The sequence below is a fragment of the Epargyreus clarus genome, unplaced genomic scaffold (assembly GCF_041222505.1).
Source record: "Epargyreus clarus isolate Ecla_fem2 unplaced genomic scaffold, WU_Ecla_fem_2.2 ptg000016l, whole genome shotgun sequence".
Classification (NCBI taxonomy): domain Eukaryota; kingdom Metazoa; phylum Arthropoda; class Insecta; order Lepidoptera; family Hesperiidae; genus Epargyreus; species Epargyreus clarus.
In genome coordinates, this window is record NW_027332224.1 from 4,566,849 (window position 1) to 4,711,027 (window position 144,179).

The 144,179-nt window shown below is 36.7% G+C and overlaps 4 protein-coding genes, 1 long non-coding RNA gene and 4 other non-coding genes across 9 annotated transcripts; 4 read left to right on the top strand and 5 right to left on the bottom strand.

Moving 5' to 3' along the window:
* Positions 1-226: 226 nt before the first annotated feature.
* Positions 227-53,733, bottom strand: LOC140748461 (uncharacterized). The gene is made up of 2 exons (XR_012102953.1): positions 53,649-53,733; positions 227-545 (listed from the first exon to the last, which is right to left on the bottom strand). It is a non-coding gene; the product is annotated as an uncharacterized LOC140748461 (long non-coding RNA).
* Positions 1,727-54,584, bottom strand: qsm (Zona pelucida superfamily protein qsm). The gene is made up of 10 exons (XM_073081259.1): positions 54,434-54,584; positions 48,405-48,503; positions 12,817-12,912; positions 9,134-9,240; positions 7,813-7,955; positions 6,045-6,125; positions 5,378-5,527; positions 4,984-5,131; positions 3,574-3,715; positions 1,727-3,261 (listed from the first exon to the last, which is right to left on the bottom strand). Exons 2-10 carry the CDS (start codon positions 48,460-48,462, stop codon positions 3,065-3,067), a joined length of 1,122 nt encoding a protein of 373 aa, XP_072937360.1. The 5' UTR covers positions 48,463-48,503; positions 54,434-54,584; the 3' UTR covers positions 1,727-3,064.
* Positions 47,631-47,703, bottom strand: TRNAV-UAC (transfer RNA valine (anticodon UAC)). The gene has a single exon. It is a non-coding gene; the product is annotated as a tRNA-Val (tRNA).
* On the top strand, positions 49,412-49,484 carry TRNAV-UAC (transfer RNA valine (anticodon UAC)). The gene has a single exon. It is a non-coding gene; the product is annotated as a tRNA-Val (tRNA).
* Positions 54,585-63,540: 8,956 nt separating the features above from the next.
* Positions 63,541-63,613, top strand: TRNAV-UAC (transfer RNA valine (anticodon UAC)). The gene has a single exon. It is a non-coding gene; the product is annotated as a tRNA-Val (tRNA).
* Positions 63,614-64,877: 1,264 nt separating this feature from the next.
* On the top strand, positions 64,878-64,950 carry TRNAV-UAC (transfer RNA valine (anticodon UAC)). Its single transcript has one exon. It is a non-coding gene; the product is annotated as a tRNA-Val (tRNA).
* A 4,317-nt stretch (positions 64,951-69,267) lies between these two features.
* itg (ITG-containing peptide) lies at positions 69,268-83,505 on the bottom strand. Its single transcript, XM_073081578.1, has 6 exons — positions 83,435-83,505; positions 81,878-82,025; positions 80,245-80,377; positions 71,524-71,631; positions 70,847-70,983; positions 69,268-69,434 (listed from the first exon to the last, which is right to left on the bottom strand). Exons 1-6 carry the CDS (start codon positions 83,440-83,442, stop codon positions 69,315-69,317), a joined length of 654 nt encoding a protein of 217 aa, XP_072937679.1. The 5' UTR covers positions 83,443-83,505; the 3' UTR covers positions 69,268-69,314.
* A 4,308-nt stretch (positions 83,506-87,813) lies between these two features.
* LOC140748494 (uncharacterized) lies at positions 87,814-91,837 on the bottom strand. The gene is made up of 4 exons (XM_073081307.1): positions 91,474-91,837; positions 90,273-90,276; positions 89,291-89,366; positions 87,814-88,242 (listed from the first exon to the last, which is right to left on the bottom strand). Exons 1-4 carry the CDS (start codon positions 91,835-91,837, stop codon positions 87,814-87,816), a joined length of 873 nt encoding a protein of 290 aa, XP_072937408.1.
* Positions 91,838-137,233: 45,396 nt separating this feature from the next.
* Positions 137,234-142,064, top strand: LOC140748616 (protein FAM136A). Its single transcript, XM_073081459.1, has 4 exons — positions 137,234-137,416; positions 138,997-139,116; positions 140,761-140,859; positions 141,891-142,064. Exons 1-4 carry the CDS (start codon positions 137,330-137,332, stop codon positions 142,023-142,025), a joined length of 441 nt encoding a protein of 146 aa, XP_072937560.1. The 5' UTR covers positions 137,234-137,329; the 3' UTR covers positions 142,026-142,064.
* The last annotated feature ends 2,115 nt before the right edge of the window (positions 142,065-144,179 follow it).

The window sequence follows — 144,179 nt, forward strand, 5'->3', positions numbered from 1 at the left end:
GGTTTTTCTATACTAATATTATAAAGAGGAAACCTTTGTTTGTTTGTTTGATTGTAATGAATAGGCTCAAAAACTACTAGACCGATTTTAAAAATTCTTTCACCATTCGAAAGCCACATTATCCATGAGTAACATAGGCTATATTTTATATTAAATATATTTGATACATAGATTTTCAAGCGGTACAAAGTTTGCCGGGTCAGCTAGTTATTAATAAAACAAGTAATTAGTAGAAAGAATTAGATTTATTGCGATTTTTCATTTTATTAACATTATTCTTATAATATAAAGTAGTTTTTACAGATTAAAAAGCACCGTTACAAACTATAGAATACGTAGAACTTAAGATAAAACATAGTATTATGGCCAATAGTGTTATAATAGTTAAAATATCACTGGATAGAAATGAGTATAATATTGGCAGTAGAGAAGTTTTAAAAACACTAAGCAAACAATATAATGTTAAGGAATAGTTAAGAAGTTATGAAATCAAACAGCCGACTATGAATATGTCACTCCCACAATTTAGACGAATCCAACGACACCTCATATGTCAATCCGCCAGCCGTTTGTGCTGCAGCGTGACAAAGAATGAGACATACATACATACACACGAATAACATTACCCTCCGCGGTCGGGTAAGAATACAATTATTTATTCCGAGTACTTTATACAGAGTTGAAACATTTCTTCAAAATAAGAATTTAATTTGAAAAGTGAAACTTTTATGGGAAATAATAGAAATTATTCACATTATTTTCTGCAGAATTATTCATTATTCAAATTTATTTTATACGTCTAGATGTCACATGTGTCTATGGGTAAATTTTAACGTAAAAGCGAAAAATAATTATATTTTCAATAATATTAAAGTATAATGTACTGCAGTCGGCCATTTCGTCGGCCATCACGGTACCGCACTAGATTAGTAAAGATACTTCGCCGCCTTGAAATTGAATGAAGCCACAAACGGCTTATTAGTAAGTTCTTTTTTGAATTCTTGACAAATAAAAACATTTTTAGAGAAAATTTACGAATAAATAACTAGTACTGCGTAATTTACATAATAAATAAATAATTATTTCAAATATTTTAGGGACATTTTAGCACGGAGACGTGGCAAAACTTTTTTACGGAACTATTTCAATTCTCAAAACTGGTTACATTTTTTTGTTAGGAGTGAGTAATCTTTACTAATCTATGGGTACCGCTTAAACTTTTCTATGCAATATTGAGGCGCGGCGTCATCAGCGGACGCAATGACACTTTCATATATAATCGCGCTTTGTTCAAAATAGACAGGATAAATGCTATTATTTGCATTAAATCTCATTTATTTCCGAAATAATATTATGATTTTTGGAAACAGTAGACGTAAATCATAGATTAGTAAAGATACTTCGCCGCCTTGAAATTGAATGAAGCCACAAATGGCTTCTTTTAGTAAGTTCTTTTTTTGAATCCTTGACAAATAAAATCATTTTTAGAGAAAATTTACGAATAAATGACTAATTTACGTAATAATTACGTAATTTACGTAATAAATAAATAATTATTTCAAATATTTTAGGGAAATTTTAGCACGGAGACGTGGCAAAACTTTTATACGCAACTATTTCAATTCTCAAAACTGGGTACATTTTCTTGTTAGGCGTGAGTAATCTTTACTAATCTATGACGTAAATGTACATTATAGAAATAAAAGTGAATATCAAATCTGTCATAATGTTTTATATTATTTTTGACATCTATACGTATAAAATATGTCTGTTCTTATTGTAACATTGTTTATTTTAAGACTAGTGGACTTAAATGCTTAGCACTAAATTATATAATTACGTAGGCACTTATTATATGTTATTCAAAATCACCTTCCTTATATCTAAATGATTTATTTTATTGGTATTAAAATAAATCTAAGAGTTTAAAGTAACCCTTATTTTTCGCTTCATATGAAAGACTGCCTAAGTTTAGTGCCTAAGGTTTCAGAGGTCTAGAAATACCTTATTTTATTACCTAGCCAGATAAACCCTAAGTTTTCCAAAATTGAAAAAACATTTTTTTTCAAATACAAAATATGTTGGAACTATACGATTCTTATTTCTAAAAATCTGTTACAAATTATGATTTGGAATTACTGAGTTAAAATAGATACCATTTACTTAAAACTAAGAGTGTGGTAATCAGTTATTATTATTATAAAAAATATTGTGACAATTAAAGTTATAAAAATATAGTTAAAATATACATGGCTGTTTCGATTATCTTTCGATTAGATATAAAAAAAAAGTTTTAGACTATTTTAGCGGGAACATACCTAATCTTTGACATAAGCATAACCACAGATTAAAATTATAAATATTTATTGCCTTTTTGTGTCAGTTTAACAGATAAGTAAATTTTAAAACACGAAATATATATTTTTAATTCTATTATTGTCATTATACGTGTTATAAGATTTTGGCGTATTTTAATTTAAATCTATGCTCATGCTTAATTTTAAATGATTAAACGTTTCAATTTTTTAGCAAAAATGTCACGAAGCACCGAAAAAAATGTTGTTTTATTATTGTCATGCAGTTAATTCTAAATACTTGTCACCAAATATTGAAAAGAAGCTATCAAAAATCAACATTTTAGCAAATTTGAAACAAAAGTTACATAAAAATGGCGGTCACAACAAATAAAATAATCTCCAAAGGGAATAAAAAAATCCAAACGAAGCTTTGTCATAAAATACTGATGATGAGGTTTCGTCTTAATAAACTGTATAATATCGTATTTTATAATAAGTGCCGAAAAACGTATATTAATGTGATTTTCACAAATAATTGTAATATTTTTATCAAAAAAAAATATATTTTCTTTAAAAAGTACAAGATATGTTCCGTGTAAATTATCTTATATTACCAAAAATGACCAAAAAAGCCATTTTGAATTCGACAGCTCCTTTTCAAACCATAGACAACCCAACCATAGACCACATTTTACTTTTTTATTTTTATTCGTACATTTGAAAGTTTTATCATTTTTTTTAAACACGTTTTTATTAATATAAGGCATCTATTTAAGCAAAATTCCTACACAAGCTAGGATTATTAGGAAGCTGTATGCCACCATGTTGGCGTGGCTGGTTTCCTGGTTATGTAACACTAGTTTGTTGTCCTGGGTTCGCTCGGCGACCGTCGCCGGGGTACCATCTCTCTCTCCGAGAAGCTGGTTCTCCACTTTCAGGTTTTTTATTAGGGCTAGTTCGTCTTCTGTAAATAACAATATTTATTATTTTATAATATTAAAAAAATATTGTAATTGTAATTGTACACACACAATTTGGCTTTTTGTCTAAAAACAAAATATATTAAACAATTCATTAAAATATTTTTTTATGTATGAAAAATAAAAAGTAATCTGCTTAAAATAAAAACGGGGAAAACTAAATACCGTTTGTGAACTATTGATTATATCAAATTACTAAAATAATATAATAAAAATAGCACCTAATAATATCAAATTTCATTTTTTATTGAGCAAATGATCATTGATTTAACAAGACCTTCAAGATGATCACTCACCGGGGGTCATCTTATGTCCCTTCTCCCAATCAACTTTGATAAAGGTCGTAAGAGACACTTCGTATATCTTGTTCGAAGCCGCACCGGTGGCCACCGATCGACGCTTCCGACCGTAAGCTGTTACTCCGTTGCTGCATAGAACCTGTAAAGCAAAATATATAAAGTTAGTCGAAATATAAAGGTGGTAAAACTCTGTGGTTCGACTCCGGCGGCACCACCGCCACACCTACTTCTGTTATAACAGCAGTGTTAAGCGCTGTGTTCTGGTTTGAAGGGTGTAAGGGAGACACACTTTTCCGAGGCATTCCAACTTAGTCCTCAGGGGTAGCAGCGCACCTGTGGCCGACCTCAGGTAGGAATCTAATCTTATCTGGGGTTGATTACAGAGTTCCATACGACAGTGACCACATAGTAGGTGGACTGAAATGAACTATATTTATTTTGTATAGGCCTACAGCGGCATTTCGAAATTGTCAGTTACAATATTTTTTCTTAAAGTACTACCGGATTGGCACGCGACCTGAACTGAGAAGATCCGGCAAGAAAATGAGTTTGCCATGCACTATTTTTAACACGCTTTTATTAGCTTCAGACGTATGTATGTTGGTATGTTAGTATGTAACGGAATCTTTGAACATGATTTTAACCCCCTTCAAAACGTCGGATTAACTCGAAATTTGGCATACTTATTAAGGACCGATGACAATTCAATATTTTAAACATTAATAGTTTTGTACCATTGTCCTTATCAACATCCTCTGGATTAACGATTTTCGAGGCGAGATTTTTCAAACACCTTCAGCAAAGTTCATCGCAACTTTAGATTGCAAATAATTATTGCTATTTAGTTTCAATAGGCGTAACTTTTATATCGTGATTTTTAGTTTAGAAAATAATAATGTTATTTCCCTATAACTCAAATGTTCTGAAACATATCTATAATGCGTTCTTGTAGAATGATTTTTAGGATTCCGTACTCAAAGGTTAAAACGAAACCCTCTGCGGTCTGTTCGTCTGTCGTTGGGCTTTATCTCTTAAATCGTAATAGATAGACACTTGATTTTTTTTACAAACGATGAATAATGGTGGTCGCTATAACGAGAAAAACTAAAAATTAATAAATAATTGTAGTTCAAAAAACTAAAAAACACGCTTTTATGATAAAATCAACTAAAAAGTAGAAAATAATTTTCAATCTAAGAATCAATTAAGGAACAGTAAATAGTATAGACCCCACACTTTTTCCACAATTATACTATTTACTGTTCCTTAATTGATTCTTAGATTGAAAATTATTTTCTACTTTTTAGTTGATTTTATCATAAAAGCGTGTTTTTTAGTTTTTTGAACTACAATTATTTACATATAATTACTGCATACTTGTCTGCTACTACAAAAAACAGAACTTACCCCTTGGCATTTATCCAAGCAGACATACACAGTTCCCTTGAACTGCACGAAGGTAGTATCAGGGAACTTGAAGGCTCTGAATTTAGCCATTAAGTTGTCACCATCAGACGTCAGGAAGTTGTCGAAAAGGTACGGGTCTACGGAACACCTGGGAACAATAATAAATTTTAGAAATAAAAAAAACAAGTGTGTACCTATGTACACATTTGTACACACAAAGTTTTCCTCTTTATAATATTACTGCGTCATTAGTTTTCTAAAATATCTTTTTCCCTAGCCGGGAATCGAACGGAAAGTTCATTTGGAAAAAAAAAATACATCCTGTATTATTTCATCGTCGCTTATACGGATCAAAAGAAAAAAAGAAAGTTAAAAGTTTGTAAATTGTACTTACCCGTTGAAAACTATGGGTTCCTGTTGCTTCCCGGTGTCCGTGACGTACATATAGCTGACTAGGAGTCCATAAACTGGTGCAGATGTGTTGTCCAAAAAGATCTCCATGGATAAAGGCGTGCCTGGGCTGACTGAGATCTCACCAGATACTCTGAAATCAAAAAAATCACCGACTTATAAAGAAAACGGTTTTAAGTTGGTTTGAAAGGTAGCCAGTAGCTTCGATTAGGGAGATTGATTTTTAAATATAGGAGTAGCAGACGAGCATGCAGTCCACCTGATGGTAAGTGGCTACTGACACCCATGGACATCTGTTATCGACTTCAGATAGGATTTGATATTCTTACCTGAGAGCGGTTATAGTTGAGTTGCCATACTTTGCTCTCCCAGATAAGATTAGATTCCTATTCCTGAGGTTAGCTATAGATGCACCGCTACCCCTGAGGACTAAGCTGGAACACCTCGGAAAAGTATGTCTCCCATACCACACTTGAAACCGAAACACACCAGCGCTTAACACTGCTGTTATACAGAAATAGGTATGGCGGTGCATCTGGAGTCGAACCACAAAGGATTCTACCACCTATATGTAGACCGCAATAATATATTTTTGATTTGACCTGTAGTCAATACTGTTGTACCTAAGTAAATTGCCTCACTATACGTACTGTTTTCCATTCTGCTTAACCACTGCGCCTAAGACCGGTTCAGGTGCGCGACCCTCTTCGTATCGTGTGATGTTCAGGACACTAGAAAATTACAAAATAAATTACATAACTTAAAAATGAAATAAATGGATATAAAACAGTTTTTAAATTTCATATTTTTGTTGAAAAACTATTTCAATCGATGCTTATATCCAGTGGCGGACTGAATGGAGGCCTCCACTGTAATGTATGAAAATTTGATGAAGTGAAAAGTTATTTAAGTATTCGTTGTTATAGTAGCCACTGTTATACCGCTCACATAACTGTACGAGCTTTTGCCCGCGGCTTCGCTCGCGTTACGAAGTAATATTATTAACTAAGAAGATTTATACAAACTTTCATCCTCTATTTTATCCCCTTGGGGGTAGAATTGATCAAAATTCGTTCTTATTGGATGCCTACGTCATAACATCTACCTGCATGCCAAATTTCAGCCCGATCCGTCCAGTGGTTTGGGCTGTGCGTTGATAGATCACTATGTCAGTCAGTCAACTTTGAGTTATATACAGGGTGAATTTTTAAAACGGGCCTTCAGGGCCAAATCCGAAACTATAAGGATTAGCGAAAAATACTGAAAGGAGTTACGAGGCCGATTTTAATAAAAACTAAAACTGCATCATTACTTTTTTAAAATTACTTTTTCCCTAGCCGGGAATCGAACGAGTTCATTTTGAAAAAAAATGCACCCTCTATATTATTCCACTATCTGATAGTGTTGCTTATAAGGATCAAAATCTGGAAAGTAATGATAAATGACAAACTAAAGGAAAATCCTCAATTTTAAAGAAATACATATTTTTTCATATTAATTTGGCAGTTAAGTTCCCGCCATTCATCAATATAAATATTTAGTGTAATAACATTTTTTTTGGCTCAATGTTTCTAATCATTCGAAATAGACGTTTTCTTTCTCAATAATTTATATTTTTATGTCCGCCTTAGCTATGGGCTGAGTTTCGTTTAATACAGATGTAAAGTTGACAATTTGCGAGAATTACTTTTTAGAGTCAAATCCGAGTGATTACTAAAATAAGAGATATAAAAAATCATTTTTAACGTTGAAACGAAGTTGTAAACAACAAATAACAAGAATTTACTATTTAATCAGTTATCTATTTTCATTAAAAAATAAATCCTAAAAACTTCGGTAACTTATTTGCCAAACTATTACTTATCATACTAAGCCGTATGTCATAGTCATAACATTGAATAATTAATTGATTAACCAACAAATTCTTCAATGGTATGACTTATGTATGTTCTAAAGAATTATACATAAATCATTTGTTATGTATAATCCTTAAGGATTAGGTATGCCAATGTATGGAAAAATACGTATTTTCTTCAAAATTTTCCTTTTCCTTTAATTTGTCACATAACATTACTTCCCAGAATTTGATCCTTATAAGCGACACTATCAGATAGTGGAATAATATAGAGGTGTAATTTTTTTCAAAATGAACTCATTCGATTCCCGGCTAAGGAAAAAAATATTTTAAAAAACTAATGATGCAGTTTTAGTTTTTATCAAAATCGGCCTCGTAACTCCTTTCAGCATTTTTCGCTAATCCTTATAGTTTCGGATTTGGCCCTGAAGGCCCGTTTTAAAAATTCACCCTGTATATTTAGATGGTAAGAGTCTAACTATAACGGTTTTACCTATTACGGACTGACAGCGGAGGCTAAGTAATAGGAGTTTCACCCTTTACGTAATAAAAGTTCAACTTACTCGGGTTCCTTAAAATCCAGCGGGAAGGGCTCCACGGACCGTGAAAGCCTCACTTTTCCAGTGACCACACAACGAGCGGTGACCGTCTCGCGACCACCAAGTGCACTCTCTATCACCACCTTGTGGTAGAACGTCCTTTTACCCTGGAACATGGGAAGAATTAGGATTTATCAAAATGTAATTTACTTAAGGCAGCGATAGCCCAGTGGTTAAGAAACTGAGCGTCTCGATCGAGCGGTCCGAGGTTCAAATCCCTGGCACGCACCTCTGATTTTTAGAAATTATGTGCGTATTAGAAATTAATTATCACTTGCTAAAAACAGTGAAGGAAAACATCGTGAGGAAACCTGCATACCTAAGAGATTTATATAAAAAATAATCATCTCAAAGGTATGTGAAGTCTACCAATACGCACTTGGCCAGCGCGGTGGACTATGGCCTAATCCTTCTCATTCTGAGAGGAGACCCGTGCCCAACAGTGGGACAGTAATGGGTTGATGATGATGATGACGATGAATTTATTTACACACATGCGATCAATTGAAATTTACTGAATTGAATACGATCAATTGACATTAAGAAGAAAGAAAAATTGAAAGTTGGTTCCACAATGGTTCGATTCCAGAGAAATTACCGTCACACTTATTTTTGCTTTACAATTGCAAAGGATTCTCTATCGTGGGTGCTGAGTACACACACAAAACGAATACACAAACACCCAGACCCAAAACATCTTATATATAAAATTCTCGTGTCACAATGTTAGTTACCGTACTCTTCCGAAACTTTCGGCTTTACCGATTTTCACCAAATTTTACATGCGTATTCAGTAGTTCTGAGAATTGGTTTCTATCTATTTTTCATACCCCTAAGTGCTAAGGGTTGTTCACCGTTAACATCTTATCTGGGGATGTTTACAGATGCCCATGAGCGGCTGCAGTCACTTATCAGGGGGTCTGCATGCTCGTGTCTCATATCATTTATAAAAAAAACCTCTCAAATTTATATTCGGATAATAATGATTACTTGTTCTTTAAAAAAAATCAAAAATGTTATTTATTTCTCCACAATGTTTTTCCTTATATATAAAGTTATTAGAGCCCACCTGATAAGCAATATTACTTGCTTGTGTTAGGTGAGCCCCGCTCTTCCAACATTGTACATAGAAATACAAATATTTAAAATATTACACAGTGTGTATGTGTGTGTGCGTGTGTGTGTTACTACTTAACAATTAAAATAGAACCAGATTATACTTCGGACTTGTTTAATTGTTGAGAGAGTGGGACACGTAGGGTAAAAGCGACTAAAAACGACTTACAGTTAAACTGTTGAGGACTCTAGTGACACCACACTTGTGGTGATCTTGAAGGTCGAGCATAAACACCGCCGTCTTGCCCTCCATGACTGGCTGACACGGACTGTACACTGAAAATAAAGAAAACACTTAAATAAAATATATTAATAACATTCTGGACTTAAAATTTCCCATTTGATTCATCGAGAAAGAGAATAAATAATTCGCCAAGTACGAGTCGAACTCGCACATGGAGGCTTCCGTACCACCAAATGTTCACTATTTTTTTACTTATTTTTATTCATTTTATTGTTTTTAATACTTAGTTATGTCACACAAAAATAGATGGCGTTGGGGTCATGATGATTGATACGTAAACAACTATATTAAAGTATGTTTTATGGTTCTTATTTGTATTTATTATAATACCAGTTATAGTAGTAAACGGATTGTAGATTGTTGTTCAACCGTTTCTCTAGTACAGTTTAACAGTTAGATCGAAAAATACCGGTCTGTTGTATGGAGACTCCCTTTAATATTCAACTTTATTTTAGTGTTAGTACTTGTTGTTATAGCGGCCACCGTTATGCATCATCTGTAAAAAAATCATTTGTCTATCTATTACGGTTCCGGAGATATAGCCCTGTGACAGACGGACAGACAGCGAAGTCTTAGTAATAGGGTTCCGTTTTTAGCCTTTGGGTACGGAACCCTAAAAATAAACGCAGTAGGTACTATAAAAACCTCACTGTTTAACAATTACCTATTACTGAAAAAGTAAGGATTGAAAAGTGGTAGAATATAAGCGAGCGATAGTACCCATATGTCGACGACAGTTGGTATGACTTTCGTCATCTATCGTCAGCAACTGTCGTCGACTGCGGCTGTTTTTAGTCAGTAACAGACGGCATAGATTGTTGACGACAATCAGTGACGGTCGCTAACGATAGGCTGCCTTAGGTGACAGTCGCACATGTACTAGTTTCCTAAGATGTATCAAGTTTCACGGTGTTTAGTTCAACGGTTTCACAGTCTATAAATCTTAAACATATGCATTTCATATCATAATTTTTTTTATAATATGTATTCTAGCTGACCCGGCAAACGTTGTGTCGCCATATAAATAACAACATGTTAAGAGTGAACAACCCTTATCACTTAGGGGTATGAAAAATACATAGTAGCCGGTTCGCAGACCCACTGAATATGCATATAAAATTTGGTGAAAATCGGTAAAGCCGTTTCGGAACTAATATTGTGACACGAGAATTTTATATATATGATTAAGATGATTACGAGCTATGCTCCGCAGTATTCATAATTTTATCCCATTCACCTCATAAGGATCGTCAGGAATCAGGATTAACGATTTTCTTTGTGCGATTTTAGCGTGGTTTTTAGTTTTTGAACTGTAATTATTATTTCTAAAAGTAATAGTAGCATGAGTTATTCTTTATAATATCAGCTAACTTTAAATGAAAGTCCCATCAAAATCGGACCAGCTTTTTGGGAGATTAGTCGGAACAAACAGACAGACAGACAGAAAGAAAATTTATACTCCTTTTTTATTATAAGTACCGTATTTATTTTCCTACCCTTCTTTGACAACCCGCGTGGAGGAGCGGTCACCATACCGGTCTGAAGCGTAGAGGGTTCCGGGTACGATCCCCGGCCAGACAGATATTTAAATGATGGATTTAGGTTTCTGTTTCTGGGTCTGGGTATTTGTATCTTGTCTTTGTGTGTGTCCACAGCATCACAATACAGGGAATGCTAGTGTGGGGCTGTGAGTGTAGAAAGCGTATTCTTTAAGTGTCTTTTGACATTAAAACAAACACTTCTACTTTATTCAATTTATTTGTATATAGATGAAGTATGCTTCCTTCATGGAACGCCTCGTGCGTTCACGCTATCTGGTCGAAACCCTTAAGATTGACAGTTCAATGGTGGTACACAAACAGACAGATCCATCATTCTAGTGATTTAATTCGTCCCGCAAAACCCGGTCACGTGGGAATCTGTAATCCGGGTTCGATGCTCGGGGAGGTAATAAATTATGATTTTAAGAATTAGATTTGGAGGTGGTTCGTCTCCGGAGGTACCTCCGCTACTTATGTCTGTCTAATACGAGCAGTGTTAAGCTGCAGTGCTTTGCTTTGAAGTGGATACACTTACATGACATTATTTACATTCTCTTACGGTTTTGTACCTAAAGGGCAAATAATTATACATAGTTTAAACACTACAAACTAAAATACTAAATGCTAAAATTGCACAAGGAAAATCGTTAATCCTGATTCCTGACGATCCTGATGAGGAGAATGGCATATAATTATAAAAAACGTGTATTGTCATCGGTCCTTGATAATTTTTTAAAATTTTAAATTAATCGGACTGTTCAAAGTGGGTAAAAATCGAGTTCAAAGATTCCGTTACATAGATACATACATACATACAACCCAAGCAAATAAAAGCGTGGTAATATTAAAAAAAGCGTATTAAAAGAGACTTTAATACTAAGCCTCTCTGTGTCACAAAGCTCTTTTGAACCGCAATAGATACTCATTTAAATTTTACAAAGTGAGTATAACCGCTATAGCAACAAATACAAAAAAAGGAAAAACAGGGAGGTATAGTCCGCGTAAAACTGCTAGCCCGCTTGAATATAGTAATGAATCGCATCGCAATAGCAAATTGTATGACTACATCTGCTCGCAACAACTTCAGAGCGGACTAGCGGTTTGGCGCGGACTATACCAAAACAAGAAATCGGTACAAATTGTCTGCTATTTTTCAATTGCCTCTTTTTAAAAAGTTTGTCCATTTGTTAAAAAAGTCAAATTTAACTATGTACTCGTATAAGCGACTGTTTATCCCAAAAAATGTAGGATATTTTCTAAAAAACTGCAGTGCTGTACGGGGCACTTTTTACTTGAACTCAGCAGTAAATATGAACTAATTCTCATTACAAGCGAAAGTTATATTCACACGTACAAAAGCCTTTTCTTCGCAACAATCAAATTGTTTTCGTGCGAAAATCTACGTCGACGAATGGGTTCACTTTTGTATTTGTCATTTTGACGGCAAATTAATATGGGAAAAGGTACAGTTAATGGTGCTTATACCTTATTCTCATAAATCTTTCTGTTACGTGATAACAGACGTCGCTGCGTGCGTTCTGAATCACGCTTTAAAAGTTTTTTAATCTTGCGTATAAACAATGAACTAAGAGTCGCTGAGTACGGTGATTTTTATGCCATTACATTATTTTTGCCAGTATGACGACCCGCGTGGCCGAGCAGTCACCATCCCAGTCTGAAGCGTAGAGGGTTCCGGCTTCGATCCCTGGCCAGACAGATATCTAAATGATGAATTTAGGTTCTGTTTCTGGGTCTGGGTGTTTGTGCATATGTCTCTGTGTCCATAGCACACACGACACAGGGAATCCTAATGTGGGGCTCTAAGTTTGGAAAGCCTCTTTTTTTGGGGTTCCGTATTCAAAGGGTAAAACTAAAACTAACTAAGCATCTGTTGTGTATCCCTCTGTCACAGGGCTCCATCTCTTGAACCGTAATAGATAAGCACTTGAAATGTTCATAATGCAGGTACTTTTAAAGATGTTGTAACAAATATAAAGTTAAAATAAAATTCATAAATTACTTTCTTAATTCATTATTTTTAAACATACCCAAATAGAAGATACTTACGTTTGAGCTGGTCTAAGTAAGCCATCTCCCTGTCGCCGTCCATGGGTATGGACACCTTCATCACCTCTGGAGTACACTCCACTTGCGGCTCAGATCCTGAAGACAAAAGTAAATAAAGTTAATATAACAATTAAATCACTAGGCTATGCCGCCTAAGGGAACAGAGGCCCCGTGTGCAGGGCCTCCAACAGAAGTGGGGCCCCACGAAAACAATTTATTATATGTCATGCTAAGATATACATTGCTAAATTGAAATGATAATTAACCAAATTCGACTTTATGGTGTTCGGGCTTTTATTTTTCCGTCAATTATTTCTAACCACTGAGTCCTTTAAATTCATATGTGCCCAGGGGCCCCGGCAGTCTTTAAGAGCTGTATATAGACAAAGGTGACAGCGTAGTGGCTAAAAACTCGGCCTTTTAATCGTGTTTCTATGGTTCTTAATCCGTCCGAGATTTGAATCCCAGGCAAGCGTCTATAAGTTAAGGATGAAGGGAAAAATCGATTAATCGAAGAATAGATTTCTTGTACCAAATAAATCGATTATTTTAACCGATCTCCCGTAATGTATCGATTCAGTGAATCGATCTTTCATCTTCAAAATTTAATTTCTTCGAAGTTCATAGAACATTAACAAATGTGTTATAGACATTTTTTTGCTGACAGATACGTGTTTCAGTGATTGTTTGGTCCTGATGAGCTTTTTACATACTTAGAATAGAAGATCTAGATCGAACATCGATCTTTGGAGAAACGATTCTTAAGGCCTCTATATTTTTGGGAATCGATTTATCACACTTCGATACGAATCGTTCCAAAAAACGATATTTTTCTACAAATAACTAAAATTTTTGAGACTCAGAGTAAATCGCCCTTCTCTTCAACCTTGAACATAGCAGCGCTATACTGCTATTTACTTTCTACTGGGCATCAATCTCGCCTCAAAGAGAAAAAGATTTAGGCCATAGTCCACCGCGCTGGTCAAGTGCGAATTGGTAGACTTTACAGAACTTTGAGAACCTCTTTTTTTGCAAGGTTTCCTCATGATGTTTTCTAATCACCAATTACATTACATCATCTTACTATAGTCTTATAAATACTTCCTATAACATCAGAAAAAAATAGAAAACAAGGCATTCTTAGGCCGTATACAGAACAATAGATCATTCCCCGAAATAAAGCGGCGTTCACACGAGCGCGGTAGACCGGAACGTGTAATGAACTTGTGTTCCGTGCACGGATTCGGGTTCAATCCCGGTCAAGAATATCGAAATTTTATTAAAGAGCAGCTTGTGTATTCTCTTTCTTTTTATAATAAAGTACACTAGCCACTTACGTATGGCAAGTGGCTAGTGCCGCTCGTGAACATCTATAATCAATCTCAGATGAGAGGTTTACTTGAGGTCGGCCACAGATGCTTTGTTACCCTTGCGGATTAAGTTGGACAGCTCAGATAAGTACGAGAATGTGTTCCTTACCACACCCTTCAAAGCGGAACACAGCAGCGTTTCAACTAAGTTCGGCATTCCATCTTAGTCCTCAGGGAAGCGACGATGTGACAAATGTCACAGAACTCAGGTAGGACTCTAATTTTATCTAGGACGAGCTTTTGCCCGCGGCTTCGCTCGCGTTACGAAGTGATATTTTCATCCCCTATTTTATCCCCTTGGAGGTAGAATTGATCAAAATCCTTCCTTAGCGGATGCCTACGTCATAACATCTACCTGCATGCCAAATTTCAGCCCGATCTGTCCAGTGGTTTGGGCTGTGCGTTGATAGATCACTATGTCAGTCAGTCACCTTTGAGTTATATATATTTAGATTGATTATAGATTTCCATGGGGAGCGGTAGTCACTTACCATGAGGTTTACTGCATGGTCGTGTGTTACTTCTATGTTAATCTAGAGAATTATTACAAAAACAAACAACTGAATAAGTCCTCCGACTGCTGCCTGTCTTTCCCACAATTTCGATGAATCCAACAACATCTCATAGGTTAAAATCCATCCCCCAAGGATAATATTAAAATCCTACTTGACGTCGGCCACATATGCCCCGCTATCCCTGAGGACTAACCTAGAACGTCTCGGAAAAGTATGTCTCCCTTACCACACCCTTCAAACCAGGACACCTCATAACAGCAGTGTTTAACGCTGCTGTTATGAGGAAGAAATAGGTGTAGCGGTGGTGCCGCCGGAGTTGAATCACAAAGCATTCTACCACCTTTAGGTTATCATAATGTTAAAATAATTGTAAAAGTTTGGAAAATCCAAAAGTGCACGACTCATAATGCTCATTTAATTATGAAATATAAAAAAAAAAAACTTAAGTCGTTCAAAATTAATTGCCGAAAAAACAGCTGCAGTAGGAAGAAGGTACTGCACAAGCGCCCCTGGTGGAATAAATGTACATAATATCTATAGATATACAGTCTTGTAGTTTTCGTTTTTTATTAATTGCAATTAAACGTCACTGAATTAATTAATCATTCGCATTCAGTGACCTACAATCGTCGATTAGAATTAAAAAAAAAAATAACTCAAATGATGGATTTTTTCACAAGTTACAGTGTTTTCAGGTTTCACACATGACGGACAGGAAAATTTTTTGACCTATTTTGGTGTTTTTTTCCAATTCTATTGCAGTAAATCAATTTTTAAAAAGTATAGAATTAATCTTCATTAAATTATCTCGACAATAGTATGCAAAATATCTTGATTCCGTGAACTATCAAGGCTATAATAATAAAAATAGCCGCCAAAATGAAGCGAAAAAAATTTTTTGATCGTAAAGCACTCTCTGATGCTTCGCATCATGAGTCGTGCAATACATGAAGCCGTTTGGGCTGCAAAACCTTAAATAATGAGGCATACATACGTACATACAAACTTACATACATACGCTCCAAAAACATTACTCTCCATAATAAAATAAATACATATCGTTCAATGCAATGGTCAGTGAAATGTAATCTATCTTTTTATAAGGATACGTACAGTATGAAAGTTCTTTCACCCAACCTATCTTGAGATCAATCTTAAGGGAGTTTCGAAGGGAGAGCTTATAACGTATCTGATCGTAAGTCCTTAACGCGTTACGAACTTTATGTACAGGATGTTCAAAAATATATTTTTTTTAAATATCTTTTTTTATGAAATCTTTAATTTATAATGATATGAAAACATCTTCACTACAGACTAGATAATTATTTAAAAAAAAACCATGGTGCTTAAAATTATAGCCTTTTGATACCTCACAATGTAAAAATCTATCAAGCTGCCGAGATGTATGTAACGGAATCTTTGAAGTCGATTTTTACCCACTTTGAACGTTCATATTAATACAAAATTTTAAACAATTATCAAGAACTGATAACAATACACATATTAAATAATTTAGTTCCATTCTCCTCATCAGGATAGTCAGGATGTTAATCCTGACTATTCTGAAAATCGCTATTCTGAAAATTTTAGCGTGGTTTTTATTTTTTCAAACTAAGTATAATAGTTGTATTTAATTAAATCCATCCTGTATACAGTCTGCGAGTAAGATTCACTCGCACGTCTTGCTCGAGAACACATACTAGTTCCGGTGCGTGCCTTCTACACAAAAACTAATCCGCTAACTAATTTAGTTTTTATGTCGAGTCGAAAGATAGGGATAAATTGAAAACTTTTCGTTTTTACGTAGTATCTTTTACAATTTGCAGTGTTTTTGTGTTCACTTGATCGTATGTAGTATGAAAACGGCGACGGAAAACATCGTGAGGAAACCTGCATACCTGAGAGATTTATAAAAAAAAAATATCTGAAAGGTATGTGAAGTCTACCAATACGCACTTGGCCAGCGCGGTGGACTATGGCCTAATCGTTCTCACTCTGAGAGGAGACCCGTGCGCAGCAGTGGGACAATAATGGGTTGATGATGATGAAGATGATGAAAAGTGTTAGAATAAAGTGGTAGATAGTTATTAGAGATATACCACCACCCAGTGGTGGACTAAGATCGTCGGAGGCCCAGGTCGGAAAGTTGAATGAAGGCCCCCAATGTAAAAAGCCGACTGTGTTTCAGTGACCTTTTTTCGCTGACTGATACACATTTCATGAATTGTTTGGTTCTGACGATTTTTTCTAACTGTGTTTCTTTGAAGGCTCCCGGCAACGGGAACCCGGGGTGGGCCGCCCCTTTCACCCCCCCCCCCCCAAGCCGCTAAAGCCCCCCCTAAGCCGCTAGAGCCTCCATCACACGTATATTTGAAATTGGTAGAAGCCTTTGTGGATCGACTCCGGATGCACCACTGTCTACTTTATTTTGCTTAATAACAGCAGTGTTAAGCGCTACTGTGTTCTGGTTTGAAGGTTGTGGTAAGGGAGACTTATCCGTGGCATTCTAATTTAGTCAGGGGTAGCAACGCATCTGTAGCTAACCTCCGGTAGGAATCCAATCTTGTGGGTTACAGATGTCCATGAGCAGTAGCCACTTTCCATCAAGTGGACTGCATGCACATCAAATTTGAAATAGTTGTTAAATATCGACGACCCGCGTGGTGGAGTGGTCACCATACCGATCTGACGCGCGAGGAGTTCCAGGTTCGATCCCCGACCAGACCAATATCTGAATGATGATTAGATATCTTTCCTGGGTCTGGGTGTTTCTGTGTTCGCCTTTGTGTGTGACCCATTACACGGAATTCTAGTGTGCAACTTTTTATTTTGTGGTGCAACTGTGAGTGTAGACAGCGTTTTTTGTGACAGTGGTACCTCGGTCTAATCTACTGTTACAATTTCAAAATATGTCACTCGCTATATACAATACTTTTACTCTTACAACACAGTTACGAAATACAAAGTGAGGCGGTCTGTTTGTCCGTCCGGTGCCGCGTCCTGTCTATAGCGCCATATACGTGACCTACATGATAATGACCATATGGTCAAGAAACTTAGACAAAGTAATATGTAACAGTATGGTGTAGGCTTCTTTCAATAGAGGACGTTGTATGTTTTTTTAATATGCAATCTACCTGATGGTAAGTGGTTACTGACGCCCATGGACTTATAATTAATCCCTGATAAGATTAGATTCCTACCTGAGGCCACAGATGCGCCGCTACCTCTGAGGACTAAGCTGGAATGCTTTAGAATAGTATGTCTCCCTTACACCCTTTAAGGCACAGCGCTTAACACTGCTGTTATTAGGCACAGTACCATTAGTATGAGTTTTTACGTTTTTACAAAAATGACTGTTTTTGTATTTGTTTACGTATTTCCCATACATTTCCACAGTTCTGATACAGTCCAATTGGGGAGTTGATTGAAAATGTATGGGCACATACGTAAACAAATACACAAACAGTCATTTTCGTAAAAAAAGCAAAAACTCATACTAAGGGTACAGGTTATGGGGTTGATTACAGATGTCCATGGGCAGTAGTAGCCACTTACCATCAGGTGAACTGCATGCTTGTCTGCTACTCCTATATTATATAAAGGCAGAAATAATTATCAATGTGTATGTTTGTCGTTTTAAATTCCAGAAAGCAAATATCTACATCTTAGCTAAACATCTTAAGTATAAATTGACCATTTTGAGCCACGCGAGATCTAAGACCTTAAAGTTTATCTCAGTGACACCAACAAAGCTATCGTGGAATCGCATACAATTACGTAGCTATGTGAATAGCATAGAGTAATGTGTGTAGGTGTAATGTTTGTTGTAGAGGTTTATGTAAGAAACAAAAGAAATTAGAAAGAGAAGTGAACATAACAAACGGAAAAGGAAATTATGGGAAAAAGTCCGAATGAGAGTATGAAAAAAGAAAAAAATATGTGAATTAAAGAAAGACGGAAAGTAAGGAGGAAAGGAAAAAGGCAGTAAGAGAAAAAGGGAAGAAAAATAAAAGAAAGAAAAGAAGGAAGATAAGAAAACAGAAAAGAACCGAGAGAGAACGAGCATGTACCCTAGATGAGATAGTAAGTACGAAATAATGGGAAGATGGAATGAAAGAAAGAAAAATAATAAAGCATAAAAGCGAGAAAAGATGCATGAAAGGAATGAAATGAAGTAAAGAAAATAAAAAAAAGAATTACGGAAATAACGAAACGCAGTGAGGTAGAGAGGGAAAAGGGATCCTAGGAGAGAGAAAGAAAAAATAAATAAAAGAAATAATGATAGGAAGATAAGAAAAAAGGGTAGAGAGATGAGAAAGAGAGAAACAAAGAACCATCATACCCATGAAGAGAGCAAAAAACTCCACTTTATGATTAGTGGACATCTATTGGTACCCTAGATAAAATTAGATGGTACCTTAGATTAATATATAAGATTCGCATTACTACCTCCGAGGACTAAGTTTAAACGCTTAAAATAAATTCAGATCAGAACAAATTCAAATCAGAACGCAGCAGCGTTTAACAATGCTGTTATAATGCAGTACGTTCGTAAAACAAATTCAAATCAGAGATCAGCGTTTAACACTGCTGTTGTAAAGCACAAATAGGTGTTGAGATGCTAGTCTATTTACTTTCATTCGTCTATGGCACACAACAGCTAAGCGAATTGTTTGTTATCGTGCCGTTTATATGAAAACCGATCTCAGGTCCGTTTATAGGCAAGCCGACACACCGTAAAAGTACATCTTCGGAGATAAATCTTGCCATTCAATGTCGGATGGTAACTGTTAATGGGCTAAGGAATGAGCTGACGCAGGAAATTGCGAATATAAAATTTGTGGTATCCGGCTTGAAGGACCAATTTATTATAAAATCTATAAAATGATTTTATGTACGTAGCCATTTCCTTGTGTAGATAACAAGTGTTTAATTAAAACTTAAATCTCATGAGCTGAGAAAAATATTTTTAATAATTTTTATATGTTGTAAAAAAATATAAATTTATTGTCTACGACTATAACTCTCCTTAGATATTACGTGTCCCATAGAGGAGCCTACGTAGACACGTAATATTTTTAAACCCCCTGGTTTAAAAATACCACGCTTGGTAAAGGGGGGGGGGGGAGGGGGGTTGTACTTAAGTAATCGTCACATATTGTCTAGAAAGATTTCACGCTTTTGAGGTATCCTCAAATATGGCGTTTTTTAAAGTCATAAGTGGCAACACTGTAGCAATTACTAAGAGTGGAAGAGTGGTCATTTTGGGGATTAAAAAATTGCTTTGATTATCAGTATAGAAGTACTATCATTTATGTGGTAAAATACAATGTTCATTTATTGCGCTATCGTACACGAACATGACATTACGAATTTTCGATCAGGTCACGTGCCTGACGCGAGCTTAACATTTTTAAAATTTTGAAAATTTGTTACGTTTATACGTAACAAATTTTCAAGTTTTTTGTGTACACTCAGTAAATTATCAACTACTTCCTTACATGTCATGAAATTATTATAGAAAAAATAATTATTTATCATAAAGCGGTGATAGCCTAGTGGATAAGAAACTCGAGGGGTCCAAGGTTCAAATCCCCGACACGCACCTTTGAATTTTCAAAGTTATTTGCGTATTAGAAATAATTGATCACTGGCATAAACAGCGAAGGAAAACAACGTGAAACCTGCATACCAGAAGAATCTTGGCCAGAATGCACTTGGCCAACGCGGTGGACTATGGCCTGTACCCTTACCATGAGTTTTTAAAACATCCCACAATTTTACGTTACGTTTACTCAATCCATTATTATGTTCCGTTTGCTTAGTAGACGGAGTAAACGTTACTATACGTAAATCAAGTCTTTTTGTCTACCTCACATGTTCGCAAAAAAGAGAGACAAAACATAAAGCGCCATTTGTCAATTTGGACATTTAATGTTACGTTACTGACACTATAGTTCTGATACAATCCGCTAGGGGCGCTAATTGGTAATTGTATGGACAAATACGTAAACAAATATCAAAACCGTCATTTTTGTCAAAATGTAAAAACTTATGGTAAGGGTACTGATCCTTCTCACTCTGAGAGGAGATCCGTGCCCAGCATTGAGACAGTAATTGCTTAAAGATGAAATTATAATCGAATTGCAAATCGCTACCTCTTATAACTCAAACCAAATACTTAGTTGCATAAGATCTTCGAATTGTTAGCGTAGCTACGTTGATTTACTGTGCGATTGTGCTATCTAATTATGTGTACGCATTAAAATATTTGGATAATTAATAGTCAGAAAAAGGTAAAATATTTATTCAATTAATTATCACTTGCCGTTATAGCAAGGAAGGAAGATATTGTGAGGAAATCTACACGTTCTTTAAAAACGTTCTCAAAGGTATGTAAAGGCGGCTCCACCACATTATGTGGGATTTTTACCGCACTAAATCCCCCCCGGTGGGCGATCTCGGCGCTGCGTAGAGGACTCCGGGATCTCCAAAGGAACGCGACCGGAGTCCTTTCAGCGCACTGCCCCGTCGGTCTCCGCCTAGGTGAGATTGTATCACCACACCGTCTGGTGTATACGACGGAACCGACCACACATACCGCCGTCCTTCCCGGGGTCGCTAGCCGGGCGGTCCCACCACCACACCTATTCCTACCTCATAACAACAGTGTTAAGCGCTGCTGTGTTCTAGTTTGAAGGGTGTGGTAAGGGAGAAATACTTTTCCGAGGCGTTACGTAGTCATCAGAGAACAATTATCTCCGGCCAACTTAAGGTAGGAATGTAATCCTATCTGGGGTTGATTACAGACCTTCATGGACATCCAAGTACACTCATGGACATCTGTAACCAACTTCAGACGTCATTTTACATCTACCTATAAAATTTATAGCAAAAATAAGACCAATTAATATGAATTTTTGTGCAATGTGCCGCGACCCCAGAGCACTAAGCTGGAACGCCTCGGAAAAGTATGTCTCCCTTACCACACTTCAAACCAGAACACAGCAGCGCTTCACACTGCTCTTATGAGGCAGGTGTGTAATTCTAAGTCTATGGTCACATATGACCCATACATATGACATAGTATGCATTGCAGTCAAACCTGCTTCACAGGTGTGTCACCGTGTACATGTGTGGGAAAAAGTAGCGCATGAGGTAACTGTTACGCTAGGGATGGGGGTGGTTTATCGATAAAATATAAAAATCTCTAATTTTAATGCCGCTTTTTATTTTAAACTAGCTGACCCGGCAAACTTTGTACGGCCTCAAAATCTATTTATCAAATATATTACATATAAAATATAGCCTATGTTACTCGTGGTTCATGTAGCTTTCGAATGGTGAAAGAATTTTTAAAATCGGTCCAGTAGTTTTTGAGCCTCATTTATTCATAGTTTAGTCATTACAATTAGTATTAGTCATTACAACCAAACAAACAAAGTATTCATCTTTATAATATTAGGATAGATATCGGTATAATACAGGATGACGTAAAATTCATCACCCTATTTTGTTTTTTAATTTTTGTACGGAATAATAAATAGTAAATTTGATTAATATACTCGTAAATCTTTACCAGGACCTGTATTTTTTTGCTGATTAGAAAATATCCGTTTTCTGGTTAGCAAAAAAAAAAAAATTCTAATTAGCGTCCGTTTTATCATATTTTCCTCGACTTTCCTTAAGATTTCCGCCGGTAACACTTGCAAAATTCTCCTTAAGAGCCGCAATATGGCACAATATAATTGACCGTTTAGGCGGCTTTTAATAATACATTTTAATATGATTTATACGTAGTCTGTTTTAGTACTTATAAATATATATAACTAAAAGGTGACTGACTGACGTAGTGATCTATCAACGCACAGCCCAAACCACTGGACGGATCGGGCTGAAATTTGGCATGCAGGTAGATGTTATGACATAGGCATCCGCTAAGAAAGGATTTTGATCAATTCTACCCCTAAAGCGATAAAATAGGGGATGAAAATATTACTTCGTAACGCGAGCGAAGCCGCGGGCAAAAGCTCGTCTTATTATATTATTTGTAATAGGTTTCAAGATAATGTAGATACTATAAAATCAAGCATTTATTGCGTACTTTAGACAAATAAAGTAATATGATTCCTAATGAAATCAACTCCCACATTATTGGAATCCGGTTATTATTAATGCAGTACCATATTCATATTAACTTTGTATGCTAAGTAGATTTAATGAGGACAGACAGACATCATGTTATGATTGCAGGCAACTAGTTTATTAGCCGTTCAATTAATAGCCGTATCAAGTTAGCTACGTTTAATACAATATTTAATGATCTGCCAAGATGTTTGTCCAGGCCGTTCATATAATTTTCGCTGCAATGTACATGGTGAAAAATGTATCATATACGAATTACTATAGAATTTGTTAGCTCAGTTTGAAATGTAAAAGATAATATAAAAGCACGGGAGCAAGGCGCGGCAACGACTTGTGAGCTGATAGGTTCACTTTAAGAAAATTCAGATCTAGCCTATATTGCTGTCCATAGCCATATATAATTAGCCACAGATAGTATTAGATATTACCTGAGGTCGGCCATAGATACGCCGCTATAGATAACCAAGCTGAAACGCCTCGGATAAGTAAGTATGTCGAACCAAAGAGGGTTCTACCAATTTCATGTTGCCACCTGATGTTCAGTGGCTACTGCGGTCCATGGGGACGTGTAACCAACCCCAAATAAGATGAAAGTTCTTCCTGAAGTGGGTCACAAAGGTCGCTCTCTTGGCAAATCAAAGGGTATTCGCCGCAAACGTTAGCGTTACATCTATCCACACATTTGTGTTTGTAGAGGTTCGGAGTTTGCGGCAAGTAGCAAGTGTGTGATAGACTATTCTTAAGGTTCGATGTAATATTTACTGACTATTGTACTGCAATTTGCACATGTGACGCATAAGGTTAAGTTTACAGAAAGATATAAGGAAGAGGAAAGAGCATAAATGTGTCATTAATTATGATTTTTATTGTACGTTATTTCTCTTATATTGTTTATTTTATTGTATTATTAACAATAATATCCGTTGTTTATACATACAACTAACGATAAAGCAGACGGGCTACCTGATAGAAAGCAGTCACTGACGCCTATGGACATTTACAACACCAGAGGAGTCGCCAATGCATCAATGTTTTTAATTAAAGAATATGTGATCGGCGGTAGAAGGTGGTAGAACCCTTTGTGGTTCGACTCCGGCGGCACCACCACCACACCTATTTCTGCCTAATAACAGCAGTGTTAAGCGCTGCTGTGTTCCGTTTTGAAGGGTGTGGTAAGGGAGACATACTTTTCCGAGGCATTCCAGCTTAGTCCTCAGGGGTAGCGGCGCATCTGTGGCCGACCTCAGGTAGGAATATCTAGTCCCATCTGGGGTTCATTACAGATGTCCATGGGCGGCAGTAGCCACTTACCATCAGGTGGACTGCATGCTCGTCTGCTACTCCTATAATATAAAAAAAAAACTAAAAAGAAACATGAAAACATCATTAGACGTTTGCCTAACCGGGGATCGAATCCTATACCTTCTGTGTAACAACTGTGAGTAGGCTTGAACACTTTCACAGAATCTTGCGATTGGAGTTTATTTTGTTACTTCGTCAATGTTTCGACATCTTAATATAACGTTATTCCATTAAAAATAGAAATAAAATATTTTATCGACATCGATAAACTCCCGCTATGTGATTAATAATTAGGGTTGTCATTTTGTAAAATTATCGATATAAATATCGATTATTTCATGAAGTCGTAAAATAATGATATATCGATAATATCGAAAATTTCACGCAATTTATCGATATTCTTAAAAATATATAAAGAACTATCTGACCCGGCAAACCTTGTACCGCCTCAATCTATTTCTAAAATATATTTCATATAAAATATAGCCTATGTTACTCGTGGATAATGTAGCTTTCGAATGGCGAAAGAATTTTCAAAATCGGTCCAGTAGTTTTTGAGCCTATTCATTACAATCAAACAAACAAACAAAGTTTTCCTCTTTATAATATTAGTGTAGATTACGACCACATTTTTCGCTGACAAGTTTCGTTATTATTCATTTTGACGCCATTTTTCTTGATCTAGTCCTATTCTTGTATTGAATATTTAAAATTATCGATATTTCACTATACTTCGATATAATAATATAATTTCAGAAAAGGTTACTATATCGATATAAATATTAATATTTATTACGATATTTTAGATTTTGGGATCGATATTATCGATACATTGCACACCCCTAGCGATAAGATTCCTTGTCCTGTCCCAGTGTCTATTTAAGGAGTAGGTTATAAATATAGCCTCGTTTAATTAGTAATTCCCTTTTTTTAGCCCTTAGGGCTCTTTATTACATTTAGTGTAAGGACCTGTTAAATATGTAAATGGATGTCTGGATGTTTTGTACTTTTTAACGCGAGAGTGGCTACCCATTGGCTGTCGCTTGAGAAATAAGTAGGTTTACGTTTGTTTTTAATATTTTTAATGGAACTACCGTAGCAAACGAGCATACAGTCCACCTGATGCTGGCTACTACTTACTACCCATGGAAATCTGATAAGTTGATTACAGATGTCCATGATCCCAAATAAGATTAGATTCCTATCTGAGCTTGGTCACAGCTGCGTCGCTACTGCTAAAGACTAAGCCGGAACGCCTCGGACAAGTATGTCTCCCTTACCACATCCTTCAAACCAGATGGTTAGGCATAGATAGATAATGACAATTTCTGCACATAAGTTGAAAAGCCTGGGGTTCAAACCTTGGACCTCTCGATTGAGAGGCTGCGTCTTAATCACAAGCTTACCACAACGTATAAGATTTAATGTTGGATCAGGATGCATCTGCACACACTTTGAATATGCACATGCATGCAATGCAATGCATGCATGCACGCAATGTATGCACATGCACTCAATGCAATGCACATAACTTTGAAAATGAAAAGTGTGGGATTGAAGAATGCATTCTTTAAGACCACGCAGTATGTACCACCCTCTCTCCCTCAAAGGATGCATTCCTTGGAGGGAGGGTGGTACATACTGCATGGTTTAAAATACATACCATCATACATATTTGTACCGGATTTTTGCAATGTAGTTCTAATCTTAACCTAATACTACAGTATGTCAATAGGATATACTGTAGTATATGGTGTATGTAGGATATGGTGCCGCGAGACCGGAGTCAGGAAATTGTTGTGGGTTTGTGGTACACTGGGCGGTCACCATACTCTGGCGCGCAGTTCCGGATTCGTTCCCCGGCCAGACAATCTAATTTCTGTTCTGGGTCTGAATGTTTGTGTGTGTGTAGCCCTGAGTTTAGTAAAGGTCTTTTTAATGTGTTAACGAATGATATTATAATTTTTTTTTGTACCCAGAGGGTAAAAATGAGACGATATTGGTACGGCTCCACTGTCTGTCCGTCTGTCTGTATGTAGTCTGTATATTTTTTTAAAGTTTACTACATGCGTGGTTTTCCCTCATCGTTACTGCAAATCATAATTAATGTGGTAGAACCCTTTGTAATTCGACTCCGGCGGCACCACCGTCACACCTATTTCTGCGCCATAACAGCACGTTAAGCGCTGCTGTGTTCTGGTTTGAAGGGAGACAGAAAAAGTATTTCGAGACGTTCCAGCTTAGTCGTCAGGGGTACCGGCGTATCTGTGGCCGAGCTCAGGTGGGAATATCTAATCCTATTTGGGGTTGATTACGGATGTTCATGGGCGGCGGTTAGTCTTTATTTTGTGGCGGTAGTTATCACTTTCTCCTATATTATAAAAAAAACTGAGAGGAGAACCGTGCCCAGCAATGGGACGGTAAAAGGTTGACGACGACGTACTTGTCTACACTAATATTATAAAGAGGAAAACTTTGTTTGTTTAGTTGTAATGAATAGGCTCAAAAACTACTGAACCGATTTTAAAAATTCTTTCACCATTCGAAAGCTACATTATCCACGAGTAACATAGGCTATATTATGAAATATATTAGATAAATAGATTTTGAGGCGGTACAAAGTTTGCCGGGTTAGCTGGTTTTAAATAAAACAAACCTACTGTTTGCATAATTCGACCGTGGTAGTATTGATTCAGACTATATGCATTCGAGTAACATATGTTCATATTAGTGTCAAGGTAGACTCATACTGTGTTCATTATAAAAGAAATTATATGGAAGGGACATAGTAAGATATATAATAAGTATAATAATGAATAATTTCATATTAAAATGCATACAATTTTGCTTTAACGAATAATAATAAATTAAAATGTTGGCAACACTTTGTTGGTAGTTTTTTAAGATTAATGTAGCTTGAATCCTTGAAAGTGATAGAAGGTAGATTGAAGGTGATAGAACCCTTTGTGGTTCGATTCCGGTGGCACCACCGCCACACCTGTTTTACCTAATAACAGCAGTGTACCGCTGCTATGTCAGTTTGAAGGGTGTGGCAAGGAACATACTTTTCCGGTGCACCAGCTTAGTCCTCAGGGGTAGCGGCACATCTGTGGCCGACCTCAGGTCGGTATCTAATCTTATCTAAAGCTAATTCCAGAAGTTTACGGGCTGCAGTAGCTTACCATCAGGTGGACTGCATGCTTGTCTGCTACTCCTATATTATAAAAAAGTCTTAGTGAGCTACCAGCTTATACGCGCCGGATTTACCACACAAAATGTCGTTTTTGTGTGACGGTAACTTATATCCTCCTTAAAGTCCCAGTGTACCCCCTGCCTATTCGCACCGGATCTGCTATGCTAACTCGGCTATGAGGGCTGTAGGCAACAGCTGTAACATAGTCATTTATTTTAAAATGTATTTACTTCTCATCTATTTATAGCTTATTTCTTTTATTTTCTTTTTCTTTCTCACATTCTTTCTTTTTTCATGTTCTCCTTTCTCCCCTTTTTTTCACTTTATTTTATTTATTTTCCTTTTTATTATTATTTTTATTATTTTTAGTATAGTTGTACCGCCTTCAATTTTTCTGCACATCCCTAAGGTTGACTGGGAGATAATGCTATTTAGCATTAAGTCGGCCTTTCGTACCGCACTGTTTTTAACATGGTCAATAAAGAGTAAATAATGTAATTGTGTTGCCCTACGTCACTTTATTGACATAAGGTGACCCAAACACGATACATTACAGTGGTTTCGCGCATGATATTTATGTGCACACTTATTTTGAATGTCCTTGTGTGACGGTTACTCACTATGTCCCTTAAGTACAATTAATGGATATTTTTTCCAGGCCTTTGTACCATATTTATAGTAACATACAACATTTCTACCTAATTTATTTCTACCTAATAACAGCAGTGTTAGGCGCTGCTGTGTTCCGGTTTGAAGGGTGTGGTAAGGGAGACAGACTTTTCCGAGGCGTTCCAGCTTAGTCCTCAGGGGTAGTGGCGCATCTGTGGACGACCTCAGGTAGGAATATCTAATCCTATCTGGGATTGATTACAGATATCCATGGGCGGCAGTAGCCACTTACCATCAGGTGGACTGCTTGCTCGTCTGCTACTCCTATATTATAAAAAAAAAAACAAAATTTTCAACAATCATGTGGATTTCGTGACGGCCACTCATATTTTTACTAAATTGTGACGTCAAATTTCAGTGTATCTTTAGCTTTATACGTCAGATAAAGAACAAGGTATTACATATGATATGTCGTTCTTGTGTGACGGCATCTTCCCTAAAGTAAGTCTCGGTGTGTCCTCAGCCTATCCGCACCGGATCTGCTATGCTAACTCGGCTATGAGGGCTGGAGGCAGTAATGTAGGTACATTACTAGATAGGTATCTAGTTAGGTGTTGCCCTATGTCCCTTTTATATCAGAGCACGGTGCATTAGTTTTCTCACGATCATACAAAAAAATCTCTCAAATGACGACCCACGTGGTGAAGTGGTCTCCATATCGGTCTGACATGCAAAGGTTCCGGGTTAAATGATTTTATATTTCTGTTATGAGTTTGGGTTGTATATGTTCATGGCACCCACGTCACAGGGAAGTCTATTCTGGGGCGGTTTTTTATAATACAGGAGTAGCAGACGAGCATGCAGTCCACCTGATGGTAAGTGGCTACTGCCGTATCTGCAATGAACCCTAGATAGGATTACATTTCTACTTGAGGTCGGCCACAGATGCGCCGCTACTTCTGAGGAGTAAGCTCAACCTTGAAAAAGTATGTCGCCCTTACCACACCCTTCAAACCAGAACACAGCAGTGCTTAACGCTGGTGTTATGAGGCAAAAATAGGTGTGGCGGTGGTGGTGCCGGCGTCGAACCACAAAGGGTTCTTCCACCTTCAAAGAGGTCTATCTGTGTGGCCAGGATTTAAACCCAGGAATCTTTGCGCGTCGGTATGCTGACAGCCCCGCAGATCGTCATAGAAAGTAAGCCTTAATCAGCTTTCATGCAAACCTTACCATTAGATAGAGTAGAAGCACACGATACCATCTACTCGCACGCCAACACATTGTTTACTATAATTGTATGAGAATTCTTGCAAAGTATTGATTACTTTAATTAATGTTAACAGTTAATTACATTGAAGAATCATCATCAAGAAACATCATCATCATCAACTCATTACTGTCCCACTGCTGGGCAAATCCACCGCGCTGGCTAAGTGCGTATTGGTAGTCTTCACATACCTTTGAAAACTTTTTTATATTTCTCTGGTATCCTTGCAGTTCATCTGCTGGTAAATTTAGTAATTCTGTTCACACCGTCCTGTCGATCCAATCAGTAACTTCTCCAATTATGCATCATAATATTATCGCTGGGAAAATTTACTGTAGATTATGACCATAATCTAGTTTGGTTTATCTTTTTGTTCGTTTAAACGGCGTATGTGAAAGATTTTATTTAGATAGCCATATGTAATGTCATGTTAACATGAGTTTTATAAAACATTTGTCATGTTTTCTCACTGTGAGATTCTTTATTATAGTTGGGAGCCCAAGACGGGACTTTGGGAGTGTCTCGAGCGGCAGACTGAGATTTGGGAGATACCTTACACCCTATAGAGTATCCCAAACCATAAATGAGCTTACTATGTCGGGGGGTTTGCACAATCAAAAAATTCTATCATTGGACATGCTCGAGCGCGTTCAATTTTCTTTTTAATATATAGGAATTTTAATATAAAGGAGTGTCACTTATTAGCATGAATTCCTGGGAAGTAATTATGTATCATAAACTAAAGAAAAATGCTAATTTTTAGGAAAATACATTATTCTTCATACATTCTCATACATATATATATATACATATATTTTTTTTCCAAATCATCAGAATAAGAAAACCTTTTCTGCATTCTAACGTCTAATCTACACAATCGTATAGGTTTCAAAGACGCTCGAGTTTGTACACATTTAGCATCTTCCCCTACTATAATGGTCACCACAAAACAAACTCAGATTTGCATTTATAATATTAGGATTAGGATATTACTCACACAATTTAGACGAACCCAACTACATTTGAAATAGCTGCTTTCCAAAAATAACAACACAACTCAAAATTAATTTTTCAGTTAAAGGTACAGTTTAATCCAAAATTTTTCCTATTTTAAGGTCTAACTGTACTGTTGTTACCTATATATATTCTTATATTACCTCCATCCATACCTTGATTTTCCCTTATATTAACTTCATTTATTAAAAAGATCTCGAAACAAAAACATTGTTTAATTTTAAACTGGCTCCCCTGGAAAATTACCTTTTTTGAGTTGTGCCAGTATTCTTGCAAAGCAGCGATATGTACCGTCAAGCCGTTTGAGTTACATCGTGCCAAAGAATGCAACATGAGCTCAAAAAAACATTACCCTCCACAGTCAAGTAAAATGAATAAAACAAAATCGCAAACAAACACGAAGATAAATTAAATAAAGCTAATAGAAATACATTAAAGCTCAAATCTGATTAAGCTTTAGCTCGAAAAATAAATCGTGAGTTGCTTTCGCTTTTGTTTAGAGTTCCGTATTGGAATATGGAAAACGTTTCTATATGTTTTGATGGTAGAAGCCTGCGTGGTTCGACTCCGGCGGCACCACCGGCACACCTATTACTGTCTAATAAGAGTAGTGTTAAGCGCTGTTGTGTTCTGGTTTGGAGGGTGTACTAAGAGAGACATACTTTTCCGAGGCATTGTAGGCGTATCTATGGCGCACCTCAGGTAGGAATCTAATCTTATCTGGGGTTGATTACAAATGTCCTTCGGCGGTAGTCGCCACTTACTATCAAGTGGACTGCATGCTCGTCTGCTACTCTTGTTATAAAAAATATAAACATAAAATGTATAGAACACTGTATATGCGGTGACACATTTCACAATTTTATTTTGTACAAAAATAACAGCAACAGCTAAAAATAATCTTTAAAGTTTTTTAAAAACAAAATTATTTTTAATACGCGGAACCCGCCTCCCAACCCCGACTCGCACTTGACTTATTATTTTCCAACAGGCAAAGGATTCTCATACAGCCAGCATTGTCACAAACTTGTTAGCGGGAGATATGATCTAGAAAATTGTAAAATAAATTAACAAGAATGAAGCTTTGTTTTAAACTAGAGGCCCATTAAAAATACCTGGTTTCTTTGGTACGTTGTGGAGCTAAAGTTGTACTGGATGTGACTTCAATCTACAAAAGAATTGTATCATAGACGTTAGGTTATTAAAAAATGATGTCTAGATAGATTTTTTGTCTAGTTTTCTGGGTCTGGGTTCTTGTGTACATGTGTTTGTGTCTTTTTTATAATATAGGAGTAGCAGACGAGCATGCCGTCCACCGGATGGTAAGTAGCTACTGCCGCCCATGGACGAGTGTAATTAACCCCAGATAAGATTAGATTCCTACCTGAGGTTAACCACATATGCGTCCCTATACCTGAGAACTAAGTTGGAACGACTCGGAAAAGTATGTCTTCCTTACCACACTCTTCAAAACAGAACACAGCAGCCTGTAAGCCAGCTGTTGTTATTAGGTAGAAATGGGTGTGGCGGTGGTGTCGCCGGAATCAAACCACAAAAGATTCCTCCATCTTTAAATTGTGTTTTAATTAGTCATAGTTGTCTATTGAACAAACAGGAAATATTAATATGGACCTGTTAAAAAGAACAGAAAAATATCCGCTTAGAAAATGCCTGTGGATAATGGATATATCTTAATTCTTTTTGGTACTTTTTGAAGTAAATATTACGATGGTGCCGCGGGAGTTAAACCACAACGGTTCTACCACTTTTTGCGACATTTACCTTATAAGTGACCATTTATTAAAGTGTCATTTCTAGTTTAAACTTATCCGTGTAGCTCCCATCCAAGCTAATTACTGATATTTACTTCCCAGAAGGCTGTTACCTTAAATTAACGCCATTGTTTATGTCCGTTTAAAATAAATGCAAAAAATATTTAATCTGTGTTCATCTCTGTTATTTTAAAATGGCTGACATTTTCTAAGTTTTTGTGTTTGTGGTCTGACACCTCGTTTTTGCCACTAATTGAAGGACATTTATGATATGACGTCGGGTCGTGATGCATTAGTCGCAAAGTCGTCCGTCGTGTCGCCATGCCAAATGTCATGTAACGTCGTTAGTCGGATTGTAATGTCGTTGTTCGTGTAGCTGTTTCGGTGGGTCGTCGATCGTGTTGCAATGTCGTCGGTCGCAACGCTACGTCATTTGTCGTGTCATAACGTCGTCGGTCATGGAGTGAGGTCGTCGGTCGTGGAGTGAGGTCGTCGGTCGTGTTGCAATGTCGTCGGTCGCAACGCTACGTCATTTGTCGTGTCATAACGTCGTCGGTCATGGAGTGAGGTCGTCGGTCGTGGAGTGAGGTCGTCGGTCGTGTTGCAATGTCGTCGGTCGCAACGCTACGTCATTTGTCGTGTCATAACGTCGTCGGTCATGGAGTGAGGTCGTCGGTCGTGGAGTGAGGTCGTCGGTCGTGTTGCAATGTCGTCGGTCGCAACGCTACGTCATTTGTCGTGTCATAACGTCGTCGGTCATGGAGTGAGGTCGTCGGTCGTGGAGTGAGTCGTCGGTCGTGTTGCAATGTCGTCGGTAACATCGCAACGTCATTCATCGTGTCGTAACATCAACGATCGTGCCAGTAAGTTGTTATCGTGTCGCAAAGACGTCGGTCGTGTCTGAAAGTTATCGGTCGTGTGGTGAAAATCTACGACGTGCGTCATAAAAAAATCACTCACCTCTGATTTTTCTACATTCCGTGCATATTAGTAATCAATTATCACTATAACGATGAAGGAAAACATCGTGAGGACCTACATACCTGAGAATTCCTAAAAAAGATCTCAAAGGTATGTGAAGTCTACCAATACGCACTTGGCCAGTGCGGTGGACTATGACCTAAACCTTAACTTTGAGAGTGAGACTTTTGCCCAGAAGTGGGACAATAATGTGTCAAGACGTTGTAGTGCCTAGAAAAACCACAGATAATATTAGTTCTAAACTGTGTCATGTCTATTTTAGTCTGTGGTTGAGTTTGCATTACAAAAGGCTGCCTTTAGTGTCTTTGAAAGTGAAATCAGAAACTAATAGCTGTAGAAAGTGTGCTTTGTACCTTTTGAAGTTGTAAACCTATTGTAATGACTGTCGCATCCTGATATGTTGGTAACAAAGATGCCGTGTAAATCTACGACACGACACGACACGGTGCAAAAGACGTAATAGTGTCGTGATAGAGTTAAATCATTACGGCATTATATTATATCGTGGTACTTTACGACGAGTCGGAAACTATATCGTGTCCTGGAAAACGACGACGTGTATGATAAATAAAAGCGTGTTTAAAAATACGACACGAGGTCACGATAAGGCTAAAACAAATGCACGAAATGACGTCACATTGTGTGACTGCGACGTCGTACACGAAATGATGCCGTGTCGTGGAAATCTACGACGTCTTAAAGATCGTATATTTTGACAACATACTAGGTCGTGTCGTGTCGTTAAAAATATAAGTATGTGGTACTATTGAGAACGAAAAGTTCTACTGAGATCAAGACAATTTAATATTTATTTCAATTATTTTATAATCACAGATAAATCTCCATTTTCTTATTTGTATAGACGAACTCTACTAGTTTTTGATGATGTCATAACACTAGTACATATTAGTCAGAGGTAAAATTATTGCGAAAATTACGGTTTAAATAGCGATGACATAATGGAAAGAAAAATGTTTGATTGAAATACAAGTAATAAGCAATGAATTATAATAAAATACATCCATCATCATCATCAACCTATTACTGTCCCACAGCTGGGCACGGGTCTTCTCTCAGAATGAGAAGGATAAAGCCAGACTCCACCGCGCTGGACAAGTGCGTATTGGTAGACTTCACATACCTTGAGATTTTTTTTAATCTCTCAGGTATGCAGATTTCCTCACGATGTTTTCCTTAATGACCTAGCTGGAACGCCTTGGAACAGTATGTCTCCCTTACCATATCTCAAACCAGAACACAGCAGCACTTAATACTGCTATTATAACAGAAATAGGTATGGCGGTAGTGCCGCCGGAGTCGAATCACGAAGGGTTCTACCACCTTCAAATGTGTGCCAAAGAACGAGACATTCTTACATACATACATACATACGCAAAACATAACCCTTCCTTGCAGTCAGGTAAAAAAGATATCATGGATAGAAATACGCGGCAAATATGTGTATTTATAGTCGCCATTGTGGAAAAAGCAAGGCGGGAACGCGTTCTATTTTTAAACCTGTGTATTTTTTTAATGTCGCGTCCGCTTAGTGTTGCCAGTATGTAACTTTATATCCAAGATACAATAACTCGTTGGGTCCATACATACATGTGTATACATTTTTTTTATTTTTTCATCTAAGGATTTTTGTATAAAAAATGTTTTTGATTTTCGATGTTTTGCAGTTTTGCTTTTCTAAGAATATTTTTGTCAATACAAAAATGTGTTTTTTAGGAAAAAATGTTAGATTCTTCAGCTGTCCTTTTTTATGCTTCTTACTATTTATTTTATTCACTCACTATATTAGATATTAAACAAACCACAAGTATAAATCTAAGTGCCAGGACAATTATAGGCGACGACACGATCTCAACATTTAAAAAATATTGAAATTGAATTAAAATATTGTAGTGTTTACATAATGTCTTAGATAGATAATGATCAAAGCAAACGAACATCCAGTCCACCTGATGACAAGTCACTGTCGTATGGACATCTGTAACAAACTCCATATAAAACAGGTTCCACCTGAAGCCGATCACATGCGTTGCCACTGAGGACCATCTGGTCGCTTCATATGTAAAACTGCCTTGGAGCTTTGGAGGTAGAACCCTTTGTGTTCCGACTCCGGCGGCACCACGGCCACACCAATTTCTGCCTAATAACAGCAGTGTTAAGCGCTGCTGTGTTCTGGTTTGAAATGTGGTAAGGGAGATATACTTTTCCGAGACGTTCCAGCTTAGTCCTCAGGGGTAGCGGCGCATCTGTGGCTCACCTCATGTAGGAATATCCAATCCTGTCTGGGGTTGATTACAAATGTGCAAGGGCGGCAGTAGTCACTTACCATCAGGTGGACTGAATGCTCTTCAGCTACTCCTATATTATAAAAAGTCTTCCCTCTTCCACCGAAGAGCAGAACTGCTTCACGCTAGAAATAGGTGTGACGGTGGTACCTAGATCGAACCATACCTTTGAATATAACCTTATTATAAATGCATATTAAGTTACGTACTAGCAAACACGAAACGGATATGTCATAAAAAATGACACAGATTTAAAAATAGAATACTTGCGTTTTTCCACAGTGGCGGCATTACTGTGTTTTTTCCTGCGCTTTTTACATGTGACCTCGATTTTTAATGGTATCGTTCGCGCCAAACTGCTAGTCCGCTCTGAAGTTGTTGCGAGCAGGTGTAGTCATACAATTTGCTATGGCGACGCGATTCATTTCTATGTTCAGAGCGGACTAGCAGTTTCAAAAAGGTGGTAGAGCCCTTCATAGTTCGACTCTGGCGACACCGCCATACCTATTTTTGTTATAACAGCAATGTTAAGCACCACTGTGTTCTGGTTTGAAGGGTGTGGTAAGGGAGACATACGTTTCCGAGGCGTTTCAGCTTAGTCCTCAAAAGAACCAAGATTGTACCTGACATTAGGTAGGATTCTGAGCCTATCTGGGATTAATTACAAATGTACTGCATGCTGGTTTGCTATGTCTACATTAAAATTTTGGAAATTGTAATTTTGATGATTATTAAAATGATATTGATACTGGCATTATAAAGGTAACGATTGCGTTCTAAAAAAAAAAATTGACACAAGTTTAAAAATAGAACGCATTCCGCGCCTTTCCTGCAATGACTTTAATTTTTTCCCGCGCTCCGTCGTTGAAGCTTACGTCTTTAAATTGTAACTAACGAATTATTTTGATGATAAAATAGATTGCAGCATTTATAATGATTATTGTAGGCATAGATTAGTAAAGATTACTCACTCCTAACAAGAAAATGTACCCAGTTTTGAGAATAGAAAATAGTTGCGTAAAAAAGTTTTGCCACGTCTCCGTGCTAAAATGTCCCTAAAATATTGGAAAGAATTATTTATTTATTGAAGAAAATGTAAGCTTTTGACTTAAATTAAAAATAAAGAGAATACAAAGAGACAATTAAATATCCGTGCATGTTTCGACAACATAAAACGCAAGTAAGTAATGTTTTCTTAGATCTCATTACTTCATAGAACCACATAACGTTATGCCACTTAATAATTCGCATAACGTTTCGCATATGCGTGCAATACAAACCGTGCATCGTGAGCACGCATATGCAAATAGATGCAATCTTTAGTGCACCTGCTTAGAAAATTTAATGAATGTCGTCTACACTTCGGAGTAAAAATAAATATAGTTTAAAAACTTAAAACCATGCTAAAATTGCACAAGGAAAATCGTTAATCCTGATTCCTAACGATCCTGATGAGGTGAATGGGATAAAATTATTTAAATCGTGTATTGTCACCGGTTCTTGATAATTGTTCGAAATTTTAAATTAATCGGACCGTTCAAAGTGGGTAAAAATCGAGTTCTAAGATTCCGATACATACATACAGGTCAAGCTAATAAAAGCGTCGTAAATAGACTAATAGTAGACTAAAGTCATCATCTTCATCATCATCAACCCTTTACTGTCCCACTGCTGGGCATGGGTCTCCTCTCAGAATGAGAAGGATTAGGCCATAATCCACCGCGCTGGCCAAGTGCGAATTGGTAGACTTTACGTACCTTTGAAAACTTTTTAAGAACTCTTAGGTATGTAAGTTTCCTCACTATGTTTTCCTTCACCGTTTAAGCAAGTGATAATTAACTTCTAATACGCACATAACTTTGATAAATCAGAGGTGCGTGCCTAGGATATGAACCTCGGACCTCTCGATCAAGACGCCGCGTTTCTTAACCACTAGGCTATCACTGCTTACTCTGCTGACTAAAGTCACTTGAACTCAAATAGCAGTAATAGACGGAAAAGCAGTCAAGAAACTCGGCCTCTTAGTTGGAGGGTCGAGGACAATGCCCAGGCACCTCTGTTTTTTAATACACTTTTATTAGCTTCAGACGTATGTATGTTAGTATGTAACGGAATCTTTGAACATGATTTTAACCCCCTTCAAAACGTCGGATTAACTTGAAATTTGGCATACTTATTAAGGACCGATGACAATTTTACCCGTTATCCTTACTAGGACAATCAGGATCAGCGATTTTTGTTTTCCTGAGACCCGGAAGGTCTGCGTTAAGACCAATAAAGGACCGCTTTTTTTACAATATTTTTTATTGTAAAAAAAGCGTGGGGTGCATGGTGTCAATAGTTATAAATATTTTATTGATAAATATTGAGTAGAAGGATTATCATTTTGATAATATCTTAAAAAGCACCCCACGCTTTTTTTACAATAAAAAATATTTTTATCTTATTTACACTATTCTTGTTTCAAATTTAAAAAAAAATATTTTCTATTTTTTAGTTGGATTTTCTATAAAAAGTGTAATTTTTTTAGTTTTTTTAAACTATTATTTATTTTTCATTTTTTGGTCGAATTTTTTATAAAAGCGTATTTTTTAGTTTTTTTTAACTATTATTTATTTCAAAGTTATGTGCGTATTAGGAATTAGTTTCCACTTGCTATAACGGTGAAGGAAAACATCGAGAGGAAACTTGCATGCCTGAGAGTTTTAAATAATGTTCTTAAAGGTGTGTGAAGTCTACCAAAACGCACTTGGCCAGCGTGGTGGACTATGGCCTAAAACTCTCACTTCGCTGGAGACCCGTGCCCAGCAGTGGAACAGTAATGGTTTGAATAATGTTTATCAAAAATAATAAATTTTAAATCAATACAATTATTTTCATCTAAAACCATTTTTTTCATTTATTAATCCATATAGAATTTTCTCAGAAATTTTAATTTCGTTTAACAATAAAAGTTACTTTCTTATTCATGTTTGTATGGGATAATATTTTAAATCCGGTAAGCAACCTTGCGCAATCAGCCTAACCTTCCTAAACTAATGATTCATTACCACCCACGTCCAAACGGCCTTAGGAGTCGAAATGACACAAATTTCTTTAAATACTGTTTGTAATGCAATGTAATAAGATCGATTTTACAATAACATACGCTTCTAGGGTTATCAACTATACTATTTTTTATAATATAGAAGTAGCAGACGAGCATGCGGTACAACTGATGGTAAATAACTACTGCATATGGACATCTGTCATCAACCCCAGATAATAATCAGTATCCTACCTGAGGTCGGCCACAGATGCGCCGCAGCTCCTGAGGACTAAGTTTGAATGCTCGGATAAGTATGTCCTCCCGAACACACCAAACACATATGTAAGGAAAAGTATGTCTCCCTTACCATGACCCTCATACCAGATCACAGCAGCGTTTAACACTGCTGATATAAAGCAGAAATAGATGTGGTGGTGGTGCCTCCGAAGTAGAACCACTAATAAATTTTAGAGTTCCGTAAAAAAAAAATAAAAAAGAAACGTCCTTATGTCCGTACGTCACGCTATAATAGCTATATCTCTCGAAACGTAATAATTGACATTAGATTTTTTCAAGTTTATTTTGAAAAAAATTGCAACCCTATTTGCTACCAACGTGTTACGTATAAGACGTCGCCCACACATAAAATATTTTCGACCTTATTCCTTTGTTACAATCACTATTTTCGATCAAATCTGGCGAATGTAACCTGACCATACTTAGCTTATATGTCATCATCAATCCACTACTGTCCCACTGCTGGGCTCGGGTCTCCTCTCAGAGTGAGATACGATAGTACATAAGTGGTAAAGTGTCGACATCTGACCCACGTGGCGGAGTGGTTATCATACCGGTCGTGTATAAGGTTCCAAGTTCGGTCCCCGGCCAGACAGATATCTAAATGATGAATTTAGTTCGTTTGTTTGTGTTGTATGTAGTTAGTTTTGTGTTTGCCTATGTATGTGTTCCTTAATCTTTTTTTTAAGCCAAAACAATTTTGATGTGGATGGTTACTATCGAGTGGACTTATATAGTCGTTCAAGTCACTTAAAATATAAATTAGAGAATTATTATAAAAACAAAAAACCCGGGTATAAAAATTAGACTATGCCACTCCCACACTTTAGACGAATCCAACGACACCTCATATGTTAATCCGTCAAGCCGTTTGGGCTGCAGCGTGAAGAATGAGACATACATACATACGCACGAAATACATTACCTTCCACAGTTTACTAAAAAATAGAATAATTAAGTACTTTGTTAAGTGTATATCTTGATTTACGTAGGTGGTCCCTCCTACATGACAAAGCATTGGTTTTTAGGGTTCCGTACCCCTTTGGGTACCCTTTGGTAAAAATGGAACCCTATTATTAAAACTGGTAGTCCGCTCTGAATATAGAAATGAATCGCGTCGCCATAGTAATTGACTACACCTGCTCGCAACAACTTCAGAGCGGACTAGCAGTTTGGTACGGACTATACTAAGCCTCCGCTGTCTGTCCGTCTGTCTGTCAGTCACAGGGCTCTATCTCTGGAACCGTAATAGATAGACATGAAATGTTAACAGAATATGTATACAACCGCTATAGCAATAAATGCTCAATCTTCGAAATAAATGGGAGTCGGCATACAAGAAACCGCTATTTTTCGGCGTTTTCGCTTTATCTACTGAACCGTAATACATTGATAACAATTTTTTTTAAAAACCTTTGGTAGCTATGATAATAAACACTAAAAATAAAAATAAAATTTGGCGGTACGGAACCCTCCATTTGTGAGTCTGACTCGCACTTGGCAACTTATTTAATTTATTCGAGGCAAAGACGTGATTCTTCGAAAAAACAAAATGGCCGATTACTGGCTTGAACAAGGTTGTTAGTATTATCAAATATTATAGTTTCACTATGTATGTAGACTAGTAACGCCATCTATGTCAACTGACGTGATTTATGTTCTGTTCAAATTCAAATAAATTAGTTCGCTTCAATTCGTTGAAAAAACGTGCCGTTTTATTTATAGGTTATGGGCCCAGACCCATATACCTCCTCGCGATAAGTGCTAATTGTGTTGTAATCCGTTTTTCCGTAAAACTGTGGATAGTTAAATAGTTAGCAACGATTGCAGATTGAGGACAAAGTTGTGCGTGCTGGTTTTAAGTTGTGCGTGTTGGACGGTAAAATGGCGGCGAACTCAAATTTTATGGCTAATGTTCCTAAACTGAAAGGACGTGAAAATTATGCAGAATGGTGCTTTGCTGTAGAGAATTTCCTAATTCTAGAAGGCATGCTTAAGTGTATTAAGTCGGAGTCTGAAGAAAAATTAGGAGCTACGGATGATGCAAGAACCAAAGCGAAGTTAATATTAATGATAGATCCGTGTATTTACGTACATATCAAGAATGTAGCAACTACAAAAGAGCTATGGGATAAACTAAGGTCATTGTACGACGATTCAGGCTTTACAAGAAAAATTAAATTGTTGAGACATTTAATTTCTATTAGACTCGAAAATTGCGCTACAATGAGTACGTATGTCACGCAAATCGTAGAAACTGGTCAAAAATTGGCAGGAACTGGGTTTCAAATTAGTGATGAGTGGATAGGCTCATTGTTGCTTGCTGGATTGACTGAGAAATTTTCACCAATGATTATGGCCATCGAACATTCTGGTATGTCAATCACAACAGACGCCATTAAAACAAAATTGTTAGACATGGAACCGGAAACGGAAGATGTAGAGGGCGCATTTGCAGCATTCCAGAGATGTCAAAAATATTAATAAGTTTATGGCTAGAGAGAATAATCAAGATGGCAGGAAATGGCAAACGTCAAAGTCAAATGTCAGTAATGGTGGTAAATAAGTTAAATGTTATGGTTGTAAACAGTTTGGGCATTATCGAAACCAGTGTCCCAATAACATTAAAAACAAAATAAAACCCAACGAAAATACATCAAAAGAAACAAATGCATTTAGTGCTGTATTTTTAAATGGTAGCTACTGCAAAACTGACTGGTATATTGACTCTGGAGCGAGCGTGCATTTGACAACGAACGAAAGTTGGATCTCAAATCGATCGCATGAATCTTTTCCGAAAGAGATAATTGTTGCAAATGACAACATGGTGCCTGTTATATGCTGCGGTGATGTGCAAATAGTTACGTGCACGAAAGATTCCAATTTTGACGTCACAGTCGAAGGAGTATTGTGTGTACCGAGTCTTTCGACGAATCTTTTGTCAGTGAGTCAATTGATTAGCAAGGGTAATTCAGTGTCCTTTAGAAATGATGGTTGTGACATATACAACAGAGCAGGTCACTTGGTGGCTACAGCGCTATTGGTGAATGGAGTATACAAATTAAACACGCAACAAGTTCCATTTACAGCAGCTGCAGCAGTGACTAGTGAGACTTGGCATCGAAGACTAGGACATGTGAACAGTAACTACTTGAATAAAATGGCAGATGCCGTGGAAGGGTTTTCACTTGATAAAAAAGCAGAAATAAGTAAGAGTTCCTGTACTACTTGCTGCGAGGGAAAGCAGTGTCGATTGCCGTTCCCCAGTGCTGGTACCAAAAGTTCTGAGCTATTGCAAGTAATACATACAGATGTGTGTGGACCAATGGAAAATACCTCGCTCGGTGGTTCAAGGTATTTCATAATTTTTATAGATGATTGCAGTAGAATGACTCATATTTACTTCATGAAAAATAAGAGTGAAGCTTTTCAATGTTTCAAAGATTTTAAAGCGAAAGTAGAGAACTTGCTTGATAGAAAAATAAAAATTCTGCGTAGCGATAATGGTCGAGAATTTTGTAATAATGAATTTGACAATTATCTTAAGAATATTGGTATTATTCACCAGAAAACTAATTCTTACACACCAGAACAGAATGGTGTATCCGAACGCATGAATAGAACTATTGTTGAAAAAGCTAGATGTCTCTTATTTGAAGCCGGTTTAGATAAGAAGTTCTGGGCGGAGGCGGCTAATACTGCTGTTTATTTACAGAATAGAACAGTAACACCTGGACTGTCTGACAAAACCCCATATGAATTGTGGACCAATACCAAGCCTGATATTAGTCATCTTAGAATTTTTGGAAGTACTGTAATGGTTCATGTGCCAAAAGAGAAGAGACTGAAGTGGGATAAGAAATCAGAGAAGTGTATTTTAATGGGTTATTCTGATGTAACAAAAGGATATAGGTTGTTCAATCCCAAGACGCAGACAATCTTTGTCAGTCGAGATGTTATTATCATAGAAAAAGAATGTAAACCATGTGATGTGATAATTGTTACAGAGACTGAGCAAACAACTGAAGACAGTGAAGTCATATGCTCGGATTCAGTGGGGGAAGAGTGTCTATCGGAAGACTCATACACTTCTGCAACATATTTAGATCCAAGTGACAGCACATATAGTCCAAATGAAAATGAAAACACAGATGATTCTGGAAGTATTGAAAGTGTAGTATGTACACGTACGCTGTCTAGACAAAGAAGAAAACCAGAAAGATATGGTTATTCAAATATGTGTTTGGAGATCGGAGTGTGTATCGTGCGAGACTAGTGGCAAAAGGTTATAATCAAAAATGTGGTATTGACTACAGCGAGACGTTTTCTCCAGTGGTGAGGCATACTACATTAAGATTATTATTTGCATTAATTACACAACTTAATTTTGACACAGCACATTTGGATGTCAAAACAGCTTTTTTAAATGGAGAACTGGAAGAGAACATATATATGCAAAAGCCAGATTGTTTTGTTTGCTCTGAAAATGATAAGAATAAAGTTCTCAAACTGAAAAAGGCTATATATGGTCTCAAACAGTCCTCTAGAGCTTGGCATAAGAAAGTTGATACTTGCTTGTTAAATAATGGTTATAAGAAGTCTAAATTAGAGCCTTGTTTATATACAAAAATTGTTAATGGTCTTAAGACAATTGTTACTTTGTATGTCGATGATTTTTTCATATTTTCAAATGATAAAGTTGAAATGAAACAGTTAAAAGATATTCTAAGTAATCAGTTCAAAATTAAAGATTTAGGTAAAATAAAACAATGTCTTGGAATGTCTGTTAATATTGATAATGAGAAAAAGGTTGTTACTTTGTCTCAAGAGAATTATATAGAGAAGTTATTGTCTAAATTTAATATGGCTGAATGTAAAATTGTTGATACTCCAATGGAGATTAAGTTAAATGTTGAGAAATGTCAAGAAATGTCTAAAAATCCATACCAACAGCTCATAGGCAGTTTAATGTATCTAGCAATTCTCACTAGGCCAGATATAGCTTATGCAGTGGGATATCTTAGTCAGTTCAATAATTGTCATAGTAATATACATTGGTCATATGCTAAAAGAATATTAAAATACTTAAAAAAGACAAAAAATGTAGGTTTGAAATTTAGTAATTCTGGAAATCTTGATATTAAAGGTTATGTTGATGCAGACTGGGCAAATGATCATGATAGGAAATCATATACAGGCTATTGTTTTGTGTTATCAGGGTCAGTTATATCTTGGGGATGTAAAAAACAAAAATCTATAGCATTGTCAAGTACTGAAGCAGAATATATTGCAATTTCAGAAGCTTGTAAAGAGGCAGTATATCTTAGCAATTTGCAATATGAGATTACTGAAAGAATGTATACTATCAATATAAGTAATGATAATCAAAGTGCACAAAAGCTGTCTGTCAACCCTGTATTTCATAATCGTACAAAACATGTTGATGTTAGGTATCATTACTGTCGGGAAGTAATTTCAAATAACATTGTAAAAATTCAGTATTTGCCTACAGCTGAAATGCCAGCTGATATGCTGACAAAAAGTTTAAATTCTGCTAAACATAACAAATTTATGTATATGTTAGGTATTGAAACAGTATAATATTGTGATAGTGGGGGTGTTAGTATTATCAAATATTATAGTTTCACTATGTATGTAGACTAGTAACGCCATCTATGTCAACTGACGTGATTTATGTTCTGTTCAAATTCAAATAAATTAGTTCGCTTCAATTCGTTGAAAAAACGTGCCGTTTTATTTATAAAGGTAATAGCGGTTATTTTTTATTTTTTCCTTTCATTTACTCATAAGCACATTAAGGAATTATTGTCGCCTTGATGAGCACATAAGGCGACCATCTTTGTTCGTGGCGTTCCAGGGTCAGAATAGAACTACGGTATCCTCTGCCTGTCGTAAGAGGCGACTAAAAGAGGCCTACTGGGGTCGCGGGTGGCCAGAGTGGGAGCTCGAATGTGTGGCCGCATACCGTACACACTAGATAGTTTGGCGAGTTTTGTGCTCACCATGGTAGAGTACGACGGGGCAAGATTCTTAGAGGACTCTGATTGCGTTCCTTTGAAGATCCCAGAGTCAACGCAGCGTCGAGGACGGTCACCGGGGGGGTTTTAGTGTGGTAGGAATCCCACATAACCTCGTGTCGCTCCCACGGCACCACGTACCTTTTGAAGGTATCCCCTTCGTTAACAAAAAAAGGCGGCTATCTTAGATCTCAATGGCAACGCATCTGTGATCAGCTTCAGGTAGAACCTGTTCTATAAATGGAGTTATATATATAGATTTTTTTTTATAACAGTGAAGTAACAAACGACCACCTGATGGTAAGTGGCTACTGCCGTCCATGGACATCGAAGGTTGTAGAACCCTATTTACCTATTTCTGTTATAACAGCAGTGTTTGGCGCTGCTGTATTCCGTTTTGAAAGGTGTGGTAAGTGAGACATACTTTTCCGAGGCGTTCCATCTTAGTCCACGGGGTAGCGGCGCATCTGTGGCCGACCTCAGGTAGGAGTATCTAATACTATCTGGGTTACAGATGTCCATGGGCTCCGTGCTCGTCTGCTACTATTATATTATAAAAAAAATAACTATAATCAACCCCAGATGAGATTAAATTCCTACCTGAGTTTGGCAACAGAAGCGTTGCTACTTCTAAGGACTAAGGAATATGTATGTCTCCCTTATCACACTTCGAACCAGAACACAGCAGCACTACACTGCTGTTATAACAGAAATAAAAAGCGGTTATATTTATATTCTTAATGCAACAATCTTGTTTTTTCTTTTGCATATTACTTGTATTTATCTGTAATGTCACACGTCTCAGCTATATAATCTGTGGTATTTATCACCACAGATAACAAATACATCACGCCACAGACTAGAAAAACCAGTACAATGGTTTCCCAATAACTGGTTGGATATATTTATGTTCATGCCAGTGATTTTCAAAGTGTGAGACCCCTAGGGGGTCGTGAAAGTTAACAAGCTTGCGAAGCCTCAGTTAAAATTAAACTCAATTCAGTAAAAAAACAAAATATATATTTTTTAATACAATTGTACTGAGATACGTTATTCTTATATATAAAATTCTCGTGTCACAATGTTAGTTACCGTACTCCTCCGAAACGGCTTTAGCGATTTTCACCAAATTTTATATGCATATTCAGTAGGTCTGAGAATCGGCTACTATCTATTTTTCATACCACTAAGTTATAAGTTGTTTACCCTTAACATTGTTTATTTATATGGCATCCCAACGTTTGCCGGGTCAGCTAGTTGAATTATATTTTCAGGTTCTTAAATATGACGTATCGAACCGATAGGTAGCTAGGATAATGAAAAAAAAGGTAGGCATTGCAATTTGTATTATAGTAAAGTACAGATAAAAAACTACGAGGGTCCCGAAATATTTTAATTAGCAATTTTTATTATCTCCTAGCTTAGTACATAAGCGAATTGTGCTTTCAAAAATTTAAATACCGCTGAACTAGAAGAGTATTAGGTCGAGAAATGTTCTCATGTACTCAGGTGATCGTGGTCAAAAAGTTTGAAAAACGCTGGTTTTCTCTGTGACTAAATGTGTGGCGGTGGTGCCGCCGGAGTAGTAAAACTAAGTGCTCCTTTAAACTAATACTAATGTGTTGGTGACTAAATTATGACTAAACTAAAAGATCAACAACTTTTAACAATGTTTATCTTCGATGGCAACAAACTCAGTACAATCTCATCTGCCTACACTAATGTGTAGGCAGATGAGATCTACATCATAACATCTGTACAATAAATTAAGCTACCCACACTCTTCAATATTACTTAGGCCAGAAAAACCGGCCAAGTGAATTGACACCAAAGGGTACTTATTACTGTGCAATATTAACACCAGAAGTGGCTGAAACTCGGCCTCTTGATCGCGGGTTCCGAGGTTCTAGTCTCAGGTAGCGGTGGACTAACGCTGTTTGTCCACTGCACCGTCACCGACCCGATACCGATATTTAATCACGGCGCCGAAGTAGCGTACACATACATTTACTATGGGATGACGGTGCTCGGGTGACGGACGTTCGGTGGACAAGCGGCTATAGTAAATGTATGTACGCTACTTCGGCGCCGTCATTAATTATCGGTATCGGCTCGGTATCGTGGTTGGTGGACAAACAGCGTAAGGGTCGAAGGCCCGGGGCGAAAGTTGAATCGAGGCCCCCAGTGTAAAAAGTTGATTTGATTTTACAAAATCAAAAATGTGTCATAGACTTATACACCAAAAAATATGTATGATTCCACTAACCTTTTTTTGGTTTTGACGACCATTTTTTCAGCAACTGTGTTGGGCCCCCAAGGATCGGAGGCACGGGGCTGGCCGCCCCTTCCGAGTTAGTCCGCTGGACACCCACTGATTTATCGAACCGTATTATAAATTAATTATTACTTTGCTTTGACGACGAAGGAAGACGTGAGGAAACCTGCATACCCGATGGAGATTTAAAAAAAAAGTTCTCAAAGGTATGTGAAGTCTACCAATACGCACTTGGCCAGCGCGATGGACTATGGCCTAATCCTTCTCATTCTGAAAGGAGACCCGTGCACTGAGGCAATAGGGGTTGACGACCACGCGTGCCCGGTATCCAAACTTTAAGAAGCAGAGATTTTACAACTGTCGTTTATTAGCTCTGTCTTCATTGTATCAATAATGAAGTATAGTCTCAACCGTTATTTTGGCAACCCCAGACTTATATGGATTGGCATAAAAACGTGAATGCGGACGGCAATGACCCGGTAACCGTTATGTGATTCATTGGGAAAAAATAATCGAAACACTCCCACTCAAAATATCTTGAAAATATCGAAGACAAATTCTTATTTATATTGAAGGTAGAGAAAAAGTTAAAACAAAAAAATCCGCATATTTAACATAAAAAATACTATTTATGTAAGCTTTAATAATTCAAGTATTTCCAAAAAATTGTTATGTTAAAAAATACACTGCTACAAGCGGATATGATTCCGGCCAGGATCGAACTGGCGACCTTCTGCGTGTAAAGCAGATGTGATAACCACTACACCACGGAACCCGTTACGATGGGCTTTGAAAATATGAATACGTTTCTTCGTAAAACTGTTTCGGAGGAGTACGGTAACTAACATTGTAACACGAGAATTTTATACATTAGATGATGAAGATTTAGATTTTGAAGATGGTAGACCCTTTGTAGATCGACTCCGGCAGCACCACCGTCACACCTATTTCTACCTTATAACAGCAGTGTTAGACGCTGCTGTGTTCCGTTTTGAAGGGTGTGGGTAAGGGAGACATACTTTTCCGAAGCGTTCCAGCTTAGTCCTCAGGGGTAGCGGCGCATCTGTGGCTGACCTCAGGTAGGAATATCTAATACTATCTGGGGTTGATTACAGATGTCCATGGGCAACAGTAGCTACTTACCATCAGGTGGACTGCATGCTCGTCTGCTACTCCTATGTTATAAAAAAAAATATGCTTCATAGCAAAGTATAGTACGACCTTACACCAGCTATAGTACAACCTTATTTGCAAATAACAACTGATTTCATTGTAATCTAATCCTATCTGGGGTTGATTACAGATGTCCTTGGGCGGCAGTAGCCACTTACCATCAGGTGGACTGCATGCTCGTCTGCTACTTCTTTATTTTTTACTTATCCGCTATTATGTATAATCCTATTTTTAATATTTGTTTAGTTATTTTTCCTTTAACATTTATTCTTTATTAAATGCAAAATATAGAAACAAATTTACCTTTCGCCAACGCCATCTGTAGGAAACTGAAACACAACACTAACTGGAACAGCGCCATCTTGTGTTCGTTTTTCACACTTCACTTAGACTCTGCGTTACCTGTAAAAAAATAAATTAAAAATTAATATAAACGTAACAAACACACTATTATCTATCTTATATATAAAATTCTCGTGTCACAATGTTAGTTACAGTACTCCTCCGAAACGACTTTACCGATTTTCACGAAATTTTATATGCATATTCAGTAGGTCTGAGAATCGGCTACTATCTATTTTTCATACTCCTAAGTGATAAGGGTTGTTCAACTTTAACATTTTTTTTTTATTTATATGGCAACACGTTTGCCGGGTCATGAAACTTTTCGCAATCAGAAAGCTACACTTGCTTATTAAGGAGTGCTATAGGCTATATTTTATTATGATTGAACAAAAAGTTCAGGGAAAAATATGGCATATGTATATCAAGTCAACGGAAGTTGGGAAAGAAATGATGCTTTACCAACGTGCGCTGACTAAACGGTTCGGTATAGACGAACATAATGTTCATTAAAAATGTTGTTCTCTATTAGTTCTCACAACATTATTGCATCATCATCATCATCATAATCATCAACCCATTACTGTCCCACTGCTGGGCACGGGTCTCCTATCAGAATTAGAAGGATTATGCCATGGTCCACCGCGCTGGCCAAGTGCGTATTGGTAGATTTCACACACCTTTGAGTTTTTTTTTTAATATAAGTCTCTCAGGTATGCATGTTTCCTCACGATGTTTTGCTTCACTGTTTAGCAAGTGATAATACGCACATAACTTTGAAATATCAGAGGTGCGTGCCTGGGATTTGAACCTCGGACCCCTGGATCAAGAGGCCGAGTTTCTTAATCACTAGGCTATCACTGCCTTAATTGCATCACAAAAAAATATAATTAACGTTCAACGAAGTGGGCACGGGTCGGCTAGTACAAAATAAAGTTGTATTGATATTTTCAAAGCATTTGGCAACGGGTTCCGTGGTGTAGTGGTTATCACATCTGCTTTACACGCAGAAGGTCGCCAGTTCGATCCTGGCCGGAATCATGTGTGGAGATTGTACGGGCTTTTTTGTTTAAATAATATTTTTTGGAAAAGGTTGCATTATTAACATGAATGGTATTTTTATTTATAAATCATTTTTAATATAAATTTGCGTTTTTTTGTTTTAACTTCTTTCAAATGTAAATGTAATTCTTTTATCAAAAATGTAAATGAGTCTTTGTTACTATAAAGAAGTTATTAAATTATTATAAATATTTTATTGATTTCATTTATATTTGTAGTATAAACACGGCGTCCCGATCGAGAAGTCCAAGGTTCAAATCCCAGGTAGGGATCTCTGTTTTTTAAAGTTATGTGCGTATCAGATATTAATTATTTATCACTTGCTTAAACTGTGAAGGAAAACATCGTGAGGAAATCTGCGTGCCCGAGAAATCTTAAAAAAGAAGTTTTCAAACTTGGCTCAGCGCGGTGGACTATGGCCTTTTATTTTATTTTTTTGTTATCGAGGGGGAAACCTTCAGAAGGTACCCGACATCGTGGGAGCGACGCCGGGTTATGTGGGATTTTTACCGCACCAAAACCCCCCCGATGGCCGTCCTCTGCGCTGCGTTGAGGGCTCCGGGATCTCCAAAGGAACGCAACCGGTATCCTCTTAGCGCGTTGCCCCGTCGGGATCTGCTCAGGTGAGTTTGACGCTCACCACATCATCTGGTGCGTACAACGGTATGTGACCGCAAGGCAGGGGATACCGAAGCCCTATTCTTGTCCCGTAACTACAGGTACAGCGGTGGACTATGGCCTAATCCTTTTTATTCTGAGAGGAGACCCGTGCCCAGCAGTGGGACAATAAATTGATGATGATAAATGAGATACAATTGCCATATACGGCAAAGATGTACAGAAGTACATCAGAACAACTATAGGTTTCACAGTTAATTAATTTAATAATTATGCTTCGCTCGGAATCGAATCGGTTACGCTCCGTAAAGCACCACCCGACCGTAGACTACAGTTCACTACTAATGTACCGTTCAGTATGTTTTATGTTGTTTTTTTATAATATAGGAGTAGCAGACGAGCATGCAGTCCACCTAATGGTAAGCTACTGCTGCCCATGAACATCTGTTATCAACCCCAGATAGGATTAGATATTCCTACCTGAGGTCGGCCACACATGCGCCGCTACCCCTGAGGACTAAGCTGGAACGCCTCGGAAAAGTCTGTCTCCCTTAAGACACGGTTTAAAACGGAACACAGCAGCGCCTAACAGTACTTTTATTAGGTAGAAATAGGTGTGACAGTGGTGCCGCCGGAGTTGAACCACAAAGGGTTCTACCACCTTCAAAATGTGTAAGGTCACTATCCCACTGCTGGGCAAAAGTTGATGGAACCCTTTGTAGTTCGACACCGAAAGGACCACCACACCTATTTCTACTTAATAACAGCAGTTGGCTTATTATAGTCCGCTTAAAACTGCTAGTCCGCTCTGAATATAGAAATGAATCGCGTCGCCATAGCAATTTGTATGACTATGCTCGCAACAACTTCAGAGCGGACTAGCAGTTTGGCGTGGACTATACATGTACTTCATACATTCAAATTTTTAGTATCTACTAAGTACAGTCATTACAAAAGTAATTTAGGGCATCTTGATCACGATAAACACGTTTTCGCGATCAAATAAATGGGTGGTAATAATCGTAATGCAGTGATAGCTTAGTGGTTAAGAAACACAGCCTCTCGATCGAGGGGTCCGAGGTTCAAATCCCAGGCACGCACCTCTGATTTTTCAAAGTTATGTGGGTATTAGATATTAATTATCACTTGCTAAACGGTGAAGGAAAACATCGTGAGGAAACCTGCATACCTGAGATTTATAAAAAAATAAAAAAAATCTCAAAGGTATGTGAATTCTACCAATACGCACTTGGCCAGCGCGGTGGACTATGGCGTAATACTTCTCATTATGAGAGGAGACCCGTGCCCAGCTGTGGAACAGTAATGGGTTGTTGATGATGATGATGATGAATATTCATCAACCAATTTGCCCTAATGTGGCCCTGTTGTTGCACATTAGTAGTTTCAGACGAAGGTCGTCGGAGGTCCGGGGCGGAAAGTCGAATGGAGGCCCCCAGTGCAAAAAGTTGATTTGATTTTACAAAATTACAAATGTGTCAGATTTATTCGCCTGTGATTCGGTGACCTTTTTTCGCTGAGTAATACACATTTCATAGATTCTTTCTGACGATCTTATTTTAGCAACTGTGTTTGGAGGCCCCCAGGAGCGGGGGTCCGGGGCGGACCCCCCTCCCCCTTTAAGCCGTTAGAGCATATTTGGCCAAGTGTTATCAAGGACTTCAAACAACTTTAACTAATATTTGATGTCCATTATTAATAAGAAATGGAACAATAAATTTGGCTACCAAATTCAATATTTGACAATTTATGACTATTATAAATGTCAAATTTCGATCTCTTGTAGGCAAAACTCAGATAGATTGCTAGATGGATTTCTTTTCTATAATATAGAAGTAGCAGACGAGCATGCAGTCCAGGATGGTAAGTGTCTACTGCCGCCAATTGGATATCTGTACAGCCCCAGATAGGATTAGATATTCTGAGATCGGCCATAGATGCACCGTAATCCCTGTGGACTAAGCTGGAACGCCTCGGAAAAGTATGTCTCCGTTACCACACCCTTAAAACCAAAACAAAGCAGCGCTTAACGCTGCTGTTATTAGGCAGAAATAGATGTGGCGGTGTGCCTCAAAAGTCGAACCTTAAAGGGTTCTACCATCATATAATTTTATTTAATCACTGCAATATACTCGTAGAGGTACTATGAAATCATAGGGCTCAAAAGGGCAATACGAAGGATAAGCCCTTTATGAATTGATTTTAATACAGGATTAATTTTGTATCAATTTCTATAAGAGAATTTTCACACTTAACTCTAAGCTAGTTTGTTGAGAGCCTTATTTTATGACGATGCTAATGAAATATGAATAATCTTTGAAATTGGATATAAGTTCACTATAAAGTGGAATTATGTGTGATAGGACTTATAAGAATTGAACCCATTACTGTCCCATTGGCATCGGTCTCCTTACAGAGGGAAGGGTTGTATAGGGACTTAAATAGGGTTGCGATTTTGCCCTTTGGGTACGGAACCCTAAAATATACAAGCAATGTTTTGTTCACCTGTACTTATAAAAGTCATGTCGCTCGGTTTCATCAACATTGAAAACAATGTACATTGCATACTCCACCACTAATATTACTAGTAATACTAGTAACACTATTATTACTAGTAATACTAGTAACACCAATACTACTAGTAATACTAGTGACACTATTATTACTAGTAATACTAGTAGAACTTTACCCTTTTTTTGTTGACGAGGGGGAAACCTTCAAAAGGTACCCGACGCCGTGGGAGCGACGACGGGTTATGTGGGACTTTTACCGCACTAACCCCCCAACCCGGTGACTGTCCTCAGCGCTGCGTAGAGGACTCCGGGATCTCCAAAGGAACGCAACCGGAGTCCTCTTGGCACATGGCCCCGTCTGGTATTGATTGTCGATTTATATAAACTATAGCCTAAAATCTTCTCTAATGAATTACCTATCAAATATAAAATTATTTTTAGAATCTGACCATAGATTAGTACAGATATCGCATCGCCTAGTAATTGAAGGAAGCCAAAAATGGCAGACACATATGTAAAATGGCTGACTGTTTTCCCATTAAGTCTCACGACAGTCATGGTGTTATTTACGCGGAACAATGCCGACATGTGCAGTTTAGTGGTGCAAAAACAACAAGAAATCGACGAAAAGGTGCGGAGAAATATCGTTTCATTCGTAAATGCTCTGAAAATATTTTTTTTTAATATTTTTCAAACATGAAAATAGATGACAGTGACAATTTCAATTGTCAAAACTGATTACCTTTTCTTGTTAGGAGTGAGTAATCTTTACTAATCTATGAATCTGACTAATACTTTCAGAGATTAAAAAATTCAAACAAACTCTATAACTTAAATATTGACATTTAAGAATTGCTCTGTAAAGAACCTATTTTGAATAAAAAAAATGATTTGATTTGATACCAACAGTATTTCTAGTGAATTACTATAAAAAACTGGCTGCATAAAAGTATAGCCAATGTCACTCCCACAATTTAGACGAATACAACGACACCTCATATGTTAATCCGTCAAGCCGTTTGTGCTGCAGCGTGACAAAGAATGAAATATACATGTACATACGCTCGAACAACATTACCTTCAGCAGTTGGCTGTAAAAACGTAAGTCAAACTAAGCTGCAAAGCCTCATGTGCCCAGTAGAATAAAGACTCTTATTAGTTGAACTTTTTGTAATACAAAACTCTTTAAAAATAGTTTTTGAATCTTCATTTATTTATGTAGTCGTGATTATTGGTGACTTAAAAGTCATAACTTAGATTAAATCACTTTGTAATCGCCTTTTTTACACAAATTCTTCGAAATATTATAATTATTAAGTACATAAATTTTCCATTTTGCTTAGTCTTATTAATTAACTTAATTAAAATAATAAAAAGTAAACAGTTTTTTAATTTCGAACGTACGCTGTCAATATTAGTACTTAAAAAGCTACTTTAAATGAATTATTAATTTACATAACTGCTGTTTTTTGTTTTACTTATTCTTGCTAAAATAACATATGAAAAAAAAACATATACACGGTCGAAATGAAAACCTCCTCCTTTTTTAAGTCGAGTAAAAAGTGAACACAATGTCAAATCGCTCAATTTTCTCAGACTTTAGACTTAAAGCATAGATTATAGTGCAACCACAGACAAATTCGACAAAAAAGTTCACATTTACATAAGTCCCTGCGTCTGACAGATCACTTGGTCAACACTTAGGACGCGTAATCAATTACTTAACCTCCAAGAAAAATGACCACAAAAATCGTCAAATAACTTAAAAAAAGGACTTACCGTTTCCAAAAAGTCACTTATTCACCCATAAACGTATAAACGGTAACTTTGACAGCTGATAAAACAAAATGGCGTCGTTTTAACAGCTGTTCGACAGCGAGGCGAGTGCAACGCGCGCGGGCCGCGGTGTGACTGCTTGAAGGCTCCACGATTCGTTTGGTTAGGGCTGTGTCATATGCGCGTGCGCAGGTTAACTTTGTCCAACTTAATTTTTAACAACAACAAACAACAACAACTTAACTTTGTGATTGTAGTAGATTTTTTTGGTTATAAAATCGATGTTTTGTTTTGTTTTGGGAGGTTCTGGAAAATCTTGATAAACATTTTTTCGTTGACTAATTTTTAAAGAATACGATACTACAATTTATAAAACTTTAGGTTCGCGCCGCAGCAGACAGAAAAGTATTTTCCTATATTTTAAACACATTTTTAACGTATTTAAGTATAACTACTGGAACACAGCCGTGTTGGCATGGACGTCTGAAATTAACCCCAGATAAGATTAGACTTCTACTTGAGGTATTGCACGGATGCGTCCCTACAAGGACTAAGCTGGAATGCCTCGAAAAAGTATATCTCCCTTACACACTCTTCAAACCAGAACACAGCAGCGCTTAAAACTGCTGTCATGCCAAAATAGGTGTGGCGGTGGTGCCGCCGGAGTCGAACCACAGGTTCTACCACCTTCAGTGTGCTGCTGTGTTTGAGGGGTGTGGTAAAGGTGACATATTTTTCCAAGACGTTTAAGCTTAGTCGACAGAGGTAGCGGCTTTGATTGGGGTTGATTACAGATGTCCATGGGCGGCAGTAGCCACTTACCATCAGGTGGACTGCATGCTTGTCTGCTACTCCTAGGTTATAGAAAACAAATAAAAAATACAGTCTCATTTTGCCAAAAGAATTAAGTAAGTTCAAAAATGTATTTTTTTCTGAAGAAAGTTTGAAACGGCTTGTTACTTATTCAAATTTAAAACTTGTGAACGCACTCTTACAATCTCAAGTAATATCGTTGAGGCTTCAAGGCTTTATAAACCTAATGTGTTATTAAACCACTCTACATTAAACCTTATTCCTTAAACATAAAGTTCTTTTCACGTTACCTGGTGTTCAAAGCTTGCTTACACACTTAGCTACACGGTACAAAAGATCGTATGTTAGAACTGCGTTTACTCAAAATTATACTTTTGTGTCAAAAAAATAGAGTTTATTTAAATTAAATATGTTTAAGATTGTCCATTTGCAGTTTGCATGCCCAGACTCCGAATTTTAAGTCAGTTTTTTTCTCTGTTTTGGAATCAACAGTTCTAATTTTAAAAATGACCGTCTCCATAAATTGTAACTGAGGTATGAGGTATAGGGTTGCTATATAAAAATATTACCCTTTTTGAAGGGAATAATCATAGATACATATATACATATATGCATATATATATATATATATACATATATATATATATATATATATATATATATATATATATATATGTATATATGTATACCTATCATCGCCTTGTAATTGAGGAAGCCATTAAATGGCTGAAACAACTGACAATTCTGTCAGCCATTTAATGACTCTCATGGTTTAATTTTCGCGGAACAATGCCGACATGCGCAGGTAAGTGGTGCAAAAACACGAAATCGAAGAAAAAGTGCGGTGAAATACTGTTTCATTCGTAAAAGATCTAGAAACTATATTTTTTTAATTTATTTCAAACACGAAAATAGATGACTGACATTTTCAATTGTCAAAACTGGTTACATTTTCTTATTAGGAGTGAGTAATCTTTACTAATCTATCTATCTATCTATGGGAATAATAATGATATTACTAGATTTCATCAAGTGACCGAAATCAATAGACATTATAGAAAATTTTAGGGCTTTTTATCAAATTGCAGGGGGTAATGTTTTTCGAAAATATGTATGCCATTGTATGTCTTATACTTTGGCTCCTATAGTCCAATTGACCGTGGGAGCGGCACAGGGTTATGTGGCACTCTTACCGCACTAAACCCCCACCCCGGCCTTCCTTGGCGCTGCGTAGAGGACTCCGGGATCTCCAAAGGAACGTCACCGGAGTCTTCTTAGCGCGTTGCCCGTCGGGCTCCACCCAGGTGAGCTTGACGCTCGCCACATCGTCTGGTACGTACGACCGTAGCCCTATCTTGTCCTGGAACAGAGATAAGCATCCTGTCCACCTGATGATAAGTCACTGCTGTACGGACATCAGTAACCAAGTCCATAAAGAACAGGTCGATCACAGCGTTATCTCCTAAGGACTAAAAATAGTCACCTCATGTAAGTCAGTCCACGCAAGAAGCTTACTAGAAATTTGTGTGACGGTGGTACTTCCACTGTCATAATAACTTATTCTACCAATAAAATAAGTAATTGAATAAAAAAAAATTTTTTTTCTTAATTTTATACTTGCTTAACCAGGAATCGATCCTAAACCGTTGCAGATTCATTATGCATTGAAGCTAACCTGTTTTCTTGCCCAAACTGCTTTCGAGGGTCATCGCCCCAAGAACAGGTTTTTAGGATGAACCGAACACATAATTTTTTGTATATATATAATTAGGAGTAACGGAATTCGTATATTGATGTAAGTAATATATAATTGGACAATTGTGTGTCGAGCTTGCATATACGGGTTCTGTATCACCAGAATTCGAAGATAGAATGTTTGTGGTTCAACTCCGGCATATCCACGCCTATTTCTGCCTAATAACAGCAGTGTAGCGCTGCTGTGTTCTGGTTTGAGGCGTGGTAAGGGAGACATAATTTTCCGAGCCGTTCTAGCTTAGTCCTCGGGGGTAGCGGCGCATCTGTGGCGGACCTCACGCTCTTACATTTATCTATACTAATATTATAAAGAGGAAAACTTTATTTGTTTGATTGTAATGAATAGGCTCAAAAACTACTGGACCGATTTTAAAAATTCTTTCACCATTCGAAAACTACATTATCCACGAGTAACATAGGCTATATTTTATATGAAATATATTTGATAAATAGATTTTGAGGCGGTACAAAGTTTGCCGGGTCAGCTAGTTTATAATATAAAAAAATGTAAGAACATAATTATATTCGCCTACTAGCAGTCACTCATATTGAGTTTAAGCGCCTGAACTAAAACAATATTAGGCCAACCGCTAAACTAAAAGTTTAAAGTATTAACTCAGGCGTAACCAATATGTGCCTCTTCGTCTTCGGCGTTTATAGTCCGCTATAAAACTGCTAGTCCTCTCTGAATATAGAAATGAATCGCATCGCCATAGCAAATTATATGACTAAACCTGCTCGCAGAGTGGACGAGCAGTTTGGCGCGAACTTTACCTACTAGTTATTTTAAATATTATATAAATAAAAATTAGTAAATGGAACAGTGGTTATAGTCTAGAGGTTGAAACTCGGCCTCTCATTAAGGGGTCCTAGGTTCAAATACTAGAATTTTTTTTAAGATGTCCGTATTAGAAATTAATTATCATTTACACATAACTTTGAAAAATCAAAGGTGCGTGCTGGGATTTGAACCTCAGCCATCTCCATTAAGAGGCAATTTTTTAACCACTAGGCTATCACTGCTTTTTTCAGAAAGGCTATTAAACTGTTAATATTGGTGGTATCAATGACCGGACATGGGTATTTCAATAACTTGGACTAATATTTGCCTAACTTATAACACTTTTTAGCAATCTGCGAAATGTTCTATTTTTACCACTTACCATCAGGTGAACTGTATGCTCATCTAGTATACGTATATTATGAATATGATATACTGTTATTATTAGGCTTTTGTTACTAGACTGAAATAGGTGTGGCGTTAGTGCCGCGGAGACGAACCACAACGGGTCATATCACCTTTCATATCTAGATCTCAAACATATCCGTAACATCCATATATGTATCAAGGGTATAGCACATTACAATACATGTAGCTACGTCTCGAGAGCGCTGCATCGACCGCTTCGCAGATGCGCCGTGCGACCCTAGGGATGGTACTAGATTATATCGATATCGATATATTACCAAATAATTTGTATAAAACAGTTGAATTTCAATAAGCGATCGGAATATTTATTTGCGTTATTAATATTATATCTATATATTTTTACCCATGAAGGCTCCTTAAAGAGAGAGTTCCAAATTAATGCTGCGATAGAGACGCAAGCTTGGCGTGGCTGGTCTACTAATGCTACTCTAGTAATTGGGTTATGGCAAACGGCTCTACGAAAATTCCACTATATACACTCATTATATGAGTAAAATACATAGGTCTCCCCTAACATGAAGTGTTACCAGTTTTGAGAATTGAAATTGTTGTGTAAATAAAGTATTGCCACGTCTCCGTTCTAGAATGTCGCTAAAATATTTCAAATACTCATTTATTTATTACGTAAATTACGGAGTACGTATTACTTATTTATACAAAAATTCCTCTACTCTCTTACTCTAATAATGTTTTTTATATGTCAAGAATTCAAACAATTGATTATAAAATCATTCTTTCGTGGCTTCATTCAATTTCATGGCGATGAAGTATCTTTCTATTTAGCTTATTAAAGATATATATGAGGGCCTCATATGTAAGTCAGACAACCATATCTCCCACCGTACTCCGTAGCAATAGCAACATAAGGACACACTAACGCAGCTATGTACAGTACCCTTACCATGAGTTTCTATGTTTCAACAAATATAACTGTTTTGGTATTTGTTTACGTATTGGCCCATACAATTTCCAAGTTCTGATATAATCCGCTAGGGGCGCTGATTGGAAATTGTATGGGCAAATACGTAAACAAATACCAAAACAATCATATTTGTCAAAACGTCAAAACCCATGGTAAGGGCACAGTGGGCGAGAGCGGGCAGCGGGGGGTGCCGGGGGTCCCACGCTGTCTTCCCTTGAATATCTACAATTTGCTATTGCGACGCTACTCGTTTTATATATACTGAGCTGTTTCTATATACTAGCAATTTGGCGCGGACTTTACCAATCTGCTCTACCCATATTGGTTCTACCAACTTTTATGGAAACAGCAAACAACATGCAGTTTAAGGTTAATAAGGCTAATTTTAGGTGGACATACCTACCTTGTAAAGGCCCTTCCCTTTCTTACCACGTGTTTCAAACCAAAACGAAATTACAGCTTATCTTTATATATATATTTCTTATGTGCGTGTGTATATCACTGAACTCCTCCTAAACGACTGGACTGATTTTGATGAAATTTGTTGTGGGTGTTCAAGGGGACTTGAGAATGGTTTAGATTCACAATTTAGTCAGTGTTGTTGTCAATTTGTTGTCCAAGAGCCCACGAGGGTTTGGGATTTGGTAAGACCAATTTTCGACAGATGGCACCACTGTCATTCCAATGCAGGTACAAATTTTCCGTTTTATGTATGTCATATTATTTCTTTAAAATGCGGGCGAAGCCGCGGGCACCCCTAGTATAACTTAAAAATATAAATAGTTATGCCAATTAATCCTCAGTCACATTACAAAGTTACTTTCAAAAACAAGAAAATATCGACTTAAATTCATCGATATAGATACATCCCATCCCTAAACATCCTGAGCTTCAATTGCGTCACTATCGTACTTGACCCCGTACTACGCAATACAACCCTCCAACCCAAAACCACCCCTATATCACCCCACTAACGTTTATATTCCTACATCGAAAATAACCAAACATAAATTTTCCTTTATTACAATGAAATAAGGTGCAATTTGCTGTAAATTGTGCAAACTAAAACTACCCCCTAGTGACATTTAAGGCAGTAATTTAGTTCAAAGGGGATGCTATTATAGTTTCTAATTTTGTACATACATTCGCTGTTTCGAAATAGGATTTGTAGATAGTATGGTAGAGTTAGGTTAAGTTTGTGGTTGTGACGTCATCGTTACGTAATATAAATAATGTATTTAACCAATTTTATGTTTTTATATATGTATGTATGGAGACATACTTTTCCGAGGCATTCCAGCTTAGTCAGGGGTAGCGGCGCATCTGTGGCCGTGTGGTCAGGTAGGAATATGTAATCTTATCTGGAGTTGATGACAGATGTCCATGGGCGGCAGTAGCCACTTACCATCAGGTGGACTGCATGCTCGTCTGCTACTCCTGTCCCTAACCACAGATAGAATCGGAGGCTTGAGGTTCACAGATGCGTTGCTACCCCTGGGGACTAAGTTGGGACGTCGGTTACAGTTCCGGAGATAGAGCTGTGACAGACGGTCAGACGGACAGACAGCGAAGTCTTAATAATAGGTTTCCGTTTTTACCCCAAAAACTATTGTAATGAAAGCATACCCTTACAGAGTATCTACTACAAAAACAATAGTTAAACCTAGATTTAAATATAATTCCTTTGTTAGATAACCTAGGTCTTAAACTAGGTTACCTACGCTGCTCGCTTCGTTCTATATTCGCGGCTAGAATATTAATTAGCTTCTATATCCAGGTTAGTATAACTATACAAATATTATGTGTGTTTGTGATCTATATATATGTAACTCATAGGTGACTGACTGACATAGTGATCTATCAACGCACAGCCCAAACCACTGGACGGATCGTACTGAAATTTGGCATGCAGGTAGATGTTATGACGTAGGCATCCGCTAAGAAAGGATTTTGATCAATTCTACCCCGAAGGGATAAAATAGGGGATGAAAACATTACTTCGTAACGCGAGCGAAGCCGCGGGCAAAAGCTTGTTGTAACATAATAGTGTTTATAATATTGAAGAAAATGAGCATGCAGGCCTGTACCCTTACCATGGGTTTTTACGTTTTGACAAATATGACTGTTTTGGTATTTTTTTACGTATTTGCCCATACAATTTCCAATCAGCGCCCCTAGCGGATTGCATCAGAACTTGGAAATTGTATGAGCCAATACGTAAACAAATACCAAAACAGTCATATTTGCTGAAACGTAAAAACTCATGGTAAGGGTACTGATAAGTGGTTACTGGTGCCACCCATGGGCATCTGTCTGACTGTACCTTCAAGTTTCCTTATTGAAACATCACTTGATTTTGATTTTTTTTTAATATTATAGGAGTAGCAGACGAGCATACAGTCCACCTGATAAGTAGCCACTACCTCCCATGGACATCTGTAATCAACCCCGGATAGGATTAGATATTCCTACCTGAGTTTGGCCACAGATGCACCGCTACTCCTGAGGTCTATGCTGGAACGCCTCGGAAAAGTCTGTCTCCCTTACCACAGCCTTTAAACAAGAACACAGCAGCGTTTAACTTTGCTGTTCTGAGGCAGAAATAGCTGTGGCGGCGGTGCCGCCGGAGTCGAACTACAGAGGGTTCTACCACCTTCAACTCATTAAGTCCACGTGAACGAAGCCGCGAGTAGCAGCTAGTTTTGTATATATTAATATCCTTCTTAAGGCATTTCCTGTGAGATAATAGTTATGCCGCAATCGGGAACAAGCGGGATGCAGGAAGTATTTCCAGGAAACCTAGGCTGATTATTACCAAACATTATGCTCGTTATTAATAATCAATATCCATTGTTTGTCTTTTAAAGATTGAAAGACAATTTTAAATCTTTATGCAAGATGCATTTTCAAATTTCGATTTTTGGTAAATTGAATGATAATACTGCCTAGTAGAGATTGACTTTTTATAATATAGGAATAGCAGACGAGCATGCAGTCCACCTGATGGTAAGTCGCTACTACCATGAACATTTGTAATCAACCCCAGATAAGATGAGATTCCTACCTGAGGCCGATCACAAATGCGCCTTAGAGGACTAAGGTGAAACGCCTCGGAGAAGTATGTTACCCTTACCACACTCTCAACCAGAACACAGCAGCGCTTAACACGGCTGTTATTAGGCAGAGGTGTGGCGGTGGTGCCGCCGGAGTCGATCTATCTTCGGTTATTTATTAATAATAGAAAGAGGCCGCCTAAACTGTCAAGTATATTGTGCAATATTGCGAATTGTGCAATTATTGTTCGATTATGGTTAACAACAAAAATTGCGCAATGATTAATCGAAAGTTTGAGCGAGTTTAATTTTTATTGCACCATATTTTTCCATTGCTAATATAGGGTCAATATTGTGCAATACTTTTACTATTCTTAATCAATACTATTCTCAGACTGAACATGAAAACAATGCAGTTCGTAGTATTATGCAATATAATTGGTTTTTAATCTTATTGTACAATAAAAAGTATTGTACAATGTTATTGTAGGTCTAAGGCCCGGCTAAGAGAACAATGTTAATTTATTTATGTTGTAATACAATCACTCAGTCCATATGTGATACCACAGACCTGTACTTGTTTGTGTGTGATACTTAAACAAAGATCTCATTTAGCACTTTACCGCAGTACTAATGGGAGCTAATTGATCTTGGGGAATCACCTATTTCCACCATTTGTCATCGTTGGAATATAGGAAAACACATATTTACAAACTTTGTCATAACTTGCTATGTTCGCTATGAATACAGGGTGAATTTTTCAAATAGGCCTTCAGGGCCAAATCCGAATTATTTAAAAAGTAATGATGCAGTTTTAGTTGTTATCAAAATCGGCCTCGTAACTTTCAGCATTTTTCGCTAATTATAGTTTCGGATTTCGCCCTAAAGACCCATATGAAAAATTTACCCTGTACAGTCCGGCACGCTCATAGAATGCATTCCTGAAGTCTGTCAGTGAGCGTCATATGAACAACTCGGAATGGGGATCATGATCACCAACATTACTGTTCCACAGCCAGCTGGGCACGGGTCTCCTCTCAGAATGAGAAGGATTAGGCCATAGCCCGCGCGCTGGCCAAGTACGTATTGGTAGACTTCACATACCTTTGAAAACTTTTTTTAAGATTTCTTAGATATACAGGTTTCCTCACGTTGTTTTCCTTGAACTTTATGCAAGTAATAGCTAATTTCTAATACGCACATAACTTTGAAAAATCAGAGATGCCTCGGATTTGAACCTCGATCAAGAGGCCAAGTTTCTTAAATACTATCACTGGTATTTTACAAGAAATACAGTTTAACCAAATTTTTATTCGAACTTGTATTGGGTACTTATTTTTCAAAGCCTATCGTAACGGGTTCCGTGGTGTAGTGGTTATCACATCTGCTTTACACGCAGAAGGTCGCCAGTTCGATCCTGGCCGGAATCATAGTGCACTCGATTTATAAATTTTTGGAAATTATTATTTGTCAACATGTAAAAAAATTATATCTATATGAATTCTACTTTTTCTTTTACTAATTTTTTTAACTACATATTTTATTATTTACAATATTTACCGTATAAAAAAGAATAAAAATAATATATAAAACTGGTTTTAAAATAATTATGAAAAAATAATCTTATATATAAAATTCTCGTGTCACAATGTTAGTTACCGTACTCCTCCGAAACGGCTTTACCGATTTTCACCAAATTACATATGCATATTCAGTAGGTCTGAGAATCGGCTACTATCTATTTTTCATACCCCTAAGTGATAAGGGTTGTTCACCCTTAACATTTCTTTATTTATATGGCAACACAACGTTTGCCGGGTCAGCTAGTTTTATATAAAATATAGCCTATGTTACTCGTAGATAATGTAGCTTTCGAATGGTGAAAGAATTTTTAAAATCGGTCCAGCAGTTTTTGAGCCAATTCTTTACAACCAAACAAACAAACAAAGTTTTCCTTTATAATATTAGTGTAGATGTTTATAATTTTTAACGTAAGTATATAATGCACCGTCATTTTAAACCCCTATTCATCCAAAGTAAAGAAAGTATTCCGTAGAGTCGCAAAATGGATCATTCTACAACAAATATATAACTTAAACCTTATGGACATAGACATATAAACTGCAAAAATGGCGTAAAAGTGTTAATTTTCTATGTAAATGATACCCGATATATAAATAAGGTTAAGGATATGTGAATCAGTATGTAATGATTGATTGAAGAAGTTACTTTATCGAATATAAGTTAATTTTGTTCTGTTTCAAAATGGGTTTTAATTTTTGTGTTTTGTTGTTCATTGCTGTTTTTATTCAGGTTAGTACTGTTTTATTGCTATTAATGTATTACTGTCCCACTGCTGGGCGAGGGTCTCAGAATGAGGTCTTTAGCCCATAGGACTGCGCTAGCTAAGTTTCTTTAAATAAGAGTAGCAGACGAGCACGCAGTCCACCTGATGGTAAGTGGCTACTGTCGCCCATGGACATCTGTAATCAACCCCAGGTAAGATTAGAATTCTACCTGAGGTTAACCTCAGATCCGCTGCTGCTCTTGAGGACTAAGCTGGAACACCTCGCAAAAGTATGTTTCCCTTACCACACTCTTCAAACCAGAACACAGCCGCGCTTAAAGCTGCTGTTATGAGGCAGAAATACTATTATGATTGTACTGTATCTAAATTTTATAACACCGCCAACGCGTTCCGTGGTGTAGTGGTTATCACATCTGCTTTACACGCAGAAGGTCGCCAGTTCGATCCTGGCCGGAATCACGCTTAGTGCATGAAGTCCTTTTTTAATATATTTTTAAATAATAACTTAAATGATAATTATTATTTATTATATATTTATTTTACTTGTCTTTATTTATTTACTTTAAGTCTAACAATTCGCACTTGGCCATCGCGTGGGACTATGGCCTAATCCTTCTCATTGTGAGAGAAGAATCGTGCCCAGCAGTGGGACAGTAATGGGTTGTTGATGATGATGGTTAGAAAATACACTAAGACACTAAATTGTTTTTATCAAGCAGCTACCTATGTCTATCTTTTTGAAATTAGCAAATAAGTGCTAATTCATTATGTCTTAATATTTACTGCGTCCGGGTATCGAACCCGGATCTGTGCATTGATCGTAAATCATTCATAATTAATATACAATTAGAACCTCCCAAACTGGTACCTACATTTTATGTTACTGTATTTTTAGGGTTCCTTTTTCTATAATTATACGTAAACGATGAGGCAGACGGGCTACCTGATGGAAAGCAGTCGCCGTCGCCTATGGACATGTGCAACACCAGAAGAGTCGCCAATGCATCGCCGGCTTTGGAGGAAAGCTCTTTTTACACCTTTTTTGAAGGAAGCTCATTCCACATCTTGCTCGTCCGTGGCAAGAACGTCCGTGCAAACCGAACCGTGGAGGACCGCCACGAGTCCTTCACGTACCTTTGAAAACTTTTTAATATTTTTCTGGTATGCTGGTTTCTTCACGATGCTTTATTTCGCTGTTTAAGCAAGTGACAATTAATTTTTAATGCGTACATAACTTTGAAAAATTGCACCTTATCACTGAGGAAGAAAATGGAACACCTTGGATAATTGTCTCTCTTACCACATATTTTTCTCAAAATTGCGTTTTTTGGTTTCAGATGATCACCGCCCACTGGATCGGTGGCTACGGCTGGGGTTACCCCCGACCCCCTATCGTCTTTGGGGGTGGTTATGGATTCGGCTACGGGGGGTTCTATCGACCCCCACCCCCCGTGTTTTATCCGCCACCCCCGCCCTTCTTCGGTTGAATGGTCAAAATGTTTTCTGGAAAATATTGGAAATGAAAATATTGTAGTGTTATTTTTATTATGTTTAGGTTAAGTTAGTTTTATTGACATTATACTATAGTCGTTTATTATTGTGAGTTTATTATGAGTTTTTAGTATCATAATTATACTTTAATATTAATTATACTTTTATATTATTTTACACATCCAACATATACCATATCGATATATTTTTTAGATCAATTGATGATATTATAATATTTGAATAATTTAATTTAGGTATTATGCTATACGAAAAATATCCTAATATGAAAATTATACAGAAACGACGTGTGACGCGGACGAGGAGCTTTACAAAAGAATACGCCATCACCACGTTTCTATTTCAATTTTCGTGGCCCTCGGCTATAGGACCATTATAGGAGCATTGCCACCACACCTCGTCCGCGCCTTCCGTCGCTTCTATGCGACATAATTCCGTGAAATGGTTGCATGTTATTTAAATAATTCAAGAAATATAGTGAAATAAATTGCATTGTGTATATTAAAATATTTAATTTCATAGAAAAAGTATTTCCTTTTTAGCTTAAGCTAATTCTTATTTTCTGATACTGAAAGTCACGCTAATTCTAGCCCTATTTATCAAATGTCACGGAAATCTTGACAGGTTGGCGTGAAAAATAAAAATTCTTGAATAAGCCTTGAAAATTAATGTTAAAAAAATTTTACAGTTACAAAAGACCTTGTAAGCTTGATTTAAACGAGTTTTAATAGTGAGTGCTTTGTGGTTTTAAACATGCCAACTTTACTTAATTATCCCAAGAAATCCATATTTCGCCAAATTTTGTTTTTTTTTTTAATAATAAGTATAGGAGTAGCAGACGAGCATGCAATCCACGTAATGGTAAGTGGCTACTGCCGCCCCTGGACATCCCCTGATACCCTGGATATCATCCCCAGATAGGATAAGATATTAGATACTACTTGAGGTCGGCCACAGATGCGCCGCTACCCCTGAGGACTAAGCTGGAACGCCTCGGAAAAGTATGTCTCCCTTACCACACCCTTTAAACCGGAACACATCTGTGGTTAACACTGCTGTTATGAGGTAGAAATAGATGTGGCCGTGGTGCTACCGGAGTCGAACCGCAATGGGTTCTACCACCTTCAAAGTGCGGGTCGAACTTGCATAAGGTGCGTTCCGTATTATCAAGTTTTATTTTTTTTATTTTTAATATTATTGTTATCATGGCAGCTATAGGAGTATATGTGACTTGGAAATTTTTTAAATATTTTATTTTTAGTATTTATTTCTATAGGGGCTATCTAAAATAAAGTGTATTTCTATAATAGTTCAAGCGATAGAGCTCTGTGATAGAGGGACAAACAGGGGAGGCTTAGTAATAGCCCTTAAGGTTCTAAGGTTCTATTTTTACCTTGAGGTTACGAGACCCTAAAAAGGGCTAAGTTTTATTATAGTATAGGAGTAGCAGACGAGCGTGCAGTCTACTCGATATTAAGCAGCAGGTAGTAAGTAATATTAAATTAGTAGTCGATTATTTCATTAGAAATGTTCTTTACTACATTACTATGTAAGTAAGTATTGGAAAGAATAAAAAGACAAATCTGCGGATATGATTTATATATTTTAACACATATTATTTCAATACACATAGTTACAACATGATATCTTAAAAGTATTCTAACAACACATATATTAGTAAAACTGTTATATTAGGCCAGTTAACAACAAAAATAGAAAACCCATCTACAGAAGATATCTCATACCTTTAACAGTGTTAAATAATTTTGGCAGAAAAATATTTTATTTTTTATATAATCAGAAAATAGAGAGATCTTACGCTAGTTTCAAAAACAGTAGAAGAATCGCAAAAATGTTAATTATTTATTAATATTTTAATGATATGTTTCCTAGGCACCTAATAGTTGAGACTTAAATAAACGAAGCAAACCTTATTCTAGATCTAGGAAGTTCCTTACAATAATAATGATATGTTAATTATTTGTTTAACATCAATATTATTAATTTATAAATGCCTCAGCCAGTACGATATGTATTTGTTTCACCAAAGACTTAATTTTTTAAATTTTAAACCTATTTAATTTTAATTACGATCAAACATTAAATGCACTAGAATAAGTGATTATTACGACATTCATAAGATATTGAATAATTAATAATATTTATTATTAAAACATTATTTAATTAATGTCTAAAACTACACAGTAATCTCAAAAGTTAACTAAAATCATGTTCTACCAATTTATTTTATTTTTTGTTAATTTTTTTTGTCAAATCTATTTGAAATTAAGAGTAATAATCGGTAGCCGTTGTCCAAAGCAAATATTTCGGTTTGTGGTTTCGTTTGTTTTTTTGGAATTGTGACTACGGAATATAAAGTATTCATAATACCCGACACCCACACGTCCGTTCTCTACCGCGCTTCGAACGTAAATGGCGTGGCGTTACCCGGCGACCACCGAAGTAAACTTTATCCCCACCACTTCATTGTCAGTTATTTTTTTTAAAACATTCAATAGTTTTTCATATATTATTGATATATTTTATATCCCATAGTCATAATTCGAAGCAGAAAATATTACAACTTACATTTTTGGTGTATGAGTTACGTTCGTAAAATTTGAAGATGACATAACTTGTAATATTTCCTGCGTTAACTTTGTTAATAAAAATATTATAAACGCATTTAATAATGCATTGGTTATTGTATTGAATATTATTTTTATTAGCAAAGTATGATCAAGAGTTGTGAGTTTATTTCGAGAAACATCAAGATTTCGAAAACAACAGTTACAACAGTTGTCTGGCAACAACAGAACTTTTTGTTGACTAGTGTTGTTTTAATGCGTTCTGTGCATACTTTGCTTGGAACGAACGTCAACAACAATTCTCTAGCATTTATCGACAACTAACGACAATACACAATTTCCTTTGTGTGTGTCTGGTGTGTATTTATATCAAAGTATTCGAGCCACATATGTGTGTAAAACGAATTCAATCCCTACATCTTATACCAGTCACACTCCACCGCAGCCAGCTATGTTTATTCTTATACTTTTCAATGTGCGCATAAACACACGCATACAGCAATACACAACTGTATTCTACTTTTCTCTTTACCTTTACCTATGTGTGTGTGACTGGTGCTGATTTCTGTCGTTAGTTTCAATGTGTGCTATATTTATCTATCTATCTCCTTCTTTCTTATACGCTCCATTATCTTTTTGTTGATTTCGACTGGTGTTGATTTCTGTTGTCTAGCTTGTAGCTTCTCTTCTCTTCTTGTTTCTCGAAATAAAGCTGTAAATAACATATTAATGCATACGGTAGACACCGATGCGCTTCTCGCCGGCGGTGTGTTGAACGAACTCGCGGATCTGGTCAGTGGCCACCGGTCCAATGCAGACGAGAGGGTCCTTGAAGTACCCGCAACTCTGGAATAGAAGGGATAATGAAGATCCTTCTGTTTTTTATTGGAAATAACAAATTAGTCCATTTGATGGTAAGTGACTATAACCATGGATGTCTGTAATCAACCCTAGTTTAGATTCTTATCTGGCCGCACCATAAGGAATGAGTTGGATCGCCGCAGATAATAATGTGTTCCTTACTACAACCTTTAAACCAGAACACAGCTACAAACTGCTGTTATTCAGTGGTGTTTCGGTGGTTCCGAGGGTGTCAATCCACAAAAGGATCTACTGTCATCTTATATATAATTCAATTTATACATATACATAAAAAAAGAAAAAAAAATGTAGAGCATATTAAGCACCCAGAGACAAATAATAGAAAATTAAATACATAATTTAGATGTTTACTGATCAAGGAATCCGGAACATGAAAATAATACGGTGACATCTACAGCACGCGAAAACCTTTTTGAGAACATTATTGCTAATTGCGACCTTTACTTTATTTTTATTCACAAATTAAAATAAATTAACACGACTTCAAACGTGCTATTAAAAACAAAACAATAAACAAAGAGCCTATTCTTTTTCAAAACGAGTTTTTGGGAACAAATTGGAAACGGTTTTCGAACAAAGGAAATAAATACTGAAAACGTTTGCAAAAACAAGAATTTTTGATCAAAGAGAAATTGAATTGGTATTTGTTTATGCGCTTATTTGTAAGCGCTTTCTTGCTTCATATAAGCACACTTCTACAATATGTAAGCCATGTTCTATATATCCTAGACGGGATCGTTTAGAAAATAAGAATTGTTGATCAAAAGGAAATTGAATTGGCATTTGTTTGGAGACTCCTGATATAGGGCTCTTCAAAACAGATGTAAAAAGGGCTCTCCTCCAAAGCCGGCGATGCATTGGCGACTCCTGTGGTGTTGCAAATGTGCATAGGCGATGGTGACTGCTTTCAATCAGGTAGCCCGTCTGCCTCATCGTTTAGTTGTAATTTTAAAAAACATTGTAAGGGTTTCGTTGCTTCATATAAGCATACATCTATATTAATGTAAGTCACGTGCTATACAGGGTGAATTTTTAAAACGGGCCTTTAGGGCCAAATTCGAAACTATAAGGATTAGCGAAAAATGCTGAAAGGAGTTACGAGGCCGATTTTGATAAAAACTAAAACTGCATCATTAGTTTTTTAAAATATTTTTTCCTTAGCCGGGAATGGAACGAGTTCATTTTGAAAAAAATTACACCTCTATATTATTCCACAATCTGATAGTGTCGCTTATAAGGATCAAATTCTGGGAAGTAATGTTATGTGACAAATGAAAGGAAAAGCCTCAATTTTAAGAAAATACATATTTTTTCACCACCTCAAATGACTGCCACCAATCGTATCAGCTCAAAGCCACTTTCTCCTAAGTACTCACCTTCCTAGGCTTCTGGCGGTGGCGACGCACCAGCACACAGCAGAGACCACGGGTGACGTCACACTCGTTGGAGGTGGCACAGTCCTCGTTGTACTGCTTGCGACCGGCGGTGGGCGGGCGGCACACGTGCATCTCACCTAGGGCGGGAGAATTCAATTTAGCTCCAAAGATTGTTTATCTTTTAACCGATGAAGCTGTTCATTCATTTTTTCAACCATCGTCAACTTTTTACTGTATATCTGCTGGGGACGGGTCTTCTCTCAGAGTGAGAGGAGTTAGTCCACCGCGGACTTCACATACTTTTGAGAACTATTATGGAAGTCTCTAATGTGCACGCGAAGATGGTTCACGTTCACTATTTAACATTTATAATTAATCAGTTACGATAATTCATTTTAAAAAGTTTGAGGTGGGTTGATGAAATTTCAACATCCGATCCCCCGATAAAGGCTATCAATATAACGCTTTTTACACTCGTAACCCATTTATTTTTTCGTGTTTTATCTATGCAAAGGAAACACATAAAGACGAATACACGAACACCAAGACCCAGGAATCAAAACTCATCATTTGGATATTTGTCTCGCCGGGGGACGAACCCGGAATCTGTATCAGACCGTATGGTTGCTCCACTACGTCCACTGCTCTCTCTGCTAAAACCTGCTACGCCCACAAACCTGGCACAACTTCCTCGCAGACCAGCCCAGCATCACATTGGTTCTCGCGGTTGCAGATCTCTCCTAGCTTGCGCCCGGCGAACGCTGGCAGGCAACGTCCTCCTTCCTCTGTTGACAAGATATGGTTTAAGATTGGGCTGGATGGATCCGGATTCGACTGGACCGGGGTCGGGTCAAACCGGATCGGATCGGAATGGACCGGTTCAAACCAGTTCGGACTGGATCGGATATGAACGGACCGGACTAATAAGATTGAATCGGACCATTAACCTTAGTATGATATTTTACATTTTGACAAAAATATCTGTTATTGTTTTTGTTTACGTATTTCCCATATATTTTCAATCAGTTCCGATACAATCCACAAGGGGAGCTGATTGGAAATGTATGGGCAAATACGTAAACAAATACTAGAACAGTCATTTTTGTAAAAACGTAAAAACTCATACTAAGGGTACAGACTAATCGGTCCAGATAAAACTGAACCCGTTATATAACCGGATATAACGGTTTACTTAAATTGGACCGGATCAGACTGGATTAGACCGGAACGGACCGGATTGGACCTGTTTGGATTGGATTGGCCCGAATCGGAAAGTATTAGGACGGACCACTCCGAAATTTAAATCAGACGAAAATATCTGTATTAAAAGTAGATTGGTAATACAATAAGTGTTTAACTTAGCGGTAAACTGGTGGTGGTGTCTCCCCAACATTATATCTATTTCTATCCTAGTTGGTTATAGATGTTCAGTATAAAAACTAGCAATTATTATAAAAATAAAATTCCCGACTAAAAGATTTCTGTTACGTTCAAAATTAAGACGAACCCAACGTATACTTATATTTTAAAATCCGTCCTGTACCCTTACCATGAGTTTTTACTTTTTGACAAATATGACTGTTTTGGTATTTGTTTACGTATTGGCCTATACAATATTCAAGTTCTGACACAATCCGCTAGGAGCGCTGATTGGAAATAGTATGGGCAAATACGTAAACAAATACCAAAACAGTAATATTTGTCAAAACGTCAAAACTCCTGGTAAGGGTACAGTTATTTGCGCTGCAACGCGTGCCAAAGAATGAGACTAACCTACGCTCGAAAAACATTACCCTCCACTGATATAATAAATATATATATTTTTTTTATAATAAAGGAGTAGGAGACAAGCATGCATTACACCTGATGGTTAGTGGCTACTGCCGCCCACGGACATCTGTAATCAACCCCAGATAGGATTATATATTCCCACCTGAGGTCGGCCACAGATGCGCCGCTACTCCTGAGGACTAAGCTGGAACGCCTCGGATAAGTATGCCTCCTTTACCACACCCTTCAAAACGTAACACAGCAGCGCCTAACACTGCTGTTATTAGGTAGAAATAGGTTTGGCGGTGGTGCCGCCGGAGTCGAACCACAAATGGTTCTAACAGCTTTAAATGAATTATTTATTCACAATTTAACTTACAATATCTTTGTAGATCTAAATCTACCTTACCCTTCTGAAGAACTTCAATTAGATTGTGAAATCCGAGAATCTTGATCGTTCTCGGGAGAAAATTAAATGAAATACCAAAGGAATCCCTTTTAAAGGTCCTTTAAGTTCGTAATAATATTGAGAGAGTTATCTTAAATAAAGGTTTATTTAAGGTCCTTTGAAGATGGGTTAGTACATTCTGTGAGTAATAATGGAGAATTCGGGTTTGAAGGTATTAAACCTTTGGGGAATTATAGTCGTCGTCAACCCATTACTTCTACCAGTTTAGTTCTCAGAGGTAGCGGCACATCTGTGGTCAACCGCATGTAGGAATTTAATCTTATCTCGAGATCATAACAGATGTCCATGGACGGCAATAGCCTTATTTGGTGGACTGCATGCTCGTCTGCTACTTCTATATTATCTACACTAATATTGTAAAGAGGAAAACTTTGTTTGTTTGTTTGTTTGTTGTAATGAATAGACTCAAAAACTACTGGACCGATTTTAAAAATTCTTTCACCATTCGAAAGCTACATTATCCACGAGTAACATATGTAACATATTTATTTTATATGAAATATATTTGATAAATAGATTTTGAGGCAGTACAAAGTTTGCCGGGTCAGCTAGTAAAAAATAAAGTCAAACGCTCTTTCCACACATTTGAATACGGTTTGGCGAATACGTGCGCGGAATTTTACAAATCTGCACAAAAGTCGTGTCTGAGTCGTAAAGTGTAAAGTCCAATTTACTTTCATCCCATTTCACACATTTTACGTCGTGTGTTCAAATGAAGCATATTAATTCTAATTCTGAATTCAGATGAAATTTTGTGAGAATGTGTTCATTTGTTTTAATCTTTTTTGTTCGCACTTATATGCTTTATCTTTGTGAGGTACATTTAGTAATTTTGTCCTATCATTACAGAGCTTATTTAGAGTTGTTTTATGAGACTGATATTTTTACACTCTTTATATTAGCTTCACTTGTATGTTTGTCAGTGAGTAACTCCTTATCCTGCATGTATGAAAGAATGAAACAGAATACCGAAAGCTTTTTAGTTGATTTTATTATACAAGCGTGTTTTTTAGTTTTTGAACTATATTTATTTTAAAATATAGAAGTTGCAAAGGAGTATGTCCATCTGATGGTAAGCTGCCGCCCATTGACATCTGTGTCGGACAACTGATAAGAAGACAGTCTACCTGAGGTGACTAAGCTGAAATGCCTAGGAAATTTATAACTTCGTTAACACCCTGTTAAAACTCCGTTAACATCCGTTATGAAGATGGTAGTTCCCTTTGTGGTTCGACTCCGGCAGCACCACCGCCACACCTATTTCTACCTAATAACAGCAGTGTTAAGCGCTGCTGTGTTCCGGTTTGAAGAGTGTGGTAAGGGAGACAGACTTTTCCGAGGCGTCCCAGCTTAGTCCTCAGGGGTAGCGGCGCATCTGTGGCCGACCTCAGGTAGGAATATCTAATCCTATCTGGGGTTGATTACAGATGTCCATGGGCGGCAGTAGCCACTTACCATCAGGTGGACTGCATGCTCGTCTGCTACTCTTATAAAAAAAACCCCTACAAACCAGAACACAGCAGCCCTTCAGACTAGTGATGATAATTTTTTTTATAATATAAGAGTAGCAGACGAGCATGCAGTCCACCTGAGGTAAGTAGCTATTGTTGCATAGACATCCCATCCATTCCATAGACATCTGCAATCAACCCTGTAGTGTTTGTATAATGACTATTAACTAAAGTACAGCACAGCTGTAAACACTGTCTCGTGCTCACGGTGTGGCGAGGCGCGCGGCGTCAGTATCGCGTGAGCTAAGGGCGAGAGCGGACGGCCGCCTGCGCACATAGTGAGTGGTCGAGCCAGTGCATCACGAGAATAGTAGTACATATACTACAAACCCCATATAAGATTTGACTCCTACCTGAGGTCGACCACAGATACGTCACTACCCTTGAGGACTAAACTGAAATACGGAAAAGTATGTCTCCCTTTCCACACCAGATAAAGGAGATAGGTAGATAAAATTCTATTAATAATACAGGTACATTAGATAAAACACTGGTAGTCTTTCGTGGTTCGACTCCGGCGGCACCACCGCCACACCTATTTCTATTAAAACAGCATTGTTAAACGCTGCTATGTGCTAAGCAGTGATAGCCTAGTGGTTAAGAAACTCGACTCTTCATCGAGGTGTCCGAGGGCCAAATCCTAGGCGTGCCTCTAACATAATTTATCAAAGTTATGTGCGTATTAGAAATTAATTATCACAAGTTGAAACAGTGAAGGAAAACATTGTGAGGAAACCTGCATACCTGACAGATCTTAAAAAAATGTTTTCAAAGGTATGTGAAGTCTACCAATTCGCACTTGTCCAGCGCGGTGGACTATGACCTAATCCTTTTCATTCTGAGAGGAGACCCGTGCCCAGCAGTGGGACAGCAATGAGTAGATGATGATGGTGTGCTAGTTTTAAAGGTGTGGTAAGAGTGAGACACATACAACGTTCCAACTTAATCCTTGTGAGTAGCAGTGCATATATAGCCACAAACATATAAACAAAAGTTCTTAATGATATAACATAATTCATACTTAGACGAAAGTTATGTATATGGGCCAACTTATGAATAATTAAGTTACTCAGCCCTCCGTATGTTCCTGGCTTTGTAAGCTAAGGGCTTTCAACTTTGAAATAATTAAATTACTGCCTTACGTATGTATCATAAGAATAATTGAGATAAGTTTGAAGGTAGAACCATTAGTGGTTCGACTCCGGGAGCACCCCTATTTCTGCCTAATAATAGCAGCGTGCTGCTGTGGTGGTTTGAAGGGCCACACCCTACTTAAGGCCGACATACTTTTTCGAGGCGTTCCAGCTTAGTCCTCAGGTCCTCAGGTAGAAATTTAATCCTTTCTGGGGTTGATTATAGATGTCCATGGGCGGCAGTAGCCACTTACCATCTGGTGGACTATTCTTCTGCTACTCATCTATACTAATATTATAAAGAGGAAAACTTTGTTTGTTTGTTTGATTGTAATGAATAGTCTCAAAGACTACTGGACCGATGTTAAAAAATTTTTCACCATTCGAAAGCTACATTACCCACGAGTAACATAGGCTATATTTACATACAAACATAGGCTATATATAACGAAGCCACAGGCAAAGCTTGTCTAATAAGTATAGATACTTTTAGTTCTGGGTAAAAGATTCAAATAGATAAGAAACATTTCCTAATTAATATCTTTTAGGTCAGGAAACAAACATTGTTAATTAATTAAGGTTAACGAACCCACCCTTATAACTACTTAGTTAATTAAAACCTGATAAAATACTTCAGGATACAGGGAATTTCTGTAAAGTTACAGTTTTCATATAAATATCATCATCTACCCTTTACTGTCCCACTGCTGGGCACGGGACTATTCTCGGAATGATAAGGATTAGGTTATAGTCCACCGCGCTAGTCTAGTGCGTATTGGTAGACTTCACATACCTTTGACATCTTTTTGCTTAAAGTGTTAAAAATGTAAACTCGCAATATGTACATCTGTACAGATGTACATATTGCGTAAAAACTCATGGTAAGGGTACCCTTACCATGAGTTTTTACGTTTTGACAAATATAACTGTTTTGGTATTTGTTTACGTATTTGCCTATACAATTTCCAATCAGCGCCCCTAGCGGATTGTATCAGAACTATAGTGTCAGTAACGTAACATTAAATGTCTAAATTGACAAAATGGCGCTTTATGTTTTGTCTCTCTTTTTTCCGAACATGTGAGGCAGACAAAACGACTTGAGCACTTACTGATAGTTACGTTTACTCAGTCTACTGAAGCAAACGGAACAGAATAATGGATTGAGTAAACGTAAAGTAAAATTGTGGGATGTTTTGAAAACTCATGGTAAGGGTACTCTAACCAACTCCATATATAATAGGTTCTACCTGAAGCCGATCACATGCCACGTAAGGACTAAGGTTGCCTTATATGTAGGTCAGTACACACCCTTCCACCGAAATGCAGAACTGTTTCACGCTAGAAATAGGTGTGACAGTGGTACCTCCTCGGTTGAAACTTAGTGTTTTTACCATATTTTTTATAATATAGGAGTAGCAGACGAGCATGCAGTCCACCTGATGGTAAGTGGCTAGTGCCGCCCTGACCAACCTGAGGTCGGCCACAGATGCGCCGCTACCTGAGGACTAAGCTGGAACGCCTCGGAAAAGTCTGTCTCCCTTACCACACCCAAATCACCATCTCTCCTATTTATAAAAGTTTTTTTTATAATGCTGAAGGAGTTAACGAGCATGCAGTCTCATGGTAAGTGGCTACTGCCGCCAATGGACATCTGTAATCAATCCCAGATAGGATTAGATATTCCTACCTTAGGTCGGCCGCAGATGCGCCGATGCCCGGACTAAGCTGGAACGCCTCGAAATAGTCTGTCTCCCTTACCTCACCCTTCAAACCAAAACACAGCAGCTAACACTGCTGTTATTAGGCAGAAACAGGTGTCGCGGTGGCGCCGACGTCGAAGCACAAAGAGGTCTACTTATAAATTAATAAGTATTATAGTTCTAATATCTATATACAAAGCGGTAGGCAAATACTAGTTTAAACATTCTGAAATTATTTCTATAAAACCTTTTTCTATAAACACTGTATTTTCCAAGAAAATCCGAATGGAATTGCTTTTATAGTTTTCGGAACCAAGTATCTTATTCCCTAGAGTAAAATGAAACTGTAAGAAATACAATAGAATAAAAATAACATTACGTTTTCGAAATACTTTCAGAAGAGCTGGAACTACGAGTCTCTAGGGATAAACGTCTCCTACCATGTATAACTCACGTTTATGACTTAAACTCATTCGTAAGTCACTTTTTGAAGTCGTAATTGTTACTTAACTACATGTAGATTATTCTTCAATAAATGTATTGTTGAGGTTAAGCCTGTAAATTATATGTTGATAAATCAATACGTCAGATAATCGTCTTGTACCATGTATACCTCACTTTTATGACTTATACTTGATGTTAGGTCACTTTTAGGAGTCGTATTCGTTACTCAACTACATATTACCAGTGGAACCTTGTTTGCAAGATTTATAAATATAAAATTACTGTGCGGTGGTTCGACTCTGTGGTACGATGACGGAGGCACCGCCACATCTATTTCTGTCCAATAATAGAAGTGTGAAATGCTGCTGTGTTCTAGTTAAAAAGATGTGATAAGGGAGGTATATTTGTCCGAGGCTCCAAATTACTCCTTAGGTTTGGAAAGCCATCCGTGCCCGACCTCAGATGGGACTGCATACTTATCTAGAGTTGATCGAAGATTACCACACGGCATCATCATCGTCATCAACCCTTTACTGTCCCACTGCTGAGCACGGGTCTCCTCTCATAATGAGAAGGATCAGGCCATAGTCCACCGCGCTTGTCAAGTTCGTATTGGTATACTTCACATACCATTGAGATTTTTTTTATAAATCTCTCAGGTATGCAGGTTTTCTCACTATGTTTTGCTTCATCGTTTAGCAAGTGATACTAAACTTCTAATACACTCATATCTTTGAAAAAATTGCCGTATCTGGGATTTAAATCGTTAACCCAACGATAAGAGGCCGAGTTTCTTAATAACTAGGGATCACCACATCATACATATTGATAGCGAATTCTTGCAAAGTAGTTGTTATCCTAACTTTGTACTTCACGTTTCAAATGCCTCTAATTTAAATCCACAACCAATTCTCATTAACAGTGACGACGTGAATAAACAAGGCCGTTAATTTATTCATTATCATTTCGTCACAAAGGAAAATTGTAATGGAATTGAAATTTTAATTCATTACTTAATTTTCCATTTCAGTAATAAGTATGAGCAATTACTTTGTCAGCTTGTATTTGATATTTGATATCTGGCTTTAATTTCATGAAGTGGTTTTCAAAATTAGGAAATTTCTGTACACAAGGGGTTTGGATAAAGTTCAATATAATGAAATTTGTAATTTGTTATTGTGATATTTTTTTAATATATTGAGCATGCAGTTCACCTTATGGTAGATAAACTGCCAGCCATGGATATCTGTAACCAAATGCATAAAGAATTGGGGTTCTACATGAAGCTTAAAAAAGCCTCTTTTGGGGACTAAAATAGTCGCCTCATGTGTAAGTCAACGGTATACACACTCTCACATCAAAAGTGAGAAACGATCGAAATCCAATGGTAGCGACGGCATTTCAATCTATTTTCATAAGTGAGAACTGATCGAGTTACTACGACTAGTAACGCACAATCCTAAATTCTATTAGAGGCTATATTTCGTGAAATGCTTTTCTAATGGATATATGCGTCATATAAATTTATAAATCACAGTTGTTATATTATTCAATCAATACTATAACGTGAAACATCTTTATTTATATGTTATCTCAAACCCTTCTGAGAAACGATCGAGTTTCAATGTTAGCTACACTATTTTAATCTTCAAAAAGTGAGAACTGATCGAATTGTCATAGTAACGCAATCCTAAATTCCATTACAGGGTATATCTCGCAAAGTGCCTCTAATGGTTATAGGCACACTCCATGTTTCACGAAATTGCCTTACAGTGCCTATATCACGCTTATGTTAACACACCTGGGACTTTTAGAAGCTTTTAGTAAAGTTATGAGTAAAGTTAGATATTATGAAGTTTTGACAGTTTTTGCGCCTTACATTATCTTATGTAAGTAGCTTGACTATGAAGCTTATGAAAAATTCAACCTATTTCTATATTACTAAGTACAAAGTAATTTTAGCGCATTTTTATATGAGTACATAATATACAATTTTTCATACAAATAGTTTTTTATAGAGACACAGTGAACGAGCATGGAATCCATCTATGTGGCTATTGTCGCCCATGAACATTATAATTAACCTCAGATACGATTAGAGGTCTATCTAAGGTTGGCCTTAGATGCATTGCTTCCCCTGCCCAAGTTAGAACGCCGAAGTGAAAACGTGTTGTTATAATGCAGAAATAGATGAGACGTCGGTCTCTTGGAGTCAAATCACAAACGGTTCTCCTTCTAAATCTCGACCAAAACTGCATCTTGAAGATGGGCAAACTTCATTCTCGTAAAGCCCACGCTTAAAACTTAATTCCGAAGATTTGTGACATTGAGATCCTACCACACGAGGTTGAAACATTACGTCAGCACTCACCTGTCTCTAAGCAAAGCAGTCCGCGGCAGCAGTCTCCGTTGATAGCGCAGGGGGCGCTGTAGCAGTGGGTGTCTTCGGCGTCCTCTATGCGGTTGCCTTCGAGAGCCTCAGCGTATACCTCTTCAGGTTCGATCTAGGAGAAAATGCTTGTTGTTAGCAATACTCGTTTGATGTCATTTGTGTTCCCATATAAATAATAAAATGTTAAGGTACACCCTTATCACTTAGGGGTATGAAAAATAGATAGTAGCCGATTCTCAGACCTACTGAATATGCATATAAAATTTGGTGAAAATCGGTAAAGCCGTTGCGGAGGAGTACGGTAACTAACACTGTGATACGAGATTTTTATATATAAGATTATTCTATTATGTACATAATCAAAATGTTTTCCTCAGTAATTATTAGTTGAAAAAATACTATGGCAAAATTTACCAATGCCCAATGGCTGGACAAAATTATATTAAGCCAAGATTAAGAAAAATATTATCAGTATAAATACGGGTTCAAAAATAATCAAGCTATCGTCTATTATAGAAGACCTAGATATAAAATATCAATGGACAAGGATCAATGGACCGGATAGATTGATGCCCGCAGCCATTACGGGTCACTTAATATTATTACGTGACCTTTTGATGTTTTGAAAAAAATAGGTGAATGGATCTAAATATAAATAAAATGGTGAGGGCTTGGTCGCTATTATAATACCCCTTAATACTCGTTAATAAGATTGAAGCTGCAATTGAGCATGGTGGTAACGCCACTGCCACTTATGGACATCCATGATAAACCCTAGATAAGATTAGATTCTTACCAGTCGGTCACAGATTCATTGCTACCCCTGATGATTAAATTGGAACCCTCCGGATAAGTATGTCTCCTCTAACACAACCTTCAAAGCGGATCACTGCTGTTATACGGTAACAGAAATAGGCGTGGCAATTCTATATATCATTTTTTTGGTGGGAAACCTTCAAAGGAGCCCGGTGCCGTGGGAGCGCCGCACGGTTTTATGGGATAATTCTATATGTCTGGCTTCATATTTGTCTACATACAAATTTATAAGGATTGCATCTTATCTGTCTACTAATTTATAATTATTATTTGTCTGTTTATTTGACCGTCTTACTTTTTTGTCAGTGATTTTTAAGTTTATCAGTTGCTTTGTCTGACTGTTTCTATATCTGAATGCCTGTTTTATTGTATATATGTCTGTATGTCTCTTATCATGCTTGTTTCTTTGTTTATCAGTCTGTTTTTAATCCACCTATTTCTTTGTCTTATTTTCGGTCTGTTCTTGACCTATACATCTACACGAGTCAATTTCTGATTTAATAGGATTTCAACTAGGCGTGTCTGTTTCTTTGTTTGTCAGTGTATTTTTTATCTGTCCATCCGTTTCTTTCTTTGTAAGTTTCATTCTTTGTTTGTCTGTCTATCTCTTCGTTTGTGTGTCTATTTCTTTATATGTGATACTGTTTTTGTCTGCCTGTCTGTCCCTTTGTCTGTATGTATGTATGTTTGTATGTTTATCCGTTTTTAGCTCATTTATTTCCTTGTCTATCTGTACTAGTTAATTCCCAATTTCACAGAAAAGTAACTCAAGATTAATAAGGGGCATAAAACCTACCTGGCCGTAAGGGTAGTGGCGGTAGGGCGACCTGCCGTACCCCAGGTTGGCGAGCATGTCAGAGCTGAAGCGGTTGAAGAGCCCACCCCACGCGTGGGCAGCACCCAGGCACGAGAGCACGAGCACCGCGCTGAACGCCATGTTGATGCTGCAAGGAAGATCGGTTCTGCTGCACTTGTTTTTTACTTTGTTTGATAAGTAGCTAAGAAGTTATAGGTGTTTTTTAGAAGATTGAAACAGTAAAGGGGCATGTAGCCCACCTGATGGTAAGTGCTCATTGCTGCCTAAGAGAATGTCTTTGAGAATGGTTTTACATTTCTAAATTTTTTTTTGGAAATGTACAATTTTTTCAGAAAGTAAGAATTTTGCCTCGCTAAAGTATAAAAATACTCATTTATAAGATAATATAGGACAACGATGACATATGTCCTAATATTAATAATAATAATGTAAGTTCTCGTAATTATTTTCTGTAACACATTTTTTTGTTACGTAAATTCTTAAAGTAACATTTAAATTAAAATGTCTTAAACATTTAATCCCCTTGAAGTCGACTGATATTCTGTCTTTCAAAAGAATTTTTCAAAAATGTATAATAGCTCTTAATAACGCCTCGCGGAAAACGAAAGCCGTAAAAGCCCAATTAGCCTGAAGCGTGAGATTTAATTTATTTTCTGAACGAAAAATGTTCTGAAAAGGTGGCACAATTTCAGGCAAAAAGTGTAGTAGCTTTAGATGAGTTGTTGTTGATTATTGTCCCACTGCTGGGCTTGTATTATCTTTTTCTTTTAAACATGTGATAAATTGGGATAATTTCGAGTATTTTTTTAATGTAGGGTTTTTTAAAAGTAAGTTTAAAATCAACAGTCAATACAGCATGGCCGATTTGATTTTTCCCAATTTTTTTTTTAAGTAAGTTGCCATTTTATGGATTTTTAATCATAAGTTAAAAATTGCGACAATAAGAAAATTTCATGATTTTGGACACGCATTTTTTTATTAAATATCTCATATCTAGCTTTTTCTAGCCCACGGCTGGGCACGATTTACTCTTGAATATGGTATTGCGTAATTATTCGCATAAATAAAAATTATAACATATTTCAAAAGCATTTACACATATGTCGTATTTAAAATAAATAAGTATCCTTTAAATAAATTTATGTAAATAAAAAATAAAGAGAATGCAACAAAGAAAGTGTACCACTAACCATAACTGAATATATATTTTTATTAACTTATAAACTAACTAAAAAACTTCAGGTGATCATTTATACTATATTATTTCAGTTATGTAAAAATATTTTTTAAATAATCTTAAATTAAAAAATATTTGAAAATTGTTGCATGAAAAATTAAGAGCTCTAATTATTATTAGATATTAAACCCTTCTATTAAGGTTCCGGGAATTATGAGTACCCCACTTTATGGCTATTGTGCATTTAGACCCAAAAGAATCCTATATTTACACAATATACTCATTTATAAAACAAAAATATTTTACACGTGTGATAATATTAAAAGGTAAGTGAAGGTTCAACCCTTAAGAGAACTTACCAAGACATGGTGTTTTCGGCAGCTCGCCTGATATCCGACTGGCGGTTCCCGATCTATACCCAGAGCTTTAGTGCGCATGAATGGGGGCTTTGTAAGGGTGCGTTTACGTTGACGGGAATTATGTTGCGATTGTGATGCGATTGATTTGCGTTTTGACGTCATGACGCTCATGTTGACGCTGACGCTTACGCTGTTTGACGCTGATATGACGTGGATAATGACGCTGCCGCTGACTATGATACTAATGCTGATTCTAACGTTGACGCCTGTCAATTTTATTGATAATATAAGGTCCAAAGCTGCTAAACAAAAGAAGAAAACTAACTACAAAATAAGAAAAAAAGAGTAGCATATACTGAACTGTTTGCTTATTGTTATATTGCATTTTTCACAATGCTGTCCTTATTAATATAAAAAGCCATATAAAATATAAATAAAAAAACATGAAATTATAATTTTATATAAAGTCGGATAGGTTACTTTAGGTTTAAGGACAGTTGCGAACAGGTATTATGTATGAAACATTTTTATAAAAGTAGAATAATAGCAAGCATACTGTAAATCTGATTATTAGTGGCTAATTTTGGATGAAAATCTGTAATCAATTACATATATAAATAACAGTGAAGTTTTAATTGATGTGGGCCACATTATTGTTATCCTTGAGAATTGAGAAGATGGAATGCCATAGGTCTGATTTTACCACACCCTCAAACGTATTTCAGTTCATTTCAACGCTACACTGCTATTATTCTATTTACTAATCTATGTAAAACACAAATAGATGTGGTGTCGATGCCTCAAGAGTCGAACTACGTAGAGTACTGTAAAATTAATATTTTTATTTTATACTAGCTGTGCCCCGCGGTTTCACCCGCTTTAAAAAGAAATGAAACAATATGCATAACATAAAATATAAGTAGCCTAAGTTACTTATACATCAGCTACCTGTCAGTAAAAGTCTCATCAATATCGGTCCAGCCAGTTCAGAAATAAGCCAGAACAAACCGACAGACAGACAAAAATTGTAAAAAAAATATTTTGGTGTATGTACCGTATGTATATTCATTTGCATGTAGTAAAAAGCGGTTATTTCAATATTAAAAACAGACATTCCAATTTTATTTATATGTAAAGATGAAGTCGCACGTATCCTAATGGCTGTGAACGCACCCTACCCCCTCCGGAACCACCCCTACAGCCATCCTCCGGAAGTAAACTGCTTTTTTATACTTAGGTATTATAATTATTCCGTTCCAAGAATCAAAGAAAATTTACTTTTTCTAGGAAAATATTTGTTATTCAAATAGCTTTTTATTTCGGTAGCTCTAAGAAATAGTATATTATTTAGAACTTAGGTACTTATATGGAAATATGTGTTATAGGACAAAGGTTAATCCCTTGGAGTCGTTTGTATCAAAATTATTTACGTCCCGAATTATTTTTGACTGCTTTCTTTGGAAAATATTAATATTACAAGTTGGTAGAACTCTCTGTGGTTCGACTCCTGCGGCCCCACCGCCACACCTATTTCTGCTTCATAACAGCAGCGTTAAGCGCTGCTGTATTCTGGTTTGAAGGGTGTGGTAAGGTAACTTTTCCGAGGCATTCAGGTTTAGTCCTCAGGGGTAGCGGCGCAACTGTATCCGATTTCAAGTAGGAATCTAACCTAATCTATGATTACAGTCTGACAATAAGGTGGACTGCATGCTCGTATGCTACTCCTATTAAAGAATTCAAATATGACGTCATATTTCATCATTTTAATATTAAAATTGTGACGTCACAATGGTCATAATGTTATGTCGATCGCAAATGCGTCATAAAAGGGTGAGGCGTCTATCAAGGTGACAAGTTTGAAGAATATTACATGAAGATCATTTTCATATTTTTCTCACCCCAGTCAGACATGAATGAGTACCTGCGGGTGAGATGGGGTGAGAGGGGTGAGGTGGGGTGAGCGTTTGGGGTGTCACCCGCTATGGACGTCATTCACTAAATGGATACGCAAACCTTTATAACGAAGGGTTTTAGTTCTTTTCTAAGGTGCTAAGTGAGGGCGACATTTTCTTGATTATACAAAGGGATGAAAGATTTTGGTGTAATAATAGAATCGGGTTGTCTGTCTGTGCTAGGTAATTGTCTTTGTTTTTGTGTAATAGGAATCAAAAGGCAAATTATTTTAATGTAAAAATATTTTGAAAGGATTATAGAAATGACCCAATTAAGGTGGTAGAACCCACTGTGTCGACTCTGGCGGCTCCACCGCCACACCTATTTGTGTTATAACAGCAGTGTTAAGCGCTGTTGTGTTCTGGTTTGAAGGGTGTGGTAAGGGAGGCGTACCGGCTTAGTCTTCAGGGGTAGCGGCGCATTTTTTTTCGACCTCAGGTAGAAATATCTTATCCTATCGGGGTTGATTACAGATGTCCATTAGCGGCAGTAGCCACTTAACATCAGGTGGACATGCTTGTCTGCTACTCATATATTATAAAAAAAATATTACATAAATTTATGGTTAATTATATTTCCAATAAAATAAAAGAATAAGTATTGCAGTCGGCTATGTTGTTTGAAATGCTAATAGGAGCGAATGACGTCATGCCTCACCGCGTGTACTTTTTATGCAGTGTTGAAGTGTGACGTCACAGAGGACTATGAGGTTTGCGAGCGTTTTTAAAATGAGTAGAAAATATATTATTTATACAATGATTATGTTATTGTCCCAGTAATATGATTTTTCGAGACACCTCTGTCTATTTACATTATAGAAAGGAATAATGATGAAGGTGATAGAACCCTTTGTGGTTCGACTCCGGCGGCACCACCGCCACACCTATTTCTACCTAATAACAGCAGTGTTAGGCGCTGCTGTGTTCCGGTTTGAAGGGAGACAGACCGACGCGTTCCAGCTTAGTCCTCAGGGGTAGCGGCGCATCTGTGGCCGAACTCAGGTAGGAATATCTAATCCTATCTGGGGTTGATTACAGATGTCCATGGGCGGCAGTAGCCACTTACCATCAGGTGGTCTGCATGGTCGTCTGCTACTCTTATATTATAAAAAAAAGACATACAGCCGTTCTTCCCGGGGTCGCTGGCCGTGCGGTTCGAGCTTCCACTCTTGCCGCCCGCGACCCCGAAAGTCCCTTTTAGTCTGAAGCACGTAAACCTAATAATTGACCAAGTACAAATCGAACCCGCACCTAGAGGATTCCGCCGATTAGAGGATTTTCGCCGTTATAGCAGCCTTTGAAGTAGATGCATTATAAAAAATGGAACTGTCTACCTATTACGGTAATAGATAAAGCAAAAATCTTCGTAAAATAGCGGTCTCTTATATGACGACCACCATTTATTTTCAACTTTTTATTTTTAGTATTTGTTTCTATAGTGGCCACATTACGGTTCAGGAGAGCCCTGTGACAGACAGACAGCGGAGTCTTAGTAATAGGGTTCCACTTTTACCCCTTGGGTATGGAATCCTAAAAATGAACTTGGCTGCTACACTATCGTGCGCTATTTTTATTTTTAGATAAGCCAGGGCTCACTTAGCCCTTGGCTTGGCGTAAATTAAGATTGTTATTAGAAGTTATTTGATATATTTATTACCCTTAGTAAACTTGATATTGGATATTGAGTATCATTCGTTTGCTATTTAAAGATTTATGGATGGACGAGCTTTTGCCCGCGGCTTCGCTCGCGTTACGAAGTAATATTTTCACCCCTATTTTGTCCCCTTGGGGGTAGAATTGATCAAAATCCTTTCTTGGCGGATGCCTACGTCATAACATCTACCTGCATGCCTAATTTCAGCCCGATTCGTCCAGTGGTTTGGGCTGTGCGTTGATAGATCACTATGTCATTCAGTCACCTTTGAGTTATATATATTTAGATTAAGTTGCAGTCCCCATGATGTTTCTTTTTATAACATAGGATTAGTAGACGAGCATGCAGTTCATCTGATGTTAAATGGCTGCCACCCATCTGTAATCAACCCCAGATATGATTACATTCCTGTCTGAGGCCGGCGACAGATGAGCCGCTGTCACTGAGGACTAATCTGGATCGCCTTGGAAAAATATGTCTCCCTTACTCTATCCTTCAAACCAGAACACAGCAGCACTTAATACTACTATTGGCAAAAATAGGTGTGGCGATGGTGCCGCCTTATGTGCTTCTAACAAATATGTCATATGGAGCGTCGCTACTTAACCTCAAAAATATATAGAGTAAACGTAAAAGTTGAAAAACCTTCAAATAAGTTGTATGTCAAATTCCCAAGTAGTGTATAAGAAAATAAAACAAGGTATCTACAAAATAGTTTATAATATACAAAACAATTCAATTAAATAACTAGACTAGGCGATTTACAAAACAAATCACAGTAGTAAATTCAGTAACGCTTGGACAGCACACAGCACAAGTTGCAACAGACCTGGTAGCAGGCCTCCTCCAATACCGATCAATACATCATCTGCCAGGTCTGTAATGGATGACACCAGGTTACCAAGCAACCCTTGGACATTTACCATACTAGTCGAAGGTGTATTCGGATTTGCTCCTGCTGCGTATTCAGGTAAAGATCTTAAAAAGTTAACAATTGCTAATGCTTGGGAGTAGAGCTTGAGTAGAGAAGTCTCTAACGCCCCAAGGTCTACGGGTATGCAAGAGCTGATTGAGGAGGGGAGAGTGTCGAAGATGGAGAGGAGGGAGAGTAGAAGATTGTAGACGTTGTTCAGGAGAGGAAGCAGGACGTTGACTAGCGGGTAAACTGCTGGCAGCTGCACATTGGTCGCTGATACTGATCTCTGGAATGAATTGGAAGAATAAAATTAGAAGAAGAAGTACATTTAATAACAAAAACTGAAATAGAATTAGAATTAAAATAAAGAATAACATTCACAATTAGAATTAAGAAATTTAATTAAGAACATTTTAAATCATTAAAAAACAAATAACGTTAAAATTAATAAGATTCAAAATAAGAATGAAGAAAATTAGAATTTAGATCAATAGGAAGAATAAGTAACATAATTAAATGTTTTGTTAGAGTAAGAATTAACAAACAATAAATAAGATTTCAAGATGAATCATAAGGAAACTGTCAATGAAAGAGAAGAATTAGAATTTAGAAAAATAGGAAGAAATATACCTTAATGTCCTTTAACTGCTAATATATTTTTACTGATCTCCTTAGAATGAGATGTTCTGATTTTTTTTCATAAGATTCTTAAATTGGGAGACTAAAAACCTCTGAGAAAATGAGAAGAGAGAAAGGTGGTAGAAACTGGTTCAACTCCAAAAACACGACATCCACATCTATTTCTGCCTTATTACAGATGATGTGGTAAATGAGTTACACTTAACAAGGCGTTCCAACTTAATCTTCAGAGTAATCAAGTAGTGCTCTTTGTAAGGCGTATCAACTTAATCCGGTGTCAACGAGGTACCAAATCCAATCTTCTTTGGGGTTTATGACAGATGTCTATACGGCAGTCTCCACTTACCATCAGGTGGAGCATGCTCATTTATTTCAGATTGAAGGGAGTGGTAAGGGAGACATGCTTTTTCAAGGCGTTCCAGGTTAGTCCACAGAGATAGCGGCGCATCTGTGGCCGACCTCAGGTAGGAATATCTAATCCTATCTGGGGTTGATCACAGATGTCCATGGGCGGCAGTAGCCACTTATCATCATGTGGAGCATGCTCATTTATTTCATATATTATAAAAAAGGAAAACTCCCAAGCGTGTACGTTTCGCCAATATTTTCTCGCATCGTTAAAAATAATAAACAATTTCCATTATTCCGGAAATTCGAGGAATTCATATGGGAATTACTTAATCAAACAGGCTTACCGTTAAAAACAACGTTGCAATGATCAACAACGCCAACGTTATTTGAGACGCCATTTCCAACGACCGATACCAAAAACTAATTATATATTTATGTCCATTTTATTGTTCAACACTTTTTTATATTATTCAAATTACCAAATTGTTTTACACCATTGTAATAATTGTGATATTCCTTATCTGTTGCACTACATGTATCTATTTGTAAGTTAATACGGCTGTATGTAATTATTACAGAATACCTGATTATTTAGTTTCTAGGAATTTTATAGATAACCTACTGTATTTTAGAGGTCATAATTACGCTAGATTTGTGATGTCCTAAAACGATGACGTCACAACTAGGAAGATATGTGATTAAAGATCTTAAGCTATATGAAGTCACATTAATCATTTTGATGAATACCTATATCAAATTGCAAGAAAGTAATTATTTATAAAGAATATTGTGTCATTAGAAAAAATCCGGCAAAATAGGGTGGAGCCTCCGCCAAAGCGTCAAAAAATACACAAGGTAACGGTGATTACAGGGCCTATATTATGACGTCACAGCATACGGAATAATGATGTATGTATTTAGGTATGTATTACCCGAGATAGGGGACTAAATATCCTGAATTGACGTAACGACCTAAGAGAATGAGAATGTTGTGTAACAACATAAGCTTAGAGAGGGGGGTGTGGGGGTTAAAGTATAGAATGTATATCTTTACCCGAAATAAAAAAAGGTAATTAATTTCATCCGTGAACTATTATTTTTACTTATTTTTTTATAATTAATATTTGTTGTTATAGCGGACAGTAATTCATACTCTGTAAATAATTTACATGTCTACCTTTCAAGAGATAGAGCCATGTGACAGACAGACAGACAGTGGCTTAGTAATAGGGTCCCATTTTTAATTCTTAAAGTAACTCCTAACTCATTGTAATGTGTAATGACATAATATTATGTTATCGTGAAACTATAGATAGGAAAACTTACCCAACTGTGATAGTAGTTACAATATAATGATATCGTTGTATATAAAAGTATTTATTTAGTTAAAATACTAAACTAACTTAGTGGAGTTAAGGGAAATGACATCGAAAATTGTGTTTGGATTGTGTGCCCTGGTTTGCTTGGTTAGTATATTATTTTTTATAATATAGTAGTAGCAGGCGAATATACAGTCCACCTGATGCTAAGTGGCCTCTGCCGCCCATGGACATCTGTAATCAACCCAGGTAGTGTTAGATATTCGGCCACAGGTGCGCTGCGAGCCCTAAGGAACGCTGGAACGCCTCGAATAAGTGTGTATCCTTTCAAACCAGAACACAGCAGCGCTTAACACTGCTGTTATGAGGCAGAAATAGGTGTGGCGGTAGTGCCGCCGGAGACGAACCACAACTCCTTAGTAAGTAATGATAAAACTTAGAAAAAAACTTAAATAATATTTTTTCTAACTTCACTCTGTTTTATGCAAGTAAAAAACTAAAAAAATATTTTATCGTCTGTTGACTAAGTCGATTTAAATGGAATATTTACGTACCTTTTTAAATTAGTTATTTAGATAATGTTCACTCCCTAATTTTTTAAAAGACTGTTCCGTAAAAATAAAACTACGCGACGGAATGTACGGCGTGCGAAAACGTGTATTGAAAACATTTATTAAAATATATTTTTAAAAGTCAATTTGCAAAATATTTTTCAAAGGCTTTTTTTATATAGATTTAACTTTTCTTTATTGTTTTATTTTATTTTTAGTGTTAATAAGAAATGTCTCTGTGACTGTACATTTTCGATTGCTCAAACAATAATTTTTCGTTCAAAATCCCACATTTTTAACACGCTTTTTACCACGCTTTTATTAGCTTGGGTTGTACTCGTATGTATGTATGTATCTATGTAACGCAATCTTTGAACTCGATTTTATCCACTTTGAAGGGTCCAATTAATTTAAGATTTTGTACAATTATCAAGAACCGATGACAATACACGATTTCAATAATTTTATCCCATTCTCCTTATCAGGATCGGCAGGAATCAGGATTAACAAGTTTCCTTGTGCGATTTTAGCGTGGTTTTTAGTTTTTAAAATATATGTAATTATTTCTTTATTTGAACCGTCACAAATAACCAAGTTTCGAATTCCAGATTCAAACCAGTGAGGCGATGATTCCAGCATATTCGATATCGGCTTTACGTCTTGCTTTCGACGAAATATCAACAGTGTTGCCAGTCGCGAACCAGCTCGCTTGCCTCCTCATTCCATTCCTCATAAACTTAATAAACAACTTGAATAACCTATCGAATATAGTCCAGAATTTAACACCAGCGATATTACCATATTTTGGATGTACACTACCACTTTTGTACGCAACTTTAACTGATTTAGCATCTGTTTTGTTCTTGTACATCAGTGTGTTGATATCTTTATTCCGGTCGAATGTTTTGGCCGCGCCGGGCCTTTTGATAAGTTTGGTAACACAGATCCTTAATCTAGTGCTGGGGTTACTGACAGGCCTGTCTGACGGATCAGGCCTGTTGTCGGGCCTGATAAAACTCATCACTAGTGTGTTAGTCGAATTGGAGAAACTGCTTATTTAAATGGAATTTTTTTTTGAAAATGAAATTGTTGTAGATCTAGTTAAGTTATGTTAATATTTAAGAATATATACTTTTATGATAATTGGCTTTTTATTTGTGTTTTAATAAACAGGTTAAAGAAGTAACACAGAAATTAATATTACGTATTTTTAATCGTAATAATTATTAATAATAAAATTAAAATTAAATCTTTAAATTGAAGCGTCATAAACCCTCGTAAAATAACTCCCAGATTTTTCCGTTATGAGCGTATTGGAAATTAATTATCACTTGCTTAAACGGCGAAGGAAAACATAGCGAGGATTCTGCATCTCTGAGAAACTTAAAAAAAAGAAGTTTTTAAAGCTATGTGAAGTGTATCAATTCGCACTTGGCCAGCTCGTCTGACTATGGCCTAATCCTTCTCATTCTGTGAGATGTATGAATGAAGTCCAATCCGCATTTGGCCAGCGTGGTGAACTATTTTAACCTATTAGCGAAACATACAGTGCTTCAAAACTAACTTACAATATAATTACATACTATACTAGTTTACGTGCCTTAAGTCCCTCACTGAGAAGAGACCCATGCCCAGCAGTGGGACATTGACATATTTTTTTTGTTTACAAGGGGGAAACCTTCAAAAGGTACCCGACGACGTGAGAGCGACGCCGGGTTCTTACCACCGGGTTTTATGTGGGATTTTTACCACACTAAAACTCCCTCAGTAGCCGTCCTCAGCGTTTGGTGAAGAACTCCGGGATCTCCAATGGAACACAACCGGAGTCCTGCGAGCACGATGCCCCTATCGGGTTCTGTCCTGTTGGGAGCATTTTACGCTTCTCCCGTACACCTGGTGTTTACAACGGTATGCGACACATACCGCCATCCTTCCCGGGGTTGCTTGCTGGACGGTTCTAGCCCACTCTTGCCGTCTGCAACCCCGGAAGACCCCTTTTAGTCGCCTCTTACGACAGGCAGGGGATACCATAGCCCTATTCTAGTCCCGGGACTACAAGGACAGGGACATTGACATGTTACCTTTAGTTCTTACGTTTTATAACCTTGTCGTCCATTTCGTTTCTACGTGTTTAGTACCTACTTCCATTACTAAAAGTAGTGAGAAAGTAGTAAAACCCTCGTAAAACTCACTGTCAATGTTAGCTTGGACTATTTTAAGATGTTTATGCGTCTAAAAACTTTTTAAGGCGACAGCGGATTGTGGACTTTTGCTTTTTTATCACCTACTAAGGAGGGTAATGTTTTTCCACCGTATATATCTGTATATGTATGTATGTATGTATGTATGTATGTATGTATGTATATTTCATTCTTTGTCACGTCCTACAGCTCAAACGGCTTGACGGATTAACATATGAGGTGTCGTTGGATTCGTCTAAATTGTGGAAGAGACATAGGTTATATCTATTATATTATTAATATGGTGCTGTAAAAAACAGGGGGTAGAGGGCATTTTTTATCAAACTTGTGTTATCTTTGTAGCATATCCGGTATTAATATAGAAAGAGTAATTTTCGACTATGGGCCGTAAGTTAAAGTACTCCTTATTGTCAGAGATATTATATTTTTTATAATATAGAAGTAGCAGACGAGCATGCAGTCCACCTGATAGTAAGTGGCTACTGCCGTATGAACATCTGTAATCAACCCCACATAATATTCAATATTCCTACTTGAGATCGGCCACAGATGCGCCGCTACCCCTGAGGACTAAGTGAAGCGCCTCGAAATGTCCCCCTTACCACACCCTTCAAACCAGAACACAGCAGCGCTTAACACTACTTTTACAACATAAATAGGTGTTGCGGTGCCGCCGGAGTCGAAGCACAAAGGGTTCTACCACCTTCAAAGTGTGGCTCAAACCTTGCGTACTATGTAGGGCATGCCCAGCATTGCTATATGTCAATAATAAACAAAACTATAAAACTAATAATGTCGGAATATTACCATGCGATGCAATTCTCCATCTTTATGAGTGTTCAAATAGGTAATATTCTTTTATATTGTACTGTATGAGTCTACTCTCCTTCATAACGCATTATACGGCTTATAACTTTTATTAACTCAGGTATGAGGCTTTATATATACGAAAAAAACTTTATTAAGCGAAACTATTTTTTTACCCGACTGCCAAGGAAGGGTTATGTTTTTCGCGCGTATCTTGTATGTTTGTCTTTCTTTATTTGATCCGATCTAACAAACGGCTGGATGAATTTTAACAGTTAAAGTGTCATTATATTTGTCTCAATGACCCGAGTGTCCTTAGATAGGTGTCAGTAAAAAAAAAACAAAATGGCGGATTTTTGGCGCGAAATAGTAACACATTTAAAAAAAAAAGTTAACCGAACCTATCGAGTAGGGTATCAAATGAAACGAAATTAAACGGAGATTATAAAAACATATTTGTATATATATAAAAGAGTAAGGTGACTGACTGACTGACTAACTAAATGACTTTTTCATTTTTCAGAAATCAACGTACAGCCTAAACCAAGGACCTTACAGTTCTGAAATTTTGCACACAGGTTCTCTATATAGCTTGAATAAGTACTAAGAAAGGCCTTTTGGAAATTCTACCCTTAAGAGGGTAAAATAGGGGAAAACAGTTTTTTTGAAATCCTTTAATTTTGAAGCAACTACTATAAAATTTTGTATTTGGCTTTCTGGATAAGAATAAGGACGCACTTATTTATCCCCCTCCGAAAAATCAACCCCGTAGAGGGTAAAATAAGGGTTAAAAGTTCATTTGAACAATCGTCAATTTTGAAGCAAACACTATGACATTTTGTATCAGGCTTGTTGGATAAAAATAATGAAATGCTACCTCTAACGAGGTAAAATAATGACCGAAACTTTGATTTACTGAAGTTATATATTTTGTAGACCGTAAATGGTGATTTTTTTCGCAAAATAGTAGCACGTTTTAAAAAAGTTAACCAAACCTATCGAGTAGGGTGTCAAAATAAAGGAAATTAAGAGGAGATTACACATACATTATATAATATATCTTATATATAAAATTCTCGTGTTAGTTACCGTACTCCCCGAGACGGCTTCACCGATTTTCATCAAATTTTATATACATATTCAGTAGGTCTGAGAATCGGCCACTATCTATTTTTTTTACACCTGAGTGATAAGGGTTGTTCATCCTTAACATTTTTTATTTATATGGCAACACAACGTTTGCCGGGTCAGCTAGTACATATATACTCGTATATACACCTCGAGATGACTGTCTGACTAAATGAGAGAGTTGCTGTGCCAGAGATCAACGCAAAGGGAAACCGCTGAACTTAAGCGTGCTGGCATTTTACACATAGGTTCTTTATACATATAGCGTAAATGAACACTACGAGGATAAAATAGGATAATATTGTTAGAACATCTTTTGTTTTTGAAGCAGACACCTACTATGAAACTTTGTATTTGGCTTTCTGGATAAAAATAATGAAATGCCTATTTCACTGCTTTTGGAAATTCTACTTCGGCCTTTTTGGTGCAGTCGGGTTTTTGATTTTTTAAATTAATTACTTGTTTATCTATACTAATATTATAAAGAGGAAAACTTTGTTTGTTTGTAATGAATAGGCTCAAAAACTACTGGACCGATTTTAAAAATTCTTTCACCATTCGAAAGCTACATTATCCACGAGTAACATAGGCTATATTTTATATGAAATATATTTGATAAATAGATTTTGAGGCGGTACAAGGTTTGTCGGGTCAGCTAGTGTATAATAAAGGGGTAGCAGACGAGCATACAGTCCATCCATCCATCCACCAGCCTTTTGAGGTCCACTGCTGGACATAGGCCTCCCCTAATTGGCGCCACTCTACCCGGTCCTGTGCCCTTTGAGGCCAGCGGTTTCCCGCCGTCTTCTGTAGGTTGTCGGTCCACCTGGTCGGGGGGCGTTCTGAACTTCTTTTGGCTACAAGTGATCGCCGCTCGAGGACGTGCCGCCCATGGACATCTGTAATGAACCTCAGATAAGTTTTACCTACCTGAGGTTGGCTACTGATGCTATCCCTACTTATTCGAAGGGTTCCAACATAGTTTTGAGGGGTAACAAAGCATCTATGGCCGACATTAGGTAGATTTAGAAGGTGGTAGAACCGTTTGTGGTTCGACTCCGGCGGCATCACCGCCACACCAATTTCTGCCTATTAACAGTAGTGTTAAGCGCTGCTGTGTTCTGGTTTAAAGGTTGATAAGGGAGACATACTTTTCCGAGGCGTTCCAGATTAGTCCTCAAGGGTAGCGACGCGTATTGTCGACCTCAGGTAGGAATATCTAACCCTATCTGGGGTTGATTACAGATGTCGATACAACAGTAGCCACATCAGGCGGTGCATGCTCGTCTGCTACGTCTATTACATAACAAATCATGCGTTTTATCACGTTTTGAGATATAAATCAGATAAATCATCTTATCACAGCATTATAAGAACAGGTCATTTGTAAAGTCACGTATAAGAATTATGAAGCTAACGAACTAAGTTTAGGTTTTGATTTTAAAAAATAATAGGTATATCAGTGATGAATAAAAATGTTCATTTCGTTCACGTTTTTTGGTGCGTGTATTTTTATGAAACTGGTAAGTTCTTTTTATTTGGGTTCAGGGTTTGATGCTCGGCCAAACAATAAAGTGACATGATGTTATTTTGTATTCTTAAGTAGTGTAAGCTAAGTGGTTTGAAGTGAACTTTCAATTGGGATACCGAGGTTCGATTCCCAGGTTTCAGTTCGAACCCCACATTTTTAGAAGTTGTATGCGTATTAGACAATAATGCCCCATTTACATGGAGAGAGTATCTCGTCGCAAAGATACGATTATCGAAGGAATATAAAATATTTTATTCGCTCTTCTCGCTTGTTGCCTTGGGCGTTGCCTCGCATGGAATATTTTATTGCGTCCGTGTAAACAGAATTTCAAAGCAATAATCGTATTTTGAGATTTTATGCTAGTTGCTACCATGAGTGCAGTGGACGAGGGTGCTTTAATTTTTAATTATGTCCAATTTTTCCGTTTAATTATTAGAATTAACAAGAAAAAAGAAAAGGTGTTGGGTTAAAAATGGACAGTGAGAAGAAATGATTTGGGAGCATATAACACGCTGTACCTTGAATTACAATTGGATAATCACTAAACTCGAATGAGAAATCTCGCACTGAAAATGACTCAAACTGACGATACTCGTACGAATACGTACTGAAAATGACTTAGACGTACGATACTCACACGAACTTCAAAATATGTCATACGGGATCGTGTTTATACAAGTCGAGATTCTCATAAGCAAGGATCTCTTACTATCATTTATTCGTGTCAACAAACACAGGGAATTATTATGCGAGTCTCGTATGTCATAATCATAGGCGAGTTTTTGTTCTTGCCTGTGTGTAAACATTTTGATACAACTATGTTATGGCGATTATTGCTTGTGATAGTTGCTTACGAGTTCTCGACACGAAATGTGCGAAAAATTCTCTTCATCTAAATGGTTCTTAATTGTTGTTTGCTATGAATGGAAATTAAATAATTGTAAGAAACTTAACTGCCCAAAAAAGTTTCCAAATATGTGAATACATATTTTATTTATTTAATACCCTACCGAGGGTTGGTTATTTTTTTAGGGATCTATATGAAAAAACAAAAAGCGAATCCTTGAAATTGTGTACTTATTTGTTTTTCCGTGACCTAAAGACGAGGACATAACGTAAACAACTGAATTTTGAATTGAGAGTGACTCATAGGGAGCGAAATAACAAATATGAAATGAAAGGGCTTGTTATAGGGATCTCAAATATACGTATGTTTTTACTTACATTTTGAGTTGGTAAACATATTTTCTCGTACATACGTATTGGCATTTTTTTTTATTAACTGTGTTAAATTTATACGGAATCCTCTTCACGCTACTTGAACATACACTTATCCGGCTTTTTATTAAGATTTTATCGCGTCAATTTAAAAAACAAACTTTCCTTGGCACGTGGGTAAAAATCCAACAAAATTAAATTTAGAATGACAGACTGTTTTTTTTCAGGTAACAGCTAATCCTCTGCTGCAGAGCATACAGCCATTTCCAGTATCAAACCAACCGGTATACCAACAGCCCTACGAGCCCTTCGTGCTCCAGTCAAGCCTCAGCCCTTATTCCCAGATTACGTACCAAAATCCTGTGTACCAACAATTGGGTTTAACAGACCAAGTAAACCAGATCTATTGGGAGAAGCTATTATCAAACCCAACCCTTCGTAGTATACTAGATACAAATAACTACGATCAAAATATTAATACTCAAGCTAATCCGACAAATCTTTATAACAGTGGCGTTAATAATTATGTTATTGTGCCTTCACATGTAATGAATAATGAAACAAAACAAAAAACAAACAATAATCTTGTAGTTAATGAATTTAATGAACCTATAAACGATATTATTACTAATAAAAGACGAAAGAAGGTTCTAGATGTTAGTAGAAAAGAAACTTCATCAAAATCTGTAAAGACACGAAGAAAACAAAGTATTAATACGAATACGTTTCAAATTGAGAATATTAAATGTTATACACCAGCGGAAGTTTTCGATGAAAGTAATAATAGAAGTGTTAAGAAAAACCGTAGAAATAAAGACGTAAAGAAGAAAGAAAAGAAAGGGTCTGATAAAGCAAAATCGAAAAAGGAATCAGATAACAAAGAAAATTCTAAAAAGGTAAAAAGGAAGTCGAAAAGAAAGAAACCGAAGAAGTCAGCTGACGAACAGTGTAAGGATACCGCTGAACATATTTCTACGAAGACTAAAAAGCGAAGAAAGTCTAAGAAAGATAAAGAAAAAGTGATTGAATGTGAATGCGAAACAAAGGCTGACACTATGGATAATATATGTAAAGAAGAAATTTGTCAAAAATGTAATGAAGATATAGATGAGGTGTTCAATTTAAGGCAAGATTGTCTTGATTTAGATAATAGGTGTACCAGGAATTCAAAAAATGATCCTGTTAAGGACTTTCGTATACATCCAAATTTACCTGATGATATATCCAAAAGCTACGCTTCATACATAAACGATTTATTTTCAAACACACAGGTCAATTCAAATTTGTTTTACGGGAACATGTACCCTTTTGATTTTAATCAAATATATCAAATGCCTCAATATATGAATACAGATGTACAAGGAAATAGAAGCAAAGGCAAAAATACTCGACGTAAGAAGAAACCGAAGAAGAGTTCAAAAAAGAAGAAAAAAGAAGAGAGTAATAATAATGTTGAGGATGCGACTAAAAAGAGTATGATTAATACTGAGGGTGACACTGAAAAAAGTATCAATAATACTATTGAGGGTGCTTCTAAAACTAATAACCATGATGTGATTTCTATTAAAAATAATAATAATAATACGGACGACATTGCTACTAAAAACAATCATAATGATCATGAGATTGACGTAAAAATGAATAATGAGTACAATGAAGTGATTACTACAAAAATAAGTAACAATAGCCATGTTGAGGATGTTATTAAAAAGCCTGAGATTTCCACTCAAAAAGATAACAAAAGTATTGAAGTTACTACTGAAAGTACTGAAATCACCGATACCACTTCTGTTAAAACGACTCCTACAACTGAAAGTACGCTTATTACCACCGAAGAATCGACTGCCACGGTTAAAATTACGTCAACAGAACAGTGTTCTATAGAAGATGGCTTAGAATCGTTCGAAGAACTCATTCAAAATGCTAAAGAAATAGAACTAAAAGTCGATAACCAAAACGAAAAACTTGTAAGTACAGAAAGTCCAGAAGATATAAAGATAAAAGAAATATACGACCTTCTTCCTGAAACAATAGAGAAGATAGTAAAAGATAAAATCAAAGAAAAAATTAAAGAACTAAATGAAGAAAGAATGAATGAAAAATTATATGATGAACCACCACTATTAATAGATCCATATGGTTTTGATAAACCAAATTTAGGATTTTTAGAAGGAATACCTAGTATTTACCATAATAAAATAATGGATGATTACTACCCCGACTTCACAGCTGATAACCATGCGTACTTAGTTAGTGGAGAAGAAATGGATCTACGTAATATACATGACCGGTATTTTTACACAACACATAAAATCGATTCTGAGGAAGCTTTTAATTCACCAGAAACACATTCTAAGGAAGATAGTTTTGATAATGATAAAGTTATAGATGATAATGATAATAGAAGTAAAGCTAAAGATGAAGAAATTTTTTTTAAAACACCTCCCGGCTTAGATGTTCCCGGTTTTGTAACACGAAAGATAAATAATGATAAAAAAGATTCAACTGAAGTTTACTATCAACATAGTAACGATAATTTCGACGGATTCAATTTTGATAATTTCGCTGACAATTCTGACCAATATTTTAAGGCTGAAAGGTATACTAAAGAAAAAGATATAGATAAAGATAGCAAATCAGGAAGCGTAGTAGAAACAGTGTACGCTCGATCAAAAGTAGTAAAATATGGTCAAGGTCAAAATTTTGAGAAATCTAAAAAAGAAAGTAAACCTTTAGATGTAGATCTTAAAAAAGACGGCGGTAAAACTATTGTGCTAGCGAAATCAGTACGTCCTGAAGATATTTGGAAATATTTTTAGTTTATTAAATATTATAATAATAAATAAATTATAATTTGGACATAATATATTTTGTACTTATTTAAGCCATTTTCATAATTCTAACCTATCTTACAATATAACTATGGCACTGAATAACTATTTTTATTATATAAAAGCAGTATTAAGCGCTGTTGTGTTCTGGTTTGAAGGGTGTGGTAAAGGAGACATACTTTTCCGAGGCGTTCCAGCTTAGTTCTCAGGGGTAGCGGCGTATCTGTGGCCGACATCAGGTAGGAATCTAACCTTATCTGGATTTAATTACAGATGTCCATGGGCGGCAGTAGGCATTTACCATCGGATGGACTGCATGCTCGTCTGTTACTCTCATATTATAAAAAAAGAAATCTCAAAAAACGAACGGACATAAATTTAAACAAATGTACAAACAAAATGTAATTATTTAATTTTCAAAAAATAATGTAACATTCTAAGATAAATTAAAAAGGAAAAGACTTTTCTACGATATTAAAAAGAAAGGAAAAAGTCGAAGATTTCAAACGATACCGAGATACTACTATAGTGTTTTTGTGGGCAAAATAGAAGACCCTGTATATTTTAGGCACCTCATAAATTCATTTCACGTACTCGTATGTTTATAAAGGACTGTTCCAACAATAGTACGCGTGGGGAATTGGTTGTCTTAAAAGCCGAAGCCCTCAACTTTGTGTTAAGCAAACTTACTTAAAATTCTCTTTCCATTTTTACTTTCTTTGGTGTACCTAAAAAGTACCGCATCGTCTTCCTGAGGATTTTTAGGAGGTAAAAATATTAAATAACCCTTTGTGGTTCGACTTCTGAGGCATCACCACTTCAGCTATTCGTATTTCTGTCTAATAACAGTAGTGCTAAGCGCTACTGTGTTCTAGTTTGAAGGGTGTGGTCAGGGAGGCCTACTTATCCGAGGTATTCCAGCTTAGTACTCAGGGGCAACTGGGTAGCGGGGACAGAAAGGTAGAATCTTCAAACAGTCGTCGCATTCCGGTGCAAGGGTGTGGATATCTGACTTACATATGAGGCGACCATCTTAGTCCTCAGTGGCAACGCATCTGTGATCGGTTTCAGGTAGAACCTATTCTATATGGAGTTGTTACAGATGACCATACGACAATGACCCCTTACTATCAGGTTCATGCTCGTTAGCTATTTCAAACTAAAATACGATCACAAACTCTCTTTTTCTACTTATAAAAAGTAAATAAAAGACAATACCGAAAAAATCACAAAATAACTAGGATTTTCTCAGAATATCGCAAAATTAGACCAATCACAAGCTTTTCACTTCACGAAACTCTACTTATTTCACCCTGCCAAACATAGTTAGTCTTGGAAAGTAGCCCAAAGCTAAATGTCAAGAGTGATTTAAACTTACGTCTTATAGAGAGAGGTGAACGATAAACATATTTTATTTCCGTTTAATTCAGACATAGTACATATTTTTAATCGACTTCCTAAAGGAAGAAAGTCGGCACTCATACTGGACACGCTGTTTACGCCGTTATCCAACAAAATATATTGAGCGCCGATTTCAGAACTATGTAGGTACTTAACCAACATTTGTATGAATTATTTTTTACTTTGTAGTGACATAGAAGTCGGTTTTATTTTTTGTTAATTTTTTTTTAATATCTTCATTGTACTCAAAATATAATAAACGAGAATTGTTGGAAGAATCTTCAAATTCAATTAATTAACTATATATTCGTACCCATTCTGTAATCAAACCCAGATAAGATTAGATATTCCTACCTGAGGTCGGCCATAGATACGCCGCTACCCCTGAGGACTAAACTGGAACGCTTCGGAAAAGTATGTCTTCCTTACCACTCCCTTCAAATCAGAACACAGCAGCGCTTAACGCTGCTGTTATAACAGAAATAAGTGTGGCGGTGGTGCCGCTGGAGTAGAACCACACAGGGTTCTACCTTCAAGATTCAAGAAATTATTATATCTCGTATCTTTTTTATCGCTTTTCTTTACTAATAAGACGCGTGCCTAGTCGCTTGAAGCGTTCATTTAGTATTCACTTTACATGTAGTATGTGAACTTGCCTCACATTTAACTATTCAGGAATTACTTTGAAGGGAACATGTTGTGTAATATACCTACTTGTGTTTGAATATCCCTAACTGTGGGAAAATAGGGTCGAAACTTCCGACACGGGCCCCCGACGTTACTTTTTTTTAATATACAAGTAGCAGACAAGCATGCGGTCCACCTGATGGTAAGTGGCTACTGCCGCCAATGGACATCTGTAATTAACACCAGATTGTTATCTAAGAGTCCTGAGGTCGGAAAAGTATGTTTCCCTTGCCACCTTTCAAACCGGAACACAGCAGCGCTTAACACTGCTGTTATTAGACAGAAATAAGTGTTGTGGTTGTGACGCCGGAGTCGAACCACAAAAGATTTTGCCATCAACTGCTTGGCTGACATTTTTAAATTTTTTAAGCAATGTCGTAATTTCTTTTTATAATAACACCTAATGATAAGACAGACGGGCTACCTGATGGAAAGGAGTCACCGTCGCCTATGGACATCTGCAACACCAGAGCAGTCGTCAATGTATCGACGGCTTTGAAGAAGAACTCTTTTTGTACCCTGAAGAGAAAGTAACTAACAAATTCTAAAATAATAAAACTTCATGAAAATTAACAACATTTTTATTGTGCTAATAAATTAAAATAATTTACATATATCAACACTATCTACTAAATAATATGTAACATACTCGTATCTAAGACATAATTAAAATGGTAATAGTAATACTTACTCCCACTATAAATATTTAATCCATACATTATTTAGCCTACCACATTTGACAATATCTTCAAACAAGACATTGTCAAAATTCGATCCTTGGTAGACAGAAATACGATAGATTAGTTATAAATATCGGGCGTAAGAAAACTTATAACTTGATTTAATAAAGATAGAAAAAAGATCGAAGGATAAGTAGAAAAGTTGCGATTTTAAATTACGATCTTTATTAAACCAATTTATATATTACCAATTTACAAGTAAATGAAATGAAAGTAATAATTATGTACTTATACCAAAAAACATAACTTTAAGTTACAATATTATTATAATTTCTGATTCAGCATCTTCTTCGTAAGGTATTATATTTATTGTAATTGAAGTTATATAAGGTATTGTTTTAGTTTTGGGTACTACAATAATTGGAGATGAGTTTGATTGTGATAAAGGTAGTAGAGATGGTAATGCTATGTTTGATAACTTTGTAGACAGACTTGATACTGATGGTTGGGGTAAGGAAGAGGGGGATTTGATAAAAGGAGCTGATAAACTAAAAGGTGGAAAAGAATTTAAAGACGCAAAGGGCTTAGAAAGTGATGGCATCAAAGAAGTTTCTATTGCAAAATCAAGTATATTAGTATTCAGAGGTGATATTGATGACATTGATGAATCTGATGATAAAATAGGGATGAAAGGTAAAAATAAAGAATTTGGAGTTTCTTCTTTCGAAACAATATATGAATTTGGATTTGGTAAAATACTTTCAAAAGACAACGGGGTAGGTGATATATTTGTTGTTATTATGGGGTCAGGTAATTTTATATGTACTGGTTCTATTTTTGAATCTGATGTAGGGATAAAGGGTGAAAATAAAGAATTTTGAGTTTCTTCTGTCAAAACAGTATATGAATTTGGATTTGGTAAAATATTTTCAAAAGACAATAGAGTAGGTGATATATTTGTTGTTATTATGGGGTCTGGTAGTGTTATATGTACTGGTTCTATTTTTGATTCAGGTCCCGTGTCAGGAATATTTCGTGTAGGTTTATAAGAATCTGTTAAAATATTATCAGTAATAGAATCACGTAGAATTTCTGGATAAAAAGGAATATTATTAACAAAAGAATCTAAATTATGAGCGGTTCCCAAGATATTTTGCGATGTATAAGAATTTGGTGATGAAACTGTAATAGGTGGATTGTAAACTCTTTGTTCGAGTAAGTTTACTGGATTTAAATTAGAGGAATCTCCTCGTATAGGTCCAAATTCAAAGTCAGATGCTACAAAGTTAGGTAAAGTGCTCAATACATCCAGATTTAAGGGAGATTGAATTTGTGAAGACATTGCAGTAAACGGTAAGGGATTAGAAGTTAACTCAGGAGGGAATTGTAAAGACTTTGGCAATATATTTGAAGAAAAATCTACAGTATAATGGGTTTTAGGTATATCTATTACATTTTCAAGTATAGTAGAAACTCTAGGGGCTGTATTTACATATATTTCTTCTGAACATACGACTGGATTTGAAAGTGGTTTTAAATTGTCATTGAGTTCCAGATTAACTTTTGGTCTTATTGGTCTATCGGATGGTACAATTCCTAAAGACTGTAGCTCAGATAACGTTGCTGATGGATTTTGAGGAGCCATCGGAGGTATATTATCAATTAAATATTCATTAAATGGATTTGTAAGTAATGGGATTTCTTGTTTAGGAATTGGATTAGCAGCAGTATTAACTAATTGTAATACATCAGTAGGCCTTAAAGGAGATATAAAACTTAATGTATCTGTAAAATCTGTAGTATCAATTGCTTTTTTGAAAATAATTTCAGGAGATATATTCGAAGTTACCGGAAAAGGGGTCTTAACTGGTTCCGTTATAAAGTTATTGGGATTAGTATCAATTTTAGGTTGAAATATATCTTGGTTTATAGGATGAAGTTGTTCTAAAAACGGATAATTCAACGGACTGGGTGGAGGTAAATTATTAGTTGTTATTGAATTCTCTAAAGTATTAATAAGGTTATAACTATTCTGTATAGTTTGAAAATATTTTTGTGAGTTGGGAGGTATATTAACTTGATCGATTTGAGAATTCATATCAAGTATAAGTGAAGGGATATTGTCGTTCGGTCCTATTTGGGGTACTTCAGTAACATACGGTACCATATAAGGTAAAGGATCAGTTATGGGAATTGAAGCTAGTATTCTTGGTGTCGTTTCAACTGTAGGTACGTTTAACCCTGGAAATTGTAAGCCTAAAGGACTTACCGATGAGCTTCGGTCCATTATATTCACTCTTGCCAACTGTACGCTAGGAGCACCCACTATCGGGTTATTGTCAATTATCGGTACATTCCCCCCTGATAACTGTAAGTCAGAAGAACTTACTAACAGATTATGGTCAAATATAGGTACATTCATCCCTGCTAATTGCAAATCATTAGGATTTACTGTTGAGGTCTTGTCGGTTATAGGTACATTCACTCCTTCTAACTGTAAGTCCAAGTAACTTGCTAACGGGTTGTGGTTGGTTATCGGTGTATCTACCCCTCCTAACTGTAAGCCAGAAAGATTTCCTATAGGGTTATTGTCAATTATAGGTACATTTATTCCAGCTAGTGGCAAGACAGAAGGACTTACTGTTGGGTTATAGTCGATTATAGGTACAGTTCCTTCTAATTGTAAGCCCAAATAACTTGCTAACGGGCTGTGGCCAGCTATTGGCATATTTACACCCCCTAACGGTAAGCCAGAAGGAGTTAATATGGGATTATTTTCCAGTATAGGTCCATTCACCTGTGCTAATTGTAAAGCTAAAGGACTAATTGATGAACTATGGTCCATTAAAGGCAAATTCAACCCAGCTAAGTGTAAGCTGGGATGACTATCTATCAAGTTATTGTCCATTATAGGTACATTAATCCCTAATTGTAACTCAGGACCCATTATCGGGTTATTGTGTATTATTGGTGCATTGATTCCTTCGTCGATTACATTTAATCCTCCTAACTGTAAGCTCAAATAACTTGCTAACGGGCTGTGGTCAGGTATTGGCATATTTGCCCCTCCTATTTGTAAGTCAGAAGGACTTAATATAGGATTATTTTCCGTCATAAGTCCATTCACCCCTGATAATTTAAAGCCTGAAGCTACTAATGGACTATTTTCAATTAAAGGCATTTGGAATAATTCTCTTGATGCTTCTGAGGGATTCATCATAAACGGTAGAATTGATGGTGAATTTGATGAAAAAGTTGGTGATACAGGTAAAGATGGAACGTCACAGAAAGATGATAAATAATCTGGTGAAAGTTTTAAAGGTTCTAGTGGTAATTCTGTAGGATACTTTGTACCGGGAAGTATCGTTGGTACATTTTCACTGATAAAAGTTGGTATAGATGTTAGACTGTCATGAAAAGATAATGATCCAAATGGTGCTAATGCTTCTAAGGTTTCGGGATACATCATAAAAGGTAAAGCTGTTGGTAAATTATTTGTATCATATCTTGATGTAGGTAAAGCTGCCAATAAAAAATCTCTGTCAATTTCTGATCTAGGTGTAGGTGGACTGTCATGAAAATTTAAAGGTACAGAACCGTATGGTTTCAAATCCAGTGATAGAGGTGTGTTGGTCAGACATAGTGGCGGTTGACCAATGCCAGGATCGATGACGCTCAAGTGGGCGATTTGATGTTCAGCTAGGGGCAGTGGTGGGGCGCTGGGGAAGTCTATCGGTGATGAAAGTGTCTTCGTGATCTGAAACAAAGAACGTTTAAGAAGTATTTAGAATTTAAGGCCAAAGTAGTGGAGTAATCGTCACCCTGCGCAGATGATTTCAGATTAGATTTCTGCCAGACATTTTTACCCGACTGCCAAGGAAGGGTTATGTTTTTCGCGCGTATCTTGTATGTTTGTCTTTCTTTATTTGATCCGATCTAACAAACGGCTGGATGAATTTTAACAGTTAAAGTGTCATTATATTTGTCTCAATGACCCGAGTGTCCTTAGATAGGTGTCAGTAAAAAAAAAACAAAATGGCGGATTTTTGGCGCGAAATAGTAACACATTTAAAAAAAAAAGTTAACCGAACCTATCGAGTAGGGTATCAAATGAAACGAAATTAAACGGAGATTATAAAAACATATTTGTATATATATAAAAGAGTAAGGTGACTGACTGACTGACTAACTAAATGACTTTTTCATTTTTCAGAAATCAACGTACAGCCTAAACCAAGGACCTTACAGTTCTGAAATTTTGCACACAGGTTCTCTATATAGCTTGAATAAGTACTAAGAAAGGCCTTTTGGAAATTCTACCCTTAAGAGGGTAAAATAGGGGAAAACAGTTTTTTTGAAATCCTTTAATTTTGAAGCAACTACTATAAAATTTTGTATTTGGCTTTCTGGATAAGAATAAGGACGCACTTATTTATCCCCCTCCGAAAAATCAACCCCGTAGAGGGTAAAATAAGGGTTAAAAGTTCATTTGAACAATCGTCAATTTTGAAGCAAACACTATGACATTTTGTATCAGGCTTGTTGGATAAAAATAATGAAATGCTACCTCTAACGAGGTAAAATAATGACCGAAACTTTGATTTACTGAAGTTATATATTTTGTAGACCGTAAATGGTGATTTTTTTCGCAAAATAGTAGCACGTTTTAAAAAAGTTAACCAAACCTATCGAGTAGGGTGTCAAAATAAAGGAAATTAAGAGGAGATTACACATACATTATATAATATATCTTATATATAAAATTCTCGTGTTAGTTACCGTACTCCCCGAGACGGCTTCACCGATTTTCATCAAATTTTATATACATATTCAGTAGGTCTGAGAATCGGCCACTATCTATTTTTTTTACACCTGAGTGATAAGGGTTGTTCATCCTTAACATTTTTTATTTATATGGCAACACAACGTTTGCCGGGTCAGCTAGTACATATATACTCGTATATACACCTCGAGATGACTGTCTGACTAAATGAGAGAGTTGCTGTGCCAGAGATCAACGCAAAGGGAAACCGCTGAACTTAAGCGTGCTGGCATTTTACACATAGGTTCTTTATACATATAGCGTAAATGAACACTACGAGGATAAAATAGGATAATATTGTTAGAACATCTTTTGTTTTTGAAGCAGACACCTACTATGAAACTTTGTATTTGGCTTTCTGGATAAAAATAATGAAATGCCTATTTCACTGCTTTTGGAAATTCTACTTCGGCCTTTTTGGTGCAGTCGGGTTTTTGATTTTTTAAATTAATTACTTGTTTTAAAACATAGGAGTAGCAGACGAGCATCTGTAATTAATCCCAGATACAATTACATATCCCTGCCTGAGGTCGGTCACAGATACGCCGCTACTCCTGAGAATTAAGGTGAAAGACCTCGGAAAAGTATGTCTCCCTTACCACACCCCTCAAACCAGTAACAATACACACAAATACGTTTAGCACTAATGTTAATACAGATATAGGTATATAACATAGGTAAATAAATAAAAAAACATAAAAATAAATAAATAAATAAATATGGTAGTATATACGGAATTAGTGACAAAAAAACATTTTTTTAATTGCTTGTCTTTCAGTTTTTTACCTATTTAAAGGGACTTTTACTTTGCTTTACTAGGGAGTTATAAATAGTAAGTGGGAAACAAAGAATTAGGGTTCCACGAAAAAATTTATACCAATGAATCTCATGACTTCTTAGTGCAAATACTAGACACTTATAAACGTAGGTGAAACTGCGAGACACAGCTTATTATATTAAACAATGAATAATCTTAAAAATATATCGATTTCACTTTTATAATTTAGACGAATCCTCACATATTAAAATCTATCAAGCATCGCCTGTTGCGTTTGCCACGCAAACTTCTTCAGCGCTAACGCTAAAACGCAAACTGTTTGACTTCGACAAATAACATTACCCTCCACTCGAAAACATTACCTTCTGCAATCGGGTAAAACTATTGAAATTTAATTTACCTGATAAATAAAGAACACTAGTACTCCAGAGGCCACCCCCATACTGCGCTGGACCGTGCGCGCGAGTAACCACTTCAGAATATAGCATTATATTTTCAACAAAATGTTACAAAAATTGAATTTCCAGTGAACTGTTACTAATTTTTATTGTAATCAGGTTAATATTACGCATTATCAGTCATTTGATAAGTTGATGACATAATTTAATTAAATAGTTTCAGACCAAAATGTTTTAAATCGTCGTCAATCCATTACTGTTTTGCTGGGCTCGGGTATCCTCTCAGAGTGGGGTTAGGCCATAGTCCACCGCGTTGTCAAAGTGCAAATTGGTAGACTTCACACACCTTTGAGATTTTTTAAAGATTTCCCAAGCATAGGTTTCCTCATGATGTTATCCTACACCGTTTAACGGTATTCGTCGAAAAAGGTTTTTCAGTTATGATGAGTCAGGCGACCTTGTTTTTTTTAGCTAATAGCAACTGTTTGGGGGCCCCAGGACCTGATGCCCGAGGCAGACCGCCCTTTAGTCCGCTAAAGAGCCTGCCTCACTGGCCTAGTGCGAATTAGTAAATGCTGAAAATAATTATTTATCACATGTTTTATCGGAGAAGTCTACCAATCCGCCTTTGAAGAATAGGGCCTAAATTCTTCTTATTCTATGGCCCGTGCCAGACATAAACAAATATTTGAACAAAGACTTTGCTCGCACATTTGAACACTTCTCTGTTTAAATTTTCTAATCTGTTACTAATGTCATGGTCTCCTAACAACAGGACTTTGCGCATGTGTAGCAGACTTCGCAGATACTTGAAGTTTGATCGCTTTGATGTACGCTCGAAAAACCGACACCAAATGGCAAAGTGCAAATATTTGAGCAAGCTTTGAACAATTACTCAAATACCCGTGCTTTACTGTGTTCAAATGTTTGTGCTATGTCTGGCACGGGCCTATGAAGAGAAATGGGACTGTATTGGGTACCATGGTACCATAATATAAAAATTCTGTGTCATAAAAATAATTTTATTCTGAAGATCCATGCGTATAAATCTGCATATATTTGCATATAATGTTCTATGCATAAAAGTGCACATATTTATACATAAAATGTCAAAACAAATTCAGAAATCATTCATCTATCTACCTTGATAGTGAAGTTACAAAACTTATTACTGTTAAAGTTTAACAATAATGATTAAAGATTTTATTATTTCCTCTTACATATATTATGAAAACATTACATAATATATCGATAAGTCGACATTCGATAAAACTCGACGCAATATCGATAAAAAGATAACATTACATTAATAATAAATCACGAGTATTTTTGTATGACATAAGATAAAGATTACAAAAGAAATGATATAATAAAATATATTTATTATAGATAATATAAATAGTACCTTGCATTTAGTACATTGATATGCTTAGAAGTAAATAGTTTAATTATTCATTAAAATATTATTTAATTTTATTAAAATAATTTAACAAAATGGCGCGGTTTTTTATTTTTGTTGTTATTCAAGCCATTTTACTTCAGGTAAATAATATTTTTTTAATCTATATAAATTTATACTGTCATAGCAAATGAGTATGCAGTCCTCCTGATGGTAAGTGGCTACTGCCGAACATGGACATCTGCAATCAACCCCAGATAAGCTTTGAGATGTGGTGCTGGCGGCGCATGCTAAGAATCCCGTGGACAGCCTTCTGGACCAACGCATCCATCTTAAAAGAATTACACCTAGAGCATTCCCAACGCCTCTTCAGTATTTGCCTGCACCGCATACTTAAATACTTCGGTCATATAGCCTGATGAAATAATGACAACCTGGAAAAGCTATTGGTGACAGACAAGGTGAGAGCAAAAGACCCAGAGGACGCCAGACGATGGATGACCCAAAACGATGGTCAGACCAGGTATCGGACCATCTAAAGATGCCGGTCAGCGAGGCGATACACCAGGCCACTAATCGCAATCTCTGGAAACACGCTATAAAGCAAAGAAGTCACGATTCTCAGCATTGAGGGGCCGACTATAGAGAGAGAGAGAGAAGCTTAGAATCCTACCTGAGGCCGGTCACAGATGCATCGTTACTCTGAAGACTAAGTTGGAACGCGTAGGATCAGTGTGTCTCTTACCACCCTTCAAACCAGAACACAGCAGCGCTTAACACTGCTGTTATTAGGCAGAAATAGGTGTAGCGGTGGTACCTTCGGAGTTATACCACAAAGCATTCTACACTTCTAGATCATTTTCCGCCTTTTCCTTAAGCAGACATGTTTTTTTATAGTAATTTCTTTTATTATTTGCTTTTCAGACAGCTTACAGTCAATGTATCAGCAGAATACCAAACTGCGCTCAAAGTCTACCTCTAGAAGCGTATCTACCTCTAGAAGCCTACTTACCCATAGAAGCATACGCACCTAACCAAGTCTTCATAAGCCAAGGGTTGCCCTTACTACCCATGCCAAATTACGCACCATTTACACAAACCGTGTACAACCCTGAAGTGGCTTACACACCGACTGTAATTCAAGATAGCAGTGTGGCGAATAGTTTGGCGAATATGCTCCAACTATTGGTAGTGAGTAATCTCCTTAGTGATACTCTGCCTGGCTGTGACCCCTATTTTTTCGATCCTTATGGTCCTGTAGCACCTATAGGACCTTATAAGTACTGGTATTGAGTTTCATGGCACAATAAAATTAAGTTTATTTCTGGCAACTAAGTTCTCGCCGCTTTTTTAAAGTTTTTTTGTTAATAAAAATTAATAACTGATTACATACTCGTAGTTATGATGTTTACAACTATTTTCTGATTATTAATATGATTTTTCTTAATCTTTGGTAGAAATTCCTTGGTTTTGACTCGAAAAAATCAAGTAACTTTTACATACATTGGATATATGCCACATGTACAATCATGTTATTAAGCGAAATATTTTAATGAATAAAAAATCCCGAGTAGTGAACATAATTATATATTTAAAGAAGAACGTGAATGAATGTGTTGTGTATTTCTAAACATATTTTTGAATCATTGAATGAATAAAATTGAATTAACAAACCAGAATTTATTGATTTCATGCTTAAAATGTGTTTTATTTATATTTTATTTGCATTTATGAAATTTAAAAGATCATGGTCTTATCTATACTAATATTATAAAGAGGAAAACTTTGTTTGTTTGATTGTAATGAATAGGCTCTAAAACTACTGGACCGATTTAAAAAAAAATCACCATTCGAAAGCTACATTATCCACGAGTAACATAGGCTATATGTTGTATGAAATATATTTGATAAATAGATTTTGAGGCGGTACAAGGTTTGCCGGGTCAGCTAGTAGGTCATAAGGTGGGAGGGAAGAGAGCGTAGGTACAAGTATGAAGTAAACTGTCTTCAATTTTAATTATTTTTAAGCTAAATTTAAATTCAAATAATTCGCCAAGCACGAGTCGAACTCGCATGTGGAGGGTTCCGTGGCACCAATATTTTCATATTTTATTTTTATTTTTAGTATTTGTTATTATATCAGCAATTGAAGTAAATACATTATGAAAATTTGAACTGTCTACCTATTACGGTTAAATAGACAAAGAGAAAAACGTCGAAAAAAAGCGGTTCGTTATATAACAACCCTCATTTATTTTTAACTTTTTTGGGTTTTTGTTGTTAAAGCATCCACCCTTATACATACTCTGTAAAATAATCAATGATCTATCTATTACGATTCAGGAGATAGAGCCCTGTGACAGACGGACAGACAGCGGAGTACTAGTAATAGGGTTCCGATTTTGCCCTTTGGGTACGGAACTCTTAAAAATATCAGACAATTGGGCAATCCGCCTAAATCAACAGTACCCGAAAATATTAAAATTCATATCAAAAAAGGTTTTCGAAGCGTAAATTCCGTATTTTAGGACCGTAATATTTTTCGCAATTTACGTTCCGATATTGGCACGGGATTGGAATTTACTTCGGCGTCACAATTTCAGATCCACTCTGTATCGATCGCTGGATTTTAAGGCAAATGTTGCAAATGTATGTATTCCAGAAAGACTATTTTATGTAATAAAGATTTAATAACAGCGATTTTTTATCTACACTAATATTATAAAGAGGAAAACTTTGTTTGTTTGTTTGGTTGTAATGAATAGGCTCAAAAACTACTGGACCGATTTTAGAAATTCTTTCACCATTCGAAAGCTACATTATCCATGAGTAACATAGGTTATATTTTATATGAAGTATATTTGATAAATAGATTTTGAGGCGGTACAAAGTTTGCCGGGTCAGCTAGTAGGTGATAAAACCCTTTGTGGTTCGACTCCGGCGGCGCCACCGCCAAACCTGTTTCTGCCTAATAACAGCAGTATTAAACACTGCTGTGTTCTGTTTTAAAGGGTGTGATAAAAAAGAGATACTTTTCCATGGTGTTCCAGCTTAGTCCTCAGCAGAACGCATCTGTAAACGACCTCAGGTAGGAATATATAATCCTATCTGGGGTTGATTATAGACGTCCGTAGGCGGGAGAAGCCACTTACCATCAGGTGAACTGACTTCATGCTCTTCTGCTACTTCTTCATCATATAAATAATATACCAGCGCTTAACACTGTTGTTATCAGGCAGAAATATGTGTAGCAGTGGTGCCGCCGGCGTCGAACCACAAAGGGTTCTACAACCTTTAATTAAAAGTGTTTTTTCCACATTAATTTACGCTAATGAAGCAAGCTAGAGCTACTTAAGACTAGAAATTTGTAACGTTTAAGTAAAAACTTAGTATTTGTTATTTTTTAATGATCTCTTTAATCTAATTTTCATATTTTACATTAAAATTCATATAGAGAAAAATCTTTGTAAAATAGAGCCTGACCTTTATAAAATATGAATCTTATTAAAAATTATATGAGAAAGGATCTTTATAAAATGGAGCATAACTTTTATATTTTATGAGCTTATACCGAAAGGAATTTATGTTCCAATATTGGCATAGGATTGAAACTAATTTCGACGCTACGATCACTCCCACTCAATATAGATCTATAAATTGTAGTGCATATTTACAAATATTTATCGTTTATGTATATTTTATAGTATACACGTTTTAGGGTTCCGTATACAATAGGTAAGACCCCATAACTAAATTTCGTACCAACAGGGTTAAAATGAGACCCTATTACTCCTAAGACTCCGCTGTCTGTCACAGGGCTCTATCTCTTAAACCGTAATAGATAGACACTTGAACTCTTTCATAGGATGTGAATTATTGTGACTTCTATAACAACAAAGATATTTCTTTTTTTTATAATATAGGAGTAGCAGACGAGCATGCCACCTGATGGTAAGTGGCTACTGCCGCCCATGGACATCTGTTATACATGGACATCTGTTATACATGGACATCTGTTAGGGATATTCCTACCTGAGGTCAGCCACAGATGTGCCGCTACACCAGAGGACTAAGCTGGAACACCTCGAAAAAGTATGTCTCCCTTACCACAACCTTCAAAACGGAACACAGCAGCGCCTAACACTGCTGTTATTAGGTAGAAATAGGTGTGGCGGTGGTGCTGCCGGAGTCCACACAAGGACCACCGGACCGGAACCACAAAGGGTTCTACCACCTTCAATTCGTTTTTATATTAAGTCACTTTTGTAAAGAAACTTACTTAAGATACAACAGCACGTTTTTACACTACCTCAAAATGTTTACATCGATAATATGTGTTTTCCCAATTATGATTTAATGATTGTTAAAATAACTGTCATCCACTTTTATTAAATAAGTTCTAAAAATAAAAAGAAAATATGATAATATAAAAATAAAATATTGAGAAAGATCTTTATAAAATGGAGCATAACTTGAATATTTTATGAACGTAATATCTAGGGCAATATCCGTTCCAATATTGGTACGGGATTGGAATTTAGTTCCATGCTACAATTTCACACCCACTCACTATTGATCGCTGGATTTTCGGGCATATTTTCAACAAAGTTCAAAGGATGAAGTAGAATAGTTCGACTCCGGAAGCACCACCATCACACCAGTATCTGATCTAAATATAATTGCTGGGCGAGGTACTGCCGCCCCCGGACACCTGTAAGCAACCTCAGATAAGATTAAGTAGAAACCTCTGAATCTGGTCATACCACCGCCACACCTATTTCTGCCTAATAATAGCAGTGTTAAGCGCTGCTGTGTTCTGGTTTGTGGCAAGGGAAAAATACTTTTCCGAGGCTTTCCAGCTCAGTCCTCAAGAGTAGCGACACCTATGGCCGATCTCATGTTGGAATCTAATCTCATGTGGGGTTGATTATAGATGACCATACCGCAGCAGCCTAGGGATCGACTGCATGCTCGTCTGCTACTTCTATATTATAAATAATTGGCCAAGTGAAAGTCGACATCGTAAACGGACGGTTCCGTACCACCAGCATTTTCATTATTTTTTTATTTTTAGTATTTTTTTATTATAAAAAAATTTGAACTCTCTAGTTCTTGTTTGGCGAACCCCATTTATTTTAAAGTGTTTTTTCTTTTTATAGCGGTTATTATTTGTTGTTATAGCGGCCACCGTTATTAATATTATATTACATACTCTGTCATAATTTCAATTGTCTGTCTATTACGGATCCAGAGATAGACCTGTGACAGACGAACAGACGGATAGACGTACAGACTGCGTCTTAGTAATAGGGTTCTGTTTTTACCCGTTCGGTACGGAACCCTAAAAAGTAGTGGCGCATCTATGGCCGACCTCAGGTTGGAATCTCATCTTATTAAGGGTTAATTACAGATATTTATGGGCGGCAATAGCCTCACCTTACGCTGGACTGCATGCTTGATTGCTACCCCTGTATTATAAAAAGACCTACAAAACCTAAATCCAGTCGAAAATTGAAGCTCAAAATGAAGCTATCAATTCAACCAAATAGATTTTGGAGCAGAAAATTGGTTTAAACTACTGAAGCGTTGGATTTCACACCCTCACCACCCACTCACCGGTGCTATTGATTTGCGCAGATACGGTGCGCTTCAGCAATGCAGTTTGTACATGGAGGTTAGAACAAAATAGACTCCTAATGTAACACAAAGGTTATAGATCTTTTACAATGTTGAAATAGGAATCATGTAGTTCACCTGATGACACCACTATATACATATACTGCCGCCAATGTATATAGTAGTGTATTCTTATACAACCACGACAATAAACTGACGACCCGTGTGGCGGAGCGGTCACCATACCGGTTCGACGCGCAGAAGGTACCCCCTTCGATCCCCGGCCAGACAAATTTCTGAATGATGAGTTTAGGTTACTGTTTCTGGGTCTAGGTGGTTGTGTATATATTTGTCTCTGTATGACCATGGCAGCCACAATACAGGGAAACTTAGTGTGGGACTGTGTTATTATTATTTATCATTAAGTAGAATTATTAAGAATCATTTAGTATTTTTTTAAAGAGGAGGGTGCAAAATTCAATTATCTAAAATACTGGCTCACATATAATCTAGTATTAGCTTTTATCTAGCATTCATCGGCGTAAAGGCAAACCTCCCTCTTAGTATAGACGAGAAAAGAGAAACTCCACAAACAAAAGGACCCTTTTTTTGCAAAATTCAGACAATATTTACTTTAGACGGAACAGCCCTTCCTCTCCTCTAGTATAGGGAGCCCACCATTTTTTCAACATTGATCTCCTCACTAATTCCACCTTTTTGACCCCCGTCTCCTAAAGATAGCCTGCCTTTCCAAGCCTGTTTTGCCAAGTTCATGCCAATCCCATACCAGTGTTAGCAGTCTATTTGTTTCCTACCTCCACGAAACACACTACCTGTTGTTTGATATTCAGACCACGTACGTTTTACATTACATCCGGTAATATTTTACGTGCAAAAATATTTCTACAGGCGATAAATTTAATTTCCATACTTCATACAAGGACAAAGGTTTTTACCGTTTAACTTGTATGAGCATTTTTGCGAAATATTTTTTTATAGTATAGGAGTAGCAGACGAGCATGCAGTACACCTCATGGTAAGTGGCTACTGCTCATGGCCATCTGTAATCAACCCCGGATATCATTAGATATTCCTACCTGAGGTCGGCCACAGATGCGCCGCTACCTCTGAGGACTAAGCTGGAATGCCTCAGAAATGTCTGTCTCCCTTACCACACCCTCCAAAACGGAACACAGCAGCGCCTAACACTGCTGTTATTAGGTATAAAAAAAATAAAAAGGTGTGACGGTGGTGCCGCCGGAGTCGAACCACAAATGGTTCTACGTGGTTTTTTGGTTTTTGTTTCATTACCATGAATAAATTACTATTCTATTCTATTTTAACCGCTTTTAATTTCATGCCAGGTTTAAAAGTAATCCTAGTTAGAATCTAGCTACGATCAAATGCCAAGGGTCGTGGAAATGTCAGGGTGTGGGCGGTATTCCACCTGAAACCTAGTTAGTGTAGCATTGATTAGTACATTGAAAATAGGTACTAGGATTATTGTGGGTGCCATGAACACACACAAATAAATATAAAAACACCCAGACCCAGAACAGAAATCTAAATTAAATCTTTGTCTGGCCGGGGATCGAACCTGGAACCCTGCGTTTGGTTTTTTTATAATATAGCAGTAGCTGACGAGCATGCAGTCTACCTGATGGTAAGCTACTGCCGCCCATGGAAATTTGTAATCAACCGCAGGTAGGATTAGATATTCCTACGTGAGGTCGGCCACAGGTGCGCCGCTACCCCTAAGGACTAAGCTGGACGCCTCGGAAAAGTATGTCCCCCTTACCGCACCCTTCAAACCAGATTACAGCAGGGATTAACACTGCTGTTAATAGACAGAAATAGGTGTGGCGGTGGTGACGCCGGAGTCTACTTCTGAAGTCTTAATCCTCACGTGGCCAGCCAGGTGGGCTATAACCTAATCCTTCTCATGCTAAGAGGACACCCGTACCCAGCAGTAGGACAGTAATGGGTTGATAATATAGGTACATAAATATTGTAATTGAAAATGTAAGGGTTTAATAAAATAATTGCTTTTCATTTCGTTTCAATTTTTATTGTATGATAACTAAATAACAAAGTTCAAACAATCCTTTAATTAAGATTGTGTATTTAATTTAATAAATAATATTCTCTCTCTTTATCTTTATTAAAATATTCCGTTTATGTACGTGTTTTATTGTGGAAGATAAGCGATGAACGATTGTATCGCTTTAGAAACTTTTTTATTAGATTTTTCTTTATGATTTCATTTAAAGTTTATAGAACTCTTAGTAATTTGACGATACTATTTGGCAACTGTCGCCCGTCCTCCGTTACTCCCTCATTGTCTTTTAACCCAAGACCTTTAACGCAGAACACAGATGTTATGTTTAAGACATGTATTAGTGGTAGTGTACCCAGAGTCGATTAATAAAAGGTTTTACAACCTGGGGCCAGCCCAGTCCGCTAGTGGGGAATGGCGATCCCGTACAAACACAGATTGAGGATTTAGTGGCTGAGCCTAACATCATAGGAGTAATTAAACCCCACCGTCTTCGCTTGGCCACGTTATAAGAATGAGAGAGGATCGCGGCGTCAAGTGCGCGTACTTGGGGCGTCCAGATGTTCGACACCCTGTTGGCCGCCCAAAATACCGCTGGGCAGACAAGGTCGAGGCAGATTTACGCGAACTTAAAGCCAATAACTGGCTTCAGACTGCACAAATCAGGGACAAGTGGCGAAATCTCGTGTCGGAGGCCAAGATTCACTTTGGGTCGCTGCGCCAGCGGAGTAAGTAAGTAAGTTTACCACCGACTTTATATACGATTGTCTTTTCTATACTACTATCAGAGAATAAAATACGTGAAGACCTTAGATGCAATATTCTCTTAAACTCACCTATCGCATCACTCTGTGTGTGAAACACATACCTTAAACCATTGTACCTTTATGAAATAATAATTCTTTTACTTAAAGCCTGGCTTCAGGCTACGTATTAAGAAATTCAATATTTTGTTATTCACGATTTTAATTATAAATGTATTTATTTTTACAAAATTGACAAAGACTTTTGTTAGGTATAAACAATGTCGGATTAACTAATAGGCTGAAGCCTAGGGCAGAATTCAGGGGCGGCAAATATTTTTTGTCAATATTTTTATACTCATATATTTTTATGCTTATTTATTGCGGTTTAACAAATATTTGCAAAAAAGTATTGATAGCATAGTGGTTAAGAAACTTGGCCTTTTGGCAGAGAGGTCCGAGGCTCAAATCGCAATAACGCACCTCTGATTTTTTTTAATTATTTGCGTATTCGAAACTAATTATCACTTGCTTAAACGGTGAAGGAAAACATCGTGAGGACAAAAATCTCGCAGGTATGTGAAGTCTACCAATACGCACATGGCCAGCGCGGTGGACTATGGCCTAATCCTTTTCATTCTGAGAGACCCGTGCCCAGCAGTGGGACAGCAATGGGTCGATGATGATAATTTTTATGCTTACCTATTAAGCATGCAAATATGGTTGATATACTTTTGATGTGAAACATCTATAGCCGCACGTAAAACCGATTTCTGGCGTGGCGACGCATGCCGTGGCGACGTCGCCACGCTATACGATGGTATATATATACAGTCTATATATAGTCTATATGCAGTAGTGTACGGTGTGGCGACGCGTCGCCATGCGCATTCGACTGTGCGATTCTCTCCCACTCGGATTTGGATTTTTGTATTTAATGAAAATAAATGTTTATTCAATAAATAGTCATCGTTATCTGGAAAAAAATCGTAATATTTTATTTTATCATTATGACATATTTAGTTCCTATCACAATTTGTTCTTTTCTGCTTATTACTTTTACAAAATAATGTTGATGGTTCACATCTGCCAGGCGTCCCGTGACGGCTCACATTTTTTTAGCGTTAGCCATTAGGCCAGCTTAGCCCTCAGGGGAAGCGAAGCATCTGTGGCCGACCTACGTTAGGAAACTAATCTTATCGGGGGTTGATTATAGTATTTTTTTATAATATAGGAGTAGCATACGAGCATGCAGTCCACCTCATGGTAAGTGCCTACTGCTGCCCATGGACATCTTTAATCAACACCAGATAGGATCAGATAGTCCTATCTGAGGTCGGCCACAGAAGCGCCGCTACTCGTGAGGACTAAGCTGAACCCCTTGGAAAAGTATGTTTCCTTGACCACACCCTTCAAACGAGAACACGGCAGGGTTTATCACTGCTATTATGAGGCAGAAATAAGTGTGGCGGTGGTACCGCCGGAGTCCAACCACAAAAGTAGTCCAACCACGTTCAGGGCGGCAGTTGGCAGAAGTCACTTACCATCAGGTGAACTGCATGCTCGTTCGCTACTCCTATGTATTATGGTGACCAATGGGATGCTTGATAAAAAAACGAGATAACTCATAATTTATTTATTTATTAAAATAACATAACAAAACAGTGGAAACAACTTTACACTTCAAGAACACCACAATTTACGTATAAAAAACAAACAATAAAATTAATTCACATAAACCTTACAACATATTTCTGACTATTCCGTCAGTAAATATAATTGTACCCGGGTACAAAAGTTTCATAGTACGGCGGTTCGTATGTACCGGGTAGTGTGTTACCTAACAGACTACTTACCACCAGTAGTTGTAAGGCATTCGCTAGGCTATTCGCAACACTATTATCATGAATAATAGTAGGTGCATACTCCGGTACAATTGGCGATGGTACAACTATATTTCCCGGGGTTGGTACAACGATATTTCCCGGGCTTGGTACGACGATATTTCCCGGGCTTGGTACGACGATATTTCCCGGGTTTGGTACAACAATATTTCCAGGCGCTGGTGGTACAACTACATTTCCTAACGCATTAGAGATACTTGCTAGACTCGGTACATTACCTGACACTACATTTGGTAGACCTAATGGGCCGAGATTGGCTATCACAGGGCCTAAGTTTGCAAGGTATTCGGGAGCTCCTGGGAAGAAGACGGGTTGGCCCTTGCAAGGGCCTGGCCCTGGTAGGTATACTCGTCCTTGTGGAATCCCTTGTGGGAGTAAGGGTCCAAGGTATGGTAGTCCGGGAGGTGGAACTAGGACCTGGTTGGGCAAGAGCTCGATTGGTCCATTAGGACCTTGGACCACTCTGTTAGCACATTGGCTGTAGACGGTCTGAAAAAAAAACATTTTTATTAACTTTTTACTACATTTATTTGATTTTAACATTATACTGATCTGATACGCAAAGGGTTCCAGATTCGATGCTTGACTAGGATCAGTAAAAAAATCCGCTAAAAGGACATTTTTAAAATGAAATTCCAATACATTTCAATCTTTGGATACCACCGTCACACATTTCTAGGGTAAGCAGGTCTGAATTTCGTAGAAAGGGTTGATGTTGGCTTACTAAGACATGAGACTACCAACTTGGTAGTAATGTCACCGCATCTGTGATTGGCTTCTGGTATACCTATATGGAGCTGACCACGTATGTCCATGCACATCAATGACCACTTACCATTAAGTGGACTGCTCCTTAGTAACTCAAATCTTAAAAGAAAATCAAATCGTTTTACCCACCCAAATTTTTGAATTTTTTTCAAAGGCATGTGAAGTTTACCAATAAGCACTTGGCCAGCGCGGTGGACTATGGCCTAATCCTTCTCATTCTGAGAGGAGACTGGTTCCCAGCAGTGGGACAGTAAGTGATTGATGACGAGGATTGTAGAATATATTATCTTGTATACTTACTTGAAGAATAGCGAAATTAATAAAAACTAAATAAATTGATGAGCCCATATTTTTCTTTTTTAGGTACTATCTTCAGTAATAATGTTTTAATTAATGAACCACTATTATCCGCGGCTTTATATAAAGAAAATAATTTTATCTATCGTTATGAAACTTTTGAATAAAGATAACGATTGAAAGATAAGGAACTTTCTAAATTCAAGATAAGATAAGATAGATTTTTTGTTACTAACAAAATTGGTTACGTTTTGTGAAGAGAGAATGGAGTAGGTGCGTTTGGCCACTGGCACCCATTGTTAGGTGAAGTTTTAATCCTAGAAGTGCCACAAGAGCTTTCAGTCCATCTGATGGAGTTTTGAAGGTGATAGAACCCTTTGTGGTTCGACTCCGTCGGCACCACCGGCACACCTGTGTCTGCCTCATAACAGCAGTGTTAAGCGCTGCTGTGTCCGGTTTGAACGGTGTGGTAAGGGAGACATACTTTTCCGAGTCATCCCAGCTTAGACATCAGGGATAGTGGCGTATCTGTTGCGGAGCTCAGGTAGGGATATCTAATCTGGGGTTGATTACAGATGTCCATGTGCGGTAGTAGCCACTTACCATCAGGTAGACCTCATGCTCGTCTGGTACTCCTATATTATAAAATAAAGTTTTCCTCCATCGCTAATCGATTTATCAAATATATCAATAGATCCAATATCAAAGATATTAGCAGATGTCGATATGATATATCAAATAACAAGATATCAAATATATTAAATCTCAGTTCAATACAAAATAAGCCTCAGAATACAAAACCTCGTTAACTGACTCAAACGTGACATGAAATCGTTATTTGTAAGCCCCCACGGCTTATTTATAAGCCTGTGAGCTTATATATAAGTCGTAGCGGGAATAAAAATACCTGTAAGTTGTTAGAAGTATTTATATTTTTCATATTGGCTTTTTCATTTCTAGGGAACCCTTTCATTCTATATAATGAGGTTGATTAAAACAATTCTGGTCCGCCATTTTGAAGTGTCCGCCATATTAGATTTAGAATGACGTCACTAAGCTAATCATTCGAAGGTGGTAGAACTCTTTATGGTTCGACTCCGGCAGCACCACTGCCACACCTCTTTCTGCCTTATAACAGCAGTGTTAAGTGCCGCTGTGTTCTGGTTTGAAGCGTGTGGTAAGGGAGACATTCTTTTCGGAGGCGTTCCAGCTTAGTCCTCAGGGGTAGCGGCGCATTTGTGGTCGACCTCAGGTGGAGATATCTAATCCTATCTGGAGTTGATTACAGATGTCCATGGGTAGCAGTAGCCACTTACCATCAGGTGGACTGCATGCTCGTCTGCTACTCCTATATTATAAAAAAAACATACTTCTGCTTTGTAACAGCAATGTTATGCTGTTGTCTCCTGGTTTGAAGTATGGTAAGGGAGAGACAATTAGGTATACGAAGCATTTCATCTTAGTCCTCAGTGTCTTATCCCTCTACTGGAGTTTTAAGAACTTCTTAACCATGTAGATTTCCTCATTACTGATTTCCTTAACCGCTGAAAAGATTAATTCCTGAAACGCACATAACTTCAAAAACTTAGACTATAGAGCCACTATACGAGTATAACAAAAAGCTTTCGAATTTGAAGCCGACTGCTGTTATGAGGCAGAAATATGTATGGCGTTGGTTCCGCCGGAGTTGAACCACAAAGGGTTCTACCATCTTCAAATGTATTGCATCGGTGCCTACTGAGTTGAACCACCAAGGTATCCTTCAAATCATTACAATTTAAACCATAACACCTATAATCAACATTTAAACATAAGAACATAGTTCTAAATACTATGGCAGAAATAGGGATAGAGATAATGTTGTAATATTATAAATCGCTTTCGCTTATGTCTATAAACAAACCTTATAGACACTGATTCCAATTCTGCCGTAGACCTATGACCTTTTCATAGACTTAGTAACAAAATGGATTTCTGAAAGGTGATATTCTTTTACTAAGTGAGAAAGTTGATACCTTTCATTAAAATGTCGTTGTCTCAGATTTTTTTTTATAATATTGGAGTAGCAGAGCAATCCACTTGATGGTGAGTGATTACTGCCGCACATGGACATCGGTAATCAACCCCAGATAGGATTAGATAACAGACAGTTAGGCAGGCTAACGCAGCTATGTACCGAGCCCGGTCCCGAGCTGTCTTCGTTTGCTGTTGCGATGTGACTCCCCTCTATATTCAGAACGGATTAGCAGTTTGACGCGGACTATACCTACTTCAATTTTATAAAAAATCACACAAACATAAAGCATAAGGTATGATAAAAAACCAAAAAAATTGGCTAGTGTTCTGGAGACTAAATTTCGGGGATCTACATATAGCCTAAACCATACTGAGAGAAGACCCGTGCCTAACAAAGGGATACATAACAACAGATTAATAGTGACGAAATAAAAATAATTTTTAAAATTAACTTACCTAACGAGATTAACATAGATGATGATAATCTTAAACATGATAAAAGTTACGAAACAACTTCACTGGAAGAGATAGAACCGGTTAGTAGAATCGATAAGTATCAAGATAAGAGATTCTTAACAAAAGGAGACGTTTTAAATGGATTTATCTCAATAGTTATCTAAGGAGCGATGGCTCCAACTCTCTATTTTATTATTATTCAAATTTTTATTTCGACGGTAAGACACACAAAATTTTACTGTAGAATAAGCATAATATTTGGTTAACAACATATTATTGTGTCACCGCTGGACAGAGGTCTCCCCTGAGAGTGAAGGTTTGGGCTATAGTCCAACGCGCTCACCTAGTGCAGATTAGGCGACTTCACACCCTTGACAATATTTTTTAAGAAGACTAAGTTGTGCAGGTTTCTTTACATTATTGTCTGTCCTATCATCACCACATTATTATGTCTCAGAATAAGAAGGGTTTTGGATTAAAGTTTTCGCTGGCCAAGTACGGGTTGGCAGACTTGACACACATTTTTGTTTTTTATATTCTCTTACTTTTTTGTTCACTGATAACTCATGTTAAATTCAGTTAGTGAATATCATCCACCATATAACGTCAATTAAATATGCAGTTATTGCTTTTATTATAAAAAATAATGTGCTTTATTTGTAATATATTTATGTATTGTTCTCAGGTCATCGCATACGCCAGCCAATACCTTCAATATGGAACGCCGTACCCCAGTCCCTACATCACTGGGTACCCAGCTCAGAGCTATATTGCAAAACCAGCGCCACTCCCACAATACATCCAAAACTACCCAATCCAACCAAGCAAAACATCAGGGTACAGCATCAAAGAATACAAACCACCAACGGCATATTATGATCAAGCTGTTAAAGGAAGCCATCAGCCTCCTTCTCCAGTAAATCCAGTAGTAGTTCCTAAAATTAATCCTATACCAACGGTAAAAGAAACTCCGAAATTACCAAAACAAGATATAATACCAAAAACAGTTCCTCCCTTCGATTCGAATATACTAAACAATCTAGCAATAGCTCTCCAATTGCTTATTGTAAGTAATTTGATCCATAATCCACCACCGAAGATAGCGACAGAAGTTTTAGATGAAGATGTAATTCCGGCGATTTCGTCATTACCAATACCATATGTTCCTAATTCTGAACATCCAAGCCATTCTCATGACCCAAATGTATATGAATATCAATTGTCTTATATGCCGAATGCAAATTTCATCGGTACTTCCAGTTTTGGAGATACAGGAATTTCGAAGTCAATGATGAGTGCGTATGGCTCTCCAACTATGCCGAAACCAAGACCCACGGGGCTAATGTCTCCATACGATGCCATTGGACCTAATTCACCATTCACTGAGTCTTCAAGAAAGGAATCTCCGAAATCTCCGTACCACCTGTCTTCGGATTATAACGATTTGTTTTCTTTGACAGAACTGTTTAAAGTTTAATCTAGTCTTGGGTCAATTTTGATTTATACTTAAGTTTTATAAAATACATGCTTGAAAGAGAAAATTTAATGGGGTAAGGTCAGTTGTCACATTGAATTAACAATATTTATAATAAATGTAACAATTTATTAGATAATAATGTTGAGTCAATAGCGAACGTGTGACGTCACAATTCACTAATATGTGTGGCAAGGGCAGATTAATTCAAAATGTTATTTTTAAATATATGTATCGAGAAACGCACGAATTAATTTAAATGTTACGTGCAAGTACTTTTATTATAGAAAAAATATTATTATTGCTTTTGAAAAAAATAAAATGAATGTTATTTAAATCTGATTAACTAGTATTTAAGTGTTGAATAGTGTCAAGTGTACCATTAACTTATTTAAAATAAAAAGCGTTAAAAAATCGAACGTATTTTATTTGGACATCATTTTGCATCACTGCAAAACTTTCTGAAGTTTTAGTTTAGAAACTTAGAAATAGCGCCTCATCCATTGCTACTTTAAAATTTAGTTTAATTAGTTTAGGGCCATTTTCCTGTCGCGCGTGCTTTTGTATGCACTTCCGCACAAGTATTAATTCGCTGCACTCTCTTTGCAAGCCTTGCGCGATGGGATGCAAGTGTCACGCGTGCGGGACGTATACATGCGTGAATAGAAAAGGTGGTAGAACCCTCTGTAGTTCGACTCCGGCGGCAACACCGACACACCTATTTCTGCCTAATAAAAGCAGTGTTAAGTGCTGCTGTGTTATGGTTTGAAGGATGTGGTAAGAGAAATATAATTTTTGAGGCATTGCTGCTTAGTCAGGGATAATGCATCAGTGGCCAACCTCACGTAGGAATCTCATGTTATTTTCTTATTGTAATGATTACCAGACGTACATAGATGGCGGTAGCCACTTGCCATCAAGTGGACTGCATGCTCGTCTGCTACTCCTATATAATATATAAAAAAATCGTATCTCCGAATACTGGAGATCAATATTTATTCGCATTCGCAAATTTGAAATGTCCATTATTTGTCCCCATCGCTAATACATAAAACATAATATAAATTATGTTAGTATCCTTGAATACAGAGAATTTTCCACGTATAACAATATTGGGTGCTTGTTTATTTTTACAAACTTAATAAACCTGTTATTACTTCAGTCTGTCTGTAGATTGTCTTAGCTTTAACCTAATATTGTCCCACACAAAGCAAATGTCTGTTCTCAGAATGAGAAGGGTTTAGTGTAAGCCAAGTATTTGATTAAAGCAACCATTTTGAAAGCAAAACAGGATTATTAAATTACAGCATTTACGAATTTTAGTTAGTTGTCATGGTGTGTACTGAAATTGAAATTTTAAGGGCTAGAGTTCGACTGGGGAAGTATCACCGTCTTCTATTCTTCGACTTCAACCCGTTACGTGTACCGTTAAAGAAAAAGTTTTCAAAGGTATGTGAAGTCTACCAAGTTGCACTTCATTCGAAGTCAGTCAGTAAGTGCAAGTCATTCGAAGACCCGTGCCAGTAGTGGGACAGTAATGGGTTGATGACGATGATGATGAGACCTGACCTCATACCTTTTAAGAACTTTTTAAGATCTCTGGTATGCGTCGTTTATTTAAGTGATTATTAATTTCTAATACGCACATAACTTTATAAGATTAGTGGTGAGATCCTGGGTTTCTAACCTCAGACTCCTCGATAGGGAGCCCGAGTTGCAACCTATCATTGCTGAAGGTACTCGTATATATCTTCTATTCTCAGCGTGAAGCATTTTTGGTTTTCGGTGGAAGTGTGTGGATGCTAGCTGACTTACTTATGAGGGACTATCTCATTTCACATATAGCTTATATGTATAGCCTAGTGGTTAAGAAACTCGGCCTCTCGATCGAGGTGTCAGTGATTCAAATCCTAGGCATGCACCTCTGATTTTTCAAAATTATGTGCGTATTATAAATTAATTATCACTTGCTAAAACGGTGAAGGAAAACATCGCGAGGAATCTACATTCCTGAGAGACTTGTAAAAAAAATCTCAAAGGTATGTGACGTCTACCAATACGCACTTGGCCACCGCGGTACACTATGGCCAAGTGCGTCTTATTCTGAGAGGAGACCAGTGCCCAGCAGTGGAACAATAATGGGCTGATGAAGATGATGATCTCATTTCACGGGAGCGATAACATAACTGTAGCACAGTATAAGCCTGTAGCCAGCTTCATGTACAGTCTGTTCTATTCTGATTTATAAGTCGCTCTTTTTCATTCGTAACAAGAATTTAAGTAGTTAATCAGGGATAAGATTTATTTCGCTTAATCAAGGATTTGCACTGCATTTTTTTCTTTAACTATACAGGATTAGTTTTTTAAGTGGATTTGCGAAAAAATGGTTTCTTTTGAGTACATTTTTAAATGGGCCTTTTCGGCTTGGGAAATAGATTTTTTAAATCAAATTACTTATACAGATTTCGTTTTATCAAAATCGGTAAAAACCCCGGAATTATTTTAAGCATTTTTCGCTATTCTGGAATTTTCTTGGATCGATGTCTTTCTGTCTCCTGACAACCTTTAATAATAAAGCCAAATACTCATTTAATTTGTAAAAGATATTAAAATAATTTAATTAGTAATAATAAATTATTTTAATAATTAAACAAAAAGGATGCTCAATAAGAGATGTAAAAAGAAGAACACATATATAAATAGCAACAATTTATTAAACAAAAACAATAAATTAAATAAATAACTTAATTAACATAACGTAATAACAAAGAGCAATTTAACATTTAACATTTTTGTTAAAGTTTAATATATTTCACGTTTGGCCTAACGGTGTATCTTGACAGCGCATTGACATTTGTAGCGGCCATGTTGTTTTGTTTGAAGTTAGAACACCTCGCACATGGACAGATAGATGTCGCTATTTCGTCCACGAACGGCGCGGACATTCTGCCAAAAATAGGCGATTTTAGAGAATTAGCTCTCAATTTGTTTAAGACAACACTCTGTATATTCGAGGCTAGATTTAAACATTTTGTGTTCTCATCCACAGACATTAAAGATGGTGGGAGTGAGTTGGTCAAAATTGATCGCTTGATTGGTGATCTGTCGTTCGAAATCTGTGACAAAATGACCTGTGAAGATGGTACAATCCTTTGCGATGCTGCGATCTGTAAAAAAGATAAAATTATTTTAATTTATGATGTTCATGTCTTTACATTCAGTACATTGCTATTCATAAGGAAAGGGCTAAGATAGACTGCATATAGTACGCGTATAGTCATCGTCGTCGACCCTTTCAGTTTACGTTTCTGGGCACGGATCTGTTCCGAGTATGAATGGGATTTTGGGCCATAGTACACCATTCTAACTTTGCGTTGATAGACTTCATATACAATTTGGGAACTTTTATAAAAATTAGGCATGCCTAAAATTTGAAATTCAAACTTCGACCGAGAGACTGAGTTTTACAACTAATTTATTATTATTATTAAGGATGTCAAAATCTAGGCTCTTTATCCAATTTAAATTTTAAAAGTTACAAAAAATATAAAATATCCGAAAATTTAGCGCTTTAAAAATTTACAATTAAGTAAACTTACTTGGCTAAAAAATAGAGCAATAATAACAGATTTGCCAAAATGATTTTTCAAATTGAAATTCATTTTTGTATTTAAAATACAAAATACAACAATAATATTAAAAACGGCTATTTTATGAAATGAACTATTACAGTTAATTGTTGTAATCACTCTAAATTGTATAATAATTAATCATTAAATCCACTTGTTTTATAACAAAACTGTTATCATCTTAATCTTTTGCGTAACATGTTATCTTAGAACCGTGATTTATCAAAACGTGTTAACAATTTGTAATTGTTATCAACGATGAGAAAAGATAATTTAATCTCGAATTTAATTGAGAAATTAAGATAATTTGACAGTTTAGCAATATTATAATTCAGTAAGTTGCAACTTTAAAAACATTGCAGATATTTTTAGTACTCACAAAGATTTTTTATTCATTTATTTTAGTGCAAATTAATTAACATGTTTTATGTTTGTAAATTATGTAAGAAATTAAAATTAGGTTCGTGAATAAATTTAATTTAAAACTAGCTTCGAAGGGCATTGGTTTTGAGCGTAGGTAGTGTATGTATGTGTGGTAAGGGAGACATACTTTTCCGAGGCGTTCCAGCTTAGTCCTTAGGGGTAGCGGCGCATCTGTGGCCGACCTCAAGTAGGAATATCTAATCCCATCTGGGGGTTGATTACAGATGTCCATGGGCGGCAGTAGCCACTTACCATCAGGTGGACTGCATGCTCGTCTGCTACTCCTATATTATATAAAAAAAATATGTTTCATTCCTTGGCACATCCTGTAGGACCGTAACCCAAACGGCTAACACGTATTTTAATATGCATGGCGTCGTTGGATTCATCTAAAAGTAGGGAGTCATATTTTATTAGAAGCAGCCTGACTTATTTTGTTTTTTATGATAATTATCTAGTTAGCCTATCCAGTTCATCTTTCTGAACCAGCTCTTTGAAGGGTTGTATTTCTAAACCATGAGAGGTAGGAAGTAGACATGTGCAATAATGCAATAAGAAAAGGAAGAAAAGAACAAAGAAAAAAGATATAATTAAATTATTTATTTAACGTTTCGAGTGCAGCAGTATTTGAAGGGTGTGGGTGTGAAGAGACATAAGGTGCCTCTGTAGGAAAAATAATCTAATCTGGGTAGGTCTAATTATATATGGTCTCATGAGCAGTCATGGTCGCCACTAAAAGCAGTGATAGCCTAGTGGTTTAAAAACTCGGCTTCTTGGTTGAGGGGTCCCCGGTTCAAATCCCAGGCACGGATTTCTCAAAGTTATGTGCGTATTAGAAATTAATTATCACTTACTTAAACGATGAAAGGAAAACATCGTGATTAAATATGCGTACCAGAGAAATCTTAAAAAAAAGCTTTCAAAGGTATGTGAATTCGACTATGGTCTAATCATTCATATCCTGAGAGGAGATCCGTGCTTAGCAGTGGGACAGTAATGGGTTGATGATGATGACTGCCAACCAACGGACATTCGTAAACAATGCCAGATAGCTTCTACGTGAAGCCGATCAGTCCTTAGGTGACATTGAATACTTTATATTAGTTTACTATCTTTCAGACCAGCAAAGTAACTCCATTGAAACTATTAGGAAAAAGATATGGCAATGATATTACCGGACTCATACCAATATTATAAGTTTTATCAGCAATTCTGAATAAGCTACAATTACTACATAAAATTCATTTATTAAAAATGAACTCTACACTTTAGATACTAAACTGTAACCATTTCCAAAATCTGTTGAAAAGGATAAAAGATAAATATAGATAAAGATTGTTAGTATCATGTTTTATTATTGGATAATTGTTATCTATTTTATTTGTGTAATGTTATTGTGTCACTAATATATTACATGGACATTAACCTATATATAATGAAGTCAATTAATTGTTTTAGTTATCGACGCACAAGATGGCGATTTATTTAGTATTATTTTCGTTAGCTGTTTGGTTTTCTCAGGTAACAATTGTATTTTAAAATTAATATTAAATTATTTTATTTTATGTTTATAATTAATCGTTGATAATTGCTTACGTATCTCATAATAATAATGTAATTAATTTATTTCGTAATAATATTCTAATAAATATTTTAGAATACTTAAATGTAAAGTTCATTAGTAAGTTTATAGTTAAAATGAATACTCGGTGAAAAGATAGGGACTTAACATTTTCAAATTACTGGGACAGGTTCTGGGGACTTATAGTCCCAAAATAAGGGCCTTCGGAGGTTGTGCCTTTTCATTACAAGTCTTACTTATAAATATTATTTCTCAATGTATTGTCTTGGCTTTTAATATTAGAGCATAGCGCGCTCTTTTATTTCGAAAATGGTAGTAAACTCAAATGTTTACATAACTCAAAAATAACTTAACAGCTTTTTCAATAAGTATATAATGCTCTTTATTGTACAAATAAATTTAGGAAAAATCATTAGAGATATTAATTCAACCTTTATTTTCAGGTACATACACAAGCATGCGGCCCAGTAGTTCTACCACCCCCATGTACCCCATGTGCGCCCTGTCCACCCCCTGTCACCAATCCGTGTGTCCAGGTCATAAACCCGAACCCCCAGGTCACTACCATCATAGACAACACAGTGTCAAACGCTTTAGTTAATGCGCTACAGTTACTTATAGTTAGTAATCTTATCGGTGCCGCTGGGGCCCCTGTGGTAGGAAACCTCGGACCTCTATTAGACTGTTTAGCTTGTCCAAATCCTTGTGCAGAAATCATCACCCCGTGTTCTAATTTACAAATTTCAGCTTGCACTCCGTGTGCTAAATTAGAAATTTCGCCTTGTGCGTCATGTGCTAATTTAGAAGTATTTGCGCCTTGTGCTTCTTGTGCTAATTTAGAAGTAATTTCGCCTTGCGCTCAGTGTTCTAATATAGAAATACTTCCTTGCGCTCCTGCTCCTGTCACTTGTGGTCCTAATTTCAACCTCATCACACCTTGTGGTCCTGTTATCGATTACCCTCCTCCCTTCTGTGGCTTGACAGATATTATATCCCCTGCCTTCTTCGCTTACAACGAACCTACCCTTTGCCTGGACACTTTCCCTACAACCATTTTCAATGGGTACCCTGACGCTATCTGTTCGATCTACGGTATCGACACTATTAATCCTAACTACTGCGGCCTGACTGAAATAATTTCGCCAAACTACTACCCTGTTGCGGAGATCCCATATTGTGGATTTGCTGACTCACCACTACCTCTCGCAGCTTTATCACCGAATTTGTTTAGTTTGACTGAAGTACCGAATGGCATACCGATCTACGGTGCAGTTCCAGATGTGGCTTTTGGACCTTTAGCTGCGTTAGCGCCGAACTACTTTGGAGGGTTAGAAGTTTCACAAGTACCCTTAGCAGAGATGGTGTTCCCTTCGGCAATACCTGCGCAGTTGGCATGTAATTTTGGATACACTCAGTCACATCTTCCATGTGTGAGACTGAACGTAGAACCTTTCCCGTTTGAGGTTTGCAATGGTTTCACCGCACCGCTTTACTATTAAAGCTGTTTATACCAGACATTGAACGTGTCAGACACGGTTTTATTTTTTGGTCGACAATTTTGCCTGCGTAGCTGTGTTACAGTACATAACTACGTTGTTACATTCTATAAGAGAATATTATTTTGTCTGTTATGATACGCATTTGAAACGTTCAACGTCTGGATGTCAGGATTTAATAATATACTTAAAAGTTGTTTAATAAATAATGTTATTTAGTTTGATAGTTTTCAATATTTATGTTTTATGATCTTTGGAAAATAAATTTCAAACACATATTTTTCGTTTTATTTCGATAATATTGTATCATTTAATTAATGGTTTTGATTAAGTTATCCCAATTCTGTTACATAAATTTGGAAACTTAAAAGTATCATCATTAGATTATCGTTTTATATATTATTTAGCTATGTAATCGAAGTATGTAATAATAGAATTGGGACCCTATATAATCACTTCTATGACCACACCACACTAAATTACAAATAAAAGTCAGTAATTTATATTTTTTTTTTTATTTAACAATATTACTAAGGACAGGAATGCAAAAAATATAAATTATTAAAATTACTATTTCAAATTACTTATAGTATTATTAAAAAAAAAACATTTATAACAAATTTAACAAAAACCCATTAGGATTTGCAATTGGCGGATTAATATAATTAGGAATAGGTATTATATTAGGGTACATGTTAGGAGAAATGATTGTAGGGACTTGGGGAAATGCTGGAGAAACAGTAGGTATGGTAGGAGAAATAGAGTTAGGGGAAATTGGGTTCGGGCAACCACATGAGAAATTAGGTGACGAAATAACTTCATTTATAATAGGAGCTGCTAATTTTACAGCTAACTCAGAACCACCTTGTGTATTCTGAAGTAAATTGCACACAATCATCAGTTGTATTGTATTCGCTAAGTTTTTACAAACAGATGGCGAACAATCTGTTATTATTGTAGTTGCAGGAGAAATAGGGGAAATAGGAGAAACAGAGATGGGTGAAACAGGTACGGGAGCAATGTTAGGAACAGGGGAAATGGGTAAAATAGGGGGAGGTAAATTAGGTATAACTGTTTCTACTGGGGGATTGCAGGGTTGAGGAATATAATTTACTGGAGGTTCTAATATTGCTTCTTGTGGTAGTCTTTGGAGAAGATTAAACAGAGAAGATCTGCTCAGCACTTGTGGGAAGACGACCTGAAATAAATAATAATTATTAATATAATTTAAAAGCTGTAGAAGAGCTTACATTTTAAATGGATTTATTCTTGATTAATCCATCGGATTGTTTGAAATATAAACACTGTATGTAGTGTCTTACGTCTCTTCTTTTCATAACGGAACACCTTCTGATGTGGTAGCAGTTAATTAACGTTCAAAAAGAATTCCATAGATAAATTATGAATTTAAAAATCGTTTGATCATGATATCTAAAGAGTTCTGATCATTGGCTGATTAGTTCACTAAAACATATGAACGTCTACGACCAATATACGATATAAGAATTCAATCTAATAAACCGTTATTAATAATCAATCTATCCAATGTATTTCTACCAAAGATTGACATTAGACAATCACTTCATAGAAATTGTCAAATTTAATGTCAATATTTGTAGGTGAAATTACCTTGAGTTTTGATAACAAGCGTTAGTTAGCAAATGTAGCTACACATCTGTCGTTGACGTAAGGTAGGACTCTAATCTGGGGTTGATTACAGATTTCTATCGGTATACTACTTATATTTTTCAAAAGTAACCACAAACCTGCACTTGTAGGATCGTAACGCCAAATAAGAAACACAGTTTAAACATTTTGGTAAATTAATTCATATTATAATCTACTTTACAGAGAAGTTTCGACTTCAACTGCCCAATTACACCTGTATTAATAATTTTAGCGTTCTATTATTTATTTTCCTTTTATCTTATGATCGTGGGTTATCTGATTTAGACGAAATGATAAGGTTTTACTACGTAATGCAATTGAATGATTAATATGCACGTTTTCCGATAAACATCTGTGATTTCTGTTAGCCTGGTATTTTTGGGTGTGAAGGAAACTAGCAGATCTAATTGTAAGGGGTCATCTGTAACGAACTTTATATAGAACGAGCTTTTGCCCGCGGCTTCGCTCGCGTTACGAAGTAATATTTTCATCCCCTATTTTATCCCCTTGGGGGCAGAATTGATCAAAATCCTTTCTTAGCGGATGCCTACGTCGTAACATCTACCTGCATGCTAAATTTCAGCCCGATCCGTCCAGTAGTTTGGGCTGTGCGTTGATAGATCACTATGTCAGTCAGTCACTTTTGAGTTATATATATTTAGATTGGGGCTCTTCCTGAAGCCGATCTTAGATGCGTGTCTAATAGTGGCGAATATATGTTTCATTTCTATTGTATGCAGTTTACTGTTTTATTTCAGAAGCCTACCATATGTTATCGCCATCGCCCAGGGTTGACTGGCACAGAATGCCTTTAGGCATTAAGTTTACCCTTTGTTACGCTAGTATAAGGTATTTCAAGAAAATTAAATAAATAAAAACAGAGGGCGTCACTAGCTGAAGATTAAAAAGGAGGAGAAAGGAGGAGTATGTATGGAGTAACTGTGGTTTTTGGATTTATAGGAGAGGGCCAGGCAGGTGTACCTTTTGCGACACGAAAAGGTAAAAATGGAATGCGTTAAACATTTTTTGAATCTCCAGGGATCTTCCCGTTCCGACTCACCCCTTCACTCTTTGCGCCCTTGCCGCTCCATAATCATGAAAGTGAAACAAATATCTTTCTGTGAAATTAGTTTAAAATTTTGCCGCCCCTCTAAAAAGTTATGGGTGCACTGAAGTACTTCATTATTTTATTTTTTCAGAAATGCGAATGTAAGTTTGTTTGTTTGTTACACTTGTACGCCTTAGCTATATAACCGATTCTAATTAAATTTTGTACACACGTTTTCAGGGGTTCAGAAAAGGACATAGGACTTTTGTCCTGAAATATGTTTCCGATAGATAAAAATCGCGAGCGAATCCGCGGGTTAAAGTTGTTCATAAATTAACAGTTCTCAATAGACTTACAGAAACTTTTGATTACATCTTGGCTTACTTAAGAAAGTTACTAACATTTAGGGAAACCTGTAAGCTGACGAGTTCTTAATGAACTTTCTACAATTATCAGGCAAAGAAACATAATTTAGAAGAAAAAGTAGTTATGGATGGTTGGTTACTGCGTGGGTTTTAGCCGCCTGAAGCGAAGGGATTAGATATCCGCGGAAAGGTAGGGATGGAGTTGGTAAAATTACCGATATGAACACAGATTTAAATGGCGGTGTTATTATCGATATACGGAAAATATCGAAAATTTACACGCGATCTGTAATTGAAAATTGTAATTGAATTGTTGCTTAGTTCTTGAAATAAATAATCCATCTATCTATCTATCTAAATATTTAACTCGGGGGACCATTTTTCGCTTACAAATTGCAAAAAATATGAATTAGATGAAAAACTTAATTAGGAGTAAATAAGTGATGCTTTTTCAATTTTCAAGAACATGTCTGCCATTTGCACCCCATCGATTGAAACGCACACACAAACGGGTCCCGAAGAGATTATATAGCAAATTTATTTATGCATAAGGGTGGTACTTATGTGCGGAAAATCTTTCTAAGAGTCGACAATATAAAACTTGTCTTTGAAAGTTGAGCATTACGTGAATTCGCAAATAATTCGTCGAACAATAACCGGTATGTAAACGATGCGTATGATTAAAGACACGTAATTCTTTTATTCGCGCTGAAAATCTCCATAACTTGCTTTCCTGACGACAATAAAAAAGCGTTGTGACGCATACCGAGGAGGTTATTTACATACTCGTACTCGCATCTATTCGTTTGTATTTGGAGAATACCTATATTGTATTGTACGCCATTGTACACAACCAAATTAATTACCGCAGACCTGTATATTAGGGTCTGTATTAATGACTTTCAATGTTACTATATATTATCTATCCTTTGAAATTGAATGCCATTTGTACGGTTATATATAATCTGTTACTTCACTTGAATGACAATTCAATTGTCAATTGACAGTGACAAGTCGGCTACAGGTATTGATAAGAAAACTTGTGATTATTTTTCAAAAAATCTACTTAATTATAACATAAAACACTCAAAATGGTTGAAGCACAGAAATATAGGATCGAACAGGAGATTACTAACTTAGTGAACGATTTGGATAAAAGTTATTTACGAAAAATGCAAGTAAGTTAGGTTATAACATGATCGTGTGTATTATGCAATATTTTTAAATTTGTGTAATTTTTATAACATTTAATTAGCATGTAACCTTAATGGTAAGTGGTAATCCATGGAAATCTGTATGTGTCATGAATATTGTTCTGGTTTGAAGGGTGTGGTAAGGGAGACATACTTTTCCGAGGCGTTCTAGCTTCGTCCTCAGGGGTAGCGGCGTATCTGTTGCCGACCTCAGGTAGGTATATCTAATCCTGTCTGGTGTTGATTACAGATGTCCATGGGCGGCAGTAGCCACTAACCATCAGGTGGACTGCATGCTCGTCTGCTACTACTGTATTATAAAAAAAATCAAATTCCATATAGAATCGGTTCTACCTAAAGCCGATCACAGATGTGTTGCCACTCCTGATAAGGTCGCGTCATTATCTGCCGGTATCCACACCTTCCCACCGAAACTGCTTCACACTAGACATATATGTGACAATTGTACCTCCCCAATACCTTATCCTATCCTATATATCTAATACTAGCAGACCCGGCAAACTTTGTACCGCCTCAAAATCTATTTATCAAATATATTTCATATTATCATAAAATATAGTCTATGTTACTTGTGGATAATGTAGCTTTCGAATGGTGAAAGAATTTTTAAAATCGGTCCAGTAGTTTTTGAGCCTATTCATTACAACCAAAGAATCAAACAAAGTTTTCCTCTTTATAATATTAGTGTAGATATATTTTGTTTTATTATTTCTATTACATAGGAGTAGGAGATGAGCATGTAATCCACTTGATTTGGGGTTATTGCCACCATAGACATTTGTAATCAACCCCAGATAAGATTAGGTTCCTACCTGTGATTGATCGCAGGTGTTAACCTTGAAGACTAAGTTGGAATACCTCATAAAGTATGTATTCCTTATCCTTCCAACCAAAACACAGCGGCGCTTAACACTGCATCATTGCTCTGTTCCACACCAATTTTAGCCTTAGAAGCAGAATGATAAAGGAAATAGAAGGAAATTCCATTATCACCTAATTTTTTATACACAACATGGAAGTAGCAGATGAGCATGTAGTCAACCTGATAAGTAGCTACTGCCACCCTCGGATATCTGTAATCAACCCCAGACAAGATTCCTACCTGAGGTGACAAGTACGCTACCCTTGTGGATTAAGCTGGAATACCTCAGGAAAGTATGTCTCCCTTACCACACCTCAAAACAGAACACAGCAGCGCTACACTGCTTTTATGAGGCGGAAATAAGCGTGGCGGTGGTGCTGCCAGAGTTAAACCACAAAGGGTTCTACCTTCAATTCCCAATTTGTGGCAGAGCGGTCACCATACCGGTCTGACGCTCAAAGGGTCCCGGATTCGATCTCCGGCCAGACAGATATCTAAATGATGAATTTAGATTTCTGTGTCTGGGTCTGGGTGTTTGTGTATTTGTCTCTGTGTGTGTCCATGGCACCGACGACACAGGGAATCCTAGTGTGGGGCTGTGAGTGTAGAAAGCTTTTTATTATTTATTTTTTGTTTTTTCAATTATGTCTCCCTTTTACTAATTTTTGTTAAATATTTCCAGGGTGATATGCACAGATGCGCCGCAAAGTGTTGTGATGACCAGCAGTCCTCGTTGGAGAGGGTGCACGGCTGCATTGAGAATTGCACCACACCACTCAACAGCGCCAATAATTATGTGCAGGTAAGATTTTGCAACTATTTTTCAAGGTGGACGATCGTGCAATCTACCTGATGGTAAGTGACTACTGCCGCTCATGGATATCTGTAATCAACCCCAGATAGGATTGGATATTCGCCCCTGAGGTCGGCCACAGATGCGCTGCTACCCCTGAGTGACATAGGTGGTACGCCTCGGAAAAGTATGTCTCCCTTACCAGACCTTTCAGACCGGAATACAGCAGTGCTTAACACTGCTGTTATGAGGTAGAAATAGGTATGGTGGTGTTGCCACCAGAGTGGAACCACAAAGGGTTCTACCACCTTCAAGTTACTCTTTATAAGTTACTCTTACCACCAGTACCAACTCAATTGTGAGTGTCAATGTCTTTTGATGTATCTATGTCTTATTCTTTGCTTATATAACTTTTAAATATGTTGCCTGCAATTAGGAACCGAAAGTGGGTTTTTAAGCAACAATACAGATATCTAACCAAAACAAGGAAATAAAGTATTAAAAGTCATATTAAAAGGTGGGAAGTGACCATCGCTATGTCTAGGTTTAGCCTTACGCAAAGCCTTAGTCTAATTTTTACTACTGACATTATTCTAATTTCAATGTATTAAATTTAGATTTAATTTTAATTTAAATATATTTAAGTTATCTAAATTCTTATTAATTGTATAATGTCTATTCTTATATTATATTTAATGTAAATTGTTATCTTAATTTCATTATATTTTAATTAATTAGACCGTCAATTCTGTAAATGCAGTGTTCACCTATAATGGTGGGTACACAACTTATTTATCTAACTTTTGCAATATAATTTATATAAGTGTAAGCTACGTTGGTAAACCTTTAATAAATAAATAAATAAACTGTTTTGACTGATCGACCATAGTCCTAAAAAATGACAACACATTTGTGGTCGGCTTCAGGTACAACCTTTCTATATGGAGCTTATTACAGATATCTATGAGCAGCAGTGATCCCATACCACCAAGTATCAAGTACACTCGCTTGGTCATGATTGAATTAGCAAACAATTTTTTGATGTGAAACATCTATAGCCGCACGTAAAACCGGCGTGGCGTGGCGACGCATGCCGTGGCTATACGATGGTATATATATATACAGTCTATATGCAGTAGTGTGTACGGTGTGGCGGCGGTGTTATTCAATAAATTGTCATCGTTATCTGGAAAAAAATCGTAATATTTTATTTTATCATTATGACATATTTAGTTCCTATCACAATATGTTCTTTTCTGCATATTACTTTTACAAAATAATGTCGATGTTTCACATCTGCCAGGCGTCCCGTGACGGCTCACATTTTTTTTTTATATATAAGATTCTCGTGTCACAATGTTAGTTACCGTACTCCCCTGAAACGGCTTTACCGATTTTCACCAAATTTTATATGCATATTCAGTAGGTCTGAGAATCGGCTACGATCTATTTTTCATACCCCTAAGTGATAAGGGTTGTTCACCCTTAACATTTTTTTATTTATATGGCAACAACGTTTGTTGGGTCAGCTAGTAATCTTATATAAAAAAAATGGTTATTTACTTTGAAGCATTGATGGCTCAGTATTATAAACATTTACCCACTACTGCATGTCAATATGATTAATAAAATGTTTAACATTTTCTTTTTCAGAATGAAATCAACCACTTCCAGAATCGGTTGCAACGTTGTGTTATGGACTGCAATGATGCCGCCAGGGACAGACTTGGGGCGAGTCCTAGTCAAGAAACTGTAAGTATCAAATCAAATTTACGCAGGATACTTTCTCTTACACCCTCATACTAGGATTCCCTGTGTTGTGGAGACCATGGACACACACAAAGACGAATACACAAACACCCAGACCCATAGTATAAATCTAAATTTATCATTTAGGTATCTGTTTGGCCGGGAATCGAACCCAGAGTTCTCTGTGTGTGAAACATGGTGAGGCAGTCACTATAAGGACGACTGACAAGTTGTCCTCCTTACTTTATTTCGTCATCATCATCATCATCAACCCATACTGTCTGGGCACAGGTCTCGTCTCAGAATGAGAAGGATTGGGCCATAGTCTACCGCGCTGGCCAAGTGCGTATTGGTAGACTTCACATACCTTTGAGATTTTTTTTATAAATCTCAGATATGCAGGTTTCCTCACGATGTTTTCCTTCATTGTTTTAAGCAAGTGATATTTAATTTCTAGAACGCACATAATTATGAAAAATCATTGGTGCCTGCCAGGAATTTGAACCTTGGACCCCTCGATCGAGAGGCCGAATTTCTTAACCACTAGGCTATCACACCTTGCTCTTTATCCTTACTTTACTTAATTAGCCTCAAAGATGGTAGAACGTTTTGTAGTTTGACTCCAGTGGCACCCCTGTCACATCTTCTGCTTATAACTGACAGTTTCACCGCTACCCTTGAGGACTACACAGGATTTTTTTTTAATAATATAGGAGTAGCACACGAGCATTTAGTCCGCCTGATGTTAAGTGGCTACTGCCGCCCATGGACATCTGTAATCATCCCCAGATAAGATTAGATATTCCTACCTGAGGTCGGCCACAAATGCGCCGCTACCCCTAAGGACTAAGCTGGAATGCCTCGGAAAATAATGTGTTCCTTACCACACCCATCAAACTAGAATACAGCAGCGCCTAACACTGCTGTTATAACAGAAATAGGTGTGGCGATGGTGCCGCCGGAGTCGAACCACAAAGAGTTCTACCAACATACTATTTTACCCTTTACTATTTTAACTGCTTCTACCTTTTTAGATCGACAAGTGCACGATAGACTTCGAGAAGTGTGCAGTGAAGTGTGTGGACAAACACATGGGCTTGATCCCCAGTATGCTGAAGACGATGAAGAATGTGCTGGCCAGCGGGAAACCACCCCCGATGAAGGAATGAGGGTTGGAGCTGTATGCCGGACAGTGGGGGTTCTGAACTGTGTGTTCCACTGCTGGGATTGGCTGGCTGCTGGCTGTATAACAATGAAGCGTAAAATAATAGAGTCCATAAGTTTTAAGCCAATTAATTAAATTGATTGATTATTAATAATGGTACATGTATTTGGTTGGCAATTAAGTTCTCGCCATTTTTGTGAATACAGTGTTATATCATCATATGGCATTATAGACACAGTACATATTAACGCCATTTAAATTATTACAATGTCTCACAACTGGGCATAAGACCGACAATAGCTTAAAATATAACTAGCAACTAAATTCTCGCCATTTTTATTACAAACTTCTGTATACGCAAACAAACAGACTATTAATTTTCTAGAAAATTCTAGAAAATTAATGAAAATGCTAATGATTAAGTATCCTCAGTTTTCCATGATAGTTTTTTTGCAAATATAGTCAACTAGCTTACCCGGCAAACTTTGTACCGCCTCAAAATCTATTTATCAAATATATTTCATATAAAATATGTTACTCGTGGATAATGTAGCTTTCGAATGGTGAAAGAATTTTTAAAATCGGTCCAATAGTTTTTGAGCCTATTCATTACAATCAAAGAAACAAACATAGTTTTCCTCTTTATAATATTAGTATAAATGTACAGACACGCAAAGCTGACTTTCTCATTATATGAGAATATTAATAAATGGCGAGAATTTAGTTGCCAATTTAATAGTTTAACAGTTTGCCCTCGGAAGCATAATTCAAATGTTGCCATATATAATGTTATTTAAATCAGGAAAGGGTCTTTTTGTAACTGGCATAGAGAACCCACACCCACCAACACACACATTACGTATAACACACATAAGTAATTTTAAGTCCATTTAACATGATACGTAAATCGAAATTTATTTTTTCGATCATTAAAAGTTTGCATCCAACGGGATTCGAACCTGGAACAAGTAGAGTAGTCTCGGGTCATTGTTACTAATTTTATTATATGTAGATTAGAAGTGTTATTTAGCAAAAAAAAATTAAAATATTTATGCCAAAAATAATGAACAAAAATTGTATATACATTTGATTTCTGAAAAAAAACCCCTAATTGTGAGTTGAACTCGCATATGGAGTGTTCCTTACCACAATTATTTAAGTCATCATCATGTCATCAACCCATTACTGTCCCACTGCTGGGCACGGATCTCCTCTCAGAGTGAGAAGGATTAGGCCATAGTCCACCGCGCTGGCCAAGTGCGTATTGGTAGACTTCACATACCCTTGAGATTTTTTTTAATAAATCTCTTAGATATGCAGGTTTCCTCATGGTGTTAACTTCACCGTTTAAGCAAGTGATAATTAATTTCTAATACGCACATAACTCTGAAAAATCAAAGTTATGTGCGTGCCTGGGATTTGAACCTCGGACCCCTCGATCGAGAGGCCAAGTTTCTTAACCGAAACTAGGCTATCACTGCTATTTTTTTAAATAATACACCGGTGTTTTGTATGGGGACCATTATTTTTTTCTTATTTTTAGTATTTGTTGTTATAGCGGCCGTAATAACAATAAGTGTACACTTTATATAAAAAATCAAGTGTCTATTTATTACGGTTCAGTAGATAAAGCGAAAACCGCCAAAAACTGGTTTCGTGTATGCCGACCCCAATTTATTTTCAATCTTTTTTTATTTTTAGTATTTGTTGTTATAGCGGCCACCGTTATACATACTCTGTAAAACTTTCAAGTGTCTATCTATTACGGTTCCCAAGATAGAGCCCTGTGACACACGGACAGACAGCGAAGCCTTAGTAATAGGGTTCCCATAAATCCTATAACATAATTATGAAAATGTACCATATTTCGCCTTTTGATAAGTAAAAAATAAAGATAATTCACCGTATTGAAATTGAATGCCACAAAAGTACAACATTTTAAGGCATTTTATTGTATTTAATATGTAAATAATGTTCAGCATTTATGTATGTGTACTTAAATATATAATAAAGAAGTGAAAATTGTAATTGTGTTGTTTCATTTTTTATTATAAAATTACTAGCTGACCCGGCAAACGTTGTGTTGCCATATAAATAAAATTAGGGGTATGAAAAATAGATAGTAGCCGATTCTCAGACCTACTGAATATGCATATAA

Coding starts and splice junctions, on each gene's coding strand:
- qsm (XM_073081259.1), bottom strand. CDS start 48,462: ATGGCGCTGTTCCAGTTAGTGTTGTGTTTCAGTTTCCTACAGATGGCG. Junction 6,126..7,812: donor CTGGATTTTAAGGAACCCGA/GTAAGTTGAACT, acceptor GTAATTTTCTAG/TGTCCTGAACATCACACGAT. Junction 5,528..6,044: donor GTTAAGCAGAATGGAAAACA/GTACGTATAGTG, acceptor TTTTGATTTCAG/AGTATCTGGTGAGATCTCAG.
- itg (XM_073081578.1), bottom strand. Junction 80,378..81,877: donor GCCACTACCCTTACGGCCAG/GTAGGTTTTATG, acceptor ATTTTCTCCTAG/ATCGAACCTGAAGAGGTATA. Junction 71,632..80,244: donor ACTGCTTTGCTTAGAGACAG/GTGAGTGCTGAC, acceptor TCTTGTCAACAG/AGGAAGGAGGACGTTGCCTG.
- LOC140748494 (XM_073081307.1), bottom strand. CDS start 91,837: ATGAGTTTTATCAGGCCCGACAACAGGCCTGATCCGTCAGACAGGCCT. Junction 88,243..89,290: donor TTGCAACGTTGTTTTTAACG/GTAAGCCTGTTT, acceptor AATTCATTCCAG/AGATCAGTATCAGCGACCAA.
- LOC140748616 (XM_073081459.1), top strand. CDS start 137,330: ATGGTTGAAGCACAGAAATATAGGATCGAACAGGAGATTACTAACTTA. Junction 139,117..140,760: donor GCGCCAATAATTATGTGCAG/GTAAGATTTTGC, acceptor TTTCTTTTTCAG/AATGAAATCAACCACTTCCA. Junction 140,860..141,890: donor CGAGTCCTAGTCAAGAAACT/GTAAGTATCAAA, acceptor CTACCTTTTTAG/ATCGACAAGTGCACGATAGA.